This window comes from Salmo salar, chromosome ssa13 (assembly GCF_905237065.1).
Source record: "Salmo salar chromosome ssa13, Ssal_v3.1, whole genome shotgun sequence".
Classification (NCBI taxonomy): domain Eukaryota; kingdom Metazoa; phylum Chordata; class Actinopteri; order Salmoniformes; family Salmonidae; genus Salmo; species Salmo salar.
Genome location: NC_059454.1, coordinates 21959747 through 22103925, shown reverse-complemented (window position 1 = coordinate 22103925; position 144179 = coordinate 21959747). Strand labels below are relative to the sequence as shown.

Below are 144179 nucleotides of genomic sequence, written 5' to 3'. Positions count from 1 at the left end.
AAGTTATCAAGAGTGTGTGTGTGTGTGTGTGTGTGTGTGTGTGTGTGTGTGTGTGTGTGTGTGTGTGTGTGTGTGTGTGTGTGTGTGTGTGTGTGTGTGTCTTTGTGTGTGTGTGCGTGCGTGCTTGCGTGTGTGTGTGTGTGTGTGTGTGTGTGCACGCGTTTGGCATGCGTATGTGTGCTTCAGAACAGGAAACAGCCTGGAATAAAGAGATATGGGCTCCTGGTGACAGAATCAAATCATGATGGCTGAAAATGAATCTCAACAAGTAGATATCCTAAAACCAGCACTGTTTCAAATCACTCAATCTGAAGTCTGAATGGGAAAACTCATTACCATTTGCTGAATTGAGAGGTTCTTGATCTAGCACTTCTCTTAGAGATATGGAAATGGTTCCACAAGTAAACCGTACAATCAGTTTTCATGAGCAGATGTTCATCTGACTCTGTCTCATTGTAAATGAGATGTCAACCAGACTCCCTGCTCTCATTCATTACTGGCTCCAGAGGGTGAAAGACAGTGACAGTAGTAACCCTGACATTTTTTCAGGAGGGAAAAGGTGATGTACACCTGACGAACCCATTGGTTTTAGCATCGGTTTGAAAACCGGTTTGAACGCCTGTTTGAACACCTGTTTGAACGCCAGTTTGAGCGCCTGTTTGAACGCCTGTTTGAACGCCAGTTTGAACGCCTGTTTGAACGCCAGTTTGAACGCCAGTTTGAACGCCAGTTTGAACGCCTGTTTGAACGCCAGTTTGAACGCCTGTTTGAACGCCAGTTTGAACGCCAGTTTGAACGCCTGTTTGAACAGCTGTTTAAAACACCTGATGGAGAGTACCACTGTCTCTGACTTCAAACATGGTTGAAGAGCTTAAGTAAAGTTTAGAATAAAAATTAAATGTTTTTGTCCAACTCCCGTTCTCCACGTTCACCCTGTGTTTAGTTACAGTTGAAAGAGAGAGACTCTCTACACGGTCTGGTCTGTGACCCCCTGAACACCTTTCCCGGTAGTCATGAGGAGTCTGTGATGAATGGCTCATGTCTCTGTTGTCTGTTCCCCCCAGAGACACGCATTTACTGTATCACTACTAATGAAGTTGTTATCATTACGTTAAGATGAAACAAAGCCATATCACATTGTGTTGCCACTATTGTTCCTAATAAGGTTGCATTCAATCAAGGCTTGTTGTAATGTCTTGAAGCTTTTGTCAGTCTGTCAAAATGTGGCCTGTTTAGCTTTACTTAGACAGCAATGCCTTTGTCTCTTGGGATGAGAACACAGTCAGGATTTACAGTAACAACAGGGACTGGTAGGTTGTTGTTTTAGCCAACCTGATGTTCCAGAAGCTTCCATGAAGACAGTGTTTTTTCTGGATCAAAAAGGGGCTTAGGTGGTGGGCATGGCAGGGGGGTGTGGCAATGGGTGTGAAAGAGGGCGAGGTCGGCCCATCGGTGTGGCTGAATATTTTCAGAAAATTTGGGAGACGCTCATCTTGCATTTTAAAGTCAATTTCCGGCAATTCTGTGGCTGGTCATGGCTCACATCAACACCATCATCCCAGACACTCTGGACCCACTCCAATTCGCATACCGCCCCAACAGATCCATGGAATACACCATTTCTATTCCACACGGCCCTCTCCCACTTGGACAAGAGGAACACCTACGTGAGAATGCTGTTCATTGACTATAGCTCAGCGTTCAACACCATAGTGCCCACAAAGCTCATCACTAAGCTAAGGACCCTGGGACTGAACGCCTTCCTCTGCAACTGGATCCTGGACTTCCTGACGGACTGCCCCCAGGTGGTGAGGGTAGGCAGCAACACATCCGCCACGTTGACCTTCAACACGGGGGCCTTCAGGAGTGTGTGCTTAGTCCCCTCCTGTACTCCCAGTTCACCCATGACTGCATGGCCATGCACGACTCCAACACCGCCATTAAGTTTGCTGCTGACACAATGGTGGCTGGCCTGATCACCGATGTCGGAGAACCAGCCTATAGGGATGAGGTCAGTGACCTGGCAGTGTGGTGCCAGGGCAACAACCTGTCCCTCACCATCAGGAAGACAAAGGAGCTGACCGTGAACTACAAGAAACGGAGGGCCAAGCATGCCCCCATCCACATAGACAGGGCTGTAGTGGAGTGGGTCGAGAGCTTCAAGTTCCTTGATGTCCACATCACTAAGGAATTATCATGGTCTACACACACCAAAACAGTCGTGAATTAGGCATGACAACACCTCTTCCCCCTCAGGAGGCTGAAAAGATTTGGCATGGGCCCTCAGATCCTCAAAAGTTCTACAGCTGCACTATTGAGACATATTCGCTAACTGCATCACCGCTTGGTATGGCAACTGCTTGGCATCCGACAGAGGGTAGTGTGTACGGCCCAGTACATTGCAGGGGCAGAGTTTCCTGCCATCAATTGAAAATAATTTCAAACAGTGTCCTTGTTTTTACACTGTTTTAGGCGACCTGAAAAAAACACTTTGGCGGTCTGCCCAAGGATTTCAATGGCAGAAAAATCCATGTAAGAATACTGCCTGGAAAGGTTTGAAATATCAGACAGAGAAGATTATAATGTCCTGGTGGGATTTTGTATTGTGTTTGGCCTTCAGTGTCTGTCTGTGGAGTCAGGATCGAGGAGAGGTGTGAGGTGTTCTTCAGAACATCTGCTAAACTTTTGCTGTGACTGCTACTGGAAAATAAGGATCTCATTCAGATTTCGGATGGCACACTATAATAACTATAATACCACTTGCACACTAAATACAGCACTTGTTAGCCATCATCAGTGTTCTCATTGTGGAAGTAATGCGCTCGATGTTGAGCATCTGCTTAAGGCTTGAGCCCCAGTGAATACCTCAGTGAATACCTCAGTGAATACATTAGTGATTTACATTCAGCCAAAACAATTCTCTCTTGAATGCGGCCTGTTTTGGTAGAGGCACTGATTGATCCAGGGCCTTCATTTGTGTTCTGTTCCCTGAGATGGAGCCCTTTGGGGGCTAATTTTGGCTGTGGTGTGGCAGAGGAACAGGGAGACAAAGAGTGATGGTTCCACATCTGTTTCTGTGCTAACAGAATCCCTGCATCACTGCAGTACCAGGCCTTTTGTTGTGGTCAAGTCAGAGAGAAGGTAAGCTGATTTCAGTATAATGGCAACCAGAGGATGGACAATAAGATATAGATTACAGGAGTAGAGATGTCCCATATATTGCTTTCTCATTGTACATACAGTACACTCAGAAGATAGGTCCACAAATTCACAAACACACATGGACACTAGCACACATACCCCCACACACCACAACTTCCTGCTTTTTGATTATGTGCCTCCCAGTAAGTAGAAATTCACTCTTCAATAATTCACTAAAGAATCATATCAATTCAGATAAGGGAAATTATGTAATTACTAAAAGGTAACTGTCTCTGAAGTCTTATTTACCTGTCAATGACATATTCTTCCTGTCTTGGCATCATACAGTTATTCCCTTACACAGAAAGTTCAAATGTCATATTAGAGATGTGCTCTCTGCTTGATGATTGGGTACGTCAGCCATCTCTACCTTCATGCCCCCCCCCCAGTTTGACATTCAGAATAGACTGATTAGGGAATGATTACCATTGTTCAGGAAACAAAGGGATACCTATGGGACGGATGGAGCAAGGTTAGGTTAAGTTTTGCCTCTATGACAGTACAAGTGAGGGACGAAACTCTCTCTACCTTTACCTTTGCATTAGATTCTCTCTCCATCTGCAGAGTAATCTTTTTTCCTTAGTTATACTTCTACTACTCTCTCTGATTCTCTCTCTCTATTTCTCTCTCTCTTTCTATTTCTCTTAGTTTTTCTCTCTTTCTTTTTCTCTCTCTGTTTCTCTCTGTTTTTTTCTCTATTTCTTTTTCTCTGTTTCTAAGTTCAATTTAAGGGGCTTTATTGGCATGGGAAACATATATACATTGCCAAAGCAAGTGAAATTGTCACGTCCTGACCATAGTAAGTGGTCATCCACCTCTGGCCTGCTGGCCCCCCTACCTCTGCGGAAGCACAGTTCCCGCTCAGCCCAGTCACAACCGGTCGCTGCTCTGGCACCCCAATGGTGGAACATGCTCCCTCACGACGCCAGGACAGCGGAGTCAATCACCACCTTCCGTAGACACCTGAAACCCCACCTCTTTAAGGAATACCTGGGATAGGATATAGTAATCCTTCTAACCCCCCCCCCAAAAAAAGATATAGATGTACTATTGTAAAGTGGTTGTTCCACTGGATATCATAAGGTGAATGCACCAATTTGTAAGTCGCTCTGGATAAGAGCGTCTGCTAAATGACGTAAATGTAAATGTTATTTTCTATGGTAGAGTAGGTCAGGGCATGACAGGGGGTGTTTGTCTATGTTTTTTATTTCTATGTTCAGTTTCTAGTTTTGTATTTCTATGTTGGTTTTGTTTGGTATGATCTCCAATTAGAGGCAGCTGGTCGTCGTTGTCTCTAATTGGAGGTCATATTTAAGTTGATCTTTGTCCCACCTGTTTTTGTGGGTGATTAATTTGTGAGTAGTGTGTATTCTCTCTGTGTCACTGTTTTGTTATTTCAAGTATTTGGTGTATTGCAACGTTTCAAGATAATAATAAATATGTGGAACTACAAACACGCTGCGCCTTGGTCCGATCCTTTAAACAGCCGTGACAGAAAAAGATAATAAATAAAAGTGAAATAAACAATAACAATTTACAGTAAACATTACACTCACAAAAGTTCCAAAAGAATAATGACATTTCAAATGTCTATATACAGTGTTGTAATAATGTGAAAATAGTTGAAGTACAAAAGTGAAAATAAATAAACATAAATATAGGTTGTATTTACAATGGTGTTTGTTAAACACTGGTTGCCCTTTTCTTCTGGCAACAGGTCACAAATCTTGCTGCTGTGATTGCACACTGTGGTATTTCACCCAATAGATATTGGAGTTTAATCTGTATAATCTGAGAGAAATATGTGTCTCTAATATGGTCATACATTTGGCGGGAGGTTAATAAGTGCAGCTCAGTTTCCATCTTATTTTGTGGGAATTGTGCACATAGCCTGTCTTCTCTTGAGAGCCAGGTCTGCCTTTGGGGGCCTTTCTCAATAGCAGGGCTATGCTCACTAAGTCTGTACATAGTCAAAGCTTTCCTTAAGTTTGGGTCAGTCACAGTGGTCAGGTATTCTGCCCATGTGTACTCTCTGTTTAGGGCCAAATAGCATTCTAGTTTGCTCTGCTTTTTTTGTTAATTCTTTCCAATGTGTCAAGTAACTATCTTTTTGTTTTCTCATGAATTGATTGGGTCTAATTGTGTAGCTGTCCTGGGGCTCTGTGGGGTCTGTTTGTGTTTGTGAACAGAGCCCCAGGACCTGCATGCTTAGGGGACTCTTCTCCAGGTTAATCTCTCTTTAGGTGATGGCTTTGTTATGGAAGGTTTGGGAATCGCTTCCTTTTAGAATTTAACGGCTCTTTTCTGGATTTTGATAATTAGCGGGTATCGGCCTAATTCTGCTCTGCATGCATTATTTGGTGTTTTATGTTGTACACAGAGGATATTTTTGCAGAATTCTACATGCAGTCTCAATTTTGTGTTTGTCCCATTTTGTGAATTCTTGGTTGGTGAGCGGACCACAGACCTCACAACCATAAGTGGGTTCTATAACTGATTCAAGTATATTTTTTTGGGGGGGGGATATCGAAATGTATGTTCTTTTTTATGGAATAGAAGGCCCTTCTTAGCTTGTCCCTCAGATCGTTCACAGCTTTGTGGAAGTTACCTGTGGAACTGATGTTTAGGCTGAGGAATCTATAGTTTTTGTGTGCTCTAGGGAAACATTGTCTAGATGGAAATTGTATTTGTGGCCCTGGCAACTGGACCTTTTTAGGAACCCCATTATTTTTGTCTTACTGAGATTTACTGTCAGGGCCCAGGTCTGACTATCAGGAATCAAGGTAAGACCCAAGTGCAGGCTGTGTGAAGTAACAATGTTTATTGTAACCACAGGGGCAGGCAAACGACAGGTCAAGGCAGGCAGGGGTCGATAATCCAGAGCAGAGGCCAAGGTACAGGATGGCAGGCAGGCTCAGGGTCAAGTCAGGCAGAGGTCGATAATCCAGAGGTAGAGCAAAGGTACAGGACTGCAGGCAGGCTCAGGTTCAGAGACAGGCAGTAGTCATGCGGGCGGGTACAGGGTCAGGACAGGCAAAGGTCCAAAACCAGGAGGACGCGAAAAAGAGAGACTAGGGAAAAACAGGAGCTGAGACAAAACGCAGGTAGGCTTGAACAAACAAGATGAACTGGCAACAGACAGACAGAAAACACAGGTATAAATACACAGGGGACAAGGGGGAAGATGGGTGACACCTGGAGGGGGGTGGAGACAAGAACAAGGACAGGTGAAACAGCTCAGGGCGTGACACTGACAGAATCTGTGCAGAAGATGTAGGTGTCGCTGTTGGCCCTCCTTGGTTGGGCACAGAACCACCAGATCATGAGCAAACAGTAGACATTTGATTTCAGATTCTAGTATCATCAAATCAAATTTAATTGGTCACATACACATGGTTAGCAGGTGTTAATGCGAGTGTAGCGAAATGTTTGTGCTTCTAGTTCCGACCATGTAGTAATATCTAACAAGTACTCTAACAATTTCACAACAGCTACCTTATATACACAAGTGTAAACAATGAATAAGAATATGTACATATAAATATATGGATGAGCGATGGCCGAACGGCATAGGCAAGATGCACTAGATGGTATAGAGTACAGTATATACATATGAGATGAGTAATGTAGGGTATGTAAACATTATATAAAGTGGCATTGTTTAAAGTGACTAGTGATACATTTATTGCATCCAATTTTTAATTATTAAAGTGGCTAGAGATTTCAGTCAGTATGTTGGCAGCAGCCACTAAATGTTAGTGATGGCTGTTTAACAGTCTGATGGCCTTGAGATAGAAGCTGTTTTTCAGTCTATCGATCCCAGCTTTGATGCACATGTACTGACCTCGCCTTCTGGATGATAGCGAGGTGAACAGGCAGTGGCTCGGGTGGTTGTTGTCCTTGATGATCTTTTTGGCCTTCCTGTGACATCGGGTGGTGTAGGTGTCCTGGAGGGCAGGTAGTTTGCCCCCGGTGATGCGTTGTGCAGACCTCACTACCCTCTGGAGAGCCTTACGGTTGTGGGCGGAGCAGTTGCCATACCAGGCAGTGATACACCCCGACAGGATGCTGAACATTGGCAAGTATTATACTCGGGAGCGGTGAGCGATGTGCCCGTCTACGGAGCCTGACCAGAAGACCGCTCCGTCTGCCCCTTCTGCAGCACCGTTGTTTTGGGCCGCCTACTGGGATCCGATCCATTGTCCTGGGTGGTGGTCCATACAGAGGATCCGCTTCGGGAAAGTCATATTCCTGGTCGTAATGTTGGTAAGTTGACGTTGCTCTTATATCCAAATTTCTTCCCGGCTGTATATAATAAGACTTAAGATTTCCTGGGGTAACAAAGTAAGAAATAATACATAAAAAAAAATACTGCATAGTTTCCTAAGAACGCGACCATCTCTGTCGGCGAAATCATACCATAGTAGGGTGAGGCCGGGTGCTGCAGACTGTTCTAGTGGAAAGAAATGTGTGTTTTTCGCCAATTTTAACCACACGCTTGTTGTTTGTGTACATGGATTTTATAATGTCATATGTTTTTTCCCTAACACCCCTTTCCATCAATTTGTGTAGCAGACCCTCATGCCAAATTGAGTCAAAAGCTTTTTTGAAATCAACAAAGCAGGAGAAGACTTTACCTTTGTTTTGGTTTGTTTGTTTGTCAATTAGGGTGTGTGAATATGTGGTCTGTTGGATGGTAATTTGGCAAAAAGCCAATTTGACATTTGCTCAGTACATTTTCTTAGGTTGTCTGCTTGATTTTGTTTTATTTAATAGGGAAGCTGGAGGTCAAATATACTGTTTAGGTTTTCTACTGCGAAGTTTACACCTTCACTATTACAATGAAACCTTTTGTCCGGGAAATTGTCTAGAAGGGATTGAATTTCAAATCAAATCAAACTTTTATTTGTCACATGCGCTGAACAGAACAGGTGTAGACCTTACAGTGAAATGCTTACTTACGAGCCCTTAACCAACAATGCAGTTTTCAGAAAAATAAGGGTTAAGTAAAAAATAGATGAGTAAAAAATAAAAGTAACAAATAATTAGAGAACAGCAGTAAAATAACAATAGCGAGGCTATTTACAGGGGGTAACGGTACAGAGTCAATGTGTGGGTGCACCGGTTAGCCAAGGAATTTGTTGTTGCCTAATTGTTTTTTGGTAGATTTCCACACTATTTTCCTTCCATCTATAGCATTTCTTAATATTATTCAGTTCCTTTGGCTTTGATGCCTCATGATTGAGCATAGCTCTGTTCAAGTAGAGTGTGATTTTGTTGGACTGACTGTGAACACCCTAAGAGACTCTGGGTTGAGGTCAGTGATAAAGTAGTCTACAGTACTACCGCCAAGAGATGAGCTACAGGTGTACCTACCATAGGAGTCCCCTCGAAGCCTACCATTGACTATGTACATACCCAGCGTCTGACAGAGCTGGAGGAGTTGTGACTCGTTTTTGTTGGTTATGTTGTTGTAGTTGTGTCTAGGGGGGCACATGGGGGAGGGGATGGTGTCACATCTAGTTAGGTGTTTGTCCCTCTGTGTGCTGAGGGTGTCGGGGTCTTGTCCAGTTCTGGCATTTAGGTCACCATAGACTAGTACATGTCCCTGAGCCTGGAAATTGTTGATCTTCCCCTCTAGGATGGACAAGCTGTCATCGTTAAATTCTATTGGGGGATATAGGTAGCACACATGATCAAATCAAATCAAAGTTTATTTGTCACGTGCGCTGAATACAACAAGTGTAGACCTTACAGTGAAATGTTTACTTACAGGCTCTAACCAATAGTGCAAAAAAGGTATTAGGTGAACAATAGGTAGGTAAAGAAATAAAACAACAGTAAAAAGACAGGCTATATACAGTAGCGAGTCTATAAAGGTAGCGAGGCTACATACAGACACCGGTTAGTCAGGCTGATTGAGCAGGTATGTACATGTAGATATGGTTAAAGTGACTATGCATATATGATGAACAGAGAGTAGCAGTAGCGTAAAAGAGGGGTTGGCGGGTGGTGGGTGGGACACAATGCAGATTGCCCGGTTAGCCAATGTGCGGGAGCACTGGTTGGTCGGGCCAATTGAGGTAGTATGTACATGAATGAATAGTTAAAGTGACTATGCGTATATGATAAGCAGAGCATAGCAGCAGCGTAAAACGACGGGTGGGGGGGGCCACACAATGTAAATAGCCTGGGTAGCCATTTGATTACCTGTTCAGGAGTCTTATGGCTTGGGGGTAAAAACTGTTGAGAAGCCTTTTTGTCCTAGACTTAGCACTCCGGTACCGCTTGCCATGCGGTAGTAGAGAGAACAGTCTATGACTGGGGTGGCTGGGGTCTTTGACAATTTTTAGGGCTTTCCTCTGACACCGCCTGGTGTAGAGGTCCTGGATGGCAGGCAGCATAGCCCCAGTGATGTACTGGGCCGTACGCACTACCCTCTGTGTGCCTTGCGGTCAGAGGCCGAGCAATTGCCGTACCAGGCAGTGATGCAACCAGTCAGGATGCTCTCGATGTTGCAACTGTAGAACCTTTTGAGGATCTCAGGACCCATGACAAATATTTTTGTTTCCTGAGGGGGAATAGGCTTTGTCGTGCCCTCTTCACGACTGTCTTGGTGTGTTTGGACCATTCCAGTTTGTTGTTGATGTGGACACCAACGAACTTGAAGCTCTCAACCTGCTCCACTACAGCCCCGTCGATGAGAATGTGGGCGTGCTCGGTCCTCCTTTTCCTGTAGTCCACGGTCATCTCCTTAGTCTTGGTTACGTTGAGGGAGAGGTTGTTATTCTGGCACCACCCGGCCAGGTCTCTGACTTCCTCCCTATAGGCTGTCTTGTCGTTGTCGGTGATCAGGCCTGCCACTGTTATGTCGTCTGCAAACTTAATGATGCTGTTGGAGTCATGCCTGGCCATGCAGTCGTAGGTGAACAGGGAGTACATGAGGGGACTGAGCACGCACCCCTGGGGAGCTCCAGTGTTGAGGATCAGCGTGGCAGATGTGTTGCTACCTACCCTCACTACCTGGGGGCGGCCCATCAGGAAGTCAAGGATCCAGTTGCAGAGGGAGGTGTTTAGTCCCAGGATCCTTAGCTTAGTGATGAGCTTTGAGGGTACTATGATGTTGAACGCTGAGCTGTAGTCAATGAATAGCATTCTCACATAAGTGTTCCTTTTGTCCAGGTGGGAAAGGGAAGTGTGGAGTGCAATAGAGATTGCATCGTCTTTGGATCTGTTTGGGCGGTATGCAAATTGGAGTGGGTCTAGGGTTTCTGGGATAATGGTGTTGATGTGAACCATTACAAACCTTTCAAAGCACTTCATGGCTACAGACGTGAGTGCTACGGGTCTGTAGTCATTTAGGCAGGTTGCCTTTGTGCTCTTGGGCACAGGGACTGTGGTGGTCTGCTTGAAAGGACACATGAGGACATTTTTCTCTGTTGAGATAATTTCCTTATTAATTTCTAGCCAGATGTAAAATGTTCCTGTTTTGAATAATTTAATAGAGTGGATTAGGTCTGCTCTATACCAAATTAGCATACCCCCTGAGTCTCTTCCCTGTTTCACACCTGGTAGTTTGGTGGATGGAGTCTGGGTTCCTGCTCTTTTGACCAAAAGCAGATGTTGTTTTTGTGTGGTTTAGGCCCGGACCATGACAGTAGGTGTGAGCAGAGCATGTAGAGCATCTGATACATACCTCTTAGGTCGCAGGATGGGGCTTGGGAGGGTATAATAGCGGAAGCCTGTTGCTCTGCTCACTGCCTGGCCATATGTCCTGCTGTCATGTTGAGGTCCTTGCCGCAGGGGAGGGGGTCATGGGGTGGGCAGAAGGGGCATAGGTCTGATATGGGGAGGCCTATATATGGGGTGGCCAGGGTTTGTTTGGGGTGGTCTTAGTTGGTTGGGGTGTGGCTGGTGATGCTGTGGTCTGGGTGTAGGTCCTATTTGCGTGGGTTCTCTCTGTGCAGGTTCCAGCAGGACTTTTATGGGATCAAAGAGAGAGCACAGCAGGAAAAGCTCTCTCTCTCTGTGACGACTCCCCCATCCTGAGTGAGTCTGATCACACCTCTTCAAACTGTCCTGCAGACGAGGATAGTCACCCCCCCAGCACTGAACGCACCCAGGTCCCACAACTGCACTGCTCCTCCACCATTGAGAGGGATACATTCACAGAGCTGGAGAGAGACATGGTGAAGCTTAGAGAGATAGTCCATACAATACAGACAGAACAAACCCACAAAACAGACAAGCATAACAACACCCTCCCAACAAGACCCGGACGGCAGAAGGTGGAGATGGAAGGCTGTCTGAGAGAGCTGGCTGCTCTACGGACTGAGGTGAGAGAACTTAAAGAGGCACACATGGCACTTTTTTATTTCACCTTTATTTAACCAGGTAGGCCAGTTGAGAACAAGTTCTCATTTACAACTGCGACCTGGCCAAGATAAACAAAAGCAGTGTGACAAAAACAACAACACAGAGAGTTACAAATGGTATAAACAAACGAAAAGTCAATAACACAATAGAGAAAAAAAACACAATAGAAAAATCTATATACTGTGTGCAAATGTAGTAAGATTAGGGAGGTAAGGCAATAAATAGGCCATGGAGGCGAAATAATTACAATTTAGCATTAACACTGGAGTGATAGATGTGCAGATGATGATGTGCAAGTAGAGATACTGGGGTGCAAAACGAGCAAAAATAAAAAAAAATTTGGCGAATGAGGTAGTTGGGTGGGCTATTTAAAGATGGGCTGTGTACAGGTGGAGTGATCGGTAAGCTGCTGTGACATTTGATGCTTAAAGTTAGTGAGGGAGATACAGTGCCTTGCGAAAGTATTCGGCCCCCTTGAACTTTTCGACCTTTTGCCACATTTCAGGCTTCAAACATAAAGATATAAAACTGTATTTTTTTGTGAAGAATCAACAACAAGTGGGACACAATCATGAAGTGGAATGAAATTTATTGGATATTTCAAACTTTTTTAACAAATAAAAAACTGAAAAATTGGGCCTGCAAAATTATTCAGCCCCCTTATGTTAATACTTTGTAGCGCCACCTTTTGCTGCGATTACAGCTGTAAGTCGCTTGGGGTATGTCGCTATCAGTTTTGCACATCAAGAGACTGACATTTTTGCCCATTCCTCCTTGCAAAACAGCTCGAGCTCAGTGAGGTTGGATGGAGAGCGTTTGTGAACAGCAGTTTTCAGTTCTTTCCACAGATTCTCGATTGGATTCAGGTCTGGACTTTGACTTGGCCATTCTAACACCTGGATATGTTTATTTGTGAACCATTCCATTGTAGATTTTGCTTTATGTTTTGGATCATTGTCTTGTTGGAAGACAAATCTCCGTCCCAGTCTCAGGTCTTTTGCAGACTCCATCAGGTTTTCTTCCAGAATGGTCCTGTATTTGACTCCATCCATCTTCCCATCAATTTTAACCATCTTCCCTGCCCCTGCTGAAGAAAAGCAGGCCCAAACCATGATGCTGCCACCACCATGTTTGACAGTGGGGATGGTGTGTTCAGGGTGATGGGCTGTGTTGCTTTTACGCCAAACATAACGTTTTGCATTGTTGACAAAAAGTTTGATTTTGGTTTCATCTGACCAGAGCACCTTCTTCCACATGTTTGGTGTGTCTCCCAGGTGGCTTGTGGCAAAATTTAAACGACACTTTATGGATATCTTTAAGAAATGGCTTTCTTCTTGCCACTCTTCCATAAAGGCCAGATTTGTGCAGTATACGACTGATTGTTGTCCTATGGACAGAGTCTCCCACCTCAGCTGTAGATCTCTGCAGTTCATCTAGAGTGATCATGGGCCTCTTGGCTGCATCTCTGATCAGTCTTCTCTTTGTATGAGCTGAAAGTTTAGAGGGACGGCCGGGTCTTCGTAGATTTGCAGTGGTCTGATACTCCTTCCATTTCAATATTATCGCTTGCACAGTGCTCCTTGGGATGTTTAAAGCTTGGGAAATCTTTTTGTATCCAAATCCGGCTTTAAACTTCTCCACAACAGTATCTCGGACCTGCCTGGTGTGTTCCTTGTTCTTCATGATGCTCTCTGCGCTTTAAACAGACCTCTGAGACTATCACAGAGCAGGTGCATTTATACGGAGACTTGATTACACACAGGTGGATTCTATTTATCATCATTAGTCATTTAGGTCAACATTGGATCATTCAGAGATCCTCACTGAACTTCTGGAGAGAGTTTGCTGCACTGAAAGTAAAGGGGCTGAATAATTTTTTTTTTTGTTAAAAAAGTTAGAAATATCCAATAAATTTCGTTCCACTTCATAATTGTGTCCCACTTGTTGTTGATTCTTCACAAAAAATTACAGTTTTATATCTTTATGTTTGAAGCCTGAAATGTGGCAAAGGTCAAAAAGTTCAAGGGGGCCGAATACTTTCGCAAGGCACTGTATAAGTCACCAGCGTCAGTGATTTTTGCAAATCGTGAACTGGAAGGAAAGTGGCCAAAGGAGGAGTTGGCTTTGGGGATGACCAGTGAAATATACCTGCTGGAGGGCGTGCTACGGGTGGGTGTTGCTATGGTGACCAGTGAGCTGAGATAAGGTGGGGTTTACCAAGCAAAGAGTTATAGATGACCTGGAGCCAGCGGGTTTGGCGACGAATCTAAAGAGAGGACCAGCCAACGAGAGCATACAGGTCGCAGTGGTGGGTAGTATATGGGCTTTGTTGACAAAACAGATGGCACTGTGATAGATTACATCTAAATTTGCTGAGTAGAGTGTTGGAGGCTATTTTGTAAATGACATCGCTAAAGTCAAGAATCGGTAAGATAGTCAGTTTTACGAGGGTATGTTTAGCAGCATGAGTGAAGGAAGCTTTGTTGCAAAATAGGAAGCCGATTCTAGATTTCATTTTGGATTGGAGATGCTTAATGTAAGTCTGGAAGGAAAGTTTACAGTATAACCTGACACATAGGTATTTGTAGTTGTCCACATATTCTAAGTCAGAACCGTCCAGAGTAGTGATGCTAGTCGGGTGGGCGGGTGCAGGCAGCAATCGGTTGAAGAGCATACATTTACTTTTACTAGCATTTAACAGCAGTTGGAGGCCACGGAAGAAGTGTTGTATGGCATTGAAGCTCGTTTGGAGGTTTTTAACACAGTGTCCAAAGAAGGGCCAGATGTATACAGAATGGTGTCGTCTGCGTAGAGTTGGATAAGAGAATCACCAGCAGCAAGAGCGACACCATTGATATATAGAGAGAAAAGAGTCAGCCCAAGAATTGAACCCTGTGGCACCCCCATAGAGACTGCCAGAGGTCCAGACAACAGGCCCTCCGACTTGACACACTGAACTCTATCTGAGAAGTAGTTGGTGAACCAGGCGAGGCAGTCAATTGAGAAACCAAGGCTGTTTAGTCTGCCGATAAGAATGCGGTGATTGACAGAGTCGAAAGCCTTGGCCAGGTCGATGAATACAGCTGCACAGTACTGTCTTTTATCGATGGCGGTTATGATATCGTTTACGACCTTGAGAGTGGCTGAGGTACACCCACGACCAGCTCAGAAACCAGATTGCATTCCGGATAATTCGAAATGGTCGTCTGGAGAATTCGAAATGGTCGGTGATCTGTTTATTAACTTGGCTTTCGAAAACTTTACAAAGGCAGGGCAGGATGGATATAGGTCTATAACAGTTTGGGTCTAGAGTGTCTCCCCCTTTGAAGAGGGGGATGACCGCGGCAGCTTTCTAATCTTTAGGGATCTCAGACGATACAAAAGAGAGGTTGAACAGGCTAGTAATATGGGTTGCAACAATTGCGGGTGGATCATTTTAGAAAGAGAGAGTCCAAATTGTCTAGCACGGCTGATTTGTAGGGGACCAGATTTTGCAGCTCTTTCAGAACATCAGCTATCTGGATTTGGGTGAAGGAGAAGCTGGGGGGGGGGGGGGCTTGGGCAAGTTGCTGCGGGGGGTGCATAGCTGCTGGCCTGGGTAGGGGTAGCCAGATGGAAAGCATGGCCAGCCGTAGAAAAATGCTTATTGAAATTCTCAATTATTGTGGATTTATCGGTGGTGACAGTGTTTCCTAGCCTCAGTGCAGCAGTGGGCAGCTGGGAGGAGGTGCTCTTACTCTCCATGGACTTTACAGTGTCACAGAACTTTTTGGAATTTGTGCTACAGGATGCAAATTTCTGTTTGAAAAAGCTAGCCTTGGCTTTCCTAACTGCCTGTGTATATTGGTTCCTAACTTCCCTGAAAAATTGCATATCACGGGGGCTATGCGATGCTAATGCAATACGCCACATTATGTTTTTGTGCTGGTTAAGGGCAGTCAAGTCTGTAGTGAACCAAGGACTATATCTGTTCTTAGTTCTACATTTTTTGAATGGGGCATGCTTATTTAAGATGGTGAGGAAAGCACTTTTAAAGAATAACCAAACATCATCTACTGACGGGATGAGGTCAGTATCCTTCCAGGATACCTGGGCAAGGTCGATAAGAAAGGCCTGCTCGCTGAAGTGTTTTAGGGAGCGTTTGACAGTGATGAGGGGTGGTTGTTTGACCACGGATCCATTATGTACGCAGGCAATGAGGCAGTGATTGCTGAGATTCTGGTTGAAGACAGCAGAGGTGTATTTAGAGGGCAGGTTGGTCAGGATGATATCTATGAGGGTGCCCGTGTTTACGGATTTGGGGTTGTACCTGGTAGGTTCCTTGATAATTTGTGTGAGATTGAGGGCATCTAGCTTAGATTGCAGGACGGGCGTGGTGTTAAGCATATCCCAGTTTAGGTCACCTAACAGTACGAACTCCGGAGATAAATGAGGGGCAATCAATTCGCATATGGAGTCCAGGGTACAACTGGGGGCTGAGGGGGGTCTATAGCAAGTGGTAACCGTGAGAGACTTATTTCTGGAAAGGTGTATTTTTAGAAGTAGAAGCTCGAACTGTTTGGGCGCAGACCTGGATAGCATGACAGAACTCTGCAGACTGTCTCTGCAGTAGATTACGACCCCACCCCCTTTGGCAGTTCTATCTTGGCAGAAAATGTTATAGTTGGGGATGGAAATTTCAGAGTTTTTGGTGGCCTTCTGAAGCCAGGATTCAGACATGGCAAGGACATCAGGGTTGGCGGAGTGTGCTAAATCAGTGAATGAAACAAACTTAGGGAGGAGGCTTCTGATATTAACACACATGAAACCAAGGCTTTTACGGTTACAGAAGTCAACAAATGATAGTGCCTGGGGAATAGGTGTGGTACTGTGGTCTACAGGGCCTGGGTTAACCTCTACATCACCAGAGAAACAGAGGAGGAGTAGGATAAGGGTATATCTTAAAGCTATAAGAACTGGCCGTCTAGTGCATTATGAACAGAGAGAAAAAGGAGAAGATTTCTGGGTGTAGTAGAATAGATTCAGGGCATAATGTACAGACAAGGGTATGGTAGGACGTGAGTACAGTGGAGGTAAACCTAGGCGTTGAGTGACGATGAGAGAGGTTTCATCTCTGGTGGGACCACTTAAGCCAGGTGAGGTCTCCGCATCTGTGGGGGGTGAGACAAAAGAGCTGTCTTAGGCAAGGTGAGCAGAGCTGAAGCCTCTACAGTGAAATAAAACAATAAGGACTAACCGAGACAGCAGTAGACAAGGCATTTTGACATTAGAGAGAGGCATATTGACATTAGAGAGAGGCATAAAGCAGTCACAGGTGTTGATCGGGAGAGCTAAGACAACAAAGGATACACAGCGATGAATGGGCAGAGGGGGTCAGTTAGGTACATACAGTACCTGAGTTCGAGGCTGGGGCCGACAGATAAACAAAATGAGGTACCGTGTTATTGAAACAGACCAGGGGGCATCAGCTGTGTAGCCAAGTGATCATAGGGTCCAAAGAACAGCAATAGGTGAGTCAGGGAGCTGTTCAGTAGTCAGTACTACGCTAGGCGAGTGGGAGACACAGCGCTTAGAAAGCTAGCGGCCCGGGGCAAGAAGATGGGTCTTCAGGCGACATTGCAATGGAAAAGCCCATTGAGACCACATCGGGCAACAACGTCGGCAGACCAGTCGTGATGGATCGGCGGGGCTCCGCGTCGACAACAAAGGGTCCAGGCCAATTGGCAAAAGAGGTATTGTAGCCCTCGAATTAGCTGGTATATGGGCCTAGCTCGTGGCTAGCTCAAGGCTAACTGGTGCTTGCTATGGGACAGAGGCATTAGCTAACAGTAGCCACTTGGTAGCAGCTAGCTAGCTGCAATGATCCGGTGTAATGATCCAGAGCGGCAGGAATGCGGTGATGTGGTAGGGGGAAGCAGTCCAATATGCTCTGGGTTGATATCACGCTGTGCAGACTGGCATGTATTGTCCGAGCTAAAGCTGGCGGTGTCCGAGCTAAAAGTTGAAGACCGCTAGCCGTGGCTAACAAAGACTAGTAGCTAGTTGGCTGGCTCCTGACGGAGGTTCCAGTAATAAGGTATAAAAATAGCAGATCCGTACCACATTGGGTGAGGCCAGTTGCAGGAAAGTATACTTAGATCATATATAGAAAGTGAGATTAAAATGTATACGAGAAAAGATTTTAAAAAACTATTTACACGGGATGAGACAAAGACAAACACTACACAAAACCGAGTGCTACGCCATCTTGGACTGTAACTCTGAGGGCACTGAAGGACGAGGTCAGAAAGCTGAGGTGTGACAGAGAGCAGGACACTCCCCCAGACAAGCCAGCAGAACAGCCCACCTCAGACCTGAACCACAACCTCAACACCACAATGGGACAGACAACACAGGACCCACCAACCCAACAGACCCCACACCCTCCTAAGAGCCCTCAAATGGCAAACACATTCAAGAGGATAAACTTTTTCCCAAACACAATGTGGCTAAACTCTGGTACCCAAACACTAGGCATGCCCTGGAGCTGTTGTCAGAGGACAGGCTAGGGTCCCCCAGCCACATCATAATTCACACGGGCACAAATGACCTGAGGACCCAGTAGGAAAGGGTGGCAACACTCAAGGGAGTGATTGAAAAAACGTCTTCCGCTTTCCCCAACGCAGAAGTGGTTGTCTCCACCCTGCTATCATGAAAATACTTTCACCCTGCCACCATACAGCTGGTGAATGCAAGCATTTCGCCAGTCTGTCTCAAAACCTAATATATAGTACCTGGCCCACCACTCCACCCTGGACATGAAGAGCCTTTACGACCAGGTCCACCTCTACAACTTTTGCCAGCACCCTGAAGGATATCACCCTCAACCGTAGCCCCTGCATCTCACACAGGAGCAACAGAGCAACGGACACCCCGCCCAGACCAGCAAGCCTCTCTGTTTCTCTCTCTCTCTTTCTCTCTCTCTCTATTTCTCTCTCTCCATTTCTCTCTCTCTATTTCTGATTCTCTCTCTCTATGTTTCTCTCTGTGTTTCTGTTTCTGTTTCTTTATCTCTGTTTCTCTGTTTCTCTCTCTATCTAGTTAATGTATTTTGTGATTTAAATAGAGAAGTCTTCTTTCTGAGTCATAGTTACTAAAAGGTAACTGTCTCTGAAGTCTTATTTACCTGTCAATGACATATTCTTCCTGTCTTGGCATCATACAGTTATTCCCTTACACAGAAAGTTCAAATGTCATATTAGAGATGTGCTCTCTGCTTGATGGAGGTCCTTGGGTATGTTGGCCATCTCAACCTTCATGACATTCAGAATAGACTGATTAGGGAATGATTACCATTGTTCAGGAGACAAAGGGATACATATGGGTCTGATGGAGCAAGTGCCGTGGAAATTCATCTATACTGAGAGAGACTTGGACAATTATTTAAACAATCAATCTTTATTTAACATTGATTCATTATCGCAATAATGAAGCTGGTCGACTGCCCACTCTAAAGTGTGTTGCTGAGACCGTAACCTTACAGAGGAATCCTGGTTCTTATATAGCTGACACTAAAAATGCTCATCATGGCTGGTTCCACCCCTCCCATGCAGATTGGGAGGCATCATGAGCCACCTTGGGTTCATCTTGTGGTTATCTGCAGCTGGTGTTGCTTTAACCCCCAACCTGGCTTAGTTTCCCAGATGGCAGGATGATTAGGAACAATGAGGGTTTTGTTCTACTCCTCCAGGCTATCTCTACCTCGGTTACACCTACCACATCTTGTGGAATGCAGTCTTTAGGTTTTATCACCAAGTCAATTGTCAGCTCAAGCCCCAGAGGCCCAACTCAGTCCCACAGACTCATACTCATCAAAGCTATTTGATGCATAAACAGTATTATAACATAATCTTGTAATTTTTCTATCACACAAGGTTACAGTAGGTTAAGGTTTGCCTCTATGACAGTAATAGTGAGGGACGAAACTCTCGCTACCTTTACCTTTGCATTTAATTCTCACTCCATCTGCAGAATCATCTGTTGTTCTTTAGTTCTACTACTCTCTCTTTTTCTCTTTCTATCTCTCTCTATTTCTCTCTCTCTCTGTTTCTCTCTCTGTTTCTCTCTGTTTTTTCTCTCTACTTCTCTCTGTTTCTCTCTCTTTCTGTTCCTCTCTCAATCTGTTTCTCTCTCTTTATTTCTCTCTCTGTTTCTATCCCTCTATTTCTCTCTCTCTGTTTCTCTGTTTTTTTTCTCTATTTCTCTCTCTGTGTTTTTCTCTCTCTTTCTGTTTCTCTCTCAATCTGTTTCTCTTAATCTGTTTCTCTTTCGCTGTTTATCTCTATGTTTCTCTCTCTCTTTCTGTTTCTCTCTCTCTCTGTTTCTCTCTCTATGTTTCTTTCTCTCTGTTTCTCTCTCTCTGTTTCTCTCTCTCTGTTTCCCTCTCTCTATTTCTCTAGTTAATTTATTTTGTGATTTAAATAGAGAAGTCTCCTTTCTGAGTCATAGTGGGCCGTAATATGCGTCTGTATGAGGGTAGGTAGACAACTAGAGGTAGATACTAAGTGACACATGGTGGTGAGAGTTTAAAGAGGAGTAACTCAGGGCAGAGAGAATTTTTTTGGTGATCAGGTCCAGTGCCCCAGAGCAGACCTCCAGTCAGAGAGATGGATCTCCATGCTCAATCACCAGAGAGCCGCTCGCTGCGGGCCCCAAGGAGAATGACTCTTTGTTCCCTGTCACAACTCAGACATCACCCTGGTTGAGGGCCCACTGGAGTGAGGATACTTTTTGCAACGCTACAGGTAGTTTACCAAAGTAACCAGAATCTTCAGTCATTTTGGTAATTAGCAGACCCAAAAATGATTAATATATAGTATGTTTGTTATATCTGTGTCCATATTTTCCATGAGTTTCTCATCGACCATATGATTCAAGAGAAAATAGACAAATTATTGAAAAAAGTATCTAATCAACAATGGCATTATTTTCAACTAACTCTGCAACTCTTCCAACTATTGACATTTTTCACAACTGCCATCAGTTTGATGCCAAAACATTGACAAAAAATAAGTACTGATATAGTAAAATAAATACAAGTGTGTAAAAAGGATATTTCATGCTGAAACCCTCATTCTAAACATCAATCGTATTCACTAAGTTGAAGGTTTATATTTAGGATAATGTTTTACAGCTTTGTCGTTCTATATACAGTACCAGTCAAAAGTTTGGACACGTACTCATTCAAGGGTTTTTCTTTATTTGCACTATTTTCTACATTGTAGAATAATAGTGAAGACATCAAAACTATGAAATAACACATATGAAATCATGTAGTATTCCAAAAAGTGTTAAACAAATCAAAATATATTTTATATTTGAGATTCTTCAAAGTAACCACCCTTTGCCTTGATGACAGTGTTGCACACTCTTGGGATTCTCTCAACCTGCTTCACCTGGAATTCTTTTCCAACAGTCTTGAAGGAGTTCCCACATATGCTGAGCACTTTTTGGCTGCTTTTCCTTCACTCTGCGGACTCATTAGACCAAAGGACAGATTTCCACCAGTCTAATATCCATTGCTTGTGTTTCTTGGGCAAAGCAAGTCTCTTCTTCTTATTGGTGTCCTTTAGTAGTGGTTTCTTTGCAGCAATACGACCACGATGGCCTGATTCACACAGTCTCCTCTGAACAGTTGATGTTGAGATGTGCCTGTTACTTGAACTCCGTGAAGCATTTATTTGGGCTGCAATTTGTGAGGCTGGTAACTCTAATGAACTTATCCTCTGCAGTAGAGGTAACTCTGGGTCTTCCTTTCCTGTGGCGGTCCTCATGAGAGTCAGTTTCATCATAGCGCTTCATGGTTTTTGCGACTGCACTTGAAGAAACTTCTTGAAATGTTACGTATTGACGGACCTTCATGTCTTAAAGTACTGATGGACTGTCGTTTCTCTTTGCTTATTTGAGCTGTTCTTGCCATAATTTGGACTTGGTCATTTAACAAATAGGGCTATCTTCTGTATACCACCCCTACTTTGTCACAACACAACTGATTGGCTCAAACGCATTAAGACGGAAAGAAATACCACAAATTAACTTTTAATAAGGCACACCTGCATGAAATGCATTCCAGGTGACTACATCATGAAGACTGATTGAGAGAATGCCAAGTGTGAAAAGCTGTCATCAAGGCAATAGGTGGCTACTCTGAAGAATCTCAAATAAATACAAATATTGTGTCCAAACTTTTGACTGGTACTGTATATATTTTTTATTGCATTTTTCTTATTTAATTATTCCAAATATTTTACATGTGATAAGGTCACACAGAGGACCATAGATAATTACAGACACCTGTGATCATCTAAAATACCCAAAAGGGCCACTAGATGTCCTGTGATAGATTACAAAAAATCATTGAAAGATACCAAAATTCTGGTAGTTTACTGGTAAACTTCGAAAGTTTCCAGTAATATACCCCCCTTTGCAGCCCTAGCCACAAGACATTAAGATTATTTTGAAAATAATTTAGCAAAATTCACTTCAGTAGCACATCAAAGGAGTCTGACGACGGAGGGAGCTCCCCCATCCTCCCACGCCCTGCCTTGGTGCTCTACTGGAAGTGACCAACATTAATGATTTTCTTTCTGGTTTCCCTCATGCGTGACCAGGAATGGAAGGCACTGTGCTCTCTGCTGCTTTGGTGTCCCTTGTTCCCTGTCAGATGTCCCTGTCACAGACAGGTCTGCTGCTAACAAGATGCCTTCTGCCTGGCCACAGAGTGATGAAGCTGAGAAGCTGACAAACTGACAGTCAGCATGACTCACCATCACCAACCAGGCACAGCACCGGAACCAACACACACTCCAAATACACACCCTAAATACACAATCTGAACACACACTCCGAATACAGAGCGTTTTACTGCAAGTGCATTCAAATAAGGAGGCTGAAAGGAACACAAGATATGAGTATCATAAATCAAATCTAGTAACAAACTGTGCTAAAATGAGAATAACATGTACTGTAAACTAAAAAAAGTGAAATGTTAAGATACAATATGCATATAAGTGTGAGTGACCGACACATCAACATGTGACTGATATCCACAGTATCCTGGGCCTAATCTACTTGGATTCAATCTGCTCTCTCTCTCTACTGCTGTGAGGTGGTTAGTCTCTGCAGGGAGCTGGGTGCAGGAGACACTCCAGTCAGCCTTGATCAAACACAAACAGGCAGGTTTGTTCTCACTTCCGCTCACTCCCACACAGCTTAGAGCTCTCTGAGAGACAAGGCCAGATGTGGCCAGCACCGATCTCTATCTGAGGGGGTCTGAAGTCATAGATGGGTGTTGTACATTTTCCCCGAAAGTGTTGTTCCCCCTCGGATGTAACGCATGCACTTCTTATAAGATCTGTGGAGAGTGTTTTGGGTCCTGACCCTTCTTTGTGATGAAAGCTTGTCTGTAGTATTGATGATGCTGTAGCTACATATGTTCTGGACACAATGTATTACAGTGCTGGTAGTACTGGGTTTATATTCCAGAAAGTACTGGGTTTATGTGTGATTCAAAACTTGTAAAAGCTGCACATGATTTAAAAAAATCTTGAATCGAAGTTATGATATTTAGCATCGAAATCACAGTGCATCTTGGGTAACTTCCCAAGCAACTTTAATTATACGGGTGGTGAGAGAGAAAGAGGAAAAGTTGGTATGAGAGTAGGGAGATAATATATGATGTTTTTATGAGAGTAGGGAGATAATACAATAAGGGCACAAGGCGAGACCCAAATGCAGACACAGGAGGCAGATGGTAGAGCTAAGATATGTATTATAACAAAGGGAGTAGGCAAAGGCAGGTCGGGGACAGGCGAGAGTTCATAAATCAGGTTAGAGTCCAAACAGTACCAGACGGCCTACCAGGCAGTCTCGAGGTCAGGCCAGGCAGGGGTTGGAAGCCAGATCCGAGTCCAAAACAGTACAAATGGATAGTCAGGCTGGTAGTCAGAACAAGCAGAGTGGTCAGGCAGGCGGGTTCGGAGTCAGGACAGGCAAGGGTCGAAACAAGGAGGTCTAGAAACAGAGGCTGGGAAAAATAGGAGCAAGGAAAATCGCTGGTTGACTTGGCAAACAAGACGAACTGGCACAGATAGACAGTAAGCACAGGATAATAGGGATAATAAGCGACACCTGGATGGGGTGGAGACAACCACAAGGACAGATGAACCAGATCAGAGTGTGACAGTACCCCCCCCCCCCAGATGTGCCACCTGGCGTCCAACCTGGGTGCATACCTGGTTGACCGGGGTGTCGGCGATGAGGGCTGGATCCAGGATGTCTCTAACGGGAACCCAGCACCTCTCCTCCAGGCCGTAACCCTTCCAGTCAACTAGGTACTGGAAACCCCTGCCCCATGATCGAACACCTAGCCCCCCCCGTGTATGCTGGATGGCCATCAATGACAGAGGGAGGGGGGGTGGGCCTGGGGACAGAAGACAAAGGACCGTGAGACACGGGCTTAATCCTAGACACATGGAAAGTAGTGTGAATACGTAGGGTATGGGGTAACAAGAGACGGACAACAGTGGAACTAAGGACTCTAGAGATGGGAAAAGGACCAATGAAATGGAGGGACAGTTTGCTGGACTCTACCCGAAGGGGCAGTTCCAGTGTGGACAACCATACCCTCTGCCCAATGCGGTAACGGGGAGCTGGAGTCCAACGGCGGTCCCTTGTTGACGATACCTGGAGTTGGTCTTGAGAAGCTCTTCTACCCGAGCTCTTCTCCAGGTACGTCGACAGTGGCGGATGAACATCTGGGCTGAGGGTACGTTGACTTCTGGTTCTTGTTCTGGGAAGTGTGGAGGCTGGTACCCCAAAAGGGGAGAGTCCCGTGGCTGAACAGGGAAGAGTGTTCCACCCAGACCAGTTGTCGGCTCCAGGTAGTGGGGTTGGTTGAGACCAGGCATCTTAGGGTCCTGGATAGCTCGCTCCGACTGGCCGTTAGATTGGGAATGGAATCCGGAGAATAGGCTGGCCGACGCCCCAATTATGGTGCAGAACGCCTTCCAGAACTGAGACGAGAACTGAGGACCCCGGTCGGAAACCATATCCACCGGGAGTCCATGGATCCGGAAGACGTGCTGCACCATGAGCTGGGACGTTTCCTTGGCAGAGGGAAGTTTGGGGAGAGGGATGAAATGAGCGGCCTTTGAGAACCATAGTGTTGCCATCAGACGGGGGACGCCCAGTGACAAAGTCCAGAGAGATATGGGACCTTGGATGATGGGCCGGTAGTGGCCGAAGAAGGCCAGAAGGAGCTTGCCATGGAGTCTTGTTCTGAGCACACACCGTGCACGCGGTGACGTCAGGAACCATTGTGGGCCACCAGAAACGTTGTCGGAGGAATGCTAAGGTACGGCGGGAACCTGGATGACAGGTCAGTCTGGAGGAATGAGCCCATTCCAGGACCCGGGACCGGACTGAGTTAAGGACAAACAGCCGGTTAGCCAGGCCCCCTTCAGGTCCAGGCTGGGAACGTTGTGACTTGTGAACCAGGGTCTCAATCCCCCAACCCACTGAGGCTGCAAGGCATGAGGTAGGGAGAATGATTTCGGAGACCAAGAGTGTGGCAGATGAACTGCAGAGGTGGGACAGGGTGTCAGGCTTCACATTTTTTGGACCCTGCGCAGGAGGAAATAGTGAAGTTAAATCTTGTAAACAAGAGAGCCCACCGGGCCTGCCTGGAGTTAAGGCACTTGGCTGTATGGAGATATTCCACATTTTTATGGTCGGTACAGACCAAGAATGGCTGTTCTGCTCCTTCCACTCTTTCAACGCCATCTTGACCGCCAGGAGTTCTCGGTTGCTTATGTCGTAGTTCCTCTCCGCAGGATTTAGACGATGGGACAGGAAGGCACAGGGATGAAGCTTTTGGTCCTGGGCAGATCGCTGAGACAGGATGGCCCCCACTCCAACATCAGAAGCATCAAGCTCTAACACAAATTGACGGGACGGGTCCAGATGGACGAGGATGGGTGCTGTGGTGAACCGATGCGTCAGGTCCACAAAGGCTCTGTCGACAGCTGGAGACCATGTGAACGGTATTTTGTGAGAGGTGAGTGCAGAGAGGGGGCCGCCAAGGTACTGTAGCCCCAAATAAAACAATGATAGAAGTTAGCGAAACCCAGGAAACATTGTAACTGCACCCTGGACATAGGTTGAGGCCAATCTACCAGAGCTTTCACTTTTCCAGGATCCATTTGGATATTTCCCTCAGCGATGACATATCCCAGAAAGGAGATTGTAGAGCGGTGGAACTCACACTTCTCGGCTTTCACGAACAATTGGTTCTCCAGGAGGTGCTGAAGGATCTGTCTGACATGAAGAACATGTTCTTGGGCAGACTGGGAAAAAAACAGGATGTCGTCAAGGTAGACAAACACAAAATGGTTTAGCATGTTCCAGAGCACATCGTTTACGAAACGGCATGACCTGGTACTCATAATGTCCGCTGGCTGTGTTGAATGCTGTCTTCCACTCATCTCCTTCGCGTATCCGAACCAGGTGGTAGGCATTCCGAAGGTCCAGCTTGGAAAGAATGGTGGCCCCCTGGAGAGGTTCAAAAGCCGAGGAGAGGAGTGGTAGAGGGTAACGATTCTTAATCATAATGTCATTCAGACCCCGGTAGTCAGTGCACAGACACAGGATCTTGTCCTTCTTCTACACAAAGAAAAACCCTGCGCCGGAAGGAGATGCAGATGGACGGACGCCTCCAGTAGCCAAAGACTCCTCTATGTACTCCTCCATGGCCTTGGTCTCCAGGCCGGATAGAGAATATAGCCGATCACGAGGTGGTGTAGTGCCTGGGAAGAGATCAATGGCATAATCATAAGGACGGTGCAGGGGAAGGGAGGTAGCAGGTGCCTTACTGAACACTTCCAGGAGGTCATGGTATTCAGTGGGAATGGCAGAGACATCCAAAACCTTGCTAATGCCCTGAGGAGGACGTCTTGGTGACGGATGTACTGCTTTAAGACAGTGGAAATGGCAAAATGGGCTCCAACCCAGGATGGAGCTCGTGGTCCAGTCAATAACAGGGTTGTGTTTTTGGAGCCAGGACAATACCAAAACAAGAGGAACATGTGGAGATGCAATGAGGAGGAACTGTATGGTCTCACTTTGGTTTCCTGAAACCCATATATGAACGGACACTGTACTATGGGTGACTCTTCCAATTGAGAGGCCGTCTAGTGCCCTTGCATCCATGGGGACAGAGAGGGGTTGAGTGGGAATACCAAGTTCAGAAACAATAGTAGCATCCATAAAACTTTCATCAGCCCTAGAGTCAATGAGCACTCGGAGAGACTTAGATTGGTCTCCCCACAGAAAAAGCACAAAAAAAGGAGTGCGTGTGATGGGAATTAGGGAACTCTCAGTCTGGCTCACCAGAGTACTTGTACCCACCAGAGACAAGGGTTTCCTACCCGGTCAGGTAGTTATATAATGTCCTGCCCCTCCACAGTACAGACAACAGTTTGAACTCAGCCTATGTGAGTGTTCCCCAACCGATAACCTAGCTCTTCCCAGTTGCATAAGCTCAGGAGTATCCAACTCACCCGGCGTTGATAATTCTCGGGGAACCTCGAATACACACTTCGGGGATTTCTGGATTCTTTAGGACCAATGCCATCATCAGATGAACGAGTGTTCCCGAGGCCCGACCTCCTCTCACACCGGCGTTCTCGTAGACGGCCATCAATCCTAATTGAAAGGGCGATAAGGGAATCGAGGTCCAGTGGTATTTCCCGAGCTGCGAGTTCGTCCTTTATTCCCTCCGACAGTCCATGGAGGAAGGTGTCGAACAGAGCCTCTGGATTCCAGGAACTCTCGGCGGCCAATGTGCGAAAATCTACTGCGTAGTCTGCCACACTTCGGAAGTTCTGATGTACCTGCAGTAGTTTTTGAGACGTCTCCCTCCAGGGCACCAGAGAATCAAAAACCATCCTCACTTCTGCCATGAATTCCTCCAAGCTCTAGCACACAGCAGATTGCTGCTCCCACACAGCTGTTGCCCAGGAAGAGCCTCCTTCCAGACATTAGCGTGATTAAATACGCTATCTTCGATCGGTCCGACGGGAATGAAGAGGGCTGGAGTTCGAAGATGAGAGAGCATTGGGAAAGGAATGCCTGGCAGGTACCAGAATCGCCTGCATAACGTTCCGGAGGAGGTAAGTGGGGTTCTCGGGGAGCTGGGGTAGGTTGAACCAATCCACCACTAGTAGGAAGGTTACTGGGTGGTTGGGAGGTCTCAGATGTGGCGTGCTGCCTATGAGCTGATTCACTGATTTGCTCTATTATTGCCTTGAACCCTTGGTCGTGGCATTCCGTCCTGGAACGAAGCCCTTCCAAAAGGTCCCTGCAGGGAGCCAATGGTGGCTCCCTGCAGGGAGACAACGTGATGGAGCTGGTCCAAGTCTGCTAGGTCTGTCATGGCCAGTTCGTACTATAAGGGAACAAGGCAAGACCCAAATGCAGACACAGAAGGCAGATGGTAGAGCTCCGATATTATTATAACAAAGGGAGCAGGCAAAGGCAGGTCGGGGACAGGCGAGAGTTCATAAACCAGGTCTCGAGGTCAGACCAGGCAGGGGTCGGAAACCAGATCCGAGTCCAAAACAGTACAAGGGGATAGGCAGGCTTGTAGTCAGAACAGGCAGGCGGGTTCGGAGTCAGGACAGGCAAGGGTCGAAACAAGGAGATCTAGAAACAGAGACTGGGAAAAAATAGGAGCAAGGAAAAACGCTGGTTGACTTGGCAAACAAGACGAACTGGCACAGAGAGACAGGAAACACAGGGATATATACACCGTGGATAATAAGCGACACCTGGAGGGGGTGGAAACAATCACAAGGACAGGTGAACCAGATCGGGGTGTGACAAATACAGTATGTTGATATAAGAGTAGGGAGATGATACAGTATTTTGGTATGAGAGTAGGGAGATAATACAGTATGTTGGTATGAGAGTAGGAAGATAATACAGTATGTTGGTATGAGAGTAGGGAGATAATACAGTATGTTGTTATGAGAGTAGGGAGATAATACAGTATGTTGTTATGAGAGTCGGGAGATAATGCAGTATGTTGGTATGAGAGTAGGTATGAGAGCTGAACATTTAAATAAGGAAGAAAAGGAAAATGTGAGACAAGGAGGAGATAATAGTGTGTGTGTGTTTGTGTGTGTGTGTATGTGTGTGAGAGAGAGAGAGCATGTGTGTGTTAATAGGGCTTGCAGAGGAACAGGCACACAGAGCTCCCAGGCAGCAGCTAGATGTAATATAAATCCACAGAGCCTCCTTCTGTTGTAATCAGCAGTGTGATGGTGCGATCACACCTCCTCTCTAGACCTCCAAACAACTCCTCCTTTTCTCCTCACGTCTCTCCACTCCCTTGTTTCTCTCTCTCTCTCTCTCTCTCTCTCTCTCTCTCTCTCTCTCTATTCAATTCAAAGGGCTTTATTGGCATGGGAAACATATGAAAGTGCAATAGATAATATACAAAAGTGAAATAAACAATCAGAAATAAACAGTAAACATTACACTCACAGAAGTTTAATATCATAATTCCAAATTAGAATACCCCCTGAGTCATTTCCCTGTTTCACACCTGGCAATTTACTGGATGGGACTTCCAGCTCTCTGTAACCTAGAGGGCAACCAGTGTGTCTGTCTCCTCTATACCATGTTTCTTGTAGGATGACAATATCTGTATTTCCAATTTCTTTGATGAAGTCTGTGTTCCTGCTCTTTAGGACAAAGGCAGATGACCACAGACCAGGATGAAACAGTCTCTCTCTCTCAATTCAATTCAATTTAAGGGCCATATTGGCATGGGAAACATTATGGTGGAAAAAATTACAAACCGTCTTGAAGGAGTTCCCACCTATGCTGAGCACTTGGTGGCTGCTTTTCCTTCACTCTGTGGTCCAACTCATCCTAAACAATCTCAGTTGGGTTGAGGTCGGGTGATTGTGGAGGCCAGCTCATGTGATGCAGCACTCCATTGGCTGTAAGCTTTCAACCAAACGTCCGGGTGTCTGTGCTTCAAAATGCTCAGTGGCTGTCCTGGCCTGCCATTCACCACAGTGTCTGTATGTGGCAACCATTCCAGTACCTGCAAACTGAGACAAGGATATCTTTTGGCGATATTGCAGTGTTTCACCAGTTGGAGTCACCGGGTCAGTGGCGAGACTGACACCGTTAGTTGCATTGTAAGGGGTTTCAGCCCCCCTCAAAGTGGAAAATGTATAATCGGAAGTAGAGTCCACTCTGAACGTTGATGCTTTGTTTCCTGAGACGGTTGCGGTGCTTGCGGAAGTGTCTGAAGGACAAGAGAAGCTAATCTTAGCTACAGTATTGCATGACTCCAAGGAGGAGGGAAGTTGCTCCCTCACAGAGACTGCTGGCACGAAATCATGAAAATAATAGTCTATCAGGTTTGCTGATTGTATGTGGCAATATATCGTAATATCTGCTTGAGTCAGATTCTGCACCAAGAGGTATCGAAACGTCTTTCTCCCAAAGGGTTCTGTCGACAGATACTCCTTGTGGATGACTGTGTTGCAGCAAGCGTTAGGAGAAAAAAGTGTGGTCAGTGGAGACGGCACGGTTAATTGGTTGTTTTTCCAGTCCATCAGTGGAACCAAACGATCCATCAAGTCTGCTCCGAGTAGCAGGTGTTCAGTGTCAAGACTGGTAACATACACAGGGTGAACAACCGATACGTTTTGTAAGTGTAGTTTCAGCATGAGTCGCATTGTGAGAGGCAAGGCAGTCTGAGGGAAACCTCAAAGTTTAGTGTCGCTTCGTTCCGTTTTTAACCAATGTTTAGCTGGGTTCACAGCCCTTTTGAGATCATTGAACAATGTTTGAGAGATGAGCGATATTGTTGAGCCCGAAACAATTAGTACATCACAGGTTAAGCAGTCCTCTAGGACTGTTTCCAAGTAGCAACTTTCAGAGTTGCATTTCGAGGTCATATTCCCCACAAAGTGGAGTGATTGTTCATGGTGTTCATGATTAAAGCCTATTTCTCACATTTTTGGCGCTTCTGTACTTCTCTTAGCAGAACTTCTAGAGAGCATTGGTCTACGATTTGATTGTCATTGAACCCTTTGTTACCCTTGTTACCCTTGTGTCCTGACCCTTTGTGTGGGTTGGGTGCAGGAACGAAGCGATCAGGTTGATTGTAGTGGAGTCGTTTCGCTGGTAACGTTCTTTAAAGTTATTTTGACCGCGGTGGTTATTGGTATTGTGGTTTAGTGGTAGATACCGTTGTTGTGTGTCCTCTCTCACCGCTCCTATCCCTGATGACGCACCCGCTAACTGGATTGAGTGCTTCTGTTCAATATTGAAAACCAAGTTGTCAGGGCTCTTAGCGCGGCTCACTTTTGATGCCACAAAAGCTGTGCTCGCAAGCTCTCTTGAGTTCTGAGATTGGCAAACCAACGTGGGCTGTAGGGCCCAAGTAGTTAATGAAGTTGGGATACATGTTCAACAGAAGTATTTGTTTGTATCACGTTTCAGGTAAGACCCAAATGCAGACTGTGTCGAAGTAACATCAGAGGGGCTAATCATTTTGGAGATGGGAAATGGGCCAATACACTGGGGGGAGAGTATGCGGGATTCCACCCGGACGGGCAGATCCCGGGTGGATAGCCATAACTTCTGTCCGAGACAATACCGGGGAGCCGGAGTCCGATGGCGATCCGCTTGTCATTGATTCCTGGAGATTGTCTTGAGGAGAGCCGACCGGGCTCTCCTCAGGTACGATGATAGCTGCGGACAAACATCTGGGCAGAAGGTATGCTGACCTCTTCCTCCTGCTGGGGGAAGAGCGGGGGTTAATACCCCAGGGTACACTCAAATGGCGATAGGCCCGTGGCAGAGCAGGGAAGGGTGTTGCGGGCGTATTCCACCCACACAAGCTGCTGGCTCCAGGTGGTTGGTGTTGGCGGAGACCAGGCAATGCAGAGTAGTCTCGAGATCCTGGTTGGCTCACTCCAACTGGCCATTGGACTGGGGGTGGAACCCAGAGGACAGGCTGGCCGACGACCCAATGAGGGTGCAGAATGCCTTCCAGAACCGGGATGAGAACTGAGGACCCCGGTCGGAGACCATGCCTACGGGCAGTCCATGGATCTGGAAGATGTGCTGCACCATGAGCTGGGCCGTCTCCTTGGCCAAGGGCATTTTGGGGAGAGGAATTAAGTGGGCGGCTTTGGAAAACCGGTTAACCACAGTCAGGATGGCAGTGTTGCCCTCAGACGGGGGGAGACCCGTGACGAAATCCAGGGATATGTGGTACCAGGGACAGTGAGGGACAGGCAGTGGTTGCAGAAGACCAGCCGGAGCTTGTCGAGGAGTCTTGTTCTGAGCACAGACCATGCAGGCGGAGACAAACGCGGTGACATCTTGAAACATTGTAGGCCACCAAAAGTGTTGTCGCGCGAAGGCCAGGGTCCGACAGGAGCCCGGGTGGCAGGCAAGCCTGGAGAAATGGGCCCACTCCAGGACCGCGGAGCAGACAGCGTCAGGCACAAACATTCGGTTATCTGGGCCTCCCCCAGGGTTCGGCTGGGACCGCTGCGCCTCCCGGACCTGTTTCCCTATACCACAGCTGAGTGCCATCACCAGGCACGAGGTGAGAAGGATGATCTCGGGCTCAGGGGTGGTAACTGTGGGGCTATAGCGGTTAGACAGGGCATCCGGCTTGATGTTCTTGGACCCCGGCTGGTAACGGAGGGAAAAGTTGAACCGGGTAAACAGCAAGGTCCATCTCGCTTGCCTGGAGTTGAGGCACTTGCCGGTGCGGAGATACTCCAGGTTTTTGTGGTTGGTCCACACAATAAATGAATGTTCTGCCCCTTCCAGCCAGTGCCTCCATTCTTCCAACACCATCTTCACCGTGAGAAGCTCTCGATTCCCCACATCTTTGTTCCTCTCTCCGTGGTGTTGAGGCGTTGGGAGAAGAAGGCACAGGGATGCAGCTTAAGGTCCAGGACAGAACTTTGGGACAGGACAGCCCCCACTCTGACATCCAAAACATCGGCCTCCACCGTGAACTGATGGATGAACCAAGATAGGAGCAGTGGTGAAGCGGTGTTTGAGGTCCCGGAACGCCCAGTCAGCGGCAGAGGTCCACGTGAACGGAACCTTAGTAGAAGTGAGTGCAGACAGGGGGGAAGCCAGGGTGCTGTAACCCCGGATAAAGCGGCGATAAATGTTGGCAAACCCCAGGAAATGTTGCAGCTGCACTCTGGACGTAGGCTGAGGCCAATCCACCACTGCTCTCACCTTCCCAGGATCCATTTGGACACTCCCAGCAGAGAGGATGTAACCCAGAAAGGGGATGGTGGAGCGATGGAACTTGCACTTCTCCGACCTTCACAAACAGCTGATTCTCCAGAAGGCGTTGAAGAACCATCCGGACGTGGAGCACGTGTTCTTGGGGGGAGCGGGAGAAGAGAAGGATGTCATCAATGTAGACAAAGATGAACCAGTTTAACATGTCGCGGAGACCATCATATACCAGAGCCTGGAACACAGCAGGGGTGTTGGAGAGAACAAAAGGCATGACCAGATACTCATAGTGGCCGCTGGCCGCGTTGAAGGCGGTCTTCCACTGGTCCCACTCTTCTATCCGCACCATTTACATTACATTTACATTTAAGTCATTTAGCAGACGCTCTTATCCAGAGCGACTTACAAATTGACCAGGTGGTAGGCGTTCCATAGATCCAGCTTGGAAAACAGTGGCCCCCTGGAGCGGCTCGAAGGCCGAGGAAATTAGTGCTAGTGGGTAACGGTTATTAACAGTAATGTCATTGAGTCCCCGGTAGTCAATGTACGGGCACAGATCTTGTCCTTTTTCCACACGAAGAATCAAATCAAATCAAATGAATTTATATAGCCCTTCTTACATCAGCTGATATCTCAAAGTGCTGTACAGAAACCCAGCCTAAAACCCCAAACAGCAAGCAATGCAGGTGTAGAAGCACGGTGGCTAGGAAAAACTCCCTAGAAAGGCCAAAACCTAGGAAGAAACCTAGAGAGGAACCAGGCTATGAGGGGTGGCCAGTCCTCTTCTGGCTGTGCCGGGTGGAGATTATAACAGCACATGGCCTAGATGTTCAAATGTTCATAAATGACCAGCATGGTCAAATAATAATAATTATAGTAGTTGTCGAGGATGCAACAAGTCAGTAACACAAGAGTAAGTGTCAGTTGGCTTTTTCATAGCCGATCTTTGAGAGTATCTCTACCGCTCCTGCTGTCTCTAGAGAGTTGAAAACAGCAGGTCTGGGACAGGTAGCACGTCCGGTGAATAGGTCAGGGTTCCAGCAGGTCTGGGACAGCAGGTCTGGGACAGGTAGCACGTCCGGTGAACAGGTCAGGGTTCCATAGCTGCAGGCAGAACAGTTGGAACTGGAGCAGCAGCACAGCCAGGTGAACTGGGGACAGAAAGGAGTCATCAAGCCAGGTAGTCCTGAGGCATGGTCCTAGGGCTCAGGTCCTCCGAGAGAGAGAAAGAGAAAGAGAGAATTAGAGAGAGCATATTTAAATTCACGCAGGACACCGGAAAATACAAGAGAAATACTCCAGATGTGACAGACTGACCCTAGCCCCCCGACACATAAACTACTACAGCATTAATTACTTGGAGGCTGAGACAGGAGGGTTCAGGAGACACTGTGGCCCCATTCGATGAAACCCCCGGACAGGGCCAAACAGGTAGGATATAACCCCACCCACTTTGCCAAAGCACAGCCTCCACACCACTGGAGGGATATCTCCAACCACCAACATACCATCCCGGGACAAGGCCGAGTATAGCCCACAAAGATCTCCGCTACGGCACAGCCCAAGGGGGGGGCGCCAACCCAGACAGGAAGACCACGTCAGTGACTCAACCCACTCAAGTGACGCACCCCTCCCAGGGACAGCATGGAAGAACACCAGTAAGCCAGTGACTCAGCCCCCGTAATAGGGGTAGAGGCAGAGAATCCCAGTGGAAAGAGGGGAAACCGGCCAGGCAGAGACAGCAAGGGAAGTTCGTGGCTCCAGCCTTTCCGTTCACCTTCACACCCTTGGGCCAGACTACACTTAATCATAGGACCTACTGAAGAGATGTGTCTTCAGTAAAGACTAAAAGTTTGAGACTGAGTCTGCGTCTCTCACATGGGTAGGCAGACTATTCCATAAAAATTGAGCTCTATAGGAGAAAGCCCTGCCTCCAGCTGTTTGCTTAGAAATTCTAGGAACAATTAGGAGGCCCGCGTCTTGTGACCGTAGCGTACGTGTAGGTATGTACGGCAGGACCAAATCGGAATGATAGGTAGGAGCAAGCCCATGTAATGCTTTGTAGGTTAGCAGTAAAACCTTGAAATCAGCCCTTGCCTTAACAGGAAGCCAGTGTAGGGAGGCTAGCACGGGAGTAATATGATCACATTTTTTGGTTCTAGTCAGGATTCTAGCAGCCGTATTTAGCACTAACTGAAGTTTATTTAGTGCTTTATCCGGGTAGCCGGAAAGTAGAGCATTGCAGTAGTCCAACCTAGAAGTAACAAAGGCATGGATTAATTTTTCTGCGTCATTTTTGGACAGAAAGTTTCTGATTTTTGCAATGTTACATAGATGGAAAAAAGCTGTCCTTGAAACAGTCTTGATATGTTCTTCAAAAGAGAGATCAGGGTCCAGAGTAACGCCGAGGTCCTTCACAGTTTTATTTGAGACGACTGTACAACCATCCAGATTAATTGTCAGATTCAACAGAAGATCTCTTTGTTTCTTGGGACCTAGAACAAGCATCTCTGTTTTGTACGAGTTTAAGAGTAGAAAGTTTGCAGCCATCCACTTCCTTATGTCTGAGACACAGGCTTCTAGCGAGTGCAATTTTGGGGCTTCACCATGTTTCATTGAAATGTACAGCTGTGTGTCATCCGCATAGCAGTGAAATTTAACATTATGTTTTCGGATGACATCCCCAAGAGGTAAAATATATAGTGAAAACAACGAAGAAGAACCCTGCAACAGCGGGAGAGGAAGAGGGACGGATAAATCCTGCAGCTAGGAAGTCCCCCATGTAGGCCTCCATAGCCTTGGTCTCCAGTCCCGACAGAGAGTACAGACGTCCCCGGGGCAGTGTGGTGCTAGGGAGAAGGTCATAGGGTCGGTGCGGAGGAAGCGAAATTGCCTGGGCCTTGCTTAACACCTCCCGGAGGTCCTGGTACTCCGCGGGGATGGCGGAGAGGTCCAGGGCACCTTCCAAGCCCCCAGGAAGACGCCCCAGGGCAGGTTGCGCTGACTTCAGACAATGGGCGTGGCAGAACGGACTCCAGCCCATGATGGCACCCGTAGACCAGTTGATGAGGAGATTGTGTCACTGGAGCCAGGAGAATCCCAAAACCCGGGAATCTAAGGAGACTTGATGAGCAGAAGTTGAATAGTCTCGCTTTGATTTCCTGACACCCGTAGGTTGATGGGAGTGGTATTATGAGTGACCCGGCCTATAGCGCGCCCGTCCAGCACTCTAACATCCATGGGAATGGAGCGGGGCTGAGTGGGGATGTTCAGCTCGGAAGCCAGGGTCGCGTCCAAAAAGCTCTCATCGCCCCAGAGTCAATGAGGACCTGGAGAGACTGGTTTCCCCACAGCAAAATGGCATGAAAAGGGATGCGAGCAAGGGAAGCAGAAAGGTTCTCCATATGGCCCACCAAAGTAATCGCTCCTACCGGTGAGCCTAGTCTTTTTAATCTTACATCTAGACGTTCCGCTAGCGGAACACCTGCTCCAATATCCAATGATAGGCGTGGCGCGAATTACAAATTCCTCAAAAATACAAAAACTTCCATTTTTCAAACACATGACTATTTCACAGCATTTTAAAGACAAGACTCTCCTTTATCTAACCACACTGTCCGATTTCAAAAAGGCTTTACATCGAAAGCAAAACATTAGATTATGTCAGCAGAGTACCCAGCCAGAAATAATCAGACACCCATTTTTCAAGCTAGCATATAATGTCACAAAAAACAAAACCACAGCTAAATGCAGCACTAACCTTTGATGATCTTCATCAGATGACACACCTAGGACATTATGTTATACAATACATGCATGTTTTGTTCAATCAAGTTCATATTTATATCAAAAACCAGCTTTTTACATTAGCATGTGACGTTCAGTATCCGGTGAATTTACTAAATTACTCACGATAAACGTTCACAAAAAACATAACAATTATTTTAAGAATTATAGATACAGAACTCCTTTGTGCAATCGAGGTGTCCGATTTTAAAATAGCTTTTCGGGGGAAAGCACATTTTGCAATATTCTGAGTAGATAGCCCAGCCATCACGGCTAGCTATTTAGACACCCACCAAGTTTAGCCCTGACCAAACTCCGATTTACTATTAGAAAAGTTTGATTACCTTTGGTGTTCTTCGTCAGAATGCACTCCCAGGACTGCTACTTCAATAACAAATGCTGGTTTGGTTCAAAATAATCCATTGTTATATCCAAATAGCGGCGCTTTGTTCGTGCGTTAAAGACACTATCTGAAGTGTAAATAAGGGTCACGAGCATGGCGCATTTCGTGACAAAAGATTTCTAAATATTCCATTACCGTACTTCGAAGCATGTCAACCGCTGTTTAAAATCAATTTTTATGGCATTTTTCTCGTAAAAAAGCGATAATATTCCGACCGGGAATCTGCGTTTAGTTAAAAAGACGAAAGAAAATAAAGCATGGGGTCGACTCGGGCACGAGCCTGAGTCTCACAGTACTGTGACCAGCTACTATCCAAACGCGCTACTTTTTTTCAGCCAGAGCCTGCAAAGCCACAATTCAGCTTTTTGCCGCCTTCTGAGAGCCCATGGGAGCCGTGAAGTGTCACGTAACAGCAGAGATCCCCTGTAATGGATAGAGATAATCAAGAAGGCCAAGAAATTGTCAGACAGGGCACTTCCTGCATGGAATCTTCTCAGGTTTTGGCCTGCCAAATGAGTTCTGTTATACTCACAGACACCATTCAAACAGTTTTAGAAACTTTGGAGTGTTTTCTATCCAAAGCTAATAATGATATGCATATTCTAGTTTCTGGGCATGAGTAATAATCAGATTAAATCGGGTACGTTTTTTATCCGGCCGTGAAAATACTGCCCCCTAGCCATAACAGGTTAAAGGACAAGAGGACACAAAATGATCAAGAGTTCGGCAATACAGACAACTGTTCATGTTGATCCGTGTATTGCCGTTCCGCTGGCGACAGCCCAGCTCTGCCTAGTTGCACAGGCTCGGGAAGCGCTGACTCGGCCGTCTTCTGTGACTCTCAGGGGAGGTCAGGAAACCTCGGGTTCTCTCAGCAACGGGACCGTCGGGGACTTCCGGGATGACTCGGAAACAAGGTGGAATCTTTGGATGTGCAAGCGAAATCAAATTTCTTCTCCCTCCGTCGTTCCCATAATCGCCCATCAATACAGATGGTCAACACGGTGAGGGAATCGCAATTTCTGTTGTTTTGGCATTGTGATCTAACATTCTCAGGCCTTTGGCATAGTTTGGGTTTACATCGCTGCTGAGGTCAGTGATCAATCTTTCCTTGGGTGAGGGTTCACTTATTAGTGGGGGAATGGGGGGCACCCCCTCTGATTGCTCATTATTATTATTATTATTATTTAAAGTTTGGGTTTTAACTCGTTGGAAGCTTCAAAACAATTTTGGACTTCAATGAACTTGCAAATGTAATTGATTTAGCAATGTTAATGATTAATCATACATGTATAGGCTATCTATACATGTAATTAACCTGAAAGTGTCGCTGTATCTCGGTTAAGGTGGAGAAGATTAAAATGTCTCATTGGTTGGAACAAATTAATTTAGTCCTTAGCCGAATGATCAACCTGGTAAAAAGGTTTGTTTGGCAATTTAACTTCCTTGTTAAATCGAATGAGATAACGATATCCTATCAGTTGAGATTGGTTGAATATTAAAAAGTGTAACCAGTTGTTACAGATGTGAGAAGACACTTTGCTCTCACATTGAATTTTTGGCGATTCTTCACCACAAGGGGTCATTGAAAAATCAAATCACACAGAATTCCAGCAAAGGCGGACCTTCCGTCGCCCAAAGCACGGGTTCTCCACTGTAAACAAAGAAAATGTCTTCTCTGTTTGTCAGCTTAGCTTCTAATGCAAAGTTAGCCGTTCTTGTACAATAATGTTCACTTCAAGCACAAAAAGGTTGTTGGCGATTCTTCACCACAAGAGGTCACTGACCCTGAAAACTGAAATCACACGGGATTCCAGCAAAGGTGGGACTTCCATCGCCCAAAGCGTAGAATTTCCGCTGTATGTAATTTTAGGCGAAAATTGTAAAAAAGGGGCCGATCCTGAAAGGTAATTGGGATATTTCTGTTTCTGTTATTTTTCTTTTAGAAATTTGCAAAAATTTGTAATTTTTTTTATTGCTTTGTCATTATGGGATATTGTATATAAATTAATGAGGGGTACATTTTTTTTATCCACTTTGGAATAAGGCTGTAACGTAACAACATTTGGAAAAATCAAGGGGTCTGAATACTTTCCGAATGCACTATATATACTGTATATATTTATCGACGTAGTTAAAGTTAGGTAGCACTAGTCGACTGTGCCAAAACTCTGTTATTTCTCATCCTATAGCTTGTTCTCCGTCTTCTTTTAACCTTTATGGGCTAGGTGGGACGCAAGCGTCCCACACGTGGTGCACTCCATCAACAGCAGGTGCATTTCAAGAGCGGCAAATTTGAATCCAAATAAATGTCAAAATTCAAATTTTTCAAACAACGCAATCAACTTGCCAGATTTAAAAATAACCTTACTGGGAAATCACACTTTGCAATAATCTGAGCACTGCGCCCAGAAAAATACGCGTTGCGATACAGACTAGCCGCCATGTTGGGGAGATCTAAAATCGAAAATACTATGTAAATAATCCATTACCTTTGATTCTCTTCATCAGATGTCACTTCCAGGTATCACAGGTCCATAACGAATGTAGTTTTGTTCAAAAAAGCTCATAATTTATGTCCAAAAATCTCCGTCTTGTTAGCACATGATCTAAGCCCGCCGGACTTCACTTCATGAACGAGGGGAAAAAATATATTTACGTTCGTTCAAACATGTCAAACGTTGTATAGCATAAATCATTAGGGCCTTTTTAACCAGAACATGAATAATATTCAAGGTGGACGAATGCATTCTCTTTTATAACGTATTGGAACGAGGGTACCCAACATGAACTCGCGCGCCAGGTGTCTAATGGGACATCATCGTTCCATGGCTCTTGTTCGGTCAGATCTCCCTCCAGAAGACTCAAAACACTTTGTAAAGGCTGGTGACATCTAGTGGAAGCAATAGGAAGTGCCAAAATATTCCTCAGCCCCTGTGTTTTTCAATGGCATAGGTTTAAAGGTAATACAACACATCAGGTATCCACTTCCTGTCAGAAAATGTCTCAGGGTTTTGCCTGCCAAATGAGTTCTGTTATACTCACAGACACCATTCAAACAGTTTTAGAAACTTTAGGGTGTTTTCTATCCATATATAATAAGTATATGCATATTCTAGTTACTGGGTAGGATTAGTAACCAGATTAAATCGGGTACATTTTTTTATCCAGCCGTGCAAATACTGCCCCCTAGCCCCAACAGGTTAAATAAAGAGCCAACATGTTTTCAGCACTTTTATTTCCATGACTGGTTAAAACTTGTTTTCTTATGGCTCTCTCTTGTCCCATTGGAGCAGACATAAAGTGTGAAATATGTTTGGAACATTGAAACGCAATCAAATGTATAGTGTTGCAAAGTTTACGAAAGTCATCAGAATCTTTGGTTATTAACGGAACATCTGTGACAATCTATTGTAACTTTGTTAATTTATTAAAAAAATATATTCATATAAACTCAGCAAAAAAGAAACATCCCTTTTACCAGGACACTGATTTTCAAAGATAATTCGTAAAAATCAAAATCACTTCACAGATCTTCATTGTAAAGGGTTTAAACACTGTTTCCCATGCTTGTTCAATGAACCATAAACAATTAATGAACATGCACCTGTGGAACGGTCATTAAGACACTAACAGCTTACAGATGGTAGGCAATTAAGGTCACAGTTATGAAAACTTAGGACACTAAAGAGGCCTTTCTACTGGCTCTGAAAAACACCAAAAGTAAGATGCACAGGGTCCCTGCTCATCTGTGTGAACGTGCCTTAGGCATGCTACAATGAGGCATGAGGACTGCAGATGTGGCCAGGGCAATAAATTGCAATGTCCATACTGTGAGACGCCTAAGACAGCGCAACAGGGAGACAGGACGGACAGATGATCGTTCTCACAGTGCCAGACCACGTGTAGGCAATCTCAACACTGTGCGTTACAGGGAAGACATCCTCCTCCCTCATGTGGTACCCTTCCTGCAGGCTCATCCTGACATGACCCTCCAGAATGACAATGCCACCAGCCATACTGCTCGTTCTGTGCGTGATTTCCTGCAAGACAGGAATGTCAGTGTTCTGCCATGGCCAGCGAAGAACCCGGATCTCAATCCCATTGAGCACGTTTGGGACCTGTTGGATCAGAGGGTGAGGGTGAGGGCCATTCCCCCCAGAAATGTCCGGGAACTTGCAGGTCCCTTGGTGGAAGAGTGGGGTAACATCTCACAGCAAGAACTGGCAAATCTGATGCTGTCCATGAGGAGGAGATGCACTGCAGTACTTAATGTAGCTGGTGGCCACACCAGATACTGGCTGTTACTTTTTGACCCTCCCTTTATTCAGGAACACATTATTCCATTTCTGTTAGTCACATGTCTGTGGAACTTATTCAGTTTATGTCTCAGTTGCTGAATCTTGTTATGTTCATACAAATATTTACACATGTTAAGTTTGCTGAAAATAAACGCAGTTCACAGTGAGAGGACGTTTCTTTTTTTGCTGAGTGTATATATACTATTTTTTTTATATCTCTGTCCGTATTGTCCATGAGTTTCTAGTAGATAGACCATACGGTTAAAAATAAAATCAACAACGGCATTATTTTCAATTAACTTTGCAACTCAAACTATTCACTTTTTTTACAACTGCCTACAGTTTGACAACAAAACACTGACCACAAATACATACTGACATAGTAATATAAATAGTGTGTAACAAAAAATATATAAAGGATTTTTCATGCTGAAACCTTCATATTAAACACCAGTAGTATTCACTAAATTGATGGTTTACATTTAGGATAATGTTTTAAACCTTCATATTAAACACCAGTAGTATTCACTAAATTGATGGTTTACATTTAGGATAATGTTTTACAGCTTTGTCATTACATTTTATATTTTGAAAATTATCTTATTTAATTATTCCATATATTTTACATGTGATGAGGCCACAGAGGGCCAGAGATAGTTACAGATGCCTGTAGAAATCTGAAGTACCCAAAGGTACCACTAGATGTCTTGTGATAGATTCCTTGTAAAAATACCAAAATTCTGGTAGTTTACTGGTAAACTTCGAAAGTTTCCAATAATATACCCTCCCTTTGCAACGCAAAAAATGGCAGTATTGAATCGCAATATATATAGAATCGTGAAATACACTACAAAAGTATGTGGACACCCCTTCAAATTAGTGGATTCGGCAATTTCAGCCATGTTGGGGAAACACACTAAGAATAGGGTTGGTGTAACAGTATAGCTTCTGTCCCTCTCCTCGCCCCTACCTGGGCTCGAACCAGGGACCCTTTGCACACATCAACAACTGACTGACACCCACGAAGCATCGTTACCCATCGCTCCACAAAAGCCACGGCACTTGCAGAGCAAGGGAAACAACTACTTCAAGGTCTCAGAGCGAGTGACGTCACCGATTGAAACGCTATTAGCACACACCCCGCTAACTAGCTAGTCATTTCACACAAGTTACACTCACCCCCTTTTTTACATGTGTGTTTATTGAAATTACCAATGTATTGGCCAATTGACCCTGCCCACAACTACAGCAAATGCTGACAAACAACTTCAACTCAAAAGATACACTATATATACAAAAGTATGTGGCACACATTCAAATTAGTGCATTTGGCTATTTCAGCCACACCCGTTGCTGAAAAGTGTATAAAATAGAGCACACAGCCATGCAATCTTCATAGACAAACATTGGCAATAGAATGACCTTACTGAAGAGCTCAGTGACTTTCAAGGTGGCATCGTTATAGGAGCCACCTTTCAAACAAGTCAATTCGTCAAATTTCGGCCCTGCTAGAGCTGCCCCGGTCAACTGTAAGTGCTGTTATTGTGAAGTGGAAACATCTAGGAGCAACAATGGCTCAGCTGCGAAGTGGTAGGACACACAAGCTCACAGAACAGAACCACCGAGTGTTGAAACGCGTAGCTTTTAAAAATCGTCTGTCCTCGGTTGTAACACTCACTACCGAGTTCCAAACTGCCTCTGGAAGCAACGTCAGAGGGAGCTTAATGAAATGGGTTTCCATGGCCAAGCAGCCGTACACAAGCCCAAGATCACCATGCGCAATGCCAAGCGTAGGCAGGAGTGGTGTAAAGCTCGCCGCCGTTGGACTCGCTGCCATTGGAGCAGTGGAAATGGGTTCTCTGGAGTGAAGAATCACACTTCACCATCTAGCAGACAAATATGGGTTTGTGGATGCCAGGAGATCGCTACCTGCCTGAATGCATAGTGCCAACTGTAAAGTTTGGTGGAGGAGGAATAATGGTTTGGGGATTTTTTTATGGTTTGGGCTAGGTTCCTACGTTCCAGTGAAGGGAAATCTTAATGCTACAGCATACAATGACATTCTAGATGATTATGTGCATCCAACTTTGTGGCAGAAGCGAGATCCATACAGAAATGGTTTGTCATGATTGATGTGGAAGAACTTCACTGGCCTGCACAGAGCCTCGACCTCAACCCCATAAAAAAAAATTGGGGATGAATTGGAACACCAACTGTGAACCAGGCCTAATGGCCCAACATCAGTGCCCGACCTCAGAAATGTGTTTGTGGTTGAATGGAAGCAAGTTCCCACAGCAATTTTCCAACATCTAGTGGAAAGCCTTCCCAGAAGAGTGGCTGTTATAGCAACTAAGGCGTGACCAACTCCATATTAATGCCCATGATTTTGGAATGAGATGTTCGTTGAGCAGGTGACCAAATACTTTTGGCCATGTAGTGTATATAGAATTGCAATACATATCGTATTTGCAGCTAAGTATTGTGATAACATTGTATTTTGAGGTCCCTGGCAATTCCCAGCGCTAGTAATAATGTGTACCCTCCCCATCCCTCTCTCTCCATCCTTCCATCCCTCTCTCCCTCTGTCTGTCTCTCAGTCCGTATCTGTTGACTGGTCTGTATTAGGGAGTAACTCATCTCTGAGCTGACATCAGTCTACTGGGCTCAGTTAAGGATCCAACCCATGAATAAATGAATAAAACAAATGATAATAAGATAGCTCATTTTATTTAGAGTGCTCACTGTGTGTGTTTGTGTGTCTGCCACCAGAACGTGCCATTCCAATTTTAGCACTTCTTGTGGAATCCCTAATTTAGTCCATCGACCACTGAATTTGCATAGACAGCATTCATATTTCCTATACTAAATGATCATATTAAATGTGTTGGTTCGATAGCAGTTGAGTAGACACTATGCATAAACCTTCCTGTTTTTGGCAGTGCTTCTCCAATCAGTCAGGAGGACAGGAGTGTTGCAGATGGATCATTCTGTCTGCCTGTTTATTTAGATTTCACAGCGCTGGTGTCTCAGTGCACGGAGCCTCATATCAAGGTGGCTGTACTGGAACTTTTTCCCAGGGTTTCAATCTTAAATCAGGGCTGCGTATTCCTCTCCTCTACGCCCCTCTCCTTGTCATTATTTATGTAGTAGACTGCTAGTCTGTCTCTGTTTTAACATTTGGGTAGATTGTGCTCTCACTTTTACAATTCATATCATATTTCTTTTTACTACCCCAACACAGACACACTGGAGTTATGACCAGAGAACCTGCATACACACTCCTCTCCTTCTCTTTCTCTCCCCCTTCTCTCGCTTTCCCTCTCTGCCTCTCCCGCTTGCTCTCTCTCTCTGTTTCTCTCAAGCAGCGATCATGCGACAAATCCTCCTCCACTTCGGTCACTTTGTAAATCTGTCTCTGTACATCTATCTCTCGATCCTCCCCCTAGATGTGGGAATGTAATTCGACAGATGTAAGTGTGATTGAAACAATCAATAGAGATTAGTGTGACACTCATATCAGCCGTGGTGCAATAGATCTGTACTTCATTAGTCTGGTAAAACACACACACTTAAAGTTCTGTCGCTCGGCGCTCCTGTCTCATGTCTTTAATTGTGCGAGTGATTAGGTGGCGCAGGTCTTCCCGTGCCGTCAGAGGGAAGGTCAGAGATGTCCTGTGTGTGTGTGCGTGCGTGCATGTTTGCAAGTCAGTGAGTGTATGTCCCTGCACAAGTCTGAGGTCTCTGGATTGATTAAGACAGAGCCAACGAGTTCAGCCATACCAATGAGCCCAGTGCTGCTCCTCACTCAATCAGAGGAGACATATAATAGACCAATCCTCAGAGGACAGATTACACAGCCGCTAGGCCTGGCTCTCGCTCTAACGCCCGGGTGAGAGGGAACATACACACTGGCACAGTCATGCACACACATACACACACTTACACACCCAGGCACACACAAACTCACACACACTCACACACACACACACACACACACACGCATGCACTCACACTTAAAACTCCAGTCCCGCACAGCTTCTTTACCAGAGATGATATGAGTCATGCAGTTAGTTAAATGACCCATACATAAACACAATGGATTGTCTTAACACCATATCACTTGAAGTGAGATCTCAAAGTACAGGGATTCTCTGTAGTACTAAACAGTTATAGCTACTCAAATGGTCATATATTTGCCGATTTTGATGTGATAACCTGAAGTATTGGGACCCTCAACACATTGTTTCATCAATGGAACATTCATGAGCTCAATGTTTATCTCATCTGTAACTCGTGTATGTACTGCTTGGATCTTGAACAAAGTGAATATGTTTTGAATGAATCTATCACCTGTCTAGTTTATGACTACCTCCTGCAGGTATCTTTAGTGCTATCAATCAACCACACTGATGGAACACCCTCAGTACAATCAACTCCCAGGTTGTCATAGTGATGCTCCTGATGCACCTGTTGCCATGGACCCCTGCCCCCGCCAGACCTGTGTGAGTAGGGGATTGTTTGTCGGGTGTCTGGTGTACAGTGTCAGGGATAGGTTAAGGGTCACTGTCACGGATTCCCCGGTACTGCTGCAGATTCCGTGCACCAGCTCCGGAGGTCTACGTCACCAGCTTCTAGGCGTCACTGAACTTTTTCATTACGCACACCTGGTTCCCATTCCTCCTGATTAGCAATTGTATATATGTACCCTCTGTTCACCATTGTTTTGTCGGTTATTGTTCCCATGTCCGTTGGTCTTGTGAGTACCTGTGCTTTGTTATTTCGGCTTTCGTGCTGCGTGTATTGTGCACTTGTTAGTACGGGTCTCGTACCGTGTATTGTTGTGCACTTGTTAGTACGGGTCTCACCCATGTAGTGCATTGCGGGTCTCGTCCTGTGTATTTATAAGAGGTTTTATCTCGCATTTTTGTTTGGCTTCGTCCCCGTGCCTTTTCATGGCATGTTGTATATTCTGGGTGGAGTATTAAACCACCCTATTACGAATTCCTGTGCCTGTCTCCAATCATTTATACAACGTGACAGTCACCCTGCAGCTGTTGTTGCTAATTGGTTGTGACGAGTACAGCTCTCTCATACTGTGTCAGAAGTGTTCAAATCATAAATGAATTTCTTAATATGCACTTTGGAAAATTGTATTTTTGGCCACACTTGTCATTACTGTAAAGATCCTTATGCATTTCCTTATTCCTCTTTCGTGGCTGGCTACATCCTTTTCCACAGTAGTGTAACAGTCAGTATGATTAGGATGGAGAGAATAGAACATAGACATTAGTATATAGAGGGTGTGAGTTATTGCGGCGGCCATTAGGGTCTAACTGGAGGTGGGAGACTTTAACAGAACTCATTAATAAGAGGGAAAGTAGCTGAGACTCAAAGTGGCGTGTCCTATTAGTGGAACTTAAAGTGTAGGAGAATCAGAGTTTATCCAACGGGGGCTTTGGCCTGGCTAAGTGACTGTCAACCTGCCTGCCTGGGGAGACACTCAACGGAGAGAAAACCGCCTAGAAACAGGTATTATTCCTCCACACTGCTAATTTTCCCAGACTCATCCTGTTTGCATTAATCAGTTCAAACTAAAGTTGACTCGCTCTTTCACACGGTGTACAGTGCCTTGCAAAAGTATTCATCCCCCTTGGCGTTTGTCCTATTTTGTTGCATTACAACCTGTAATTTAAATTGATTTTTATTCGGATTTCAATTAATGGACATACACAAAATAGTCCAAATTCTTGAAGTGAAATTAAAAAAATTACTTGTTTAAAAAAAAATATATAATAATACAAATGGAAAAGTAGTGCATGCATATGTATTCCCCCCTTTGCTATGAAGCCCTTAAATAAGATCTGGTGCAACCAATTACCTTCAGAAGTCACATAATTAGTTAGATTGCACACAGGTGGACTTTATTTAAGTGTCACATGATCTCAGTATATACACCTGTTCTGAAAGGCCTCAGAGTCTGCAACACCCCAAAGCAAGGGGCACCACCAAGCAAGCGGCACCATGAAGACCAAGGAGCTCTCCAAACAGGTCAGGGAGAAAGTTATGGAGAAGTACAGATCAGGGTTGGGTTATAAAAAAATATCCGAAACTTTGAACATCCCACGGAGCACCATTAAATCATTATTAAAAAATAGAAAGAATATGTCATCACAACAAAGCTGCCAAGAGAGGGCCCCCACCAAAACTCAGAGACCAGGCAAGGAGGGCATTAATCAGAGAGGCAAGAAAGAGACCAAAGATAACCCTGAAGGAGCTGCAAAGCTCCACAGCGGAGATTGGAGTATCTGTCCATAGGACCACTTTAAGCAGTACACTCCACAGAGCTGGGCTTTACGGAAGAGTGGCCAGAAAAAAAGCCATTTCTTAAAGAAGAAACTAAGCAAACACGTTTGGTGTTCGCCAAAAGGCATGTGGGCAAACACATGCCAAACACATGGAAGAAGGTACTCTGGTCAGATGAGTCTAAAATGTAGCTTTTTGGCCATCAAGGAAAATGCTATGTCTGGCGCAAACCCAACACCTTTCATCACCCGAGAACATCATCCCCACAGTGAAGCATGGTGGTGGCAGCATCATGCTGTGGGGATGTTTTTCCATCGGCAGGGACTGGGAAACTGGTCAGAATTGAAGGAATGATTGATGGAGCTAAATACAGGGAAATTCTTGAGGGAAACCTGTTTCAGTCTTCCAGAGATTTGAGACTGGGTCGGAGGTTCACCTTCCCGCAGGACAATAATCCTAAGCATACTGCTAAAGCAACACTTGAGTAGTTTAAGGGGAAACATTTAAATGTCTTGGAATGGCCTAGTCAAAGCCCAGACCTCAATCCAACTGAGAATCTGTGGTATAACTTAAAGATTGCTGTACACCAGCGGAACCCATCCAACTTGAAGGAGCTGGAGCTGTTTTGCGTTGAAGAATGGGCAAAAATCCCAGTGGCTAGATGTGCCAAGCTTATAGAGACATTCCCCAAGAGACTTGCAGCTGTAATTGCTGAAAAAGGTGGCTCTACAAAGTATTGACTTTGGGGGGGTGAATAGTTATGCACGCTCAAGTTTTCAGTTTTTTTGTCTTATTTCTTGTTTGTTTGACAATAAAAAATATTTTGCATTTTCAAAGTGGTAGGCATGTTGTATAAATCAAATGATACCACCCCCCATAAAATCTTTTTTCATTCCAGGTTGTAAGGTAACAAACTAGGAAAAATGCCAATTATTTGTTCTCTGAGCTGAGTCATGGGGGTTTAGACAGACATATATAAGATGACACTGATCCAGCTGTTTTTTAACTTGTTGTAATTTAAAGGTATGAAAAAGGTATTACACTCTGAGAAAAAAAAACTAAAAGGGTTCATCTTTATTTATTTTTATTTCACCTTATTTAACCAAGTAGGCCAGTTGAGAACAAGTTCTCATTTACAACTGCGACCTGGCCAAGTTAAAGCAAAGCAGTGCGACAAAAACAACACAGAGTTACACATGGGATAAACATCAGCTATCCCTGTGGAGAACCCTTTGAAGAACCCTTTTGGGTTCGAAGTAGAACCCTTTTGGTTCCAGGTAGAACCTTTTCAGAACCCTTTTCACAGAGGATTCTACATGGGATTCAAAAGGGTTCTTCAAAGGGTACTCCCACAGGGACAGCTGAAGAACCAATTTGGAACCTTGTTAAGGCTGTCAGGGCCACTGTGAGTGGTGATGTTTGATGGCGTAGGTGTTGGTGTTGGGTGTTGTAGAAGGGCTCTGTTTTTAGGGCAATCTCTAATGACACCCGATTTTTCCTTGAGCAGATGGTCGGGATGCCGGAACCTAGTTATAAATAATTTATACAATGCAAATTTACCACAAGAATCCCAAATTGATATAGTATTTGACAAAAACAGTATCATTTCAAACCTTGATAATATTGGGATAAGTTGACCATTTTTTTAAATACAGCACAACACAAATATTCAAGAAAAACAATTACATTCCTCAATAAGAAGGTCCCCAATCAATATTTTTAATTTGCCCGAGGGGCAACAGAACATCCTATTGTAATGTATTTTGTAGTTGGTTCCAGCAATGAAGTGCTTTAAAACCAAAAGCGGATTTACCTATTTTGGTGGAGATCTGAGGAACATCAAGAGTTAACCAACCTTGTGAACGAGTTTGGTATCTCATGTTTTTATATTTTACCAGCGAAGTGAGGTAAGTCGGAAGCTTGTGAAGTAGAGCATTGTAAACAAAAATGAAATAATTAAGTGATCTACAGGACTTTAATGAGGACCAGCCAACCTTTTGACACAGGGTGCAGTGATGAGTATTACAACTGTCACCTGTGATAAAGCGAAGGACGCTATGGTAGATGGCATCCAAAGGTTTAAGAGTAGTGGTTTCTGCAATCTGGTAAATGGTGTCACTATAGTCAAGAACAGGCAGAAAAGTTGACTGTACAATCTGCTTCCTGCTGTTTAGGGAGAGGCAAGATCTAGTTCTAAAAAAGAAGCCCATTATAAATGGTCCTGTGCGGCTCAGTTGGTAGAGCATGATGCTTGCATCGCCAGGAGTTTGGGTTTGATTCCTGGGGAAATCCATATGTAAAATGTATACATGTATGACTAAGTTTCTTTGGACAAATGCATCTGCTAAATGGCATATATTAAATCTTAGCTTTTTAACTACCTCATCCGTATGTTTTTTTAAACATTAAATCTTTGTCAATCCAAATGCAGAGATATTTATAGGCAGGAACTTGATCGATAGGAGAACCATCCAATGAATAAATATGTTGTCCATCTGAATTTTTTTTGCGCAAATTACAGAACATACCTATATTTAGTCTTCACCGCATTAAGCACAAGTTTTAAAACAACCAAGGCTTTCTGTAAGGTAATAAGGTCAGATTGCAGCTCTAACATAGCCTGACCAACAGTTGTGGCAATGGCATACATACAGTGCATTCGGAAAGTATTCAAACCCTTTGACTTTTTCCACATTTCTTTCTGAAATATCACATTTACATAAGTATTCAGACTCTTTACTCAGTACTTTGTTGTAGCAACTTTGACAGTGATTACAGCCTCAAGTCTTCTTGGGTATGACACTACAAGCTTGGCACACCTGTATTTGAGGAGTTTACCCCATTCCACTCTGCAGATCATTTCAAGTTCTGTCAGGTTGGATGGAGAGCATCGCTCCGCAGATATTTTCAGGTCTCTCCAGAGATGTTCGATTGGGTTCAAGTCTAGGCTCTGGCTGGGCCACTCAAGGACATTCAGAGACTTGTCCCGAAGCAACTCCTGTGTGCTTAGGGTTGTTGGAAGGTGAACCTTCGCCCCAGTCTGAGGTCCTGAGCACTCTGGAGCAGGTTTTCATCAAGAATCTCACTGTACTTTTCTCCGTTCATCTTTCCCTCAATCCTGACTAGTCTCCCAGTCCCTGCCGCTGAAAAACATCCCCACAGGATGATGCTGCCACCACCATGCTTCACCGTAGAGATGGTGCCAGGTTTCCTCCAGACATGATGCTTGGTATTCAGGCCAAAGAGTTCAATCTTGGTTTCATCAAACCAGAGAATCTATTTTCTCATAATCAGAGTCCTTTAAGTGTCTTTTGGCAAACTCCAACCGGGCTGTCATGTGCCTTTTACTGAGGAGTGGCTTCCGTCTGGCCACTCTACCATAAAGGCATGATTATTGTTTTTGTTTTTTGCTCTTACATGCGCTGTCAAATGTGGGACCTTATAGAGACAGGTGTGTGCCTTTTCAAATAATGTCCAATCAATTGCATTTACCACGGGTGGACTGTAGAAACATTTTAAGGATGATTAATGCTAACAGGATGCACCTGAGCTCAATTTCGAGTCTCATAGCAAAGGGTCTGAATACTTATATAAATATGGTATTTCTGTTTTTCATTTTTAATACATTTGCAAAAATGTCTAAAAACCTGTTTTTGCTTTGTCCTCATTTGTCCTTGTGTGTAGATTGATGAGAAAAATAAATATTTTATCAATTTTAGAATAAGACTAACGTAACAAAATGTGGAAAAAGTCAAGTGCTCTGAATACTTTCTGAATGCACTGTAACAGAGTCGTCTGCATGCAGATTAATCTTAGAAGTTTTAACAGAGAGACCAATATTATTTATATAAACAGTAAAGAGAAAAGGTCCCAATACTGACCCTTGCGGTACACCTTTTGTAATATCTAGGAAACTAGACTTGACACAATCTGAAATCACTCATTGACAGATCATTCTCAAACCACTTGCAAGAAGCCTGATTCAGGCCTATTTCAATCAGCCTCTGAATGTGAATGTAATGGTCAACAGGTTCGAATGCCTTGGAAAGGTCTATAAATAAGGCAGCACAATGGTTTTTATGATCTAAGCAATTTAACACATAATCTAGATCAAGAATACCAGCTAAAACGGTGCTATGCCCACACTGGTGCACATTTAGAATAGAATGAGAAGTTTAAAAAGTTGTTAGCTGGGTGTTGGCCAGGAGTCTAAAACTTTGGAAAAGCAAGATAACTTTGAAATTGGACTGTAGTTATTTAAGTCAGAAGGCACTCCTCTTTTGTTTAGTGGGAGGAGATGCTTTCTATATCTTAGGGATAACACCAGAAACAATTGTTAAGTCAAATTATAGGTTAATTACTCTGCAATAAGTGGGGCAGAGAGCTACAGTACGAAGGGATCAAGTATGAAGTACATTATAGATAGAAAATGGTTGAAATGAAAATGAGTAGGAAAACTTGAACAGATTTTTTTATTTGTTACAATAACAGATTATTAGGCTAAAACAAGAAACCTTGTTCCAGTCACAAAACAAACAAAAAAAACATGCAAAAATAGCTTTCCTTTTTTTTGCTACTGGCAGACCTCTGTATGAATTCATAGCTGAAAAACAGAAATAGAAAATAGATGAGGCAATTCAACTTATTAGTTAGTTAAATGTGGTAAATAAATCAATGATTTTTGCATGAATACATCATGCAAAAATGTTTTTTTTTTTTACTTTATACCTTACTATAGATCATATTGTAACGACTGTCTTCTGAAATGAACCAAGGCGCAGCAGGTATGTGAATACTCATTTTTTAATTACCCAACAAAAGGAGTAAAGCATCCACAGGAAACAATAAACGTGACAGCAGAAACAGTTTGCAGGCTAAAAAACGCAGTGCAAAACAACCACCCACAACCCCAAAGAAAAACACACACACCTATATAGGACTTCCAATCAAAGGCAACTCAACACACCTGCCTTCAATTGGAAGTCCCAATCAACAATACAAACATACCCAACACAAACATGCCACGTCCTGACCAAAACTAAAACACTAGCTCCATCTGCTGGTCAGGACGTGACACATATCCACCAAACTTTAACGTCCACGCCTGGGTTTAATGAGTATACAATGTTGCAGATGGGACTGACAGATGGGACTATTCTACCTGAAAGGTGCATTTCATACATCTTGGAGGAATGTATAATATTATACGTCTTACTCTGAGACCAGGGTGCTTGTTGTGTCTTAATGACAAATGTTAGGAGAACTAAAGTAGCAGGTAAGGAGAATTAGATTAAGGTTAGTAAAAGGGTAAGAGTTAGCTAAAATTCTACAGTTGTCTGCAACACGACTCGAACACGCAACCTTTGGACTGCTAGACAGTCTGTGTATACGGTCCCATCCTCCCTGACCAACCTCCCTACTTTTGATTTTGTCTTAAAACCTGTTGGGGCTAGGGGGCAGTATTTTCACAGCCGGATGAAAAACGCACCCAATTTAAACAGGTTACTACTCTGGCCCAGAAAATAGAATATGCATATTATTAGTAGATTTAGATAGAAAACACTCTGAAGTTTCTAAAACTGTTTGAATGGTGTCTGTGAGTATAACAGAACTCATATGGCAGGCAAAAATCTGAGAAAAATTGAATCAGGAAGTGGGAGAAATTAGAAATGTAGTTTTTCTTTTGAATCCCTTGAAAAACTACAGTGACATAGGATTTACGTGGCACCTCCTAACACTTCCATTGGCTGTCAACAATCTTTAGGAACTGGTTTCATCCGTCACCTGTTACCGGGCAGAAAATTGTGGCTCAGTCAATCACTGGCCAGTCTGAGGACAGGTGTCTTATGACGCGCATGCACGTGACTTCGTTGTTTTTTATTTTTCTTCTGGGATGAATACCTATTGCCCGGTTGTAAAATTATCGCAATTTTACGTAAAAAAAATACCCTAAAGGATTGATTGTAAACATCGTTTGACGTGTTTCTACAAACGGTAATGGAACTTTTGACCATTTCGTCTATGGATTTGCGTCCATGCCACATGGCATTGTAAAGTGTTCTGGATGGGTCAACAAAACGGACGTATTTGGACATAAATGATGGACTTTGCAGAACAAATGAACATTTCTTGTGGAAGTGGGTGCCCTTCCGAGTGCATTCCGCCGAAGATCAGCAAAGGTAAGTAAATATTTCAAACATATTTTTAGAGATTTGTCGACGCCGTGGTTGTAGGCTAACTGTATAGCTTAGCATTGAAGGCTAAGTTCTGTACTCAGAATATTGAACAATGTGCTTTTTCCGTAAAGTTATTTTGAAATCTGAAAAGTGGTTGCATAAAGGGGTAGATTATCTCTAATTCTTTAAATAATTGTTATACATTTTGTCAACGTTTATGAGTTCTTCTGTAAATGAATGTGCCTATTCACTGGACGTTATGGGGAGAAAACATTTTCTGAACGTCACGCGCCAATGTAAAAATTGGGTTTTTGGATATAAATATAAACTTGATCGAACAAAAAATGCATGTATTGTCTAACATGATGTCCTAGGAGTGTCATCTGATGAAGATTGTCAAAGGTTAGTGCTTAATTTTAGCTGTATATCTGGTTTTGTGATGGCTATCCGTGCTTGGAAAATTGCTTTTTTTTTGCTAATGCTAATTGCTAAAATAATCTAATGTTTTGCTTTCACCGTAAAGCCTTTTTGAAATCGGACAATGTGATTGGATTAACGAGTAGAGTATCTTTAAAATGCCGTATAGTACTTGAATTTTAATTTGGAGATTTTTTTAAATTAAATTTTGCGCCGTGGTATCTCACTGGTTGTTGTCTAACCAATCCCTTTAGCGGGATTGTATCTCGAAGGGGTCCTCAAGTAACCAGACTACTATTCCATTTGTAACTTAAAGGGAAATGTAAAACCTTTTCAATTTCATATTCATAATTTCCAGCACCACCCCAACATCAGCATAATATTTGAAATTGTTGTTATAGTAAGGTGAGGGTGATCAAAAACATGCCACTAATCTGAATGTGTTTCTTGCAGAATCGGCACAATAGCGGTTGCGGTAGTACAAATAAAGTGATGACCCTGGGTGATGGGTGTCTTAGCATTTCTCCCAATTGAGATATCCCTTATTGGGAGGTGGTTAAGGCGTGAGTCTTTGATGCGGACTGCTGGGATTCACAGCCGCTAGGAGAGTGGCACTTTTCCCACTTTCCCCCCTTGGGTTGTGCCGTGGCGGAGATCTTTGTGGGCTATACTCGGCCTTGTCTCAGGATGGTAAGTTGGTGGTTGAAGATATCCCTCTAGTGGTGTGGGGGCTGAGCTCTGGCAAAGTGGGTGGGGTTATATCCTTCCTGTTTGGCCCTGTCTGGGGGTATCGTCGGATGGGACCACAATGTCTCCTGACCCCTCCTGTCTCAGCCTCCAGTATTTATGCTGCAGTAGTTTATGTGTCGGGGGCTAGGGTCAGTCTGTTATATCTGGAGTATTTCTCCTGTCTTATCCGGTGTCCTGTGTGAATTTAAGTATGCTCTCTCTAATTCTCTCTTTCTCTCTTTCTCTCTCTCGGAGGACCTGAGCCCTAGGACCATGCCTCAGGACTACCTGACATGATGACTCCTTGCTGTCCCCAGTCCACCTGGCCGTGCTGCTGCTCCAGTTTCAACTGTTCTGCCTGCGGCTATGGAACCCTGACCTGTTCACCGGACGTGCTACCTGTCCCAGACCTGCTGTTTTCAACTCTCTAGAGACAGCAGGAGCGGTAGAGATACTCTCAATGATCGGCTATGAAAAGCCAACTGACATTTACTCTTGAGGTGCTGACTTGTTACACCCTCGACAACTGTGAATATTATTATTTGACCATGCTGGTCATTTATGAACATTTGAACATCTTGGCCATGTGCTGTTATAATCTCCACCCGGCACAGCCAGAAGAGGACTGGCCACCCCTCATAGCCTGGTTCCTCTCTAGGTTTCTTCCTAGGTTTTAGCCTTTCTAGGGAGTTTTTCCTAGCCACCGTGCTTCTACACCTGCATTGCTTGCTGTTTGGGGTTTTAGGCTGGGTTTCTGTACAGCACTTTGAGATATCAGCTGATGTCAGAAGGGCTATATAAATTTGATTTGATAACAAAAAGTATGGCTATCAACCTTATAATACCTTTCCAATTCATTTTTACTTTAAATATATTCTGCCAATACATACATTTATATTTATTAATCGTGAATTAAAATAATCTAATCAATAGGACTGTAAAGGACACCATATGGAGAGTAGTTCAAATAGGTTAGTCAATAAAATAGAAGGAAACAGGCCTAATGAGCAGCATTTCATGGCACTGAGGAAAACATGGTGGAAAATGGTAGAATGGGATGGTTCTTCACAACCATCACAGCAGTTTTATTTATTTTATTTTATTTAACCTTTATTTAAGTAGGCAAGTCAGTTAAGAACAAATCCTTGTTTACAATGACGGCCTACCAAAACGCAAATGGCCTCCTGCGGGGACGGAGGCTGTGATTAAAAATAAAAAATAAATAATATAAAAATATAGGACAAAACACAAATCACGACAAGAGACAACACAACACTACTTAAAGAGAGACCTAAGACAACAACTTAGCATGGCAGCAACACATGACAACACAGCATGGTAGCAACACAACATGACAACAACATGGTAGCAACACAACATGGCAGCAGCACAACATGGTAGCAGCACAAAACAGGGTACAAACTTTATTGAGCACAGACAACAGCACAAAGGGCAAGAAGGTAGAGAGAACAATACATCATGCAAAGCAGCCACAACTGTCAGTAAGTGTCCATGATTGAGTTTGAATGAAGAGATTGAGATAACTGTCCAGCTTGAGTGTTTGTTGCAGCTCGTTCCAGTCACAAGCTGCAGCAAACTGGAAAGACGAGCGACCCAGGGATGTGTGTGCTTTGGGGACCTTTAACAGAATGTGACTGGCAGAACGGATGTTGTATGTGGAGGATGATGGCTGCAGTAGATATCTCAGATGGGGGGAGTGTGCTAAGAGGGTTTAATAAATAAGCATCAACCATTGGGTCTTGCGGCAGGTATACAGAGATGACCAGTTTACAGAGGAGTATAGAGTGCAGTGATGTGTTCTATAAGGAGCATTGGTGGCAAATCTGATGGCCGAATGGCAAAGAACATCTCGTCGCTCGCGAGCACCCTTACCTGCCGATCTATAAATTACGTCTCCATAATCTAGCATGGTAGGATGGTCATCTGGATCAGGGTTAGTTTGGCAGCTGGGGTGAAAGAGGAGTGATTACGATAGAGGAAACCAAGTCTAGATTTAACTTTAGCCTGCATTTTTTATATGTTCTGAGTGAAGGACAGTGTAGCGTCTAGCCATACTCCCAAGTATGTGTATGAGGTGACTACCTCAAGCTCTAAACCCTCAGAGGTAGTAATCACACCTTTGGGGAGAGGGGCATTCTTCTTACCAAACCACATGACCTTTGTTTTGGAGGTGTTCAGAATAAGGTGAAGGGCAGAGAAAGCTTGTTGTAGAGCATTTAACACAAAATCCAGGGAGGGGCCAGCTGAGTATAAGACTGCATCATCTGCATATAAATGGATGAGAGAGCTTCCTACTGCCTGAGCTATGTTTTTGATGTAAATTGAAAAGAGCATGGAGCCTAGGATCAAGCCTTGGGGTACACCCTTGGTGACAGGCAGTGGCTGATACAGCAGATGTTCTGACTTCATACACTGCACTCTTTGAGAGAGGTAGTTGGCAAACCAGGCCAAAGACCCCTCAGAGACACCAATACTCCTTAGCAGGCCCACAAGAATGGAATGGTCTACCGTATCAAAAACTTTGGCCAAGTCAATAAAAATAGGACCTTGAAGGTTGCAGTGACACATTCATAACAGGCCCTACACCCAAACAAGGGCACTGCGTTCATCCACCTCTGGCCTGCTGGCCCCCCTACCTCTGAGGAAGCACAGTTCCCGCTCAGCCCAGTCAAAACTGTTCGCTGCTTTGGCACCCCAATGGTGGAACAAGCTCCCTCACGACGCCAGGACAGCGGAGTCAATCACCACCTTCCGGAGACACCTGAAACCCCACCTCTTTAAGGAATACCTAGGATAGGATAAAGTAATCCTTCTAACCCCCCCCCCCCCCTTCCCCCCTTAAAAGATTTAGATGCACTATTGTAAAGTGGTTGTTCCACTGGATATCATAAGGTGAATGCACCAATTTGTAAGTCGCTCTGGATAAGAGCGTCTGCTAAATGACTTAAATGTAAATGTAAATGTAAGTCGCTCTGGATAAGAGCGTCTGCTAAATGACTAAAATGTAAATGTAAATAACCTGAGCGGAAACCAGATTGCATACCAGAGAGAATACTATAGACATCAATAACGCCAGTCAGTTGATTATTGACAAGTTTTTCCAACATTTTTGATAACAGGGCAAAATAGAAATAGGCCTATAACAGATCTCCCCCAATGGGAACCTCCCCAGAGAGGAGTTTAAGGAGCTCCTTTAGCAGCTCGGACTCAGGGAGGGGAAAAAGAGGGAGAAGCATCGGAGCTTGTCACATTAGAAAGGGTGGGAGATGAGGAAATGTTGGACGGGCAAGGAGGCATGGCTGAGTCAAATAGGAATCCTGACTTAATGAAGTAGTGATTAAAAAGCCATGTGCTTCTTGTCAGTAACAACCACATCATCAACTTTAAGGGACATGGGCACCTGTGAGGAGGAGGGTTTATTCTCCAGGTCTTTAACAGTTTTCCAGAACTTCTTGGGGTTAGACCCACAGAGAGAGAACTGCTCCTTAAAGTAACTAACTTTGGCCTCCGGATAGCCTGAGTGTTCTTATTTCTCATTTGCCTGAACGAGAGCCAGTCAGCCTGAGTATGCGTGGGCCGAGCCTTTCGCCAAATGCAATTCTTGAGGTGGAGTAACTCTGCAAGATCACAGTCGAACCAGAGGCTGAACCTGTTTTTAATTCTCATTTTCTTTATCGGGGCGTGTTATAAAAAATAAAATTAAACAATATTTCACCTTTATTTAACCAGTTAGGCCAGTTGAGAACAAGTTCTCATTTACAACTGCAACCTGGCCAAGATAAAGCAAAGCAGTGCGACAAAAAAAACAACACAGTTACACATGGAATAAACAAACGTACAGTCAATAACACAATAGAAAAATCTGTATACAGTGTGTGCAAATGAAGTAAGGAGCTAAGGCAATAAATAGGCCAATAGTGGCAAAGTAATTACAATATCACTGAAAATATCAGAAAAGGTCCAAGCATCTTCAATAGAGGGGATCAAGCTGATTCTTTACCAATTTACAGAGGCCAGGTCATGAAGGAAGCCTTGCTCATTAAAAAATGTTAAGCAAGCATTTATGACAAATCAGGACAGGTAATTTCACTGAGCAGCCATTACGAACACAGGCTGTAAAACAGTGATCACTAAGGTCATTATAGAAAACACCAGACTGATACCTATCAGAATTATTTGTGAGGATAACATCGAGGACAGTAGCCTTTTCTGGGTGTTTGGAGTCATACCTTGTGGGATTGGTAATAATCTGAGAAAGATTTAGGGAGTCCCGTTGCTTTAGGACTTGGTCAGGTGGTTTAAGCATGTCCCAGTTTAAGTCACCTAGCAGGACAAATTCAGACTTAGTGTAAGGGGCCAGGAGAGAGCTTAGGGCAGGTAGGGTACAGGCTGGTGCCGATGGAGGATGATAACACCCAGCAACAGACAACAAAGAGCTATTAGTGTAATGCTTAAAACCAACAAATCAAATCGTTTGGGGACAGACTTGGTGGAGACAACCGAGCACTGAAGGTGATCCTTGGTAAAGATTGCCACTCCCCCACCCACACAGACAGCGTGGTGAAGAAGGCGCTTCTTCAACCTCAGAAGCTTGTCACCAAAAACACACACAAACTTTTACAGATGCACAATCGAGAGCATCCTGTCGGGCTGTATCCCCACCTGGTACGGCAACTGCTCCGCCCACAACCGTAAGGCTCTCCAGAGGGTAGTGACATCTGCACAACGCATCACCGGGGGAAAACTACCTGCCCTCCAGGACACCTACACCACCCGATGTCACAGGAAGGCCAAAAAGATCATCAAGGACAACAACCACCTGAGCCACTGCCTGTTCACCCCGCTATCATCCAGAAGGCGAGGTCAGTACAGGTGCATCAAAGCTGGGATCGATAGACTGAAAAACAGCTTCTATCTCAAGGCCATCAGACTGTTAAATAGCCATCACTAACATTTAGTGGCTGCTGCCAACATACTGACTCAAATCTCTAGCCACATTAATAATTAAAAATTGGATGTAATAAATGTATCACTAGCCACTTTAAACAATGCCACTTTATATAATGTTTACATACCCTACATTACTCATCTCATATGTACACTGCTCAAAAAAATAAAGGGAACACGTAAACAACACAATGTAACTCCAAGTCAATCACACTTCTGTGAAATCAAACTGTCCACTTAGGAAGCAACACTGATTGACAATAAATTTCACATGCTGTTGTGCAAATGGAATAGACAACAGGTGGAAATTATAGGCAATTAGCAAGACACCCCCAATAAAGGAGTGGTTCTGCAGGAGGGGACCACAGACCACTTCTCAGTTCCTATGCTTCCTGGCTGATGTTTTGGTCACTTTTGAATGCTGGCGGTGCTTTCACTCTAGTGGTAGCATGAGACGGAGTCTACAACCCACACAAGTGGCTCAGGTAGTGCAGCTCATCCAGGATGGCACATCAATGAAAGCTGTGGCAAGAAGGTTTGCTGTGTCTGTCAGCGTAGTGTCCAGAGCATGGAGGCGCTACCAGGAGACAGGCCAGTACATCAGGAGACGTGGAGGAGGCCGTAGGAGGGCAACAACCCAGCAGCAGGACCGCTACCTCCGCCTTTGTGCAAGGAGGAGCAGGAGAAGCACAGCCAGAGCCCTGCAAAATGACCTCCAGCAGGCCACAAATGTGCATGTGTCTGCTCAAACGGTCAGAAACAGACTCCATGAGGGTGGTATGAGGGCCCGACATCCACAGATGGGGGTTGTGCTTACAGCCCAACACCGTGCAGGACGTTTGGCATTTGCCAGAGAACACCAAGATTGGCAAATTCGCCACTGGTGCCCTGTGCGCTTCACAGATGAAAGCAGGTTCACACTGAGCACATGTGACAGACGTGACAGAGTCTGGAGACGCCGTGGAGAACGTTCTGCTGCCTGCCACATCCTCCAGCATGACCGGTTTGGCAGTGGGTCAGTCATGGTGTGGGGTGGCATTTCTTTGGGGGGCCGCACAGCCCTCCATGTGCTCGCCAGAGGTAGCCTGACTGCCATTAGGTACCGAGATGAGATCCTCAGACCCCTTGTGAGACCATATGCTGGTGCGGTTGGCCCTGGGTTCCTCCTAATGCAAGACAATGCTAGACCTCATGTGGCTGGAGTGTGTCAGCAGTTCCTGCAAGAGGAAGGCATTGATGCTATGGACTGGCCCGCCCGTTCCCCAGACCTGAATCCAATTGAGCACATCTGGGACATCATGTCTCGCTCCATCCACCAACGCCACGTTGCACCACAGACTGTCCAGGAGTTGGCGGATGCTTTAGTCCAGGTCTGGGAGGAGATCCCTCAGGAGACCATCCGCCACCTCATCAGGAGCATGCCCAGGCGTTGTAGGGAGGTCATACAGGCACGTGGAGGCCACACACACTACTGAGCCTCATTTTGACTTGTTTTAAGGACATTACATCAAAGTTGGATCAGCCTGTAGTGTGGTTTTCCACTTTAATTTTGAGTGTGACTCCAAATCCAGACCTCCATGCGTTGATAAATTGGATTTACATTGATTATTTTTGTGTGATTTTGTTGTCAGCACATTCAACTATGTAAAGAAAAAAGTATTTAATAAGATTATTTCTTTCATTCAGATCTAGGATGTGTTGTTTAAGTGTTCCCTTTATTTTTTTGAGCAGTATATATACTGTACTCAATACCATCTACTGCATCTTGCCTATGCCATTCGGCCATCACTCATCCATATATTTTTATGTACATATTCTTATTCCTTTACACTTGTGTGTATAAGGTAGTTGTTGTGAAATTGTTAGATTACTTGTTAGATATTACTGCATGGTCAGAACTAGAAGCACAAGCATTTCACTACACTCGCATTAACATCTGCTAACCATGTGTATGTGACAAATAAAGTTAGATTTGATTTGATTTTGATTTGATTCGGAAGATCTGTCTTGCCGAAAAAAGTTAACCAAAAAGGTTAACATCAGTATTCAAAACACTCTTTCTTAACCACGTCTCAGTAATGACCAACACATCTGGATTGAAGCTGTGAACCCACACTTTCAATTGATCCATTTTAGGTAATAAGCTTCTCGTGTTAACGTGCAGAAAGCCCAGGCTTTTACGAGAGCAGAAATCAGTGAAACAGATATCAGAGCACAAGTCAGAATTGGGGCTAGCAACAGTAGATGGGCCAGGGTGTACATGCACATTTCCAGATATCATCAACAGTAATACAATCAAGGCACGGCAGAGGACAGGGAGAGCTCTGCAGTGTTGATTTATAACATTTGAATGTGCATTAGATGGCAAACAAGATCATATTATACAGCAATTTCATCAGGTAACATGAATACAAAGCCAGCGAGAGGTGGTTAGAATAGGATGGGAGGCCAAAAGTCTGTTTAACCAATAGAGAGTCAGAATCCCGAGTGTGGGAACAAACAGTCTGTCCTACGGTTGGGTAAAAAAGAAAGTAAAGAACCCTTCCTGATATGCAATTAACCATTTTGTGAAAATTGTTAAACATATAACCCTCATCTCTGACAAAGAACCCCTTAAAGATTGTGGGGTGTCATTTACTCTACGGTATATTGTTAATCCCAGGCTGTTCTGGGAGTTGATAGGGCCGGGAGGATACGAGTATCCTGATACTTGTTAGTATCGTGGCAAGGAAACAAAGCAGATTTAAATCTTTAGGAAAACAGCCCTAATGTTGGAAACAAACGTCATTATGTTGTCATCCAGAGTCACATTCATTTATTTTCCAAGCTATAGCACACAATATTTTCAAATCAAATTCATTGGTCACATACACATATTTAGCAGATGTTATTGCAGGTGAAGTGAAATGCTTGTGTTCCTAGCTCCAACAGTGCAGTAGTATCTGGTATTGTCACAGGGTGTAATTTATTCTATTGTGTATTGTTTATCCCAGGCTGATAGGTAGTAATAAGCAGTTCAGTCTGTCTGTGTGTGTTTGTGATCAGATTACAAGGGACAGAAAGACAGACATACAGGGATCCTGTGGAGGAGGCCTCTGCCACAGCATAGTTATGAACCCTCTGGAGTGACTCACTGTGAATCTTGATTTGGAGATAACCAAATGGGGATGGGTGTCTGGCTTACCTCCCGCCATCTACCTCATGCTCCCTGTCACTTGGTTCCCCTGTCTCCTCTCTATTTCCCCCCTCTCTCTCCTCTCTTGTTCTCCGTCTGTCTCTTCTCTCTTTATCATCCTGATTACTGTCTCTCAATTCCTCTCTTTCTCTCTCTCATTAGTCTAAATGAATTTTCTTCCCTGACACTTTGTCTTCCTTTTATCTTTTCCCTGAATCGTTCTCAATATGATAGAATTTACAATTTAAGTCTGTGAAAAATGCACATACGTCTTTTTCTCCTCACTCAAGTATATTTCAATATATCTCTGTATTGACACAGTCTGATCTATAGTTGAGTCATTCAATACCGACACAACAGCAATGCAACATCCTTTAGCCACAACACAAAGTTGAATATATTGGTTTGATGCCATATGGGTGAGTAGGGGCTCTCACAAGCCAATCTCATTATTTAAATTAGGATCAATACCATCAGGACGTGGTAACAGTCCAAAAAAGCACATGTATGCACTCACACGCTCTGAATAAGAGCTCTGCTAAATTACTAAAATGTCAATGTAAAAATGTCACTGTCACTAGCCATTGCTAACAAATACAATATTTTCTGTGACTCAGGATGTCATACACCCACTAATTAAAGGCAAATAGCAATAAAGGCAATCGAATAGGCTATCTATCTTTGTGCAGGGGATTGAGTGAATCTCCCTCTCTCCACTAAATGAGAAACAGCTATATGACCCTACCTTTTAATTGTAAAAAGAAGGCCCTTCCTTTCAGCCAATCAGTGGGTTTTTGATGGACTCTGGCTCCACCCACTCTAACTCAGAGTGTTTTTAGTCATCGACAGAAGAAGAGAAGTTTGGCTGGCGACCAAGTTTTCAGTATTTAGTTTCGAAGTGTTATGCGTGCATCTGCAATGTTGGGGCTTTATATTGTTAGGGACTGTTTATGATGATTACTGCATGCTACTGAAACCTGGTTAGTGTTGGTTATCTTGTTACATATGTAACTTGTTTTTTCTCTCCCCAGTTGGTAGCATTGTTTACCTAATGCATATGGTCTAAGTACAGAATTGCCAGTTAATGTGACTATTGCATGGTTAATGTATTATTATTATGAGTATGATGTGCATGTTACTATTATGTAAAGGAAGTGTGTTATGTTTCAAGTAAGTTAGTAGAAGATTCTAGAAGGCATGGTGTGTGCTGGCATGCGCACTTGATTTATGGCCTATTAGATAAGATCTTTAGCTGGCTGGAGATAGGTCATTAATCGTGACTGGCAGCAGTAATTAGCCTCTCACTCTCAGCCAAGATATTGACATCTTATCTGTTGTTTTGTGAATGTGTCTGCAATGGTATTCTTTCTAGGCTATGTAGCCTTCAGTTCCAATTGTATCGCTGCATTATTGCTGTTAATATGAACATATATTCTCCTTTCCTTCTAGAACCACAAGATTTCTTCTGATGGGGCTGTAGTGGAGCAGGTCAAGAGCTTCAAGTTCTTCAATGTCCACATCACACCGTCTTGAAGAGGGCACAACAATGCCTCTTCTCCCTCAGGAGGCTGAAAAGATTTGATATGGGCCCTCAGATCCTCAAAGTTCTACAGCTGCACCATTGAGAGCATCTTGACTAGCTACATCACTGTTTGGTATGGCAACTGCTTGGCATCCGACCGCAAGGCACTACAGAGGGTAGTGTGTATGGTCCAGTACATCACTGGGGCCGAGCTCCCTGCCATTTAGGACCTCTATACCAGGGGGTGTCAGAGGAAGGCCCTAAAAATTGTCAGACTCCAGCCACCCAAGTCAAAGACTGTTCTCTCTGCTACTGCATGGCAAGCGATACCGATGCACCAAGTCTGGAAGCAACAGGACCCTAAACATCTTCTACCCCTAAGCCATAAGAATGCTAAATAGCTAACTAATAGCTACCCGGACTATGTGCATTGACCCATTTTGCACTAACTCTTGTCTCGTCACATACGCTGCTGTTACTGTTTATTATCTATCCTGCCTAGTCACTCTATCCCTACCTATATGTACATATCTATCTCAATTACCCCATACCCCTGCCCATTGACTTGGTACTGGTACCCTGTGTATGTACCCAAGTTATTGTTGCTCATTGTGTATGTATTCCTCGTGTTATTATTTTTCTCTCTGCATTGTTGGGAAGGGCCCGTAAGTAAGCATTTCACTGTTAGTCTATATCTGTTTACGAAGCATGTGACAAATAACATTTTATTTTTGATGTGTGTGTGTGTGCAACTGTGTGGTGGTGACTAAGAGAATAAAACTCTACAATGGTCCTTCGAGACAGATTCTTACCTGGCTTCAGTGAAAATGTTCCAGTACCCAGAAGAAGAGCCGTTTCCGTGCCCAAGATGCAGACCCGTTTTCCTGCCTTCCAAGGCCATATAGGGCTGCTGTCGCCACGCATACAAAACTGCCACTTCCCAAAAGATGAGCTGTCAGTCCACACACACCTCTCTCATCCTACTGTCAACCAGCCCTGACCTAGGTCTCCTCAGTAGTCAGGGAGTGACCTCACCCTCTCCAGTTGGGAGCTGCAGGGGGACTACAAGGAGCTGCACTATGAACAGGAATAGCTCAGGAGGGATGTACTCTGGGTCCTCCCTAACTGAGTCACTGCCACAGCAGCACCGTTACCGCCACTACTCTCTTAACCGTCACCGCTCTAGGCCCCCCTAGCTAGAGCCATCGTAGTGGGAGCGCCACTGCAGTCGATACTGCCCTAGTCGGCCTGGCTAGTCCCCTAAGAAACACTACTTCAGGCTTCCCCGTCCAGAGTATTCACTACCTCTACGGGACCATTGGTTCTTCCACTACATCCAGAGGTGGCCCAACTATTCACCAGATCGTTGTCGCTCCAAGCTACCCTGACTGTCACATCTACCAGAGCGTCAGGAACGCCACCTCCCCTGAAGTGGTCCAGCCACTCTCCCGACCGATGTCCCTCTAGACCCCCGGCTTGAGCCACCAGTGCGTTGGGTCCGCTTCTGTTGTCCAGAGGGGCCTAACTACCCATCAGATCAAGCTATAGTTAAGGAGACTTCCACTCCAGTTCTGGAGACATAGCCAGCCGCTGCCATTGGTCCTGTACTGGCTGCCGTTGCGGAGTCGTCCTCTTCTTCCAGTGGGGACCCCATGCTGGTTGAGTTCCCTTCCCTCCCAGTAGGGTCAGAGTTCCCTTCCCTCCCGGTAGGGTCAGAGTTCCCTTCCCTCCCGGTAGGGTCAGAGTTCCCTTCCCTCCCAGTAGGGTCAGAGTTCCCTTCCTTACCGGTAGGGTCAGAGTTCCCTTCCTTACCGGTAGGGTCAGAGTTCCCTTCCCTCCCAGTAGGGTCAGAGTTCCCTTCCTTACCGGTAGGGTCAGAGTTCCCTTCCCTCCCAGTAGGGTCAGAGTTCCCTTCCCTCCCAGTAGGGTCAGAGTTCCCTTCCCTCCCAGTAGGGTCAGAGTTCCCTTCCCACCCAGTAGGGTCAGAGTTCCCTTCCTTACCGGTAGGGTCAGAGTTCCCTTCCCTACCGGTAGGGTCAGAGTTCCCTTCCCTCCCGGTAGGGTCAGAGTTCCCTTCCTTACCGGTAGGGTCAGAGTTCCCTTCCTTACCGGTAGGGTCAGAGTTCCCTTCCTTACCGGTAGGGTCAGAGTTCCCTTCCTTACCGGTAGGGTCAGAGTTCCCTTCCTTACCGGTAGGGTCAGAGTTCCCTTCCCTCCCAGTAGGGTCAGAGTTCCCTTCCTTACCGGTAGGGTCAGAGTTCCCTTCCCTCCCAGTAGGGTCAGAGTTCCCTTCCTTACCGGTAGGGTCAGAGTTCCCTTCCTTACCGGTAGGGTCAGAGTTCCCTTCCTTACCGGTAGGGTCAGAGTTCCCTTCCTTACCGGTAGGGTCTGAGTTCCCTTCCTTACCGGTAGGGTCTGAGTTCCCTTCCTTACCGGTAGGGTCTGAGTTCCCTTCCTTACCGGTAGGGTCTGAGTTCCCTTCCTTACCGGTAGGGTCTGAGTTCCCTTCCTTACCGGTAGGGTCAGAGTTCCCTTCCTTACCGGTAGGGTCAGAGTTCCCTTCCCTACCGGTAGGGTCAGAGTTCCCTTCCCTCCCAGTAGGGTCAGAGTTCCCTTCCTTACCGGTAGGGTCAGAGTTCCCTTCCCTCCCAGTAGGGTCAGAGTTCCCTTCCTTACCGGTAGGGTCAGAGTTCCCTTCCTTACCGGTAGGGTCAGAGTTCCCTTCCTTACCGGTAGGGTCAGAGTTCCCTTCCTTACCGGTAGGGTCAGAGTTCCCTTCCTTACCGGTAGGGTCAGAGTTCCCTTCCTTACCGGTAGGGTCAGAGTTCCCTTCCTTACCGGTAGGGTCAGAGTTCCCTTCCTTACCGGTAGGGTCAGAGTTCCCTTCCTTACCGGTAGGGTCAGAGTTCCCTTCCTGACCGGTAGGGTCAGAGTTCCCTTCCTTACCGGTAGGGTCAGAGTTCCCTTCCTTCCCGGTAGGGTCAGAGTTCCCTTCCTTACCGGTAGGGTCAGAGTTCCCTTCCTGACCGGTAGGGTCAGAGTTCCCTTCCTTACCGGTAGGGTCAGAGTTCCCTTCCTTACCGGTAGGGTCTGAGTTCCCTTCCTTACCGGTAGGGTCAGAGTTCCCTTCCTTACCGGTAGGGTCTGAGTTCCCTTCCTTACCGGTAGGGTCTGAGTTCCCTTCCTTACCGGTAGGGTCAGAGTTCCCTTCCTTACCGGTAGGGTGAGAGTTCCCTTCCCTACCGGTAGGGTGAGAGTTCCCTTCCTCCCGGTAGGGTGAGAGTTCCCTTCCTTACCGGTAGGGTCAGAGTTCCCTTCCCTCCCGGTAGGGTCAGAGTTCCCTTCCTTACCGGTAGGGTCAGAGTTCCCTTCCTTACCGGTAGGGTCAGAGTTCCCTTCCTTACCGGTAGGGTCAGAGTTCCCTTCCTTACCGGTAGGGTCAGAGTTCCCTTCCTTACCGGTAGGGTCAGAGTTCCCTTCCTTACCGGTAGGGTCAGAGTTCCCTTCCTTACCGGTAGGGTCAGAGTTCCCTTCCTTACCGGTAGGGTCAGAGTTCCCTTCCTTACCGGTAGGGTCAGAGTTCCCTTCCTTACCGGTAGGGTCAGAGTTCCCTTCCTTACCGGTAGGGTCAGAGTTCCCTTCCTTACCGGTAGGGTGAGAGTTCCCTTCCTTACCGGTAGGGTGAGAGTTCCCTTCCTGACCGGTAGGGTGAGAGTTCCCTTCCTGACCGGTAGGGTCAGAGTTCCCTTCCTGACCGGTAGGGTCAGAGTTCCCTTCCTTACCGGTAGGGTCAGAGTTCCCTTCCTTACCGGTAGGGTCAGAGTTCCCTTCCTTACCGGTAGGGTCTGAGTTCCCTTCCTTACCGGTAGGGTCTGAGTTCCCTTCCTTACCGGTAGGGTCTGAGTTCCCTTCCTTACCGGTAGGGTGAGAGTTCCCTTCCTTACCGGTAGGGTCAGAGTTCCCTTCCCTACCGGTAGGGTCAGAGTTCCCTTCCTTACCGGTAGGGTCAGAGTTCCCTTCCCTACCGGTAGGGTCAGAGTTCCCTTCCCTACCGGTAGGGTCAGAGTTCCCTTCCTTACCGGTAGGGTCAGAGTTCCCTTCCCTTCCCGGTAGGGTCAGAGTTCCCTTCCTTACCGGTAGGGTCAGAGTTCCCTTCCTTACCGGTAGGGTCAGAGTTCCCTTCCTTACCGGTAGGGTCAGAGTTCCCTTCCTTACCGGTAGGGTCAGAGTTCCCTTCCTGACCGGTAGGGTCAGAGTTCCCTTCCTGACCGGTAGGGTCAGAGTTCCCTTCCTGACCGGTAGGGTCAGAGTTCCCTTCCTGACCGGTAGGGTCAGAGTTCCCTTCCTTACCGGTAGGGTCAGAGTTCCCTTCCTTACCGGTAGGGTCAGAGTTCCCTTCCTTACCGGTAGGGTCTGAGTTCCCTTCCTTACCGGTAGGGTCTGAGTTCCCTTCCTTACCGGTAGGGTGTGAGTTCCCTTCCTTACCGGTAGGGTGTGAGTTCCCTTCCTTACCGGTAGGGTGTGAGTTCCCTTCCTTACCGGTAGGGTCTGAGTTCCCTTCCTGACAGGTAGGGTCAGAGTTTCAGTTTCCTGCCTACCTTGCAGGTGTAAAGTGTCCAGGCTTTGAGTGTCTTGCACCTCAAGTATGTACAGTGCATCCTGCCCCAGCGGTAGGTCTAAAGTGGCCTGCTTTCCTGGTAAGTCCAGTCTTCCTGGTAAGTTGTCCAACCCCCGCCCGGTGGGATCTCCGTTTCTGCCCGGTGGGATCTCCGTTTCCGCCCGGTAGGATCTCCGTTTCCGGGCCGTTGCCCGGCCGTAGTTGCAGGTTCACACTGTTTTGACTTAGATTTCCGAACTCCTGCCATAGTGCTAGGCCCCCAATCCTCTACTGTTATAGGTCCACAGTTCCCTGTACTAGTGACCCCTAATATGGCTGCTTTGCCAGGCCCTAGGTATCCTACCAGCTAGGACCCATGCTTACTTTGCCGTCAGGTCTGCAGTCTCCTGCCCTGCACAGATCGCAGCCCCCTGTCTTAGCTGGTAGGCAGTAGCCTAGCCCGCCAGGTTTAGGGCCCCCTGCCCTACTAGGCCCAGAGTTTGCTGCACTAGGCCCAGCCCACCAGGTTTTCAGCCTCCTGCCCTGTTAGCCCACAAGCTACCTATGCTAGTTTCTCAGTCCTCGGCCCTCTTCTGCCCTCAGTTCCTAGCACAAAGTCATCATTCTCCAGCCGTGCTAGGTCTGCTGTCTCCAGCACTAGTCTGCCCTCAATACCTAGCCCAGGTGGGTCATCAGGCTCATGCCCAGCTAGGCTCAGAGTTACCAGTTCATCTAGTAGGCCCGCTTTCCTTTCTATTAGTCAGTTTCCCTGTCAGGTCCAGAGTCAGTTTCCCTGTCAGGTCCAGAGTTAGTTTCCCTCTCAGGTTCAGAGTCGCTTTCCCTGTCAGGCCCAAAGTTATCAGCACTAGGCTCCCAGACTAGTTCTAGTTTCGCTGTCTCCAGCCCTAGTCGGCCTACAGTCCACCGCTCCACCAGGCTTCAGATTCTCTGCCCCACTAGTGCCGCAGCCTCTGCCTTCTGTTGGTCTGCAGCCCCCGGCCTCAGTCCGCAAGCAGTCAACTCCCTTAGTGTTATACACCAAACCTCCTGCCCTTCTAGGCCCTGGGTCTCCCGTCCCGCTAGGCTCTGAGTTATCTGCCCCTCTAAGTGTGCAGTCTCTGCCCATAACAAGTTCGCAGCCCCCAGACTCAGCCAGTGCCCAGCCGCCTGACCTAGCACTAAGCTATAAGTTCCCTGCTCAGCTACGTTTACAGCCTCCCACCATACCTGGCTTGCAGTCCTCAGTCTTAGTAGCAGGTTCCAAGACCCCGCCCTGTCAGGCCCTGTGTTTCCTTTTTCATTTGGACTCTGGCTCCGCCCACTCTAACTCTTTATTCTTCCACAGGAGAAGACGCAAGTTTGGCTGGCGAACAAGTTTTTTTCCTGTGTTTATTTTAGAAGTGTTGTTTGTGCATCCACAATGTAAGTTGGGGTTTATATTTTTGGCGATTGTTTATAATGATTATTGCATGCTATTGAAACCTGGCTAATGTTGGTTATCATGTTACATCTGTAAATTATTTATTTTCTCATCAGCTGGTAGCATTGTTTACCTGTTTAACTAATGCACAGGGTTGGGCAGGTTACTTTCTAATTGTAATCTGTTAGTTACTAGTTACCTGTCCAAAATTGTAATCAGTAACATAACTTTTGGATTACCCAAAATCAGTGACGTAATCTGATTACATTCCATTACTTTTAGATTACTTTCCCCTTAAGAGGCATTAGAAGAAGACACAAATGTATGTTACCAATTGAACAATATCTATTGCAGGATAAATCAATGTTAAAGTTTACATAGCTGGCCATATATGGATGTTACATTTTATTTTATGGGTTGGTTATGTAGGCTTCTTCTAACCCATCACTTTCTACAACATATAATAAAACAATTAAATCATATCTTTACATTAATAACTCCAGTCATCAGAACTCCAGTCATTCCAATAAATGTTATACCCCTTGATCTTCAAGAATAGAACTTGGAAATATGGAAGTATAGATTAGCCAAATTGTTTTACCTGAGCATGACCCCAAAACTAAGGACTTATTGGCCAGCCCTACTGTGTTGTTTATGACTGTGTTGTCATGGAGGACTGATTGGGCTCATTGATTCGAGTTTAAAAATAAATGCTGCGCTCATGGAATGGCATGCTTTGAGAACTACCGAAAAGTGCTATTTACATGTGAAAAATTAATGCAAGATGTTTCATTTGCTATAGGCCTGATGTTTACCTTTTTTGTTGGTGACACTTTGATATCTTGATAATATGCAGCTTTTTAAAGGGCAAATCCACAGGTGAAACAATAACGAAAGGGTCGCCCCGCCTCTGTTTTGGTAAAAAGCTGAGGGATGGCCTGGAGAAACATAACCACTCTCAGATTAATAGCTATGGATGCAAGGACTAACCATCCATAATATACAAAGTATTGTTTAAACCATATGAGGCTATACAGTATTTGTTGACATTTACAATGTTTACAAACATTGGCGTAAAACAAGCTTATATTTTGGGTTCTCATGGAGTGTGACAGTTGATCTAAGTCATATTCTTCAAGAGTCAATGGATATATACAGTTGAAGTCGGAAATTTACTGTGACGAAAAGTGCAAATTAATCCCAGAACAAAAGCAAAGGACCTTGTGAAGATGCTGGAGGAAACAGGTACAAAAGTATCTATTTCCACAGTAAAACGAGTCCTATATCGACATAACCTGAAAGGCTGCTCAGCAAGGAAGAAGCCGTCGCTCCAAAACCACCATAAAAAAGCCAGACTACGGTTTGCAACTTCACATGGGGACAAAGATCATACTTTTTAGAGAAATGTCCTCTGGTCTGATGAAACAAAAATAGAACTGTTTGGCCATAATGACCATCATTATGTTTGGTGAAAAAAGGGGGGGGCTTGCAAGCCGACGAACACCATCCCAACCGCGAACCACGGGCGTGGCAGCATCATGTGTTGGTGCTTTGCTGCAGGGGGGACTGGTGCACGTCACAAAATAGATGGCATCATGAGGGAGGAAAATTATGTGGATATATTGAAGCAACATCTCAAGACATCAGCTTTGTTGCAAATTAGTCTTCCAAATGGACAATGACCCCAAGCATACTTCCAAAGTTGTGGCAAAATGGCTTAAGGACAACAAAGTCAAGGTATTGGAGTGGCCATCACAAAGCCCTAACCTCAATCCTATTGAAAATGTGTGGGCAGAACTGAAAAAGCGTGTGCGAGCAAGGAGGCCTACAAACCTGACTCAGTTCCACCAGCTCTGTCAGGAGGAATGGGCCAAAATTCACCCAATTTATTGTGGGAAGCTTGTGGAAGGCTACCCAAAACATTTGACCCAAGTTAAACAATTTAAAGGCAATGCTTCCAAATACCAATTGAGTGTATGTAAACTTCTGACCAACTGGGAATGTGATGAAAGAAATAAAAGCTGAAATAAATAATTCTCTCTACTATTATTCTGACATTTGACATTTTTAAAATAAAGTGCTGATCCTAACTGACCTAAGACAGGGAATTTTTACTAGGATTAAATGTCAGGAATTGTGAAAAACTGAGTTTAAATGTATTTGGCTGAGGTGTACGTAAACTTCTGACTTCAACTGTATATATATATATAAGTCCAAAAATGGATGTAGCAACTACAGATTGCCCCTTTAAGTCTATCAAAAGTGTGCAAGTTTGAGCATGTGTCCATTAGGCCTATGGATGTTTTTTTATTAGCATGAATTAGATTAAGCAATAAAAGCCCCACTTTTATTCCATAGGCTTGGATCGGCACTATGCAGCTGTTGCAAGACCGCATTTTTTCACTGGCTGTCCACTGGTTTCAAAAACAATGATTTATAGCCAGCTTAAACTTCTTGAATTCAACCATTATTGGGTTCAAATACACATTTAGATTTGTGAACAGCCATCCACAACAACCACAATCCGTAAGGCGCAAATAGCTAAATGAGAGAGCAGCAGTGTGATTCACATCAATGCGCTATGTAGATATCAATAATAAGTGATATCCGTATCACCGTAGACTAAACCACTGCTGTCATCCTTACCTCCAAGCGTTTATTCAAATTGGATAATCTTTGGATGCCAACAGCAGCATTGGAAGACATAGCTTGGACTGTAGCCTACAAAAGCCTATTCCTGCTCTTTTCCCGTGATCCATCAAACACATTAGGTGTGTCATCATAGTGGTCTCTGACTTGTGGTCAGACTCGCTCAGGTGGAACACACTTAAATTCAAGCCTTTTTTCAATGCTGATTTGAATGTCCATTCGTAAACATCCTTTATGAATTTAAAAGTAATCTTCGAAGTAATCATCCAGTGTTTCAAAAGTATCTGTAATCTGATTACAATATTTTTGCTGGTAACGGATTACAGTTACCATTTTTTGTAATCCCTTACGGATTACATATAATCTGTTACTCCCCTACCCTGCTAATGCATGTTGTCTAAGTACAGAATTGAAAGGTAATGTGGCTATTGTATGGTTGTATTTATTATTATGAGTATGAGGTGCATGTTACTATTACGTGAAGAAAGTGTGTTATGTTTCATCTAAATTAGAAGAAGATTCTAGATGGCCTGGTGCGCTCTCGCATGCGCACTTGATTCGTGGCCTATTAGATAAGATCTCTAGCTGGCTGGAGAGAGGTCATAAATCGTGACTGGCAGCAGTAATTAGCCTCTCTCTCCACCAAGATGTTGACATCTTATTTGTAATTGTGTGAATATGTGTCTGCAATGATATGCTATCTAGGCTATGTAGTCTACAGTTCCAATTGTATAGCTGCATTATTGCTGTTAATACATACATATATTTTCCTTTCCTTATAGAACCACATGATCACTTCTTATGTAAGGGTGTGTATGCAACTGTGTGGTCGTGACTAAGAGAATAAAACTCTGGACACATCTGCCTTGTAATTGCCGGACAGCCTGTAGCGAGTCAGAGCCAGCATTAAAGAGATGAATGAATTAAAGTTCATGAGTCAAGCATGGCGCAAAGCGCACAACAAAGCAGAATATTTTCTCTATTGCTGCATGTGGGCACAATATATATCCTGGGAGAAACAGTAGAAGGAAGAGGAGTAAGAGGATGATATTTCCATGCTTTGGTAAATGGCCTGAGGGCATGGTATCTCCAGTATCTCGTTCCTCCCCAGTGAACTCTCTCAGCCACTGGGCGTGACGACGTAAAGAGCCAGAGGCTGAGGGAGAGTATCTCAGTTAGTGGGAACCCCTCCGGATCCAACCAAGGAGGAGATGGATGTGTCTCAGCCTCCGGGCAGAACCCCTCTCTCTCCTTGCATTCACACATGCACATGTACACACATACACATTCACAGACACACACAGACACACACAAACTCTCTTTGTAAGCAGATGTGTAATGAATCCCTCAGCGCTAGTCTCTCACGTCACTTATTTACAACGAGGCATGAAAAACTGACCTTTGAAATAATTGGTGAGATATTCAGAGGATTATAATCACCTGGATGCAGTGAGATAAAGGTGAACTCCTGGTAAAAACGCCCTTAGGTGCAAATAAAAAATAAAATCCATACGTCCACAGACACAAGAAGAATCGATGTCAATAGGTGCCAGACATTACTGTAGTATTCACTCTTGTGTTTTTACAGACATTACTTTAGTATACTAAGCAGTAACTGTAGTGTTTATGTGGACATGACAGTAGTATTCTATAGTATTCACTGTAGTGTTTTTGCGGACATGACAGTAGTATACTATAGTATTCACTGTAGTGTTTTTGCGGACATGACAGTAGTATACTATAGTATTCACTGTAGTGTTTATGTGGACATGACAGTAGTATTCTATAGTATTCACTGTAGTGTTTTTGCGGACATGACAGTAGTATACTATAGTATTCACTGTAGTGTTTTTGCGGACATGACAGTAGTATACTATAGTATTCACTGTAGTGTTTTTGCGGACATGACAGTAGTATACTATAGTATTCACTGTAGTGTTTTTGCAGACATGACAGTAGTATACTATAGTATTCACTGTAGTGTTTTTGCGGACATGACTATACTATTTAAGAAAACAAACAATAACCAAACAATTATGTATGTTCGTTGCTGTTATTGCCTATAATTATTTGCACCTTTTGTGTCTCCTTTTAGATAAACCATACTCCATACAAAACCATCCAAGTCTCAGTTCAAGACAAGAGTCTCATGTCAACAACTGTCAATCATTCCCTGCCATGTATCATCTCATTACCTGAATCTATAAAGACTCTTAAACTGAACTGCATCTCTGCCTCTGCCTGCACTTTAACTGGAGTCCCACAGTAGATGGGCATCACCATAACCCTCACCTAAAACTCAGTCAGTTACAATCTCGTAATTGAAGAATAATGTGTGACAGATTAGGAACCAAAGTTTTGGTTAGTGTTTCCCTGGGCACCTTTATTAGGGGAGGACATGCAGGAAATGTTTAAAAGCATCCCTTGGTCATGTTCAGGTGTCACGGTCGTCGTATATACTGGACCAAGGCGCAGCAGGTTGAGTGCTCATTTTATCTTTTATTAGGCTAACACAGCAGTGCAACAACAACTTCCCACACGGGACAGGTGAAAAAAGGCTACCTAAGTATGACTCTCAATCAGCAACAACGATGTACAGCTGTTCCTGATTGAGAGCCATACCAGGCCAACACAAATAAATACACAACATAGATAGAGCATAGAAATACACAACATAGAACATAACCAAAACACCGGAATACTCTAAACAAACACCCCTCTACATAAACACATATATCAACAAACCCCGAACCACATAAAACAAACACCCCCCTGCCACGTCCTGACCAAACTACAATAACAAATAACCCCTTTACTGGTCAGGACGTGACATCAAGTGAGAGCTTTGTACCTGGAAGGTCCTGTGTGTGTGTGTGTGTGTGTGTGTGTGTGTGTGTGTGTGTGTGTGTGTGTGTGTGTGTGTGTGTGTAGTGCGGTATTGTTGCGATTGGTTTATTTCTGAGCAATCCTTTTGTGACCATGCTGTCTTGAGGAAATGTTTGGTGTGTGGTCGATTGTTCTGAATGGTATGTGTTGAGTTTGACCATCAGTGAGTTTACTTGTGTGACAATATTCAAGATGTTCAATATGTAAAGCCACTGCAATAATGTCCTTTTGTTTTCAGTTGGTTTGTTTGGAGAGGCTTTGCTGGTTTGAGGTCCAGGCAGTTTATTGGCAGCGCCCTCCAATAAATAAGGTGATGTCTTTAAGTAAAATATCTGTTGTTTATGTAAATGCAGTGGTTAACTGTTTTTCTACCATCAGAAGTACAGAATTGCTTTTCACTGTTTTTGGTCATCTTGTGATCTTGGTGAGCTGAATCTCTGTGAAAGCACTGTTGTATTTCAGATAGCTATCTAGTGGAAGTTCTAAGAATACTTTTTGGCTTACACTTGTTAATATATGTTATTTATCGGTCTCAAACAAGCAAACCTGATCCTCTAAGCTTTAATAAACTTTGCTTGTTCTTTATCTGCCTCTGTACTGTTTCCCGTTAATGGGCCTAGAACCTGTGTCTAACGTTTAGATGTTACAATTGTAATAAACATTTATTTTTGCTAAGGTGTCTGGTCTGTTGCATTTCTCAAAGCTGTTTAGCCACCTCAACACGTGGCCTGTCGTCGAACCTGTGTCGAACCTGTGTCGAACCTGTCGAACCTGTGTCGAACCTGTGTCTTATGTTCTGGTTGAGGTGTTCCCCTCATTAAAAAAGAACTGCCGTAGTTTGGTAGTTGTGCTATTTTAGCTAACCCTTATCGACAGGTGTTACTACAATGTCATGTCCACAAAAACACTGCAGTAAATAATGCAGTATACTACAGTCGTCTGCAAAACCACTACAGTAAATGCTATAGTATACTACAGTCATGTCTGCAAAAACACTACAGTGAGTACTACGGTAAAGTCTGCAATAAGACTACAGTGAATAATATAGTATATAAATATAGTAATACTACAGTATTTAGACCAGGGTTCCCCAAATGGCAGCCCGCGGGTGATTTATTTTGCCCCCCCCCGTAAAAACACCACAAAAAAAAAATGGGAAATATGCTTCAATGTATTCCCACGTGTAAAATAGTGATATATGATCAAATACAAACGTAAGAAAGGTTTAAAAATATTGTTTTTAGTCAAATGTTATATCTGTTTGGGCTTCTTGCTGTCAATTTGCAGTCTACAAATGATTTGTTATGTTCCGGCCCCCTGACCATCCATTCAAGAAAAAGAATCTGCCCGCGGCTGAATCTACTTGATGATCCCTCATTTAGACCATAGTATACTATACTATTTTTTTTATATGGGTTAGCTGTAAATGTGTAAAAAAAAAAAGGACCACAACTAGGACCACAACGGAAATAATGTTATTCTCATCAAATTTCTAAATGCATTGTATCTACATTTGTGGTTGTATTATGTTTTAAAATTGTCAAATCAAATCAATCAATCAAGAGATACTACAGTGTGGACAATAGTATTCTACAGTAAACTACACAATTATATAGTAAGCACTACATGATCGAGGGGGATCCTTAGACTAAATCCCTGGCATGACTTCCCCAAGGAGAGCACATAAAAATCAAAACAGCATCGACGCAGATAGCAGTCCAAGCGATCAAAAGATTCTAAAGTAAGCACTACGTGATCACAGAATACTACAGTGTGTAGTATAGTATTCTACAGTATACTACAACATTCTAAAGTAAGCACTACATGGAGGGCCGAGTGTCTGCGGGTTTTCGCTCCTCCCTTAAGGTCACTAATTAGTAAAGAACTCCCCTCACCTGGTTGTCTAGGTCTTAATTGAAAGGAAAAACCTAAAACCCGCAGACACTAGGGCCCCATGGAATGAGTTTGACACCCCTGCACTACACAACCGAGGAATACTACAGTGTGTAGTATAGTATTCTATAGTATACTACACCATTCTAAAGTAAGCACTACACGATCAAGGGATACTACAATGTGGAGTATAGCATTCTACAGTATACTACATAATTCTATAGTAAGTACTATAGTATTCTATAGTAAACTGTAGTATTTTTTTTAAGTGGGAGACCTCTTTGTTTGAGAACAAGGAAGGTAATCTCCTTGACAACTGACAGGTCAAAGGGTCACACGGTCATGGCTATAACTGATGCCATGGCTTTGCGTGTACCCGTGTGTTGCTGCAAGACAAGCTTTTATTCCTAGAATCCCAGCACTCAGAAGAACACTGTTACCGAGTGCCTACCTACAGTACAGTATTAGACATTCCACATGACTCTGTCTGATCTCAGTACAAAACCCCCAAAACGTTATAATTTCTTCTCCAAGCAAGTTAAGCAGCCACACTAAATTCCCCAAAATCGAATATCTGAATCTTACATCTGCATTTGACTCAGGCGTTGAGAGGGAAAGATCAGCTCAATCTTCCTCTATTACACATGGTGTCAGACAGTACCTGACTGTGACAGAGGGGGGGAAGGAAAGACAGAAAGATGAAAGAGATGATGAGTGCGCTGTAGCATGTGGTAGCGGAGTGCCAATCACGTTCTCCGTCTCGAGGAACACACAGCCGCCTCTCAGGTTATTGAGGGATAATGGAATTCTCAGAGACACGTCGCACAGCTTAAGACAGAGATTCAATCTGAAGAGAAATAATGCAAACTTTGTTTTGTTTCTCTCTGTCTGTGTGTTGGGATTCCAGTGCACCCTTGGGTGTGGTGAAAGATGGAGAATTTGTTTGTATATTTGGATCCCCATTAGCTTTAGCAGAAGAAGCAGCTACTCTTCCTGGGGACCACAAAAAACAAAAAACATGACATGTAACGAAACACTGATACACTGACAGACAAGGACAGTCACACAAATAAAAAAATACAACAATATACAAACAATACAACAACAACAAAAAATGTGTGTGTGTGTGTGTGTGTGTGTGTGTGTGTGTGTGTGTGTGTGTGTGTGTGTGTGTGTGTGTGTGTGTGTGTCTGTGTGTGTGTGTGTGTGTGTGTGTGTGTGTACCTTCACAGTCCCTGCTGTTCCATGACATGTGGTTTAATCCGTTTTTTAAATGTAATTTAGCTTTTTGCTTGAGTAATTGGTGATGAAAGGTAGTTCCATGCGATCATGGCTCTGTGAATTTGTTTTGGACTTGGGGACTGTGAAGAGACCCCTGGTGGCATGCCTTGTTGGGATATGTGTGGGTGTCTGAGCTGTATGTTATTTGATTGTGTAGACAATCTGAAATTTTCATCACAGTAATGTTTCTCATAAAAACTAGGAGAAACAGTTAATCTCTCATCAACCCTCAACCAGAAAAGACTGGCATACATTTTGTTGATGTTAGTTCTGTATGTGCAGTTAAGGGCAAGGTGTGCTGCTCTGTTTCCAGCCAGCTGCAACTTTGCCAGGTCTATCTTTGCTGCACTTGAACATATTACTGGACAGTAATCAAGATGGGACAAGACCAGAGACTGAACAACTAGTACAGTTGATTTTTGTGTAAAAACACAGAACATGTTTTTATAACAGACATACCTTTCCCCATCTTCACAACAACTTTGTCAATATGACTTTACCATGATAATTTACCATCCAATGTTATACCTAGGAGCTTCCTCAACTTGCTGAGGTTTAGGTCTTAGAGAATGTTTTGAACCAAATACAATGCTTTTAGTTTTAGATGTATTTAAGACCAGTTTATTATTAATCACCCATTCTGACACTGACTGTAACTCCTTATTTAGAATTTCTGTGAGCTCTCTGGCTTTGGGTGCTGACATGTAGAGTGAGGAATCATCTGCATACATAGTCATTCTAGCTTTGTAAAAATAGAGAAGAGTAACGGCCCAAGGCAACACCGTACTGTATCTGATGTTAGAGAAGCTTCCACTGAAGAATACTATTTGGGTTCTATATGATAAATAACTCTCCAGCCATAAGATGGCAGGTGATGTAAAGCCATTGCAAGTGAGTTTCTTCAATAACAATTTATGATCAATAACATCAAAGGCTGCACTAAAATCTAACAATACAGCTCCAACTATCATTTTATTATCCATTTATTTTAACCAATCATATGTCATCTGAGTCATTGGAGTACAGTGAGTGTCCTTCTTTATATGTATCCTGAAAGTCAGTAGTTAACTTGTTCTCTGAAAAATAGCATTGCATTTGGTCAAACACAATTCTCTCCATCAGTTTACTAAAAGAGATTCATTCTACTGGAGGAGAGAGATAAACAGCGAAAGAAATCAGAGTAGTGACTTTGGCCTCCCAGCAACAACCTGGCGAAGAGCCTGACATGTGGGCACAAGCCACAATGGCCTAAAGTAGCACCTAAATATAGGGCTACGATTTCTTTTTTAAGATCTCAGGATAAAACATGTTTGTGAAATGAAACACCTCGATCCAGTGAGGAAGTTTAGGGGCACAGCCTAAGCAAACCCCGCTGATTCTCTCACATTTCTCCCATGTTTTCTGTCTCAGAGCCCATACTTTGTGATGCACGCCTGTCCTCTCGCCCCCTGCAGGAGAGAGACACACCAGTCACTGCCTTTGACAGACAAGCCCAGCCCTATGAGGTCATCTCAGAGATCCACCATCTTAGAGCTTCTCTACATGATGAGGGTGAGCCATCTAGTGTAAGAAGGTCATGTATACTGAACAAAAATATAAACGCAACATGTAACAATTTCAAACATTTTCCTGAATTACAGATCATATAAGGAAATCAGTCAATTGAAATAAATTCATTTGGCCCTAATCTATGGATTTCACATGACTGGGCAGGGGTGCAGCCATGGGTGGGCCTGGGAGGGCATAGGCCCACCCACTGGGGAGCCAGGCCCAGCCAATCAGAATGGGCTTTACCCTACAAAAGGGCTTTATTAGAGACAAAAATACTCAGTTTCATCAGCTGTCCGGGTGGCTGGTCTCAGAAGAAGCAGGATGTGAAGGTCCTGGGCTGGCGTGGTCTAAGGTTGTGAGGCCCGTTGGACGTTCTGTCAAATTCTGTAAAACGACGTTGGAGGTGGCTTATGATAAAGAAAGGAACATTAAATTATCTGGTAACACCTCTGGTGGACATTCCTGCAGTCAGCATGCCAATTGCACACTCTCTGAAAACATGGGACATCTGTGGGACATGGGACATGTGTGACAAAACTGCACATTTTAGAGTGGTCTTTTATTGTCCCCCAGCACAAGGTACACCTGTGTAATGATCATGCTGTTTAATCAGCTTCTTGATATGCCACACCTGTCAGGTGGATGGATTATCTTGGCAGGAGAAAGGAGAAATGCTCACTAACAGAGATGTAAACAAATTTGTACACAAAATTTGAGAGAAATAATATGTTTGTATGGGATCTTTTATTTCAGCTCATGAAACACTTTACATGTTGCATTTATATTTTTGTTCAGTATATATTTTGGTACATGTAACACTTCTTGGAGTGAGGTAGAACTGGTCTCTCATGTGCGTCCAGCCCCCATGGTATTAGACAGGCGTGAGCTGCCTGCAGCTGATGGATGGATCTGTGGGCCGCATTGACTAGTGAGAGGGAGTCAGTGAGGCTGAAGATGTGCTCACTGTAACTCACTTAGGCTTCATCAGGCACTACATACACCTGAGAGAGTTATACTTTAATACCCTACCCTCCAAATAGGGTTCTCCTATTGGGACAGCTGAAGAACCCTTGGAACCCTTTTTTCTGTTGAACCCCACCGAAATGTAAAATACAAAACCTGTAATTAAAACACAACATTTAACCGCTTGTCAGGGATAGAATAAGGTCTTTCTCAGAACCTTTGGCTTTAACAGTAAATGTCCATTACACTCTATTAGCCCATCAGTCCATAGTTAGTATGCAGTTAGTGTGTTGGGTTTGACTCAGAGCCGGAAGAGCAACAGAGAACAACCAGCCTTCCAGACCCCCTCTGACCTCAGTGTCCAGATATCGCCTCATCACCAGTCCCCCACCCAGCAACCTCCATGACCAGGGCCTGTACCCATCACTCACATCCAGCCACAGTGACCCCTGTCAGGGCAGTGTCAATGCCAGGTTAGAGGTGGATGTCACATTGTCACTCCATCCACACACCAGCTCTTCTGTTTATTTGTTTATTTAACTTTTTCTCTATCTGAATCTGTCTGTTTCCATCCTGTCTGTCTCACAGCAGCTAGTAGCCACCACACAGAGAGCCTTCTGTCCCTGACAGCTGTCTGGTCAGTATTTCTTACCTCTGACTGCTTCAGTTAGGCTTCTGTGTTATTTTCCCTCTCGCTCTCTCTTTCTCTCTTGTTCTCACACTCTCCCTCTTAGTTGGATTCCACCTCTGCTTCACTGTTCTCTCACTTACACCCACATATTAGGCTTCGGGAACACTTGCCGCCTCTCTTTCTGACTCACCTATCTTTTGATGTGTGTTTCCCTTGCTCTGTTGGGCTCACTTTTGCAAAACTTCTCCTTCTCGTCCTGAGTGTTGAGAGAACATTCCAAACAGCCACTGGTGTCATTCTGTTTCTCCATGGGAGAAAACTCTGAAAAACAAACCCAAACTCTAGCCATTACTGAAGCTGGGAGCAGTCAGGGGCTGTATGACTCAGCTTCAAGAGTTAATTAAGTAAAATAATTTCCCTCGATTGTGTCCAACTTCCTACTTTATCACGCAAACGTTTATCAGATATGCAAGTGGAAACCAAAACTTTATAAACTTCCTCACGACTGAAAACAATTCATAACAAGGACAGTGGAAAGTAAATAGTGGCTGTTGAGGAAGACAAGCATCATTGCAGAGTGTATATTTAAGATGTCCTCTTCGCCAGCATATACTGTAGACCTGCTCTCTAATTGTTATGATTCCCCACTCTTAATAACCCTCCTCCAACCTCCTTTGTATTTGGTCTTATTGACGAGAGGTGAAGGAAGGAAGCGCTTGCCTTAATTATAGTCTAGTGCCTATAAGCATCGCACAAGGGAACTCCATTAGGGACAGAGCGCCTCCAGAACATTGTCACGAAAAAAACAACTGCCAAAAAGCATGGCTGTTTAAAATGTGAACTACCCACAACTTTAACACCCAGCAAGTGCACGTAACATGAGGGAACAGCAGACTAGACCTACAGTAACATGAGGGAACAGCAGACTAGACCTACAGTAACATGAGGGAACAGCAGACTAGACCTACAGTAACATGAGGGAACAGCAGACTAGACCTACAGTAACATGAGGGAACAGCAGACTAGACCTACAGTAACATGAGGGAACAGCAGACTAGACCTACAGTAACATGAGGGAACAGCAGACTAGACCTACAGTAACATGAGGGAACAGCAGACTAGACCTACAGTAACATGAGGGAAGAGCAGACTAGACCTACAGTAACATGAGGGAAGAGCAGACTAGACCTACAGTAACATGAGGGAACAGCAGACTAGACCTACAGTAACATGAGGGAACAGCAGACTAGACCTACAGTAACATGAGGGAACAGCAGACTAGACCTACAGTAACATGAGGGAACAGCAGACTAGACCTACAGTAACATGAGGGAACAGCAGACTAGACCTACAGTAACATGAGGGAACAGCAGACTAGACCTACAGTAACATGAGGGAACAGCAGACTAGACCTACAGTAACATGAGGGAACAGCAGACTAGACCTACAGTAACATGAGGGAACAGCAGACTAGACCTACAGTAACATGAGGGAACAGCAGACTAGACCTACAGTAACATGAGGGAACAGCAGACTAGACCTACAGTAACATGAGGGAACAGCAGACTAGACCTACAGTAACATGAGGGGAACATGTGTCACCTATCAGCGAGTCCTTTTTTTCAATGCACATATTTAAATATCTGAATCATAGAGTTGTTAGATATAAAGAGTGCTATAACTACATTTTAGTCATTTAGCAGACGACTTACATTAGGGCTGTCACAACCTGATCTGTTTAACCTGTCTTGTGATTGTCTCCACCCCCTCCAGGTGTCGCTTATTATCCCCGGTGTATATATCCCTGTGTTTCCTGTCTCTCTGTGCCAGCATTTTTCCTTGCTCCGATTTTTTCCCAGTCTCTTTTGGTTCTAGTCCTCCTGGTTTCCACCCTTGCCTGTCCTGATACCGAACCCACCTGCCTGACCACTCTGCCTGTTCTGTCTTCAAGCCTGCCTATCCCCTTGTACTGTTTGGACTCGGATTTGGTTACTGAACCCCTGCCTGGCCTGACCTCGAGACTGCCCTTCGTCTGGTACTGTTTTGGACTCTGACCCGGTTTATGACTCTCGCTTGTCCCTGACCTACCTCTTGCCTACCCCTTGGATTAATACATTTCGGGGCTCAACCATCTGCTTCCTGTGTCTACATTTGGGTCTCGCCTTGTGTCCTTATAAGTGCATTCATCATAAGATAGCTAGGTGAGACAACATATCACAAGCGTAACAACAAAGTACTTATCAGCAAAGTATAGGAAAAGACAAGTGCAAATTCTTATCGTACTCCACAGGTGGGTCAGATGCGACAGAGTTTTCTAGATTCTAAAGCTATCCTATTAGAACACATCCACTCCATGTACAGTATTTTACTCATTTAGAAGCTCTCCCTCATCTGCTTTTACATAGGCTTCAAATGAGCACAGAATTAATCAAATCACAACTCCACTTTCACCGTCTTACAGGGTTAGCGAGCACTGGTCTTCCGTAGGCTAGAAAAACCAACAAACACATGGTTTCTCATCTGCTGTGCTGGGTGCATAATTAATTGGTCCCCGTGCAGCATGTAGACCTATGTCTTTACACACTGTGACTACAGTGTGAGGCGCGGAGACGACTGCAGAAGAGGAGGCCTCACAGGTTAGACATGCTCTGCTGTTAATTGTGCTTCTGTCGCTAGCCGTGTCCCTCACAGAAGAGTACTTTAGCAAGTAATCACCCCCAGTCTGGACACCCGCTTTAAATGTCTGTTCTCTGAATCAAGTGGGGGGTGGATAGACCCCGGTCCAGGCCCTGAGTGATGTTTCACAGAAGGACCTAACTTCAGTTCTGCAGAATGTCCCTGATGTGGTTTAACTAGATAAGCTACAGTATATCTCCTACGTAAGGTGTGGAGGTTTGGCTAGAAATCAGTAAGATCTTGTTCTATGAATTAAAGGTGCTTGTATTTCCGCTAGGCTTAGGCAGTACGTATTGACAGGGGTCGCGTTTTATATTGAAAGTCAGTGTTTTCTGCTTCAATAGGTGATCAGGGACATGCAACCATTGTTTTCCTTCACAGAAAATACATCAGTGCAACATTCGGCAGAAAATAGCTTAATTTTCATCAGAATACAACAAAAGTGCAACGCTAATCAAGTACATGAGTTCCTTAGAGCTCTGGAGCAGGTTGTTATCAAGGATCTCTCTATACGTTGCTCCGTTCATCTTTCCCTCGATTCTGACTAGTCTCCCTGCCGCTGAAAAACATCCCCATATCATGACGCTGCCACCACCATGCTTCACCGTAGGGATGGTGCCAGGTTTCCTCCAGACATGATGCTTGTTATTCAGGCAGAATAGTTCAATCTTGGTTTCATTGGACCAGAGAATCTTATTTCTCATGGTCTGAGTCCTTTAGGTGCCTTTTGGCAAACTCCAAGTGGCCTGTCATGTGCCTTTTACTGAGGAGTGGCTTCTGTCTGGCCACTCTACCATAAAGGCCTGATTGGTGGAGTGCTGCAGAGAAGGTTGTCCTTTCTGGGTTTTTTTGCTAACATTTCTAAAAACCTGTTTTCGCTTTGTCATTATGGGATATTGTGTGTAGATTGATGATTAAAAAAATACGGAATCAATTTTAGAATAAGGCTGTAACATATCAAACTGTGGAAAAAGTCAAGGGGTATGAATACTTTCTGAAGGCGCTGTATGGGTATCTGAGCTATGTGTTAGCTGTTTGAACAGAGTGCATAATGTTCCCAGTCCAACGGCTTCGCAAATGAGGATAATATTGTTTCCATTTTAGAATTAGGCTGTAACGTATCAAACTGTGGAAAAAGTAAAGAGGTCTGAGCTGTGTGTTAGCTGTTTGAACAGACAGTGCATAATGATCCCAGTCCAGCCGCTTCGCAAATTAGGATAATATTGTTTGCGCTCCTCAAAGATTCCATCAGGTGCGGGCGGGACCACGAGTGCATTAATAAATGTGCGCTTGAGGGACGTGGTGAGCTCACAAGGCGCATGAGAGGCACCACATCTCGCACCTGTGACCGCGAGGGGCTGATCTAGAGCCTTCTGGCCATCTATTCTTAATGTGGTTTTCTTCTTATTGACTCACAGCACAGGAGCATAGCTATATTACCATAGAGTTAAATTCGATGAGAATTTTGGAAAATAATGACAACGCCATAATTGGAAATAAAATACAGATATGGGGGCTGTAGCTAGTAGGTTTATGAATGAATCCAAACATTTTCATCATTGACATTTAGTGTGGGACTAATCTTAACAAACCACTAGTAAGGAAAGCCACACTAGCAAAATAAGTAAATTATTTTAATCGGTGTTCTGCCAAATTATCACACTCACATATGATAAGAAGATTTATGAATGAATCCTCTCTCGCAGTTATCATCATCAAGTGCCAATTTCACTCCCTCAGATTAGGCTGGTCGGCCCAGCTGGCGCCCAAGAGAATAACCGGACATCGTCCTCTAGAGGTTCTAACTGACTTTAATCCAATTGCGCACGAATTTGTGACATCATTTGAATCCTATGAAAGGAATCCTATGAAATTACTACAACGTGGTTGGCGTGACGATGGTAACCACTGACTATAAATGGCTGGACTTGTTGTATCTGCACATACCTCTAAACTTGGCCTCAACCGGTCTCCAAGCGCTGCAAGAGGCAAAGAACAACCTTTCTAGTTGGTTTGCTGCAATTTAGGTTATTGAAGGTGCTGTGAGTGACACTAGCCAGAAAACAAATCTAAGGTAAGTTTGGGTCACTTCAATTCGTATTTTTGTACATGGACGTGCTCCCAAAAATTATTTGCAAATATCTATTCCAAAAAAGGAATTTCCAGTTTTACGCACCAATATTGAAACGTATTATGTGCGTAAAACAGATAGAAAACTCAAAATTCGTTATGCAACGCCAAGTCAATGAATTATTATGCAACCTGCATGCTTTTAAAGTAGTATATCTCCACTAATAATGATATATTCTCTTGTTTTAGAACGACTAGCCAAGTTACCATGAAGTCCGCCTGCCTGATCATTCTGGCATCTCTAGTGGTCTGCAACCTGACATTGGCTCGAGGACAGGGCATCCCCGCCGAGGAGGAGACGGGGGACCGGCAGACTATAGACGATATCATCCTACAGAGAGCCGAGAGCCTCCTGCTCCGCTCCATTCTCAAAAATATAGAGGATGAGGATGGCGCGAACGGTGCTTAAGTTGCTTTTTGATCTATTTGATGTTTTTGGCAAAGTGGCCGCGTTTGACAAGAGAGCTGTGGTGTTTTACAATGAATTACAAAGCAAAGAAATGAACACATACACCAAATGGTGCAGTGAAATGTGCTGTTTTACAGGGTCGGTCATAGTAGTATGGAGCAAATTAGGGTTAAGTGCCTTGCCCATGGGCACATCGACAGAATTAACGACCTTTCGGTTGATTAGCCCAACGACGCTCTAACCGCTAGGCTACATGCCACCCACTGAACACACAAATTCAAGTCATGCCTTTTTATGCCTGTTTATAGTAACTTGTAGGAAGACAAATCATTCGATTGTATAGTTTCACAAAGACAGATAAACTAAATTATTTCGATTTGATGGTATTTATACAGAAATAACCCACCATTTCCAATATGTTTTATTCGTGTTTTGTGCAAGATTAACGTGAATAAATTAATAGATTATCTTATTTGTTCGGATGAAAATCAATTTGGAGAGGGCAATCTGCAAAGCGCGCGTAAAACGCATCCAATATTTTCCCGCAGTTTATCCTGGCACCAAAGCACACAGTTTAATGGTGGAAGAATGAAAACAGAAAACATACAAACAGAAAAAAAGTTTTACATAGATTATCTCAAATATATTTTTTCTAACTTTCACAAGTAAATGCCATTAACACGTTGTGTGTTCAATTGGAAATGCATGTACGCATGTCATAACAAGTGGTGGTAGATTGATATTTTCCGCTGTCCCTAAACTAATAATGTATTAATTATTTTTACAGAGGGATTGACCTCTCAGCCAGAGTGGCTGGTGAAGCGGCAGCATCCCGGTAAGAGGTACCAGGAGGAGCTGGAAAAAAGGCAACACCCTGGAAAGCGAGAGGAGGACGAGGACGAAGACTATGGTGAGGTTCAGAAAAGACAGCACCCGGGAAAACGCGAAGACGAATTTGACTCTTTTGTGGAGCTGCAGAGAAGACAGCATCCAGGCAAGCGTTTAATGCTGGAGCAGATTACAGAGAACCCCGCATTTCTAAGTGAACTCTCCAAACGTCAGCACCCGGGCAAGCGCTACATGATGTACTACAGCAAGCGCCAGCATCCCGGCAGGCGAGAGGTGGACGAAGAGTCAGACGCAGGGGACCTCAAGGAGTTGGAGAAGCGCCAACACCCCGGCAAACGCTACTTGGATAACACGAGCCCGGATTTGGGCGCAAACAGTCCCTGTGACGTGCTGGACCCTGGCTGCAGTAAGGCCAACCTGTTGCTCCAGCTATTAGACAACGTGAACAAGAGTCGCGAGGAGAAGAGACAGCACCCAGGCAAAAGGTCCGCACCTGTCGAGGATTTGACGGAACAGGAGTAACAAGCGGGGCTGGTGGGTGCTGTGTGAGAATTACTGTGATGTAAAGAATAAAATGTGTAAATTGATATAATTAATGATTTATTATGAATATAGTACGGACCCCTCTATCACGGGTAGACTACTGTGTCTCTGGAAAGCTGCTTTTATGATGAATATCCAGAAAACACGCTCAGAAAGCATCTAGATCGAAAAGTTTAAATTAGATATCATTTTTTTTGCGGAAGCTTGTTGGTAATTACGCACGCTGATTGTCAAAATGATTAACGCTCATATGGATTTTAAGTTAATGAGTAGCTGTGTTGGTTGCTGACCATATCTTCTTGTAATGAGATGCTCAACCATATATTCTTTTTCCAGATGAAGCCCATGTGGGGAAGAAATAAAGACTAAAGCGACGGGATTAGCTATTGGCTCTGCAGTCTGTCTGTCTGTATCCAACTGAGGACGCAGGCTCGGAATCTGCTCTCTTCTGTCTGACCTTGAATTGAATAGGCTAAGTGTAATTTTCAGAGTTATATAAAACAAATGTGTTATATACGACATATTGACCTGTAGTTTGTTTTATGATTTAGGCCTAATGCGTTCGATGTAAAATATAAGTGGATATACACTTGCAAAATGGATATACACTTGCAAAAACCTGCAAAATAATTTAGTGGGTCTCTTGATTACTTTTCTACTTGAATATTCTTGCATGGTATAACAACTGATTAATTGTTGTGCATTTTCTGTTACTTTTGCCTTAAAGCCTATTATGACTCTACAACTCTATACATTAAAACGCATTGGTACAGATGACTGAGGTTTGGTCTCCTACAGTATGTTTTTCGTTTGACATTCAGAGAAAGCCTCTATCCTTAGCCTAGCAATGTACATGCGATGGTCCATTAAATATTTTAACCCTCCCCGAGGGTTTTCAGGTGCAGTGAGCTAGCCTTCCTGCAAAAATATGGAGACCAATGTGGTCGAACTAACAAAGCAATTACAGCGCAATCGTTCTGCGCACGTATTAATGAAAGTAAATTGATAGCAGACCGTCTGCTTGTCAGTTACGCTCGCCTCTCATTTAATTGGCCTCATTCCATCAATACCTTACCAACACTTTTACCCGAGTCTGTCTAAGGCACTCCATCTCAGTGCAAGAGGCGTCACTGCAGACCCTGGTTCGATTCCAGACTGTATCACAACCGGCCGTGATTGGGAAACTCAAAATATACACACACTATGTATACAAAGGTATCTGGCACGCCTTCAAATGAGTGGATTTGGCTATTTCAGCTACACCCGTTGCTGACAGGCGTATAAAATCGAACACACAGCCATGCAATCTCCAGAGACAAACATTGGCAATAGAATGACCTTACTGAAGAGCTCAGTGACTTTGAAGGTGGCACCATCATAGGAAGACACCTTTCACACAAGTCAGTTCTTAAAATGTCTGCCCTGCTAGAGCTGCCCCGGTCAACTGTAAGTGATGTTATTGTGAAGTGAAAATATCAGGATTGCAGAGTGCTGAAACACGTAGTGTGTAAAATTCACCTGTCCTCACTCACTACCGAATTCCAAACTGCCTCTGGAAGGAACATCAGAGGAAGCTTCATGAAATGGCTGAGTAGCCCACACAAGCCTACGATCACCATGCACAATGTCAAGTGTCGGCTGGAGAGGTGTAAAGCTTGCCGCCATTGGACTCTGACGCAGTGGTAACGCATTTTCTGGAATAATGAATCACACTTCACCATCTGACAGTCTGACAGAAGAATCTGGGTTTGGCGGATGCCAGGAGAACGCTCCTGCCCAAATGCATAGTGCCAACTGTAATGTTTGGTGGAGGAGGAATTATGGTCTGGGGCTGTTTCTCATGGTTCAGCCCCTTAGCTCCAGTGAAGATAAATCTTAACGCTACAGCATATAATATCATTCTAGATGATTCTTTGCTTCCAACTTTGTGGCAACAGTTTGGGGAAAGCCATTTCCTGTTTCAGCATGACAATTTTCCCGTGCACAAAGAATTGGAACGCCGACTGCGAGCCAGGCCTAATCGCCCAACATCACCTAATTAATGCTCTTGGGGCTGAATGGAAGTCCCCACAGCAATGTTCCAACATCTAGTGGAAAGCCTTCCCAGAAGAGTGGAGGCTGTTATGGCAACAAAGGGGAGACCAACTCCATATGAATGCCCATGATTTTGGAATGACATGTTCGACGAGCAGATGTCCACATTACTTTGGTCATGTAGTGTACAACTCATCACGACCCACACATAGTTCCTACATTTCAGTCAGATTGCCCCAGAGCTTGTTGCTATATCAAGTCACTTTGACTTTGAAGAGTCAGGCTGTTGAGCAACAGATGCCATCTGTTAACTGACAGAAATAGGCCTGAATGAGAGCATTATAGACCCAAAGACTATGCATCCCAGATGAGTCTAATTTGCACCAAATATCAGAGGATGGGGTCTAATTTAGTCAAAGAGAATTCAGCAAGCAACAAGCTTTATTAAAGACACAAAGAGAGAGAGATGGAGAGGGGGGGTGGGAGACTGAGAGGGGGTGGGAGACTGAGGGGCAGAGATGGAGAGAGGGGGAGAGGGGGAGAGAGAGGGAGAGGGGGGCGGAGACTGAGGGGGAGAGAGGGAGAAGGAGAGAGGCAGAGAGTGAGTGAGAGATAGAAAGAGAGAGAGAGAGAGAGAGAGAGAGAGAGAGAGAGAGAAAGAGAGAGAGAGAGAGTGGGAGAGAGAGGGAGAGAAAGAAGGATAGAGAGAGAGAGAGAGAGAAAGAGGGATAGAGATAGAGAGAGAAGGAGAGAGAGAGAGAGAGAGAGAGAGAGAGAGAGAGAGAGAGAGAGAGAGAGAGAAAGAGGGATAGAGAGAGAGAGAGAGAGAAAGAGGGATAGAGAGAGAGAGAGAGAGAGAGAGAGAGAGAGAGAGAGAGAGAGAGAGAGGGAGAGAAAGAGGGATAGAGAGAGAGAGAGAGAGAGAGAGAGAGGGAGAGAGAGAGAGGGAGAGAAAGAGGGATAGAGAGAGAGAGAGAGAGAGAGAGAGAGAGAGAGAGAGAAAGAGGGATAGAGAGAGAGAGAGAGAGAGAGACAGAGGGATAGAGAGAGAGAGGGAGAGAAAGAGGGATAGAGAGAGAGAGAGAGAGAGGGAGAGAAAGAGGGATAGAGAGAGAGAGAGAGAGAGAGAGAGTGAGAGAGAGGGAGAGAGAGAGAGGGAGAGAGAGGGAGAGAAAGAGGGATAGAGAGAGAGAGAGAGAGAGAGAGAGAGGGATAGAGAGAGAGAGAGAGAGAGAGAGAGAGAGAAGGAGAGATAGAGAGAGAGAGAGAAAGAGAGAGAGAGAGACAGAGGGAGAGAAAGAGGGATAGAGAGAGAGAGAGAGAGAGAGAGAGAGAGGGAGAGAGAGAGAGGGAGAGAAAGAGGGATAGAGAGAGAGAGAGAGAGAGAGAGAGAGAGAGAGAGAGAGAGAGAGAGAAAGAGGGATAGAGAGAGAGAGAGAGAGAAAGAGGGATAGAGAGAGAGAGGGAGAGAAAGAGGGATAGAGAGAGAGAGAGAGAGAGAGAGAGAGAGGGAGAGAAAGAGGGATAGAGAGAGAGAGAGAGAGAGAGAGAGAGAGTGAGAGAGAGGGAGAGAGAGAGAGGGAGAGAAAGAGGGATAGAGAGAGAGAGAGAGAGAGAGAGAGAGGGAGATAAAGAGGGATAGAGAGAGAGAGAGAGAGGCAGAGAGCGAGAGGGAGATAAAAAATGTACTATTGTTTATTTCACTTTTGTTTATTTTCTATTTCACTTGCTTTGGCAATGTAAACATATGTTTCCCATGCCAATAAAGCCCTTGAATTGAATTGAGAGAGAAAGAGAGGGAGAGAGAAAGAGGGAGAGAGAGGTTTATAAAGTGGGAAAGAGAGAATAACTGTGAAAGTAACCTAGGTTGTTGGTGTCTGGGCGATAAGAGGAAGTGAAAGGAGTTGCTTCTTTCCTATACACTGAACACTTTATGTGTCACTGTTTCCCTCCTTCTTATCCTCTATACTCCCTGAAATGCCTTGAAGACAAGTTCTTGTTGCGTGGGAGAGAGATGGGGTTTGCTTACAAAGACATTTCCAGGGCAATAATATCTTTCATGATGGACCTGCCACTTGTTAGTTGTTTTTAAAACCCTCTCTTTTAACAGTGTACCTAAATAATGATTCATGTTCTCTCTCCCTCTCTCTCCCACTCTCTCTGTCTCTCTCCTTCTCCCTCTCTCCCCTCTCTCCCCCTCTCTCCCTCTCTGCCCCTCTGTCTTCCACTCCCTCTCTCTCTCTCTTTGTGTCTTTAATAAAGCTTGTTGCTTGCTGAATTCTCTTTGACTAAATTCGACTCTATCCTCTGATATTTGGTGCACACACATCAATCTCAACCCGTCCATGAGCTAACACTTTTTTTCTCATGTTGTTACTCTAAAAGCACTCCAACTAGCTGAATCAGACAGCCGATCCCCATAAAGCAACAGTGATGACGCATAATACACATCTGCTCCAACAGATGTGCCCATAGCCAATCACATTTATCACAGACATGGCTGAAGTAACACATAAAAAAGTACTTAAGTACTTCATTACTAACTCTCCTCTCCACCTCACTACTGTAGTGATAGGAGTGAATGCCAACAGAGCAGCCGTGCCCAACTCTCATCACCACTCATCATGTCTGTCTCACTGGATACCTGGAAGTGTGTGTGTGTGTGTGTGTGTGTGCGCACATCCATCCGTATGTGTGTACATGCGCACGTGTGTGTGTGTGTGCGTGCGTGCTTGTCAAACGTGATCAACGTTTTGTTTTGATATCCTACTTTTGTTTGTCTAACGCCACACTAAACGCTTGAAGGTAATGTTGTTTAATGATAACTAAAATCACATCTTGTTCATTCCTGTTTGTCATCCATCTAAAGGTCAGAACGTATTGAGACAATGAAACCAGAAGAGCAAGTATTATGTTCTTCATTGAGGGAAAACCCCTCCCACTCCAGAGCTGTGTGTGTGTGTGTGTGTGTGTGTGTGTGTGTACAGTATGTGTGTTTGTATGTGTTTAAGAAAGAGAAAGACCGAAAGAGAGAGAGAAAGAGAGAGCGATTGAGTGTACTGGGTTTGTAAGATTAGACAGTGGGAGGGGTAGTTTTGAATAGGCAAAGCTCACACCCCTGGGAAATACAACATTTTCAGCTTGGCTGCGTGAAGCCGGTGACAAGAAAGGCTACGGCAAACTGCAGATGACAGCTGATCTTTAGTCTACTTGCGAGATGCACGGTAGCCAACCGTGTGTAACTTATGTAACTATTCTGAACTAGTTTTCCAGTGTCAGTTATATCGGGAACCGCAGTTGTCTCGGCCAGCATGGACAGTGAAGCGCGGGCGAACGGGGAGGACATCACTCTCAACAAACTAGACGACATAGAAGTAAGTTAAACATTCTAACCTCAAGACTCAGGTTGCTGTGGCGGGGTCCTAGCGCATTTTTAACTGTGTCATAAGCAACTAAATCGGACGTTGTACATTTTGACTGAACATTCGGATTTGGGCTACAAGGAGATAAGTTGACCCACTGGGGGAAAAAATGGTAGTCCCGGATTTATATTTACTATGTTACGTCTACCCCCGAGTCCAGGTTGTGTTTCCACATCATTTCAATCAATGTGGTGACGTTGAATCAACGTGGAAAATTGATTTGATTTGGAGAAAAAAATCATCAACGTAAGGGTATTTAGTCTCTTTTTCACCTAACCTTAAAACCTAAATCCAATGACATGGTGCATTTTTTGTTGTTGATTTCATGTTGAATTCACATTAGTAGACAACAAAAGGTCAATCAAAATTAGATGTTGAACTGCCGTCTGTGCCCAGTGGGGACTGTATAACTCCTACTGGTATGGAAACTTCACAATGTATTCCCCCAAGTCATTGATAAAATAACAGACCTACAATCCAATATAATTTACTGCTCCTAGTCTATTAGCTTCATTAAAGAGCATTCATAGCCTATAGTGGAGACATGAAGCGATCAAACCTTTTGACTACGGAAATCATTTCACTGTCTGGCTCCTCGCCATATTTCTCGCCTACACGAGGAGCTGACTATGCCCTTTGTGTTTCGGAGTGTCGCACCCACTTGTGACATCTCGTATTTACCTTTATCCGTACTTGACAATTCCCAACCCCACTTCCGTGAGACGATGTGGACACCCGTGTGTTGTGTAGTTATAGAACACACCCCTCTGCCGTAGAGGAAAGGCAGTGCCTGTACTTAATCCACTGCATTAGTGTGTGTGAGCATGTGTGACCCATAGCCTGATGGTCTACCCTCTAACCGACAGGCGAACCTCGACCGTCTTGACCCCTCTGGAAAGGTGTACCGGAGGATTAACATGAATCACTATGCCACTAAGAAGAGTGCAGCTCAGAGTATGCTTGATGTGGCTCTAATCATGGCTAACTCATCCCAGCTGAAGACTGTTCTATACATGGGGTCACAGTACAGATTCTACAAACCTCTCATAGTACTGCTGTCCATGTCTATTACGCTACAGGTTGTCGTAGGACTACTGCTGGTCTTTATAGGTTAGTAATACACTCTATCTGTCACTCATTCAGAAATACTAACACATAAACACGCACGCACACACACACACACACACACACACTATATGGCTATCTGTAAACAGGAAGGTAAACATGTTGAATAACCCTCCTACTCTCTCTCTCTCTAGTGAAGCATGATCTGAATGATGTGAGGAAACACTCAAAGCTGAACATGATGAACAACACAGCAACAGTATTTGTTTTCTTCACAGTCGTCATCAACATCTTCATCACTGCGCTAGGCTTTGAGGGTGCTGTGATAGGACTTCCAGAACACCAATCCTTCCTTCTGACCACTGAACAGAACCAGACCGGAGGCCTCTAGACCACAACCTCAGATCATCCTCTGACAACTGGCAGGTTGTAGAGCACAAGCTTAGCACAACCTGGCCTCAATTTAACCGGAGGCTTGCACAACCTGAACACAACATCAGCAGAAACCCGGAACCTAACCCCAACCAGTTCTCTCTACAGTGACAGGGCAGTACATGTGCAAAAGGTGTGCACCCTCAAAAAGTTCTACAGCTGCACCATCGAGAGCATCCTGACCGGTTGCAACCCCGCCTGGTATGGCAACTGCTCGGCATCCGACCGTAAGGTGCTACAGAGGGTAGTGCGTACGGCCCAGTACATCACTGGGGCCAAGCTTCCTGCCATCCAGGACCTATATACTAGGCGGTGTCAGAGGAAGGCCCAAATAATTGTCAAAGACTCCAGTCACCCAATTCATACTGTTTTCTCTGCTACCACACGGCAAGCGGTACCGGGGCGCCAAGTCTAAGTCTAAAAGGCTCCTAAATAGCTGAACAATCAATTCCCCCCCCCGCTACTCGCTGTTTATTAACTATGCATAGTCACTTTACCACTACCTACATGTACAAATTACCTTGACTAATCTGAACCCCCGCACATTGACTCGGTACCGGTACGCCCTGTATATAGCCTCGTTATTGTTATTTTATTGTGTTACATTTGAGTTTTTGTATCCTGTAAATAGGCCTTTATAAATGTGTTGTTGTTGTTCAGTTGTTTGGGACTCAATAGAACACAACTGCTGAATCCAAATAAACAACTCTTTGTGAATAAACAGCAGGAATTTCTGGACTGATTACACTACTCTCCCTTGGTCAGAGCCGGAATGAAAATGAAAAGGCAGTGTGTGTACCATGTTACGAACACTCACCAGTTCTTTGTCTGTGTGGCATTGAAGAAGTCCTGGTCTGAGATGGGGTCTGACAAGTAGGACTACAGAAGGTTGAAGGTTGAGACTTGTGGGCGACTCGTTGGTCATCTTCACCCCATTCTGCAGGAAGGCCATTGGTAACTGACACAGGGAAGAGGGTTACAAATGCACGGTAATGCATGGTGCCTACTCTACACTGGTTCACCAGGCTGGACACAGTTTAGGCCTACTGCACCATGCCTTGTGCGAGAGGTAGCTGCTGAGCAACAGTCTGAAGTATGGGTGGCAGGTCTCTAGGCTGAAGACCTCACAGATCTTCTCCAGGCTGGACATTCTCACTTCTCTCTCTTCCCTCCTCTCTTCCAGTCCACCATGAATATCTATCCTCACCACTCAGTGTTTGTGTGTGTGTGTGTGTGTGTCCAGGGGCGGAAATCCCGGGGGGGACGGGGGGGGATGACCCCCCCATCCTGGGAAAAATATGATTTGTCCCCCCCAATATATCACTGAAACATAACTATGTAATTTAAATAATATTAATAATACGCAATGAAAGCAATTGTGCTGATTATAGACACTTAATAGCGCGTTTTTAAGTTTCAAAAGATTGCAACCCCCCCACTCTTTGCCTCACAATGGTTTGATCCACTGCCAGTTCCTTAGCTTGCTAGGTAACAGAGAGGTCGTATCTACTGTCTGAAAGGCACTCAATGCACGTAACTGGCGTGAGGTTAATCCAGTCAATCGCGCACACACACTAGCTGAATATGCAGAGCTAGCGCGCAAATATTAACTATTAAGCTAGCTAGTACCTATTCCATTTATGTGGCGTCGTCAAAGATGGAATCAGCATGCAGATGATGTAAGTTAGTGCTTCAAAGTCCCTGTGATAAGGTTAGCGATAAACTGAAATCCAAACTGAACAGAACTACACTCTCTTCTACCATTGTCTTAAATATATTTAATGGTCTCGTTGCAAAAGCTAAATTGTCGCAAGTGAACTTTTATTTATTTAATTTGACCTTTATTTAACCCGGGTAGCAAAGATTATAGCAAACACCACTGAAACGGAATTGGTGCTCGCTAGCTTTGCAAATTCAGCTATTGTTGGAAGCCAGCCAATATGAAACAAACTATTAAAATTACAAAAGGTTGCAGCATATGTTGTGTAAATGGTGAACTCATACAGCTGTCAACTCTTGTCATTTTAATCCGTTTCACATTTGCTAGCTACCTTTTAGATCGAAGCCCAAATAGAATGATAAAAGATAAGATGATAGAAGCCCATCTCCTACTGTAAATAACCTACACACTGTGTGTGTGTGTGTAGCCAGCCAGCCCGGTAGAAAAATGGCAGAAAAATAAAAGACGGATATCAGAGTATTTTTCAGTACACCAAAACGCATAGTAAGAACCCTTGTAGCCTAATATCTCAAAGACTAGTTGATAAAATGTTCATAAGAAAGAAATGAAATTCTAATGGAAATGTTTCACAATGATGTCATTAGGCAGAGCAGGCAACAGATGGCACACAGACAGCAGAGTTGGGGACAGATATGCAGGGACAGACTGGCAGAGACAGGGAGTCTCAGGTAAGTTTGTTGAGTCTTTGTTTGGGAACATTATGAAAGGTTCTACAATTTTTTGACTTGTAAAATAGGAACATAATTGGAAAATGCCATGGATACCCCCACTCTCAACTTAAACTGGTGACTGAACTAAGATTTGTTAAAGGCAATGGTATTGCTGTTGTGTAGTTTTGGGTACCGGTAGTTAGGAGTACGGCAAACACCTTATTTCTTTGGTTCCTCAATATACATTTACCATATTACAATGTAGGCTATGTGTTACAGCACTACTTTTGGTGTCCCCCTCAGGAATTGCTCTTGAGAAAATTTCATGTAATTGTCCCCTCCAAAGTTGATATCAGATTTTCGCCCCTGTGTGTGTCCAATAACATGTGCTTCCTCTGATAAATGTCTCTCTTCCTATTGTAAGACAGGACAGACAGAAGTGAAATCCGGGATCCTTGGGACCTCCATACCCTAAACACTAACCCCTACCTAAACCTTTTTAAATGTAAACTTCGATGGGTTAGGGACGTCCCGATGTTCCCGGATAGCACGGTCGCAGACCTAGGGTCAGGGTGCCTTTTGGCTTCAACGTGCTTTTTGTCCATTCTCACACCCCGTCTCGGCTGTATGCTAATCACATGACTAGACCATTGACGGTACCACATTAAGTGTGTGACGAGACCGTCTTTTTGTAGCTCGGTGGACTAGACTGCTAACTTTTCACCCGTGGAGAGAGCGTTGCAGCTGGAGATTAGCAACGAGCTGTCAAATATTCATACATAAACTACACCGTTAGCAGACTTACATTGCGATCTGTAAGTAAATCAATCTGTTTTGGATTGTTTGTGTCATTGGAAACGGTGTGAGCTTGGTACTGGCGAAACGTCAGAACCAGAACTATAGCTATCTCGTTAGCCTTTTGCTAACTTAGTCGCTAGCTAGTTTTTTTCCCCCCATGGTTGCTTTATGTGTGTGAATTGTTCAGTAGCCAGCCAGCTGGCTGGTTATATATCTGTCTGTCTGGACTGGCTAGTTCTACTCAAATGATTTCCCTCCCTATTGACAATGTAAACACAGCCTACTGCTCTCGTTGTTAGCTAGCTAACTTTATTATTTCTAACACGGTATACATTTAGCCATGCATAGGATTTACGTGAGTAGTAAGCGTTCAATGATCAAAGACCGTTATGTCCATGTCACCTGACTAGTCTTGCTGGATGATTTTAGGGTTGTCATTCAGTAAACCATGACTTCCATAAACAACGGTCTGGACTTCTTACCTAGGGTGTAATCATTAGTCCAAACAGTGCAACTAAAACGATAGTTAATATTGGACAAATTCAGGTAGGTCCCTCCCCATTTCGTTCCATTTGCTTCCGTTTAAGAAATGTTTTACAACAGAATCGGCGTAATATGCCCCAGTATGTTATTGTCAGAACCCTTGACCCCTCTACTGCTTCAAGCTGTCCGTTTCTGCCTCAGGCTTTCTCCTGGTGTATAACGCAGATGAGGGGTGGGCGTCACACCCAGTTGGGCGTGGCATGAGACAGGGGCACACCGTGGGTGTCACTGCTACCACCCTGCACCCACCCCACCCCATCAACATGGCCTCCAGCTACATGCCCCCCTTCGAGGGCACAGGGGAGGTGAAGGAGGGCTTCCTGTGCCCGCTTTGCCTGAAGGACCTGCAGTCATTCTACCAGCTGCAGGAGCACTATGAGGAGGAACACTCTGGGGATGACAGGCATGTCAGGGGACAGCTCAAGAGTGAGTCTGTTAATGCTTGTCTTTCCATTTAGGTCAGCTAATAATGACCCAAGAGTGAGTCTCATAGGGTAGCCTTGCCCACTTCCTTGAAGTAATCACTACTGTCATCCTGTTGGCTGCAGGTCTAGTCCAGAAGGCTAAGAAAGCCAAAGACAAGCTGCTGAAGAGGGATGGAGAGGACAAGCCAGAGACGGACAGCTATGAGTCCTTCTACTATGGTGGAGTGGACCCCTACATGTGGGAGCCTCAGGAGCTGGGTGAGACTGGGTCAGGGTGCCTTTTGGGGAAACTGGGAGAAGAGCAAAGTGGTGGGGTGGTGTGGTAAAGGGCTTTGCATCTGCTGCTCAAACATTCCACAGTTAACAAGATATTTATTGGTCTGGTCATTGCATGCTACTGCATCATCTCACCTGAATTGTAACTAAGAGTGTTGCATTGTTATGGTCTCTAGTTTTAGAGACTGCTTCCATACAGTCTGATGGTGTCCCCTCTTCTCCTCCGTAGGAGCCACCAGAAGTCATCTGGACTTCTTCAAGAAGCACAGAGCTGCCAGGATCGACCACTACGTCATCGAGATCAACAAGCTAATTATCAGGCTGGAGAAAGTGAGCACACAAATAATCACAAGTCGTTTCCCCCTTTGGTTTGTCGATGTGGGTTTGACACATACAGTAGCAGTTACACACCCTTACTGTCAGGACATTTACATTTACATTTAAGTCATTTAGCAGACGCTCTTATCCAGAGCGACTTACAAATTGGTGCATTCACCTTATAATATCCAGTGGAACAACCACTTTACAATAGTGCATCTAAATCTTTTAAGGGGGGGTTAGAAGGATTACTTTATCCTATCCCAGGTATCCTGTCTTGTGTTTCAGCTGACCTCATTTGACAGGATGAACATAGATGCAGGCAAGATTAGAGGTGAGTTGAGAGGGGGCCATATTGCAGTATATTTTGTTTTTCATTATCACATTATACAGGACCCACATTTGTTCTTATTGAGTACAGCTCCTCCATGTGTGAATTTGAACGGCTGAAAATCCGCTCCTCTCTCCAGCGATTGAGAAGTCTGTTGTGTCGTGGGTGAGCGACTCTGATGTCCCGTTCTGTCCCGACTGCGGGAACAAGTTCAACCTCCGGAACAGACGACACCACTGCCGTCTCTGTGGCTCCATCATGTGTAAGAAGTGCATGGAGTTTGTGCCCCTGCCTTTGGCTTGTGAGTACACTGTATATACACACACACACACACACACACAGCAATATTACACCCATATTTAACCAGAAAATCAACAGTGACATCAGTGTTTCTCAGAATTAGTTAGTTAATGCATTGTTCTTGCTTAGTGACTCACCAACCAGTTCTCTTCTCTCCAGACAAGCTGACCAGTGGGACACGGGAGGCCCTGAGTGTTCCAGGCAGCCCGGGCCAGTCTCAGTCCCCTCCAACAGGGGGCGGTGGGGGCAGCGTCAGCGGAATGGGCTCCAGGAGAGGCAGCATCAGCAGCCTGAGCAGTGTCACCTCCATGCTGGAAGAGAAGGACGACGAGAGGATCCGTTGCTGCTGCCACTGCATGGACACCTTGATGAGGAGACAGCAGAAACTGGAGGAGAAGGACCACGTGCCTGACATCGTCAAGCTCTATGAGGTAACACACTGTTGTTCACTGTGTAGTGAGCTTGCTGTCATTCACCATTCATCCTCCTGTCTACCTTCCAGAGGCTGAGGCAGTGCATGGACAAGGTGGACGAGAGAGCTCCAGAGTACATCAGAATGGCTGAGTCTCTTAAGTAAGACGTAGTCTGTCTGAAATGACACCTTGTTCCCTATATAGTGTACTACATTTTACCAGAGATGTATGTGGCTGTGGTTCTGTTTGGTCAAACTTTAACTTCTCACAGTGCTGGAGAGACCACCTATAACCTGGACACGGCTGGTGGACTGAGAATGGAAGTCCAGAAATACTACGAACTCATCGATGCACTGAGGTACATACTATATACAGAATGTGTTACGTGTATGTAGGGTTGCCGATATTTGAGGGACACCTCTTTTATGATATGCTACTCTAAATATCGCGATATCCTACACTACCGTTCAAAAGTTTGGGGTCACTTAGACATTTCCTTGTTTTTGAAAGATAAGCAATTTTTTTGTCCATTTAAAATAACATCAAATTGATCAGAAATACAGTGTAGACATTGTTAATGTTGTAAATTACTATTGTAGCTGGAAATGGCTGATTTTAATGGAATATCTACATAGGCCTACAGAGGCCCATTATCAGCAACCATCACTCCTGTGTTCCAATGGCAGCTAATCGAAGTTTATCAAGGCTAACTGATCATTAGAAAACCCTTTTGTAAAATATGTTAGCACAGCTGAAAACTGTTGTTCTGATTTAAAGAAGCAATAGAACTGGCCTTTAGACTAGTTGAGTATCTGGAGCATCTGCATTTGTGGATTCAATTACAGGCTCAAAATGGCCAGAAACAAAGACCTTTCTTCTGAAACTGATCAGTCTATTCTTGTTCTGAGAAACGAAGGCTATTCCATGCGAGATATTGCCAAGAAACTGAACATCTCGTACAACACGGTGTACTACTCCCTTCACAGAACACTGCAAACTGGCTCTAACCAGAATAGAAATAGTGGGAGGCCCCGGTGCACAACTGAGCAAGAGGACAAGTACATTAGTGTCTAGTTTGAGAACTGGCAGCTTCATTAAATAGCAAAACACCTGTCTCAACGTCAACAGTGAAGAGGCGACTCCAGTATGCAGGCCTTCTAGGCAGAGTTGCAAAGAAAAAGCCATATCTCAGACTGGCCAATAAAAATAAAATATTAAAATGGGAAAAAGAACGAGCTGGACGGAGGAACTCTGCCTAGAAGGCCCACATCCCAGAGTCACCTCTTCACTGTTGACGTTGAGACAGGTGTTTTGCGTGTACTATTTAATGAAGCTGCCAGTTGAGGACTTGTGAGGTGTCTATTTCTCAAACTAGACACTAATGTACTTGTCCTCTTGCTCAGTTGTGCACCGGGGCCTCCCACTCTAAAACATATTTTACAAAAGGGTTTTCTAATGATCAGTTAGCCTTGATAAACTTCGATTAGCTGCCATTGGAACACAGGAGTGACGGTTGCTGATAATGGGCCTCTGTATGCCTATGTAGATATTCCATTAAAATCAGCCATTTCCAGCTACAATAGTCATTTACAACATTAACAATCTCTACACTGTATTTCTGATCAATTTGATGTTATTTTAATGGACCAAAAAAATGTGCTTTTCCTTCAAAAACTAGGACATTTCTAAGTGACCCTAAACTTTTGAACGGTAGTGTATATAATCGCTTTGCGCCATTAATGATTAGATTCCAGACTGCAATTTTTTTGCTTATTTACGATATTATAGTCTCGGGCTGGGCGGTATACCGTATTTTACTCTATTCCGGTATGGATGCACCGACCGTTTTGGGTTACCTTCTATAAGGGTATTTGAATGTTTGGTTTGTTAAATGTGATACGCCGTCGTGTGTAACGTCCATTTGTATAGTTTACTCCGCTACTTGAGTTATCCCCCTCCGCTCTCTCTCTCCATGACGCTTTCCACACAGACCTAGTCCCACCCCCTGTCACTCAAGGAGCGCATTTGTTGTTGCTTGACCACCAGACACTTTCGTTCAGTCTGCATGGTCAATGCAGCACATGCAACAATGTTGATGACAACGATATTGTTTCCACTTTGATCTTAATATAAATCCACAAGCGTTCTATAATTACAATATTAGTTTGTGTTTCTTACATCTGCAAACAGCTATTTTGTATTTTCTTAGCAAGTTAAAAACCTGTTGGGGATCTTATCCCGATATCGGGATTCATTGTCAAGAGACCACGGCGGGAAATTCAAAAACTGCAAGAATCTAATAATTTCAATTTCTCAAACAATCAACTATTTCTCACAATTTGAAAGATAAACATCTCCTAAATCCAACCACATTGTCCGATTTCAAAGAGGCTTTACGGCGAAAGCATAAAGTTAGGTTATGTTAGGAGAGTACATTGAAAATAGCTGTGTGTAATGTTTTGTCAATTCAAACACAGGCGTCACCATAAGCGGATAACCAGCTAGAATTATACACCAACCTTTGACAATCTTCCTCAGATGACACTCCTAAGACATTATGTTACACAATACATGCATTTTTTGTTCCATCAAGTTGATATTTATATCCAAAAACAGCATTTTACCGAAGCGGTGAAAATCAGATTTTTTTCTCTCAAATGCTTCCGGTGAACAACGTTACAAATCACAAAATTACTATTCGATAACATTGGTAAATTATATTATTGTCATTCAAATATTCATAGTTTAACATTTCGTAAATGCTACTGCAATGCCAGATTTCAAAATAACTTTACTGGGAAATCACAATTTGCAATAAACCGGGTGCTGTGCTAAGAACAATAGGCTAGGCTATACAGGTTAGCACCATATGTAACCATGTAATATCAAAATTACTATTGTCAATATTCCCTTACCTTTGATTATCTTCATCCATTGGCACTTCTAGAAATCCCAGGTCCACTACAAATGTGGTTTCTTTTGACAAAGTTCATAATTGATGTCCAAATAACTCCAAGTTGTTCCATGTTGTTAGCGCTCGGTAGGCTACTAAAAAAGTAGCGCGGGGGGATTCACGGCGAAAAGTAAAAAAATAATCTATTTACATTGTTCAAACATGTCAAACGTTGTTTAGCATCAATCTTTAGAGCCATTTTTAACGTGAAACATCAGTAATGTTTCAACCCGACCTCTCCTGTGTCTTGAAAAACGTCTTTGAAAAATGTATCGCATCACATGATTGCGCAGGTGCAGCCAATAATGAAGTGACGACATCCCAGGGAGGTCAACTTCTCTTCATTGCCATCCGGTCTCTGTTCATCATAGACGCTTCAAACAACTTTATAAAGATCGTTGACATCTAGTGGAAGCCGTAGGTGTTGCGAAATGAATCCTTTCTCACTATGGTATCTATAAAACAATGACACTAAATAGTACAGTCACAAAATTCAATTTTTTTTTAATCTATTTTTCACAGGTTTTTGCCTGCAATATGAGTTTTGTTATACTTACAGACACCATTCAAACTGTTTTAGAAAATTCAGAGTGTTTTCTATCCGAATGTGTTAATAATATGCATATCCTAGCTTCTGAGTTGGTGTAGGAGGCAGTTAAAAATGGGCACATATTTTTTTCAAAATGTCTCAATACTGGCCCCGAGCCTCAACAGTAACCTGTTGAGGCTCGGGGGCAGTATTGAGACATTTTGAAAGACACTAAATCGTGTTAGCTGGCTAGCTAACTAGCTAATAAAAGTACTGAGTCAGAGCAAATGTAGCTAGCTAAGCCTGATACCAGTGCTTGTGGAGGCTTAAATCAGTATGTTGTTTGTGCAACAGTATCTTCTAAATCAAAGAGGAATAGGCGAGGCATGAATATGTTGGCTACATGAATGTAGCCAAAGATTATCGGGGCCCCTAGGAAATACTGAATATCACTTTGGTTCCTACCCTGTCACAATAACTCGTCCATGGAATTTTCATTCGTTGTCATGTCAAACAACACTGTATTCAAAGTGCCCACTATTATTTATATTCTAACTATATAATTAGAATAAACATTCTATTTCCATGATTCCAAAAGTTCACCCAAGTGTTTTGATCTAAATCGCAATTGCAACATTTGGTTAAAAATAAGGCCTTGTTTTTTTTGCCCATATCGTGGCAGTGTGGAAATGATCTCAAGTGAGTGCAGGAAATGTAGAAATTGATGGAAATGCAGGAAATTATTTTAGGTTGAATTGAACAGTATAAAACAATCCGAATGGAGAAAGACCCATTAAAATCATTTAGAATGTATGTGTTGCCACCCTAGGGTCACACTACTCATAAAGCAAATGTAGGGCTTTCATTAATCAAAAAACATAAAATGGCGTCAAAAATTAGAAAAATACCATGATATGATATTTTGGCCATATCGCCAAGCCCTATTATAGTCACATTAAATAATCTTAATATGGGGAAAATATAAGGCTTAGTTCATTCATTTAGACTTCATTTTCAACATATTGATACAGCCTAACTGATAACAGTTTTGACTTGTAAACTTCAAATAGAGTGTAGTCTTGCACTTCACAATATAGAGTCAGTCAAATATCATGATATTCGATTTCATCATACACTACATGACCAAAAGTATGTGGACACCTGCTCGTCGAACATCTCATTCCAAAATCATGGGAATTTAATATGGAGTTGGTTCCCCCTTTGCTGCTATAACAGCTTCCACTCTTCTAGGAAGGCTTTCCACTAGATGTTGGGACGTTGCTGCAGGGACTTCCATTCAGCCACGAGCATTAATGAGGTCGGGCACTGACGTTGGGCAATTAAGCCTGGCTCGCAGTCAGCGTTCCAATTTATCCCATAGATGTTCGATGGGGTTGAGGTCAGGGCTCTGTACAGGCCAGTCAAGGTGTGGTTCTTCCACACCGATCTTGACAAACCATTTTGTCTTTGTGCACGGTGGCATTGTCATGCTGAAACAGGAAATTGTCTTCCTCAAACTGTTGCCACAAAGTTGGAAGCACAGAATCGTCTAGAACAGGGGTGCCCAACCAGTCGATCGCGATCTACTGGTCGATCGCGGCATGCTTGCCAGTCGATTGTGAGATGATTATACATCTACTAAAATTCAGCCCCACAAATCAATTTCTATAATCTCTTTCTGTATTAACATTTGACAGTCCTCCATTCATAGCCATGTCTGAAAAGTCACGTGATTTACATAAAATATGACCAGTCCCTGCCCACTTATTGACGTATGCCTAGTTAGCGTGGTCAGATGCCGCCCGCCAACTCCAAGTCGAGGTAACGGTGATGCCAGGTAGGTAGCTAGCTAGCTAACTTTGTAGTCAGATTCGTTCTTAAATTGTTCTTAAGTTGTGTGGTAGACAGCAGCAATAATGAGTGAAAGGAACGATACAAAAAACATCAATTGTATAATTTCCACAAGAATGGGAGGATGATTATTTTTGTCATGTCAAACTAAAAATGTGTCTCATCTGCCATAATAGCATCGCTATCCCAAAGAAAGGTAACAGAACAACATTTTAAAACCACACACAAAACCCAGGAAATAGATTTTCCAGCAAAGACTGAATTACGAAGAAGAAAGGTACAAGAACTAAAAAAAAATCAACTGGCAGTGCAGCAGTCAATTTTCACAAGGCCAGTGACCGAAGCGAAGGCGGCAACCATAGCATCTTATCGTGTGAGTCACGTTCTTGCTAAGCATAAAAAGTTGTTCAAAGTTGGGGAGATGAAGGAAGCATTTATCGAGGCTGCAGACTCTCTGTTTGGGGATTCTAAGAATAAGACTGAAATGATGGCTTCCATCAATGACATTCAGTTGTCTAGAAATACGGTGACAAGATGTGAGGGAATAGCGGAGAACCTCGAGGATCAACTGAAGAAGGATATTGACAACTGCGAGTGTTGTTCCCTCCAGTTTGACGAGTCCACAGATATGGTAGATGTGGCACAGTTATGCATTTTCATCAGAATGGTTTTTGACAACATGAGTACAAAGGAGGAACTACAAAGGAGGAACTACTCGCCATTTTGCCACTGAAAGGACATAAAGGGGCAAAGATATTTTTCGAGCTTTTATGGCGTTTGCTAACAAATTCCAACTGCCCTTTTGTAAGCTTGTTTCCATTACTACCGATGGGGCTCCCGCTATGGTAGGCCGCATTAGTGGGTTCGTTGCATTGTGCAAACGGGACTTCGTTTTCACTGTGTAGTTCATCAGCAAGCTTTGTGCGGGGAGATGTTAAACATGAAAGAGGTGATGGATGTTGCGATTGTGTGTTCTATTCGAGCAAGAAGGCTACGGCGGAAGTTATTTCACGCTCACTTAGAAGAGACTGAAGCGGAGCACACAGACCTGCTGCTACACACGGATGTGCGATGGCTGAGCCGAGGTACATATTTAGGGAGATTCAGTGAGTTGTTGCCTGAAATCAAGGAGTTTCTCAAGGTCTCCAAGCATGCAGTATATGCACAGCTAGAGGACACAGTGCCTCCTGGATTTATCTTTTCTCACTGACCTAACTTGCATGCATAATGAACTGAATGTAGAGCTGCTAGGAAAAGGCGAACATGCAATCAACATGATCAGCTCTGTGAACACTTTTAAATGCAAACTACAACTGCTCACAAGAAAGCTGCAACATAAGGACCTGCACTTCTTTCAACACATGCATTCAGAACTTGAACGTCAGGGCAAGGATGCAGCACAGCTTGACAGTGCACGTTACGTGGAGCAAGTCCAGAGCATCTTATCTGAGTTTGATAGTCGTTTCACTGATTTGCATCACTTGAGCCTATTGCCACTTATAAACTCAGCAAAAAAAGAAATGTCCCTTTTTCAGGACCCTGTCTTTTCAAATATAATTTGTAAAAATCCAAAGAACTTTACAGATCTTCATTGTAAAGGGTTTAAACACTGTTTCCCATGCTTGTTCAATGAACCATAAACAATTAATCAACATGCACCTGTGGAACGGTCATAAAGACACTAACACCTTACAGACGGTAGGCAATTAAGGTCACAGTTATGAAAACTTAGGACACTAAAGAGGCCTTTCTACTGACTCTGAAAAACACAAAATGAAAGATGCCCAGGCTCACAGCTCATCTGCGTGAACGTGCCTTAGGCATGCTGCAAGGAGGCATGAGGACTGCAGATGTGGCCAGGGCAATAAATTGCAATGTCTGTACTGTGAGACGCCTAAGAGAGCTCTACAGGGACACAGGACGGACAGCTGATCGTCCTCGCAGTGGCAGACCACGTGTAACAACACCTGCACAGGATCGGTACATCCAAACATCACACCTGCGGGACAGGTACAGGATGGCAACAACAACTGCCCGAATTACACCAGGAATGCACAATCCCTCCATCAGTGCTCAGACTGTCCGCAATAGGCTGAGAGAGGCTGGACTGAGGGCTTGTAGGCCTGTTGTAAGGCAGGTCCTCACCAGACATCACTGGCAACAACGTCGCCTATGGGCACAAACCCACCGTCGCTGGACCAGACAGGACTGGCAAAAAGTGCTCTTCACTGACGAGTCGTGGTTTTGTCTCACCAGGGGTGATGGTCGGATTCGTGTTTATCGTCGAAGGAATGAGGCCTGTACTCTGGAGGGGGATCGATTTGGAGTTGAAAGGGAATATTGTTTTCAACAAACATCTGTAAAATGATAATCTAGAAACGAATGCTTTGGTTGTCTTTCTCTCAGGCTTCCATGTCTTCTCCCTGGACCTCGTCAATGTCCACCTCTTGAACATGAGACTCTGAGGCCTCATCTTCACTGTCACTTTCCAATCTTGTTGAGGATGGCTCGTTGTCAGGCTCAAAAAGCCTCATTTGCCCAGATGGCCACCAATTTTTCAACCTTTGTATTGGTCTGTGTGTGTGTGTGTGTGTGTGTGTGTGTGTGTGTGTGTGTGTGTGTGTGTGTGTGTTCCCGAACAAGGACCAGTTGCGCTCTGAGGTGGCTGATGTTGGTGGCTGATGAGATATGATTGGCACGACTGCCATATTGCATCTCCATCCCAAAGCCCTTGCTTGGAAGTGTACTTCGCCAGACTGCCAAGAACATTGCCCTCATCCAGGCCAAGGTGGCGAGACACAGTAGTGATGACACCATAGGCCTTGTTGATCTCTGCTCCATACTTGGGGTCCAACATGTACGCTGTGGCGTGTATGGTCTTCAGGCAGAAGTCTTCACGCTTTTTGATGTATTTCAGAACTGCAGTTTCCTCTGTTTAGAGCAACAGTGAAGTGGGCAGGGCAGTACGGATTTCTTCTCTTACATCTGCAAGCAGAGTCTGAACATCAGACAGGATGGCATTGTCTCCCTCAATCCGTGCAATGGCTACTGCAATAGGTTTCAGGCTGCTTACCACTCTCTCCCAAAATACATCATCCAGGAGGATCCTCTTGATGGGGCTGTGTGATATGGCCATTTCTTGGAGAGACTCCTTCCCCTCCAGGAGACTGTCAAACATGATGACAACACCACCCCAACGGGTGTTGCTGGGCAAGCTTCAATGTGGTGCTCTTATTCTTCTCACTTTGTTTGGTGAGGTAGATTGCTACTATAACTTGATGACCCTTCACATACCTAACCATTTCCTTGGCTCTCTTGTAGAGTGTAGTGTATCCATTGTTTTCAGTGCCATGATGTCCTTGAGGAGCAGATTCAGTGCATGAGCAGCACAGTCAATGGGTGTGATGTGAGGGTAGGAAATGCCTTCTGTGGTCCAAGGTCATTGATGACTGCCTTCAAGCTCATCTGCAATGTAGAGACCGGTGTGTCTGTTGTCCCTTGTGTCTGTGCTCTTGTAGAATACTGTTTGAGGGTTGGAGATGATGTAGTTAATTATTCCTTGCCCACAAACATTCAACCACCCATCAGAGATGATTGCAATAGTCTGCTTTCTGTATGATTTGCTTGATCTTCACTTGAACTCTGCATCCAGCAAATAAGTAGATATGGCATGTCTGGTTGGAGGGGTGTATGCTGGGCAAAGAACATTCAGAAATCTCTTCCAATACACATTGCCTATGTTGCATACACAGCTCGAGCAAGATGTTCATCAGCATTTCTCTGACTACGTTCCTCTATTGAGTCAAAAAAACTTCTGATTCCAGGAAGACCATGAGCTGTTACTATCGATAAGGTGTCTGATTCATCATTTTCACCTCGAATAGAAAGTAGAGGGACTTTTGTCAGAGGTTGCTGCTTGTGAGCACTGAGGGAAGTTTATGCACTTGGCCAGATGATTCTGCATGTTTGTTGCATTCTTCACACATGATTTGGCACAGTATTTACAAATGTACACTTTTCCTTCTACATTAGCTGAAGTGAAATGTCTCCACACATCAGATAGTGCCCGTGGCATTTTCCTGTAAAGATTAGAAAAAAAGGAGTAAATAAAACCAAATACAATTCCATGTTCAGATAAATAGTTAAGCAGTTAGATTAAACAACTCCTTTGTAAGATAAGATAAATGTTTTAAAATGAAACATGTATGGAAACAGGTGAATTAACACTCCTTAGTTAGCAGCCTCAAGCAAGCTAAAACTCACATGGTAGCAAAAACTAACTAGCATAAATTGTTAACAAGTTAGAAATGATTTAAACACACTTTGCTGTAGGCTACTATTTACTAGTTAACAAAAAATGTCATATAAAATATATTCACTCCTGCCAGTATTGTAATCAAAACTTACCAGAAAGCATGTAGTCCTTGACTCAGACCGTATAGTAGTGTGGGCCCAATAGCATCTCATTAGTGTGCAAGATCTTGAGAATCAGTTGTACATGTGATGGAAGAATGCACTGTGCAGGTAGAGGGTTGCAATTCCATTGAATTGGGGATAGTTTAACCACAGTATGCCACAAGACCTAGAAGTGCCTTATGTGTATCCCACAAAAAAGGTTTACTGTTCTAAGCAAACTTTTTTTTGAAGAAGAAGAATTTAAGCAAAATTCCCAAAGTTTCAGACCCTTTATAACCCTACCTGTCAGCAATGGGTGTGGCTGAAATAGCTGAATCCACTAATTTGAAGGGGTGTCCACCTACTTTTGTGTGTATATATATATGTTGGCCCAACTGTAGTTTGGCCCAACTGTAGTTTGAATAAAAGTGTCTGCTAAATAACCATATTCTTGTAACATTCTCTATGTATTTCTGTCAGTAAGAGGATCTTAACACTGGGAATGAAGGAGGAGCCACAGCCCCATCCAAAGAATCTCCAGCTGCAGAGGATGGTCAGATACACAGCCACACTGTTCGTCCAGGTGAGACAGAGGGTACACTACTGTACATAAAGAGCAACTATGGATAAGCTGAATGGTGTGGTGAAGAGTGAATGATTAGTCACTTTCCCCAGAATAATAGCTCATTACACAACACATTCAAACACCTCCCTCTCTTTCTCAACCCTTTTCTCTCTTTCTCTCCATCCATCTCCCTATCCTTCCCCCCTCCTGCAGGAGAAGTTGCTGGGTCTGATGTCTCTGCCCACTAAGGACAAGTATGAGGAGCTGAAGATGAAGCAGAAGCAGGAGCAGGAGAAGAGGCTCGCCCAGGAAAGACTGGTGAGGCTGCTTATTGTTTAAACTAAAGACCCAATAATGATACTCCAAAAAGGGTCTGATGTCTGATACCAGGGAAGCTAAAAGCAAATGCTTTTATAAGTAGTGTACTATATAGGAAGGTACGCTTTTAGAGACAGCTTTACTATCTTCCTGCCAGGCTGCCCAGAAGAGAAGGCAGGACTCTGAGAAGAACCGCCCGGCCTCTAGCACCAACGGGGAGCCTCCCCAGGCCCCCAGAGTCCCCCGCATGACCAAAGCTGGAGGCTGGCTGCCCTCCTCAGACACCCTCCACACCCACGGGGAGCTGGAGGACCCCATGCTGCAGCAGATAGAGAATATCCGGTCGTTCCTGCGGCAGGCCAAGGCCGCCCAGAGGCATGACGAGGTGGCCATGCTGGAGGAGAACCTCAGGCAGCTGCAGGTGGGGAAACCTACATAATGTTACAAAATGTAGCTGCTATATGTACTGCGATTACAATGCAATGGACCGTAACAGGGTTCTGGTCAGAAATAGTGCACTGTATAGGGACTAGGGTGTGATTTGTTGAACTGTGTGTTCTCCAGGATGAGTACGACCAGCAGCAGACCCACCTGGCCATCACTCTGTCTCAGAGACTGGCCCTGGAGGAGAGCCTACAACAGGAGCTGCAGCGCCTGGAGGACAGGGAGAGGGGGAAGATGAAGCACAGGGCTCAGAGCCAAGCCCCAGGATCCACCCAGGCCACATACACCTGGCAGGGCTCACTGAACCTAACTGATACAGGGATCCTCCATAGGGAGGGGGAGGAAGAGAACGAGGAGGAAGAGTTGACCCCTAAAGCAGAGAGGAGCCCCCCGTCCATGAGGGCCTTCCCTGCCCTGACAGACCAGGATGAGGAGTCGCCCCCGCGGCTGGGGGGAGATGTAGAGGGACAGAACAGCGCCTCCCTCAACCCCTTTGAGGAGGAAGACTCCACCCCTGTGGAGGAGGATCCGTCCAACCCGTTCTCCGAGGAGATCCAGAAGGAGCACAAGGAGGTAGCTAACGGGAAGAAGGAGTACAACCCGTTTGAGGAGGGCGGGGTGCAAGGGCAGGCTGAGGGCGCCACAGGCAACCCTTTCGAAGAGGAGGAGGAGAACGATGAAGGTAACCCTTTTAAAGAGGCTTCTGGGGGTACCCCGCCGGGAGCCTCGACCAATCCCTTTGAAGAGGAGGGTGAGGCGGCGATGCCGGACGTTGACCTGATCGAGGAGGAGTTGCTGCTTCAGCAGATCGATAACATTCGGGCGTACATCTTCGATGCCAAGCTCAACGGGAGGCTAGATGAGGTGGAGCTGCTGTCAGAGAACCTGAGAGAGCTGCAGCGCACCCTGCAGGAACAGAAGAGTAAGACACACTGACAGAGACACCACCTCCTCCGTCTCTACTTTTCCCATCCTCCATGCCATCACCTGATACTTACAACAGGGCTGCCCACCCAGGGCTAGAAGCTAATCCTGAGACTCTACAGTAGTTCCCTTTAAAGCTGGGATCCGCAAAAGGTGAAACCGCGCCTCTGGTCGCCCCAGGTGCATTTATTGTTTTTGTTTTTGTTTTGTTTTTCAAACGGAGGAGATGAGCATCCAGCATCATGATAAAAACTGTTTGTAGTACATACTCTGCTGTTATATCCAGAGGAGGCTGGTGGGGGAAGCTATAGGAGGACAGGCTTATTGTAATGGTCGGAATGGAATAATTGGAACGGAGTCAAACGTGGTTTCCATATGTTCTGTGTGTTTGATAACATACCATTTATTCCATTCCAGCAATTACAATGAGCCCATCCTTCTATAGCTCCTCCCACCAGCCTCCACTGGTTCTCGCGTGCAATGATGTCCAATGAAAAAAGTGTTTGTTTGAAGTAACGTCTTTGTTGTTGTAATATCGCAAACAGACGTGGCAGTTTCACCGCTAAGGATTCCAGCTTTAAATGGCCAATGATCTCATTGATTCTGGGTTGGTTAAGGTCAGTGTTAGGTGGGTTAAAACATTTGTGAAGGAACCACCCCCCATTCCCCCTTTAGACCCAGGGCCGCATCTCAATAGTCTATACTTCCTCTCCTTGTCCCTTTCCTTCATCTGTATTGATGTGAATGAACTGCACAGGTGACAGCACCTAGCATAATTTATTTGCCGATCCTTATCATCCTACCATGTAAGTGCAGGGTCAAGGAGAGGAGACAAGGAGAGAAAGCAAAACTAGTCTATTGAGACCCTGCTCAGGGTTATGCAGTCTAGCACTAAAAGGAGATGCATTTACATTCATTTCTTCACTCTTGTACATACTAATAACACTCACACTCTATGAAGGCCTCATTTAGGAGCCCTGTTGTTTTTGTAATTCTATCTGTATGGTAAGAAGAAGCACAAGGGCAGAGTAAGTCATCACTTCCAGACAGTTGTGCATAGTCAGCCACAGAAGGCAGGATCCAAGGGGTCATATTTGGGTAACAGAGGCCTGACATCTGTAGTCCTGCTATTCAATACCGATACCTTATGTAGAACCAGGGTTGCCTTGAAGGTCGCAAAGTTTTTGGAAATGTTATGGTCTTCTTGAACAAAAAAGTTCACTCTGAAGAGTTTGGAATGACAGCTGTCGTCGGCACCTGAATACTAAGCATGACTAACTTGTTACTGCTACATTTTGTCTATCAGATCTTCACATGTATGTTTGAGTTTGTATGGGACCCATTGCCGTTAAGACATCTTTTCTCTGTCATCCCTGGGGGTCCAGTGACCGCTAGAAAGAGAATGTTGCTGAACAAAACATTAAGCCATGGTGAGCGACACCAAAAAAAAAAACTGTTTTCAAATCCTGCTTTGCTTTCAGGGACTCCTTCTGTTAGCTGGTTATGTCGATTGAATGACTAAGTTGAAGCGCAGGATAGATTCATTTGTTTTCAGTGAGTGTGCATGATATCACTGAGACACTTCTGCAGTGGTCCAAAGTAGGCTAGTCTTTCAATTATGATTTTGTCCTAGTCTCTCTCCCTGTGCTGTTTTCTCCTCCCAACACAGTGGAGACACTAGTTCTAACCCTGTGTTTTCCCTTTTAGTGCACCAATGATGGCAGGGTCAGAATCTGTCCTGCTCTGAACTTACTTTTTTACCCTGCAAACATCGTTTACTTTCTCATATGCCAACTTAACTTCAGTGTGTATTTATTATGCAACTGATTCAACCAAGTCTCTCTTAACAGCACTTACCAATTAACACATAACACCGTTGTTGCAATGGAGATGTTTAGGTCCGAGGCACAGAATAATAGGTTAATTTACCCAGAATGCTCCATCTGTAATGGCATTAGCCTTCTACTCTGTATTCATAAGGTCTTGGCAAAACTTCAGATGTAAGATTTAATATTTGTTTGCCTCTTTGGATTCTGATTTCTCATAGGTAATGAAAAAACACTAAACCGATTCAACGCTACCTAGTATTATCACAAACTGTTGAAGTACTTTGATGTTGTATCCAAGTACTAATTTCCTTGCCTTAAAGTATACACCAGTACTTGATATTAAGTTGAACTAAAGCAGTATTGTTCGCTGTAGTCTCATGTACTCAACTGTGTTGTAGCTAAACAGAACCTTTTGAAACAATTTGTGGCAAATGTTAACGAACTGTTGCGCTTTTTCATAATGTTGCCTGTTTACCTTTAGTTGTCACTGGCTCTGTTTACACAGGCAGCTCAATTCAGATTCCCCCCCCCACTAATTGGTCTTTTTGACTAATCACATCAGATCTGAGTGACAAAAGACCAATTATTGAAACAAATTTCAGAATTGGGCTGCCTGTATAAACACAGCTATTGAGGCTCGATCACTCAACACTAATTAAAGACATGACCAATTGGAACGGTGGTATTTTCATTCATCGACATTACAGGATGTGAGTGTGTTGCAAATATTATGCATCAACTCAACACACTTGAACTAGAATCTGCTTCAGATTAATTAAATCATCAGTCTCAATTATCCGTATTTACAACCAATGACATAAAATCGAAATATTTCCTTTAATGTACAAAAACAAATCTACAGTGTTTCCAGTGAAACATATTTGATATAGTAGTATTGCTGTCCAGTCTCAGTCCTGTGCGGCTGCCATCTGTGCACGGTATTTCCCAGTCATCTCCTTGGGCAGCGGTGTGGTGCCAGGGCAGGGAACCTGGCCCTCCACCTCACAGATACACTCCTTCAGACAGTACTTCTTGGGCCCAAAGTTGGCTGGGTTAGCAGCCTCCATCCTGGCTAAAGCCTCAGCCTGCAGGACCTCACTGTAAGGAGAGAGAATAGAGGGGAAGACAAATTGACCAGTAATATTGTATTATACACTTAGACAAGAGTAACGGCTAGTGCAGTCAAATGTGAGTTTCCTGTGTTGTGTATATTTCCACACTGAGGTTGGAATAATTCTGTGAAAACGATAATGCCCTTTTAGTGTAAGAGTTGTTTGACAAGATCGCCTGAAATTTCAGCCCGTTTTGGTGGGAGAGTTTCAAACCTTTCTAAGGTACTTTAATTGTTACCCAGCAATGATTTGATAACGAGATAAAAATGTCTGCAGTGGACCTTTAAACATTACTCTTGACATTAGGCTACTGTCAGTGGCTTATTCACTGGCATCTTGCCTGAGGACCAGTCTGTTTATGCTTTAGCTTAGCCAAATCATTTGGGGTTGTCATGCCAAACAGACTGCTGCAACCCAGGGAGGCCTACACATCTACACTTCTGGGATGTATTCATTAGTCAGATTCTGTTACAAAACGTTTTGCATATGAAAACGAGTTTCTATTGGACAAATGCAGGTAGGTCCCACCCCTTTTTGTTTTGTTCGCTTCGTTTGATTCCTAGAGTAAACAGTTTCTGTTGCAAAACGTTTTGTGACAGACCAAACGTTTTGAAATGGAATTCGACTAATGAATACATCCCTGTTATAGAACCAAATCAAGCAGTGGGCTGTGATGAGAATGGGTATCGGAGGTTATGGTACTATCAGTACTTACTCGGTCTTGCCAAGAATAGTCTTGACATGTTGGGTGATTTGTTTATGGTCCTTCCCCTCCACATCCACCAACACCTGCTCTCCATCATCTATATGGAAGAGATGGACACAGAGGTCCTATTAATGTACAAATTATATTCTAATTTTAAGGATATACCATGTCAGACTTCAAAACAAAACATAGGTCTAATAGACTTGATAAAATCAGACTTTATGCAGTAATGACAGATGCACAAATATGTAAAATAGAGGCATAGTTAAAGTTTCTATCAATCATAGTAAGTACAGAATTGGACCCACCTAGGTAGAACTTTAGAAATGGCGATGGTGTCATGTTCTTAAACATCATAATTTGAACCCAAGGATTTTTGTACTGAATTTGTGGAACATTGAAGAACACAAATTTTCTGCAGAAAAAGAGAAGATGCATGATGGCCAACCAGGCTGTACCAACTCACTCACAGATCCTGACCACTGGGTTATAGCTCTGATCCAGGGCGTCTTGCTAATGCTGAACAACTCGTTGTCACATGGACAGTTTGTGCTTTCAGGACAACTGGGAATTCAAAAAGAAACGAGGTCAAGTCGTTGACAGAGTGATCTTCAGGTCGGAATATGGAGTGAGATACCTGCCAAAATATTGAACGTACGCATCACTAGGATCGTAAGAAAATCCGTAGGTAAATTGTTAGGATCATAAGAAAAGCCATGCAGAAAATCTGTGAACATACAAACGCCATGTTACGATTACGGCCTAACATTTTAGGCTTGAACAAATCTTGTGCAGCAATTCTGACGTACAATAATAACTTAAGGTTTTGTCAGTTTCATGTCACCAACAAACAAACAAAAAACATACACCAAATGCCCTGTGAGGAGTGCTACGCGAACAAGCACAACACAGTATGCATTAACCAGTAGTATCTACCAGGAATAATGAATCAGAACCGGTAGAATATACCAGGAATAATGAATCAGAACCGGTAGAATATACCAGGAATAATGAATCAGAACCGGTAGAATATACCAGGAATAATGAATCAGAACCGGTAGAATATACCAGGAATAATGAAACAATAATAATAGCTGTTTCGTGAATCTATCAATTATGTATGACCACTGGACTCTCAAAATATATTTTTTATAGAATATTTTTATTTCAAATCACTCAATCTTGCCAAAGCATATTCTGTAGGAGGGGTTAATATGAATTTAAAACAATTTGACATGATTTATATGAATCAGGTCATGTACATATGGACGTTGAAATGAACAAGGGAGAGGTTAAACGTAGGCAAAGTCTGCCATTAGCTTATTCCCACACTTTACAATAACTCTGTTGCGGTTGTCTTAGGTAGTCTCTGTATAGGCTATTCCCAGTTGAAGCGCTTGTGATCTCCATGTGCCTTCAGAAAAGCACCCCTCACCCTCAGAAAATGCCCTTCTGGAGGCCTATTAGCCAAATAAAGTGTAGAGCATGACACGTGCAACTCATCATTACGACATTTAATTCATCCGTCATTCAGTTCAGTCAGCATGTCATCCATTCAGTCATTTGTGAATTGCGATAGGAACTAAATCAAAGAGAATAGAACAGTTTTACCCATTTGTTTATTGAAATCCATGTGAGTATTCAACATTAGCTAAATTCTCAAGTTCTTTAGCCTACCACTTTAATAATTCAATGTTTAATTTAGGCCTATCCCCCCCCCCAAAAAAAAATTGTCCTTCAACTTGTAGGCATTGCAATTTAGGCTATCATTTTGGGTACTGGTGCCTTGCAGAATAATTGTAGAACTCTATTTGTGTTTTATAACTTTTTATTATAAGGCTCCACTTAAAAAGAGACCCTAGCTCACAGGCCTCTAAATAAATGTTAAACAAAATAGTTGAAGAAGCACATGCAGTGGCTGATGGGGAAAACAGATTTGGCAATAATAATAGTCTTAACCATTTGGGACCCCTTGGCTATTTCGCTCAGGACAGCCTAAATCATATTAACTTTCTATTTTGCAGCTCAGGCAGTTATTCAAGACAAGGCTCTTCTGTGCCTTTATAATTCTCACACAAGTAATTTGCTGAAGGCCAAGACTATACTACTTCATCTACTGGTATAACGTCGTTATTGAATGTAGTTCTAAAACAAGCTCTAGACTTTTATTTTGGAAATGAAACTGGGAGCTGCAAAGCAACTAATGCCTGGGCTAGAGTTTAATTATTATTTTTTTTTAACCTTTATTTAACTAGGCACGTTGCTTGATTGACTAGCTAACTTCGACTAGCTACATTCGGTTCACTATTATGTAGCGGTGACTAGTAGCCCTAACTATTATGTAGCTGTGACTAGTAGCCCTAACTATTATGTAGCTGTGACTAGTAGCCCTAACTATTATGTAGCTGTGACTAGTAGCCCTAACTATTATGTAGCTGTGACTAGTAGCCCTAACTATTATGTAGCTGTGACTAGTAGCCCTAACTATTATGTAGCTGTGACTAGTAGCCCTAACTATTATGTAGCTGTGACTAGTAGCTAGGGTTGCAGAATTACAGGAACCTTTAATAAATGACCTGGGTTTTCCAGAAATCCTGGTTGGAGGTTTCCCTGGTTGGAGGGACTCTGACTCTCTATTGGTTTCAGACTTTTGGCCTCCCATCCTATTCTAACCACCTCTCGCTGGCTTTGTATTCATGTTACCTGATGAAATTGCTGTATAATATGATCTTGTTGCCATCTGATGCACATTCAGATGTCATAAATCAGCACTGCAGAGCTCTCCCTGTACTATGCCGTGCCTTGATTGTATTACTGTTGAAAGATATTCAAAGACTCAATCACGGACACTCGTACTGACAGTTGTGGCTGCTTTTTGTGATGTATTGTTGTCTCTACCTTCTTGCCCTTTGTGCTGTTGTCTGTGCCCAAAATGTTTGTACCATTTTTTTGAGCTGCTACCATGTTGTTGTCATGTGTTGCTGCCTTGCTATGTTGTCGTCTTAGGTCTCTCTTTATGCAGTGTTGTCTCTCTTGTCGTGATGTGTGTTTTGTCCTATATTTATAGGTTATTTATGTTTTATTTGTTTAATGCCAGCCCCCTTTCTCTGCAGGTCTTTTGCCTTTTGGTAGGCCGCCATTGTAAATAAGAATTTGTTCTTAACTGACTTGCCTAGTTAAATAAAATGTAAATAAATTCCCAGAATCAAGCGGGAATAAGCAGTAAATCCAGTAGCATCCAACCAGGTTTTCTGGAAAACCAGGGAATTTATTGAAAGTTCCTGGAATTTTGCAACCCTACTAGTAGCCCTAATTATTATGTCGCTGTGACTAGTAAGAAAGAGAGCAACATCCATGCCAATGTTTACACCCTCAGCCCAGCGTCAAGCCAGCTTCAACTTGTGTAAAAACTTCAGACTCCTTAACTCCAATAGAGCTACGGTATGAATTACTGTCCCCTACAGTGAAGGGAGAGAGAAACATAAAGAGAGAGGGAGACTATTTAACTTCAGTAACTTTAAAGTTTATTCTACGGTTTGAATCACCATCCCCTCACTTCTCTATACAAATATTGATACTGATAATACAGGGACTAGCATGAGTATCTTGGGAGAGGAGACCTTTGAATTTTAGATTATCCCATCTAATAGTCGTAAAACAGATCAAATTTTACGTTTACGTTTCACGCTTTTTTTACGATACCTAAATTCAACCTTTTGGCAACTATCTCGATCCATATCAGAAAGTCGGAATTGTAGAAAGATGCCCGAGTTTCCGACTTGGAATTCAGTCGGATGACCGTTTTAAACGATTTTCCCAGTCTGAGCTCCCAGTTGTCTTGAACGCACTGTTAACTCGGCAACTACTGGTTCAATTTATATTGCATATCTGTACAATTCTAACAATGAAACATAAATATCATTTTGAAATATCATTGCTCTCTGCATTGAAAGACATCCAACAGCTAGGTTAACTAGCTAGGATAACAAACTGACCTTGCTCCGTCGCTGAGCTGTCCATGTGTGTTGTAATTTACTGTCAAAATCTTTACTCTGTTTTTCAATACAACTTCTCCTTTCTGGAGATACTCCAGCGTTCGTCTAATGGGGAATCTTCCTTTCATAGGCATTTTTAGTCTTTATTTTCACGTTATAATTTGGAATTGGAAAAGACACACAGCGCTCCAGTTAGGCGCTCTTTGATGACGTAAACTATATGCGTAAAGTTTAAGGCCCTTTACTAGTTACCACAGCCAGAAAGTCATAAACCCTGCCTATTTCTAAACTTTGATTTTAAACCTAACCTTAACCATGCTGCTAACCCTGACCTTAAATTAAGACCAAAAACTAACGTTTGTTTTCATGATTGTTTTGTGACAAAGCCAATTCGACTTTGTGACTGTGATAACTAGTGGAAACCAAAGGTTAGTCTTCTTCTTCAGTGGTGTTTAACGGCAGTTGGCAGCCAATGTTTAGGGTGCATTACCGCCACCAACTGTACGGGGGTTAAAAGGGAAACTCAATATGGTGATCTATACCCAATCCCTCATTTTATCAATCTTCCATAGCTCCCTCCTCAGGCTCTGGGGCCTGAGAGGGTATCACTGCTTGTCACAGCGCATCATCTAACTCCTACCCTGAAAAATATTTTACTCCCAGGATCTACTCTGCCGTATCCACAATAATGTCCATCTTCCTAGACTTTCCCTCCACTTTAGCCGTACCCTTGATCACCATTGCCAAAAATAATCAACAAAGTCCACCTTCTTTGAACTTAACATCGCTGGATCCTGCTGGTGGGAAGACAACTATGCAGCATGCATTGAAGGCCTATTCAACACCATGGAATTCATATGAGTACCTTTCGTTCCCTCCACCTTTTGACAGCCTCTGCATGTGGAATGCTCTGGACGGCCCTGAAATTCTCTTTCACGCTCATCAGGCACTCCAAAGATGTAGCTACATGCTTTCCACCACAGTTGCAACACTTCACAGCTTCTTTGCCACAACTTCCACATCTTGGATTCTTCTGCCTGCAGAAACTCTACATGTCCAACCAATTTCGTGATATCCAATTGGTAGTTACAGTCTTGTCCCATCGCTGCGAACTCGGGAGAGGTCGAAGGTCGAGAGCCAGGCATTCTCCGAAACACGACCCTGCACTGCTCGCTTAACCCGGAAGCCAGCCGCACCAATGTGTCGGAGGAAACACTGTACAACTGGCGACCGAAGTCAGCGGGCATGCCCCCGGTCCACCACAAGGAGTCGCTAGAGCTCGATGGGACAAGGACATCCCGGCCGGCCAAACCCTCCCCTAACCCGGACGACGCTGGACCAATTGCGCGGCACCTTGTGGGTCTCCCGGTCGCGGCCAGCTGCGACACAGCCCGGAATCGAACCCGGGTCTGTAGTGACACCTCTTGCACTGCGATGCTGTGCCTTAGACCGCTTCACCACTTGGGAGGCCCATGTTCAACCATTCTACACCGTTTACACTGCAACGGCCTGGAAATACCACCTTGAAAGGTACTTTTCCTTTAGCTCAAAGCATTACACAGCATGGTAATCAATTCACCTGATAAGCAACACACACTTCCAGCAGAAACACAAAAAATCAAGACCAGCCCACTCCTCGTGACCCTCACCAAACTCCACTTTACCCATACCTCTCTCCACCAACAGAGTTGACAATTCGGGCTCCAATTCTCCCAGAAACCAGACTCCCACCAGATATGAGGTATTATCAACACTAAGTGTCTTCTTTCCCATCCCAACTTTGCTTCTTTTCCCATTCTTTTGGACAGAGGTCCATTCTTCCTTCCACCGCCATCCGATCCATGTTCCACATCCGCCGCCGCCATCCTTCCTTCATCCGCGTCTGTGCTCTTATCTTCTTCTGATGTGCTATCAGTTTCAACCAGAACGGCTGCCTTCTTCCTCTCAACCACTCTCATCGTCCTCAACCCTGGAAAGATATATCCAATAGGATCCTCTCCTGCTGCGATGGCATCCGTGTTCCGGAGTAGTGTCAAAAAATTCATAATAAAAGCACATACCTTTTAAATATATGAAGATATGTTTATTACACTGATAACTGCTGTTCCAGTGGCCTGAGAGGGAATGCTGTGATACAGGAATCAAATTGTTGTCTTCACTGTCAAGTTAAGAGGTAGAATATATGTCTGCCTACAATAACCTTCAGAAAACATCAAGTTACTAGGCTCATTGGTTAGTGTGTGAAAGGTGAAGTTCCTCAGGCCAAGGAATATGTTTCTTTTTTTCTCCAAATACAATATCACATTCGACAGGAAAAGACACTTTTTATATGTACTGTATTTAAAAAGCTACAGACTTGAAACAAAGGCTTTTACAAACCAAAAAACACTGTCCATATCCCCCCTGGTCATATGTAAACAATAGAAAACAGTTTTTGTTGCATTTAGTAGTTAATGCACTGAAATTGCTCAGGCTGATAACATTTATAAGCCACAACATTAAAACTCCACATTTTTCGTACAGCATTTACTAAAATGCATAAGCAATTGCATGCACAGCAATGCACTATACAAAAACAATAACAACGCTCATTTTCTTCAGGGCAAATACTGGCAAGTTGCAATATTATAAAACTCTGATTAAAAAAAGGACATGCACTCATTTGAATGATAATACATGTAGTACAGAGCTCAGTTCACAGAAGTCAAAATAACAGTCTTTGCAGGTTTTAAAACCAGCTATTACAACAGTACACCTATAATTTTAGAGTACATACCTACTTATGACTTCTTTACATGTTATAAGTTAGTGCTACTGGTTTTGTTGCTGTTGGACAATGTACACATATTTTCATGTGGTACTAGAGGTGTGGTACTTTAAGTACACTTAACATGGAACAAATACATTTGTTCTCAACAAACCACATTTTTACATTTTGGAAACTATTATATCACAGAACGATATACTGTGCAAGAATACAAAAGGAAAATACCTGCTTGATGTTCATTCAATAGTGAAACTATAGATAAATCATGCTAACATTAAAGGGAAAACACATTTTGTCTTGAGAACTCAAAATATATATTTTTCCTATGGTGTGAATACCTGCATATGAATAAAACAGTCACTGTAAAGTAAGTCTGGAAGTGGACTGAGATCACTACAGTATGCAGAGCGTGTTACTGCACTCAGTGCACTGTATAATACCAGCTGGATGGAAATAAATAAACAGAAAAGAGAAATACTGGACACAGAACAGGACATCATGTCACACAAGGCTTGATTGTCATGACAGCAAAATAAAATGGTGGCCATAAAGTTGCCCCTAACCACTGATGTTAGACTTTATTTGACCTCTCTAACAGTAAAGGTTAGAACTACCAGGATAATCTGATCTTATATCTATGGGTAAGGGCAACTTTAACCTGGAGCCAGGGTCATGTGGTGATTGAACAAACAAAATCTTCAAATACATTATCTAAATGGTTCAAGTTAAACCATATAATGAATGTGCATTTGCTTTAGGCAGACATAGTAACAAGACTGTTTTTAAACTCCCTCTCTGTAGGATGGATGACTGTCCCCAGCAACAGGCTGTCATCATATGGACTGGTTTAGGGAAAGTTCCATAACAATTGCAGTGAAATGAACCCCCCAAAAAATGAAATGTAACCATTCTAACCGTTCTCCTGTTCGGTTTGAAACAAATAATAGATTTGATGCTCTATCTGAAGTGGAGAGTACATGTAATATTATCCTGAATGGAGTGGCTCAGTACACAAATGGCTTGTCCATCGTCGTATACTCTGTAGATTAAGGATCCAGGTTAGCTGCTATTAAACTGTGAATTAAGTCATATTCCTGATTTAGAGGAATTGGTCGTCTTTTCAACCAAAACGTTTCAGGGACAGACAGAGCTTGAGGCATGGACCAGCATCATAACATAGGCTATTCATACATTTAAATGTTTCTTTTTTACATTGTAATACCTGGTGAAAAGTTCAAAGTACAAAAACACAACAAACCTTTACACCAATTCATGTCTCAGTTTACTCATGTAACGACATTCAGGCAAGCGTCGCTCATTCTTAGTCTATGTCGGCTAAGTGTTAAATACAGGTTATCGAGATTAGAGGCAGAAGCAAGCGATAACTCAATCGATATACTTTTTGTTGAGCATGAATGTACAGTAAGGCCTGCATAAGATAAAACGATATTGAAAGGCTTGAGCGAAAAGGTCAACTTTACAGTACATTGAAGCCATTTTGCTGAAGCAGTAGAGGTGACAGTGACGTGTTAGCCACAGTACCGCTCCCTCTCCAGGGGGTTAAGTGCTCTGAACTACGGAATCTGGACAAGAGACTCACAGTCCCATCATGCATCGCTTTCAGAGAACCATCAAACCCTCATCCAGGGGTCCCCATGGTTACGACCCATAATCACAAACGATGAGGAGCGGACTTTCTGGGAACAACACGGCCCGAAAGGGATTTCTCCATGACTTTGCATCTTGCGAAGGGTATTTTAATTACATCAAATGTTTGCAGGACAAAAGATGGGGGTTTCAGAATTAGGGTGTTTTTTGGGGGGCACGTGGTACCAGTCTAGAGATGGGCTGGAGAGGTTTGGGGGTGGATAGGGGTGGTGGCGGGGGGGGTCACGCTGTGGGACCGGTGATCTGGGTGTTGTAGTCGGCAGTCTCCATCTTGAGGATGTAAGGGATAATGCTGTCAATGGGCACGTTGCCGATCAGGCCGGTGAAGAATAGCTCCTCTGTGATGCTGGAGCTCATCAGACGCAGCGCAGGGAGTCGCATCAGGATACGCGTCAACCTGGGACAAGCAATCGGAGAGAAAGAGACAAGTTAATACATGTGATTTATGGATCCAATGAGAAAAAGACAGATTCACATATGAATTTATGGGACCTGTGGGGAGGGTTTAAGGATATATCAAGATCCTGATTTGCATACAGCATACCTGTATGTGTCATCTGGATAAGTCTTCTGCACATAGTCCTGCAGTTCCATCTGGGCTTTCTCCTGGAACTTCACTATCTGGCTGCAACTGTTCAGGCCTGGATGGTCTGATTAGTGAGACACACAATAGCTGTTTCCTAACAATACACTACGAGGTAAATATGGAAACGTTATCATGATGTTATGCTTATCTACTCTTCTAGTTGATATACTGTACATATACACTGCTCAAAAAAATAAAGGGAACACTTAAACAACACAAAGTAACTCCAAGTCAATCACACTTCTGTGAAATCAAACTGTCCACTTAGGAAGCAACACTGATTGACAATACATTTCACATGCTGTTGTGCAAATGGAATAGACAACAGGTGGAAATTATAGGCAATTAGCAAGACACCCCCAATAAAGGAGTGGTTCTGCAGGTGGTGACCACAGACCACTTCTAAGTTCCTATGCTTCCTGGCTGATGTTTTGGTCACTTAAATGCTGGCGGTGCTTTCGCTCTAGTGGTAGCATGAGATGGAGTCTACAGCCCACACAAGTGGCTCAGGTAGTGCAGCTCATCCAGGATGGCACATCAATGCGAGCTGTGGCAAGAAGGTTTGCTGTGTCTGTCAGCGTAGTGTCCAGAGCATGGAGGCGCTTCCAGGAGACAGGCCAGTACATCAGGAGACGTGGAGGAGGCTGTAGGAGGGCAACAACCCAGCAGCAGGACCGCTACCTCCGCCTTTGTGCAAGGAGGAGCAGGAGGAGCACTGCCAGAGCCCTGCAAAATGACCTCCAGCAGGCCACAAATGTGCATGTGTCTGCTCAAACGGTCAGAAACAGACTCCATGAGGGTGGTATGAGGGCCTGACGTCCACAGGTGGGGGTTGTGCTTACAGCCCAACACCGTGCAGGACGTTTGGCATTTGCCAGAGAACACCAAGATTGGCAAATTCGCCACTGGCGCCCTGTGCTCTTCACAGATGAAAGCAGGTTCACACTGAGCACATGTGACAGACGTGACAGAGTCTGGAGACGCCGTGGAGAACGTTTTGCTGCCTGCAACATCCTCCAGCATGACCGGTTTGGCGGTGGGTCAATCATGGTGTGGGGTGGCATTTCTTTGGGGGGCCGCACAGCCCTCCATGTGCTCGCCAGAGGTAGCCTGACTGCCATTAGGTACCGAGATGAGATCCTCAGACCCCTTGTGAGACCATATGCTGGTGCAGTTGGCCCTGGGTTCCTCCTAATGCAAGACAATGCTAGACCTCATGTGGCTGGAGTGTGTCAGCAGTTCCTGCAAGAGGAAGGCATTGATGCTATGGACTGGCCCGCCCGTTCCCCAGACCTGAATCCAATTGAGCACATCTGGGACATCATGTCTCGCTCCATCCACCAACGCCACGTTGCACCACAGACTGTCCAGGAGTTGGCGGATGCTTTAGTCCAGGTCTGGGAGGAGATCCCTCAGGAGACCATCCGCCACCTCATCAGGAGCATGCCCAGGCGTTGTAGGGAGGTCATACAGGCACGTGGAGGCCACACACACTACTGAGCCTCATTTTGACTTGTTTTAAGGACATTACATCAAAGTTGGATCAGCCTGTAGTGTGGTTTTCCACTTTAATTTTGAGTGTGACTCCAAATCCAGACCTCCATGGGTTGATAAATTGGATTTCCATTGATTTTTTTTGTGTGATTTTGTTGTCAGCACATTCAACTATGTAAAGAAAAAAGTATTTAATAAGATTATTTCATTCATTCAGATCTAGGATGTGTTATTTTAGTGTTCCCTTTATTTTTTTGAGCAGTGTATATATACCTACATATATATATATACACCTGTACATATATATACACCTGTGGGTCATTCCACCAATTAGGTGCCTTTTTTAATATTTTTTATTTATTTCACCTTTATTTAACCAGGTAGGCCAGTTGAGAACAAGTTCTCATTTACGACTGTGACATGGCCAAGATAAAGCAAAGCAGTGTAACAAACAACAACACAGAGTTACACATGGAATAAACAAATGTACAGTCAATAACACAATAGAAAAAATCTACAGTGTGTGCAAATGAGGTAAGATTAGGGAGGTAAGGCAATAAATAGGCCATAGTGGCGAAGTAATTACAATTTAGCAATTAACACTGGAGTGATAGATGTGCAGAAGATGAATGTGCAAGTAGAGATACTGGGGTGCAAAGGAGAAAAAAACAAAAACAATATGAGGATGAGGTAGTTGGATGGGCTATTTACAGATGGGCTATGTACAGGTGTAATGATCTGTGAGCTGCTCTGACAGCTGATGCTTAAAGTTAGTGAGGGAGATTTGAGTCTCCAGCTTCAGTGATTTTTGCAATTCGTTCCAGTCATTGGCAGCAGAGAACTGGAAGGAAAGGGGGCCAAAGGAGGAATTGGCTTTGGGGGTGACCAGTGAAATATACCCGCTGGAGCGCGTGCTACGGGAGGGTGCTGCTATGGTGACCAGTGAGCTGAGATAAGGCGGGGCTTTACCTAGCAGAGACTTGTAGATGACCTGGAGCCAGTGGGTTTGGCGATGAATATGAAGCGAGGGCCAGCCAACGAGAGCATACAGGTCCCAGTGGTGGGTAGTATATGGGGCTTTGGTGACAAAACAGATGGCACTGTGATAGACTGCATCCAATTTGCTGAGTAGAGTGTTGGAGGCTATTTTGTAAATGACATCGCCAAAGTCAAAGATCGGTAGGATAGTCAGTTTTACGAGGGTATGTTTGGCAGCATGTGTCAAGAAGGCTTTGTTGCAAAATAGGAAGCCGATTCTAGATTTAATTTTGAATTGGAGATGCTTAATGTGAGTCTGGAAGGAGAGTTTACAGTCTAACCAGACACCTAGGTATTTGTAATTGTCCACATATTCTAAGTCAGAACTGTCCAGAGTAGTGATGCTGGACGGGCGAGCAGGTGCGGGCAGCAATCGGTTGAAGAGCATGCATTTAGTTTTACTTGTATTTAAGAGCGGTTGGAGGCCACGGAAGGAGAGTTGTATGGCATTGAAGCTCGTCTGGAGGTTTTTTAACACAGTGTCCAAAGAAGGGCCAGAAGTATACAGAATGGTTTCGTCTGTGTAGAAGTGGATCAGAGAATCACCAGCAGCAAGAGCAACATCATTGATGTATACAGAGAAAAAGAGTTGGCCCGAGATATGAACCCTGTGGCACCCCCATAGAGACTGCCAGAGATCCGGACAACAGGCCCTCAGATTTGACACACTGAACTATGTCTGAGAAGTAGTTGGTGAACCAGGCAAGGCAGTTATTTGAGAAACCAAGGCTGTTGAGTCTGCCGATAAGAATGTGGTGATTGACAGAGTCGAAAGCCTTGGCCAGGTCGATGAATACGGCTGCACAGTATTGTCTTTTATCGATGGCGGTTATGATATCATTTAGGACCTTGAGCGTGGCTGAGGTGCAACCATGACCAGCTCGGAAACCAGATTGCATAGCGGAGTAGGTACGGTGGGATTCGAAATGGTCGGTGATCTGTTTGTTAACTTGGCTTTCGAAGACCTCAGAAAGGCAGGGTCGGATAGATATAGGCCTGTAACAGTTTGGGTCTAGAGTGTCTCCCCCTTTGAAGAGGGGGATGACCGCGGCAGCTTTCCAATCTTTGGGGATCTCAGACAATACGAAAGAGAGGTTGAACAGGCTAGTAATAGGGGTTGCAACAATTGCGGCAGATCATTTTAGAGAGGATCCAAATTGTCCAGATTTTGCAACTCTTTCAGAACATCAGCTATCTGGATTTGGGTGAAGGAGAAATGGGAGAGGTTTGGGCAAGTTGCTGTGGGGAGGTACAGGGCCGTTGACCGGGGTAGGGGTAGCCAGGTGGAAAGCATGGCCAGTCGTAGAAAAATGCTTATTGAAATTCTCAATTATTGTGGATTTATCGGTGGTGACAGTGTTTCCTAGCCTCAATGCAGTGGGCAGCTGGGAGGAGGTGCTCTTATTCTCCATGGACTTAACAGTGTCCCAGAACTTTTTGGAGTTTGTGCTACAGGATGCAAATTTCTATTTGAAAAAGCTAGCCTTTGCTTTCCTAACTGCCTGTGTATATTGGTTCCTAACTTCCCTGAAAAGTTGCATAAAGCGGGGGATATTCGATGCTAATGCAGTACGCCACGGGATGTTTTTGTGCTGGTTAAGGGCAGTCAGGTCTGGAGTGAACCAAGGACTATATCTGTTCATGGTTATTTAAGATGGTGAGGAAAGCACTTTTAAAGAATAACCAGGCATCCTCTACTGATGGAATGAGGTCAATATCCTTCCAGGATACCCGGGCCAGGTTGATTAGAAAGGCCTGCTCGCTGAAGTGTTTTAGGGAGCGTTTGACAGTGATGAGGGGTGGTCGTTTGACCGCAGACCCATTACGGACGCAGACACTGAGGCAGTGATTGCTGAGATCCTGGTTGAAGACAGCAGAGGTGTATTTAGAGGGCAGGTTGGTCAAGATGATATCTATAAGGTGGTCCGTGTTTACGGATTTGGGGTTGTACCTGGTAGGTTCATTGATATTTTGTGTGAGATTGAGTAGTGTAACTTGGTGAAAAGAAAATGTTTTATTTCAACACATTTTTATATTCTGTCATAAAGAACACATGTTCAATGTAATTAAAAAACAAGTTTTCCCATCTCAAGAGGTTAAAGATAAAAAAAATACTATAGTAAGTGGCAAATCCCCTTGTGACAGGGGAATGGAAGCTTGTTGTGTGCAACAGATAGGGGTATGCAAGCTTGAATGCAAGCTTAACCCGCTCGACCCGCTCAGTTTTCCACCACAAAACACCAGAAAATGGCCAAAAAGAGAAGAACCCGAGCACCTCCTTTTACACTATGATTTGACTGTTTCTTTTGAAAAAAATGTTTTTTTAAAGGAATAGTTTCACCGTATTAAAATTTGATTTCAGTTCAAGTAACAGGGTTGACTTTAAAATGAGGTACAAGGTTTTTTTTTTACCTTAAAAATGAATCAATAAATCACATTAAATAAATAATAATCTTCAGAAATGACTTTGTCAGAGTATCAAAATAACTAGGGCTTTACAGTGATGGTGAAAACTGAGAAATGTCAGGGTTAAGTGATTTAAAATCTTCCTAGAAGTCATTGAGGATGCAAAGAGGGACATATAAAAATGCTGCCACTTTAGAAATTCTTTATTCATATATGATTTATTTTCCATGTGGTCTATATTAAAAACAGGCACTTCATTTAATTGAACAGGCTTTTAAACTTGCATTTCTGTGCACAATTTCTACTTAAAATATCAAAGTGACGCAAAAGGCACTCATTTTGTGGAATGACCCATGTACTGTATATGTAAAATATAATTTATCTGAGTAAATTGACTGTTATCTGATAAGTCTGATGTTTCTCATAACTAGGGAATTTATATTGTCTCGATCATGTGACCTGACCAGGAGAAACTTGGGTCCCTAGTCATTGCCTGTGATTTATGATGTATTTCTAACATAATGTATGATGTTAATTGAACCATGCTCACCAGGGCTGAAGAGCACTATGGCCTTCAGGTAAGCATACTCATAGCTGTCTGTCTCCATCTTAGCCATGCTGTTACAGAACTCCTGCAGCTTCCAGATGTGTTCCATCACCAGCTTCACTCTCTCCGCAGACACCTTATCTACAGGGGAACAGCAGACAACACCTTACAACAGAAATAATTAGAAATTAACTTGTTTTCTGGGGACTGTGTGTGTGATTGTATCAGGGTGTGCGTTTTGTTTTGTTTGGAGATCTGGAGGTTTGATGGTGTACCGTCCTGGATGCTGTTCTGGAGGTGGTTGATGATGGCTTCCAGGATGGTGGAGAGACTCATGATCTGAGCACACTGAGCCAGCCCCAGAGTGAATAGCTCATTCCAACAGGCACGTACCAGGCTGGTGTTACTCTCCTGACTGACACACACACACACACACACACACACACACACACACACACACACACACACACACACACACACACACACACACACACACACACACACACACACACACACACACACACACACACACACACAGGACTGAATCATGATTGGTTGAGATGATGCACACAAACAGTTCAAGTCACACGCATAAATACCAAAAGCGTAATAACACTTTGATATGAGTGTTCTTACCCAAGAGCGGAGAATGCAGGGATGGAGCTTGCCCAGTGCATGGAGAGGAAGAGGAGGCGGGATGCTGACTCACAGATGTAGTGCACATTCAGATAATCTGGCATGGGGCTGGGCATGGTCAGCTACAGGAGGTACAGAGAGGAACCGAGATAGATAGAGATGTTAGATTATTGAAAACTCAAAGGTTACGTGCATACAAAAATAAATGGTTGAACACCAGCAAAATGTGAAAACATTTAAAAGTTTAAAGTTTAGATCCACCACCTTAAAGCTGACGTGTGTGTCTGTGAGCAGTGGGCCCTCCACCTCAATGAGGGGGGTCACCTGGTCCCGGCTGATCACTTGGATGGTGGCCCCGCCCACACACTCCCCACCCTCCGCCAGGTTCTGCCCCACCCCCAACTCAGATGGGTTCAGGGCTTTGGCCAGGGTATCGAAGGCACTGAAGACACATACACAATACAGGAGCAATTACAACACACACACACACACACACACACACACACACACACACACACACACACACACACACACACACACAGCATGCGTACCGTGTTATCTCGCTGGCAGACTGCTCCTCCTGCTGGTCGTCTGAGGTATCACTGTTGTTCAGGGACTCACTGAGGGAGTCGGTCAGGTTAGCCAGAGATGTCACCACACTGGCCAGGGTCCCCAAGTCCCCCTGCCCCGACTCAGACTGTCGAGGGGGGTACATCCAGTGAGCCAGTGATGAGAACAACACACTTTGATTCCAATGACCGGTCCCATTCACAGCATGTTAGGACACGGATTACACTGAGAATGTTGAGGAATAACAGAGTTGTACCTTGGTGTCTGTGGCCAGCAGTAGAGTCCCGTCAGCCTGGATCAGAGGCTGCTGGATGTTCACCAGCATCCCTGGGTCTAGCAGACTGGATCTGGACACAACACCAGTCAGACACCAAACTCTATCCACAGGACCAATCAGAGCTCCTAGGGGCCAGGGTCTTTAATGCAGGCAAACTTAAATCCATTTTACCTCATTTCTACCAGCATGTCACATGTGCAACCAGAGAAAAAACAACTCTAGACCACCTTTACTCACCCTCGCCCTCCATTTGGCAAATCTGACCATAATTTAATGGTCTTGATTCCTGCTTACAGGCAAAAACTAAAGCAGGAAGTACCAGTAACTCGCTCAATACGAAGTGGTCAGATGACGCGGATGCTACCCTATAGGACTGTTTTGCTAGCACAGACTGAAACATTTTCCAGGATTCAATAGCATTGAGGAGTATACCACCTCAGTCACCGGCTTCATCAATAAGTGCATTGACGACATTGTCCCCACAGTGACCGTATGTACATTTCCCAACCAGAAGCCATGGATTACAGGCAACATGCACAACGAGCTAAAGGCTAGAGCTACCGTTTTCACGGAGCGGGACACTAATCCGGACGCTTATAAGAAATCCAGCTATGCCTTTAGACGAACCATCAAACAGGCAAAGCGTCAACACAGGACTAAGACTGAATCATATTACACCGGCTCTGACGCTTGTCGGATCTTGCAGGGCTTGAAAAATATTACGGACCACAAAGGGAAGCCCAGCCGTGAGCTGACCAGTGACGCGAGCCTACCAGATGAGCTAAATGCCTTTTATGCTCGCTTCGAGCAAAGCAACACTGAAGCATGCATGAGAGCACTAGCTGTTCCTGACGACTGTGTAATCAAGCTTTCTGTAGCCGATGTGAGCAAGACCTTTAAACAGGTCAACATTCACAAAGCTGCGGGGCCAGACGGATTACCAGTACGTGTGCTCAGAGCATGCGCGGACCAACTGGCAACTGTTTTCACTGACATTTTCAACCTCTCCCTGACTGAGTCTGTAATACCTACATGTTTCAAACAGACAACCATAGTCCCTGTGCCCAAGAAAGTGAAGGTAACCTGCCTAAATGATTACCACCCCGTAACACTCACCTCGGTATGTGATGTGAGCCATGACCAAAGGCTGGTCATGGCTCAAATCCACACCACCATGCCGGAAACCCTAGACCCATTCCAAATCGCATACCGCCCAAACAGATCCACAGATGATGCAATCTCAATCGCACTCCACACTGCCCTTTCCCAGCTGGACAAAAGGAACACCTATGTGAGAATGCTGTTCAATGACTACAGCTCAGCATTCAACACCATAGCACCCACAAATCTCAACACTAAGCTAAGGATCCTGGGACTAAACACCTCCCTCTGCAAATGGATCGGGCCGCCCCCAGGTGGTAAGGGTAGGTAACAACACATCTGCCACACCGATCCTCAACACTGGGGCCCCTCAGGGTTGTGTGCTTAGTCCCCTCCTGTACTCCCTGTTCATCCACGACTGCATGGCCAAGCACGACTCCAACACAATCATTAAATTTGTTGACGACACAACAGTGGTAGGCCTGATCACCGACATCGATGAGACAGCTTATAGAGAGGAGATCAGAGACCTAGCAGTGTGCTGCCAGGACAACAACCTCTCCCTCAATATGAGCAAGACAAACGAGCTGATCGTGGACTATAGGAAAAAGAGGGCTGAACAGGCCCCCATTAACATCGTCGGGGCTGAAGTGGAGTGGGTCAAGAGTTAATGTCCTTGGTGTCCACATCACCAACAAACTATCATGGTCCAAACACACCAAGACAGTTGTGAAGAGGGCACGACAACACCTTTTCCCCCTCAGGAGACTGAAAAGATTTGGCATGTGTCCCCAGATCCTCAAAAGGTTCTACAGCTGCACCATCAACAGCATCCTGACCGGTTGCATCACCGCCTGGTATGACAACTGCTCGGCATCTGACCGTAAGACGCTACAGAGGGTAGTGCGTATAGCCCAGTACATCACTGGGGCCAAGCATCCTGACATCCAGGATATATATACTAGGCGGTGTTAGAGGAAGGCCCAAAAAATTGGCAAAGACTCCAGTCCCCCAAGTCATAGCCTGTTCTCTCTGCTACCGCACGGCAAGTGGTACTGGAGCGCCAATTCTAGGACCAAAGGCTCCTTAATAGCGTCTACCCCCAAGCCATAAGACTGCTGAAAAATTCATCAAATGGCCACCCAGACTATTTACATTGACCCCCCACCCCTTTGTTTTTACACTGCTGCTACTCGCTGGTTATTATCTATGCATAGTCACTTTACAAATGACCTCGACTAACCTGTACCCCCGCACATTGACTCGGTACCGGTACCACCTGTATATAGCCTCGTTATTGTTAGGTCATTTTCTTGTGTTAATTTTTTACTTTCGTTTATTTAGTCAATATTTTCTTAACTCTACTTCTTGAACTGCATTGTTGGTTAAGGGCTTGTAAGTAAGCATTTCACGGTAAGGTCTACACCTGTTGTATTCGGCACATGTGACAAATAACATTTGATTTGATTTGATCCCAAAGTACCAATCAAAGTCGTAATCTCAGTCTCTGACCTGGAGCCATCACTGTCGGTGATGAAGGTTGGCGTGGCGATGAGTGGGCTCATCAGGTTCTTCCTAATGTAGATCTTCTCTGTAGACGCAGCACAGTTAACAGGCCTCTCTCTGGGCAGGTCAATGGGCTTCCTTTCACTCTGCACGGCTGAGGACACACAGGACAGAAACACCATCAACAACACTAAAACCCTACAGCAGGGGTCGGCAACAGGCAGGTTGATTTTTTTCTGGACCCCAAAAGTTATTAGCAAAAAAAAAAATAATGAATTTCAGCTAAAATTTAGTGTAACTTAGGAAATCTGTTCCCAACCAAGTATTCCCGCAAATATAAAAGAGACATATCCCACTGGGCATTTTATTCCACGTTGGTTCAATGAAATGACGTGGAAACAACATTGATTCAACCAGTGTGTGCCCAGTGGGATGTGACAACGTCTCAATGTAATCAAGTATTGAAATTATTGTTATTTTCAAATATAATCTATTTTTGGGCTTAGTTCTGGTCAATTTGCAGTAGCATTGAGCGATTAGTGCTTTTTGAAGTCGGTTCAGTTTTGATTAATTTTTGATTCTTTTTTTACATTAAATGCACTATTGTTGAATGCTGTAACAACACTGAATAAAACTATTAATAAAAGTCCATGATGGTAGTGACTGCCCATTACTGCTTATCACTGTTATTAACCATCATTTACATTACTTCAATTTAATAAAATGTTTATTTGATGACTTTACTATTTAATTCCAAGACATAATCTCATATCTATAGAGCTGCTGCCTATACTGTCTGACAAAATCCCTATTTTGTAATTCTTCAAAGTCAATAAGGCATACTTCTACGACTGCTGAATACCAACTATCAATCACTTTAGATCATTTATTTTCAAACTCACGAATCAACTGCTTTCTATCCCTTTCTCTCTTCTCTCAGTATCTATCTGTGTCTGCGCCGCACAGACTGGACAAGGTTAAGTGAGAGCGCAATGGATTATGGTCATTGTAGTTGATTACCACGTTTTCTGCACTCAACTATGTAGAATATTGACCTGTTGGAAACTACAACTAATACATCGCACAGTTCAGGCCTCATCTGATTTATCTCTACAGAAACTGCACATCGAGCTCACAGGAAAAAAACGAACAAAATGGAATTCCAATAATTGAACAGACATTGGTCAATTAGTTGTTTAAAAAAATGAAAAATAACCAAAATGTTGGTTAATCGCTCGGCACTAATTTGCAGTTTACAAATTATTATAATTATGTTCCGGTCTTTCACTCTGACAAAAATCTGCCTGCGGCTAAATGTAGTTGCCTCCCCCTGCCCTACTGGTACCTTGTGAGCAGACATGACTTAGGTGGGATGTTAGACAGAGTTTCTGACGTTGGGATGGGAAGAAAATTCTACCCATCTTCATGTGCATGCGTTGGTGTGACTCACACTCCATCTTCATGCCCATGTCCAGGCATTTCCTCAGCCGGCAGAATTGACAGCGGTTACGGTGGTGCTTGTTGACAACACAGTCCTGGTTACTCCGGCAACTGTAAGTCAGGTTCTTTCTCACACTCCTCTTGAAGAAGCCTTTACAGCCTTCACAGCTGACAGCCCCATAGTGACGCCCTGGACACAGAACAGAGAGGAGGGGTTAGTGGTATGAATGGGCCAATGGCCTGTGAGTGTGTGTGCGGTGTGCATGCGTACCTGAAGCCTTGTCTCCACACACCACGCAATACTCTATAGGTTGAGGCCGGCCCACATCCCCTGCCTTCCCCAATAATTGCTCCACCGACGCTGCATCTGTCACAATCTAGAACACCAGGAGGAGTAGAAGTCGCTGAGGGGTCACTGAGGGGGTCAAAGGTAACACAGTGTGTCATCTAATGCTGTGGTTTAGATTTGTGGTGTTATGGCTACTTCAGTACCTGTATTCTGCCGGGTACCAGGCTGTCTGCGGTTGTGAAAATGATCTGCTTGGTGCCCTGGTTTTCTGGGGAGGTCAGGATGACTTTGCCCGTTCCTGAGCCATCAGCCGCCGCCAGGATAAACTGCTGCTTGGGCCCGCTGAAGGGATCCATGGTCGTGACTATCTGGATCTTCTGACCCGTCTGCTGGTCCGTTACAATCTGAGAGGGAGGGAGGGGGTCATAATCCCACATCCATCCAAACAACTGCTATCCCTTTAATTGAAGCACTTATAATTATTTAAGCTGTATCCAAATAGTTTTTAAAATAATATTTTGTTCTAGTGGGATTTGTCTGAATCTGTGTATATTATAAATTGTCACGAGGGTGCAATGTGTGTAGGCCATCAATAGGTGGCAGTGACTTCAAGCAGTAGCATTTCAATAATGTAGGGTATTGTTACCTGAATGTGCTGCTGTGTGGCTGAGGGCTCAGTGGAGATGATCTGGAAGCGTTGTGGAGAGCCACTCATCACTGACAAGTCAGCGGGAGAGGTCTGCACCTGAAACACACAATACAAACATATTAACAGTCAAATCCTAAGAATTATGTGCAACAAAGCACACACACACACACCCACACACAAAATACATGTGGGAGCAGCAGGGAAGCCAGCAGCAGCTAGTCAGAGGGAGGGGCTTGACTGTGCCCTCAGAGTGACCCCTCTCTTCTGAAGGTTAAGAGTGGCCTCTGTCTCCACGGCAACCAAGGAGTCAGAAGCGACCTGCAGGACCACACAGAGCAGCAACGTCAAAGATGGTGGATGAACTAAGATAGTTCACTGAGGCCGTTTACTATTGAAAATGGTCAGTTCAGTTCTACTTAACTGGGTGTCTCCCATAGACACCAATTCAATAGCAGCTGGGTCTGGTCTACTTAGTTCATTGATTTTCATTGAACCAGACAAAAACAGGCGTGTCTGGAAGTGTATCGCCTTTGTCTCGCAAAGTAAATAATCTTTGAACAGGAAGCGTGGGATGGGTTAGGGTCAGGGTGCCCTTTCACATACACAGTACAGACACAGTCACACACAGAAAACCAGCATGCAAACACAATTTACCTCCTCATAGCACACAAACACATCCTCTCCCATAATAACAAAATAACCACACACACACAAACACAGACAACCAACATGCAAGCACAATTTACCTTACAGTACACAAACACATCCTCTCCCATAATAACACAACCACACACACACACAGACACGTCACTCACCTCTGTCACCTTCTCAGACGCCACTATCTGCTGAGAAAGCACCTCCACATTGGTCATCATGGTGATGTAAGGTCATTAGAGGGGCCTGTCTGGAGCTAGGCCAAAGACATCTGTCAACTGCAGTGTGCAACCTCTCTTATATCAGCAGGAAGGGTTACGTTCAATAAGAACAAACCTTAGCAAGTGTTTTCAAACAGAAAACAAACGTGAGCATTGTCATTAACCAAGTTCAGGTAATACCTAATTTGCTTCGTACATTATATTTGGATCGTAACAAGAGTGTGCGTCTACAGCCACAAAATATAGCAACTTTAAGATAAGTGCTTTTATCATAGAATTCTCCCCTTGACTTCATGCAATTCAGCACCAAGGCCAGCTCCCTCATTCTCCTTTTTCGACTTTGATTTCATGGTGTGGATTGGAGGCCCCTTGCTGCTCAGTGTCCCAATGATATGTCTGGCGAGGGTTATGCCCTGCCAGAGCTACCGTTGGTATCATCTTGCCTATTTCCCAGGTATTCTATTTTCATTGTTGCATTTTCTCGTAAAGATATGTGATAGTCTCTTCGCATGCAATGCCATCTCGTCAGAGATGCACAATCATGACCAATTTGTCCTCTGAAGGAGAATGTAATGTCTGTCTGAGGACAATTCATCCCGGGGAGGGCATCTTATTCAGTGATTTGATTAAGGAGCGGAGGGCATAAGGCTGTAAGTGTACACAATTACACATCACACTTTCCAGTTGTGGATTTTACCAATCATATTGTGTGTGTTTGGGAGAGTGTCTCTCTCTCTCTCTCTCTCTCATTAAAGGAAGAAAAGGCTATGATTTGAACCGCGGTGAGGACTGACATTTGCTAAAGGATGGAGGAAGGCCATGGGTTCGTTCGCTCACTAGCCAAACGACAAGTCTATCAAAAACGAATTTCTTCCGACATGCAAAACGAACAAAATGGAGAACCTGGCAATTCGCCAACAATACGGCAGGCAGCCATTCATTAAATGTAAAAATATATATGTTTATATCGATGAGATAACCGTTATTTAACATATTATTGCAATGATAAAACCCTGACATAAAAAAAACGTAGCGCCTGCATATGATTACGCAATCAAAACAAAATTCCTTGTCCCCGAGATGGCAAAGGTAAAAGGGTCGGGTTCATCTGCGCGGTAGTACTAGCCGGCTAGCTAGCTAACATTCTAGCTACTAGGCTGCACTGACAGCTACAGCTCATCTTTTGTCCTCGGCGTTAGAGCTTTATTTTGGCACGTTTATATCTCCGTTGATATCAAAAGTTTAACACGGGGGACATGGTTTTCAAAGGCGTTGTCACTGAATGGATATTATAATTGCCTGACGTAATAAGTTAAACGTTGAAATAAGATGAGAGATGACAGCACTGCCCACGATTGACAACCATCCAGACCCAAGCCCACCACCGGCTAGAGCTCTCCCTCGAACGGCACAGCATCAAGCTACAACAAAATATCCAGTTTTTTTTGTCTCGACTATGCCTTCACTAGCATTAAACCGCTTAAATATTTTGGGTGAGACTTACCACCGGATGAAAGATTGCAGATTTAGGTCTGGGTCTTCTATTTAAAAAAAATATTTGTTTTTGTTTTTCTTCTGTAAAAGGTCATAGTTCGTGACCCCATTCTGCCAGCATGCTTGGAGTTTTTTCTTCTTCCTCCTCGCGCGTTCTGCGCTTTTCTCCCTCCTAGCGCGCGGCGCGAGCCAGACACACTGACGTCAGCCTGTCTGCCTTCTTCGAAGGGGAGCTGATTGGTAGATTTTGTTGTCAATATTATAGGCCTAATCCTTGCGTACATTCTTTATAATATAATATTCCTTAGAATAAGGAGAGAGGTGAGTATGATGTGTAAATCTGACCATTTATTAAATCTGACTGTAATAAGCCTAATAATTCCACCTAGGGGGAATTCGGATAGAATGGGACATCATGTAAAATACATTTGCAAGTAGCCAGCCCGCATATCAAGAACATTCTCATTAATGGTAACAGAAACGTTTTACTTGCTATGACTGTGAAATGTAATTGTTTATCTACCTTAGTTGAACGCACTGACTGTAAGTCACTCTGGATACGAGTGTGTATTAAATTACCAAAATGTAAATGTATGTGAAAATGTAAATGTCTAGGGGTCATGTCTAACATAATTCTCCTAACCTGCTACATGAATTATCCTAACCTGCTGTATAGTTCTCCTAAACCTGCTATGAAAAGTCAAATTTGACTAAAGCTGTATCTATTCTAGACAAAACCTTATTTCTGGTTTTACATAAATACTGCCCATCTCTGAATCCTGAGGCTTTTATTTATTGGTCTGACAAGAGGAAATCTAAACTATTGTTTACATTTTGTAATTCAGTCTTTTTTTATTCTGCTTTACCAACCATAGCTAGCTAAAGTAGGACAGCATGGAGTCGCTAACTGGGACAGTCTTAAATGCTTCTCCAATGGAGGAAAGAGATCCAGTTTAGCCCAACATGATACATTTCTGAAATCCTCAGATGTTTCCCAATCACACAAAATTGAATATAATTGTCAGTGGGGTACCATTAGGACTATAATAATGGTGTCCCAGTTTATCTCACCTGCTGTCCCAGTTTTGACTCAGTGTAAACAAATGGGTGGGTCATGCCTCCTGTGAATATGATATCATATTTTTTTGGTGTGTGTGTGGGTGATTAGGAAACATCTTGAGGATTTCAGAAATGTATCATGTGTTGGGCTAATATGTTGGATAGATGTCGAAAAAGGTTACAGAAGCTGTAAATACTAAAAGTGTCCAACTTATTCCAAATTCACCCTATATGGTTCTTGCTATAAGCCCTAGTTCATGTGTGGTGCATATATATATATTTCAACTGGCTTTACATTGCTTTTCCAGGCTTCATTGGTTATTGTTGTTGAAATAAAAATGTGTTTCCGAAGAATTTGACAGAACATCATTCATGGCACTTTATTTTTCTTGTGTTTTCTGAATATGTATTCTCAAAAACAGGTTGGTGGTTGTGGCGGGAGAATCAGAATTAGCTCGGTAACATAGATAATTAAGATGTCTTATCTGCTTCAAATGCTTATATGATTAAAACTGTTGAACTCTTGTTATTAGATTATATCTCTTTGGACTCTGGTGTTGGCAGTTGCACTTCCTTCCTCATATGGGCCTCAGTCACCTGGGGCCCAGAGAATGGAGAAGTCAGGCTTGCCTATCACATGTCCCTGTTGCTATGCAGAATGTCAGAAAGAGAAGAGGACAATAGGGAACATTGTCTTCATATGTATCTTAATCTATTACAAACCATGTGAAGGGATGGCGTGATTAATGGGGAACCAATTACTTGTCTCCACAAGGATGTGTAGGATGTGTGGGGTAGTGTCTGGAACCATTGTTTTACATTTTAGTCATTTAGCAGACACTCTTATCCAGAGCGACTTACAGTAGTGAATGCATACATTTCATACATTTTTTTTCTTCTTTGTACTGGCCCCCCGTGGGAATCAAACCCACAACCCTGGCATTGCACACACCATGCTGGTGTTGCAAACACCATGCTCTACCAACTGAGCCACAGGGACGTCATCTCTGATGTACGTCATCTCTGATGTTGCACCTATCCTGGGATAGTGTATGACTTAGGCTCACTCCCCTCAGTGAGCTCATCTAGGCGTGTGGTCAAGGCCATGGGTTTTACTTGAGTTAGGGGTATCTGGAGTTGACAATTAATGTATGCCATAGAATGGTGTTTCTGTAATATGAAGTACCAGGGATGAAATTGGAGCCTTGTTTTAGGTGCCAAACTCTGTACAATAAGAACAGTCTTCATAGCAAATGCTATCTGGCTGGGTGATACTCCTTTCTCACCTTGTGACCCATTCCACATATATGTTGTTTGTCATGAAGACAGGGGGTGTATCTTTGCTATAAAATATATTTGTATCCTGTGTGTCAGGGCTCTCAACAAATCATCGGAGGGTGTTTCATTGACCAGCCAACGCTATTGCAGAGCTCTCACTAATAAAGATTCAGTTTAAGTATAACTCTGACTTGTGTCATAAGTTTGTCTCTCCTCATTTGATAATACAGAAATTGACCACCACATGGTCTCTCTGCCCACACATGCCTGTTATTCTACTGTTACACTGTGTGGACTGTGTAATCTGACTGTAATTTAAGGAGTTTTATTTACCTACTATAATCTAAAAGCACATGCTAGGTAAAGGCAATATGGTGGGTGGCTGGTGGGTAGGAGGGTTGGGCCAGTAACCAAAAGATGGCTGGATCAAATCCCCGAGCTGACAAGGTAAAAATCTGCCATTCTGCCCCAAAGCAGGGCAGTTAACCCACTGTTCCCCAGGCGCCAATGACGTGGATGCTGATTAAGGTAGCCCCTCGCATCTCTCTGATTCAGAGGGTTTGTGTTAAATGTGGAAGACACATTTCAGTTGAATGCATTCAGTTGTACAACTGACTAGGCATCCCCCTTTCCCCATATTGTACACATAAACATTTTGAACTGGTAAGAGGTAGATAGACACTAAGTTTATTAGGCCAGTTTATTAGGTACAGTTTGGAGCCTCCTTTGCCTCCAGAACAGCCTGAATTATTTTGGGCATGAAAAGGTTGCTCAATTGCAGACCATCTCTTCTTGTAAAAGCTTATGTCACATACACAGCTTTAGCACTGATTAGTACTAGTAGGGCACAGCTGTTTCACATAATCAAGTAATTATCAAGCTTTGATAATTTGAATCAGTTTTGTAGTGTTAGGGCAAAAACCAAAACGTGCACCCCTTGGTGTCCCGAGGACTAA

At 44.1% G+C, this 144179-nt stretch overlaps 5 protein-coding genes across 11 annotated transcripts; 3 read left to right on the top strand and 2 right to left on the bottom strand.

Annotated features, from left to right (window-relative positions):
* Positions 1-87239: 87239 nt before the first annotated feature.
* Positions 87240-89797, top strand: trh (thyrotropin-releasing hormone). Its single transcript, NM_001141172.1, is given in 4 exon segments — positions 87240-87317; positions 87563-87774; positions 88570-89165; positions 89511-89797. Coding segments are annotated over 2 exon segments (777 nt in total). The 5' UTR covers positions 87240-87317; positions 87563-87581; the 3' UTR covers positions 89154-89165; positions 89511-89797.
* A 4401-nt stretch (positions 89798-94198) lies between these two features.
* si:dkey-93l1.9 (Ninjurin domain-containing protein) lies at positions 94199-97379 on the top strand. 2 transcript variants are annotated; one of them, XM_014134835.2, is made up of 3 exons: positions 94199-94582; positions 95497-95740; positions 95974-97379. In XM_014134835.2, exons 1-3 carry the CDS (start codon positions 94520-94522, stop codon positions 96084-96086), a joined length of 420 nt encoding a protein of 139 aa, XP_013990310.1. In that variant the 5' UTR covers positions 94199-94519; the 3' UTR covers positions 96087-97379. The 2 variants fall into 2 exon arrangements, with proteins under 2 accessions (XP_013990310.1, XP_013990309.1); XM_014134834.2 differs by having other exon boundaries at positions 94210-94582; positions 95890-97379.
* A 1775-nt stretch (positions 97380-99154) lies between these two features.
* On the top strand, positions 99155-114677 carry rbsn (rabenosyn, RAB effector). 2 transcript variants are annotated; one of them, XM_014134838.2, is made up of 13 exons: positions 99155-99333; positions 100001-100285; positions 100408-100542; positions 100790-100890; positions 101167-101212; positions 101349-101471; positions 101669-101940; positions 102012-102082; positions 102194-102280; positions 112131-112233; positions 112429-112533; positions 112691-112954; positions 113098-114677. In XM_014134838.2, exons 2-13 carry the CDS (start codon positions 100060-100062, stop codon positions 113911-113913), a joined length of 2349 nt encoding a protein of 782 aa, XP_013990313.2. In that variant the 5' UTR covers positions 99155-99333; positions 100001-100059; the 3' UTR covers positions 113914-114677. The 2 variants fall into 2 exon arrangements, with proteins under 2 accessions (XP_013990313.2, XP_013990311.2); XM_014134836.2 differs by having other exon boundaries at positions 101349-101510.
* A 1871-nt stretch (positions 114678-116548) lies between these two features.
* mrps25 (mitochondrial ribosomal protein S25) lies at positions 116549-121775 on the bottom strand. 2 transcript variants are annotated; one of them, XM_014134839.2, is made up of 4 exons: positions 121544-121775; positions 117857-117963; positions 117558-117645; positions 116549-116828 (listed from the first exon to the last, which is right to left on the bottom strand). In XM_014134839.2, the coding sequence occupies exons 1-4, from the start codon at positions 121675-121677 to the stop codon at positions 116639-116641; spliced, it is 519 nt and encodes a 172-aa protein (XP_013990314.2). In that variant the 5' UTR covers positions 121678-121775; the 3' UTR covers positions 116549-116638. The 2 variants fall into 2 exon arrangements, with proteins under 2 accessions (XP_013990314.2, XP_045549004.1); XM_045693048.1 differs by lacking the exon at positions 117857-117963 and adding an exon at positions 118015-118112 and having other exon boundaries at positions 121544-121774.
* Positions 121776-123852: 2077 nt separating this feature from the next.
* nr2c2 (nuclear receptor subfamily 2, group C, member 2) lies at positions 123853-141045 on the bottom strand. 4 transcript variants are annotated; one of them, XM_014134840.2, is made up of 15 exons: positions 140897-141045; positions 139333-139507; positions 138515-138613; positions 138072-138272; positions 137851-137956; positions 137590-137769; positions 136146-136293; positions 133512-133602; positions 133237-133382; positions 132950-133127; positions 132686-132807; positions 132325-132464; positions 132053-132190; positions 126523-126628; positions 123853-126375 (listed from the first exon to the last, which is right to left on the bottom strand). In XM_014134840.2, the coding sequence occupies exons 2-15, from the start codon at positions 139390-139392 to the stop codon at positions 126201-126203; spliced, it is 1890 nt and encodes a 629-aa protein (XP_013990315.1). In that variant the 5' UTR covers positions 139393-139507; positions 140897-141045; the 3' UTR covers positions 123853-126200. The 4 variants fall into 4 exon arrangements, with proteins under 4 accessions (XP_013990315.1, XP_013990317.1, XP_013990316.1 ...); XM_014134842.2 differs by having other exon boundaries at positions 126523-126619; XM_014134841.2 differs by having other exon boundaries at positions 139333-139427.
* Positions 141046-144179: the final 3134 nt, after the last annotated feature.

Excerpts from the sequence above, each read along its gene's own strand:
- si:dkey-93l1.9 (XM_014134834.2), top strand. The coding sequence starts at position 94,520 with ATGGACAGTGAAGCGCGGGCGAACGGGGAGGACATCACTCTCAACAAA. Across the intron at positions 94,583-95,496 it reads ACAAACTAGACGACATAGAA|GCGAACCTCGACCGTCTTGA; the intron begins GTAAGTTAAACA and ends TCTAACCGACAG. Across the intron at positions 95,741-95,889 it reads ACTACTGCTGGTCTTTATAG|TGAAGCATGATCTGAATGAT; the intron begins GTTAGTAATACA and ends CTCTCTCTCTAG.
- rbsn (XM_014134836.2), top strand. The coding sequence starts at position 100,060 with ATGAGACAGGGGCACACCGTGGGTGTCACTGCTACCACCCTGCACCCA. Across the intron at positions 102,281-112,130 it reads GAACTCATCGATGCACTGAG|TAAGAGGATCTTAACACTGG; the intron begins GTACATACTATA and ends TATTTCTGTCAG. Across the intron at positions 112,955-113,097 it reads AGAACCTCAGGCAGCTGCAG|GATGAGTACGACCAGCAGCA; the intron begins GTGGGGAAACCT and ends TGTGTTCTCCAG.
- mrps25 (XM_014134839.2), bottom strand. The coding sequence starts at position 121,677 with ATGCCTATGAAAGGAAGATTCCCCATTAGACGAACGCTGGAGTATCTC. Across the intron at positions 117,646-117,856 it reads ATTTCTAAAGTTCTACCTAG|ATGATGGAGAGCAGGTGTTG; the intron begins GTGGGTCCAATT and ends TCTTCCATATAG. Across the intron at positions 116,829-117,557 it reads ACTATTCTTGGCAAGACCGA|TGAGGTCCTGCAGGCTGAGG; the intron begins GTAAGTACTGAT and ends CTCTCCTTACAG.
- nr2c2 (XM_014134840.2), bottom strand. The coding sequence starts at position 139,392 with ATGATGACCAATGTGGAGGTGCTTTCTCAGCAGATAGTGGCGTCTGAG. Across the intron at positions 133,383-133,511 it reads TGCTGGCCACAGACACCAAG|TCTGAGTCGGGGCAGGGGGA; the intron begins GTACAACTCTGT and ends CCCCCTCGACAG. Across the intron at positions 133,128-133,236 it reads TCTGCCAGCGAGATAACACG|TGCCTTCGATACCCTGGCCA; the intron begins GTACGCATGCTG and ends ATGTGTCTTCAG.